Raw genomic sequence first — 144179 nt, 5'->3', positions numbered from 1 at the left:
TTTCAAACACTGATTTTTTTAGGGACCAGTTCAGTTCTGATGTGACTTTGAGGGACTTGTATGTGAGACACCCCCATAAATGATGCCATTTCAAAAACTGCACCCCTCACAGTATTCAAAACAGCATTTTGGAAGTTTGTTAACCCTTTAGTTTTTTTGCAGAGTTTCAATTTTAATGCATTTTTCTAACAAATACAGTAGATTTTACTAGAGAAATGTGACTAAAAATTGATTCCCCCAATTCTTGTGTTTTCAAAAATATCCTATATGTGGCCCTAGTGTGCACGTTGACCAAACCACAGGCTTCATAATAGAAGGAGCACCTACTTGATTTTGGAGCCTCCTTTTTATGAGATTTTTTTTTAGGCACCATGTAGGTTTCTAGGCACCATAAGTGCTAAAAGTTAGGAACCTTCCCCACAAGTCACCCCATTTTGCAATCTACACCCCTCAGGGAATTCATCTAGGGGTATAGTGTACATTTCAAACCCCCAGGGGTTTCACCAATTTTGGTACAACTGGGATGTGAAAATGGAAAATTACATTTTTTTACACAAACATGCAGTTCTGGCTCAAAATTTTTCATTTTCACAAGGAATGAAGGAGACAAAGCACCCCAAAATCTGTGCCCCAATTTCTCCCGAGTACGGCAATGCCTCACATGTGACCAAAAAATACCAGTGGGGCGCATAGCAGGACTCAGAAGGGAAGGAGTGATTTTTGGATTTGGCAGCACAGATTTTGGTGGAATGAATGGTGGGTGCCATGTTGCATTAGCAAGACTCCCAAAGCACCAATACAGTGGAACCCCCCCACAAGTCACCCCATTTTGCAAAGTACACCCCTCAGGGAATTCATCTAGGGGTATAGTGTACATTTCAAACCCCCAGGGGTTTCACCAATTTTGATACAACTGGGATGTGAAAATGGAAAATTACATTTTTTTACACAAACATGCAGTTATGGCTCAAAATTTTTTATTTTCACAAGGAATGAAGGAGACAAAGCACCCCAAAATCTGTGCCCCAATTTCTCCCGAGTACGGAAATGCCTCACATGTGACCAAAAAATACCAGTTGGGTGCATGGCAGGACTCAGAAGGGAAGGAGTGATTTTTGGATTTTGCAGCACAGATTTTGGTGGAATGAATGGTGGGTGCTATGTTGCACCAATACAGTGGAACCCCCCCACAAGTCACCCCATTTTGCAAAGTACACCCCTCAGGGAATTCATCTAGGGGTATAGTGTACATTTCAAACCCCCAGGGGTTTCACCAATTTTGGTACAACTGGGATGTGAAAATGGAAAATTACATTTTTTTACACAAACATGCAGTTCTGGCTCAAAATTTTTCATTTTCACAAGGAATGAAGGAGACAAAGCACCCCAAAATCTGTGCCCCAATTTCTCCCGAGTACGGCAATGCCTCACATGTGACCAAAAAATACCAGTGGGGCGCATGGCAGGACTCAGAAGGGAAGGAGTGATTTTTGGATTTGGCAGCACAGATTTTGGTGGAATGAATGGTGGGTGCCATGTTGCATTAGCAAGACTCCCAAAGCACCAATACAGTGGAACCCCCCCACAAGTCACCCCATTTTGCAAAGTACACCCCTCAGGGAATTCATCTAGGGGTATAGTGTACATTTCAAACCCCCAGGGGTTTCACCAATTTTGGTACAACTGGGATGTGAAAATGGAAAATTACATTTTTTTACACAAACATGCAGTTCTGGCTCAAAATTTTTCATTTTCACAAGGAATGAAGGAGACAAAGCACCCCAAAATCTGTGCCCCAATTTCTCCCGAGTACGGCAATGCCTCACATGTGACCAAAAAATACCAGTGGGGCGCATGGCAGGACTCAGAAGGGAAGGAGTGATTTTTGGATTTGGCAGCACAGATTTTGGTGGAATGAATGGTGGGTGCCATGTTGCATTAGCAAGACTCCCAAAGCACCAATACAGTGGAACCCCCCCACAAGTCACCCCATTTTGCTAAGTACACCCCTCAGGGAATTCATCTAGGGGTATAGTGTACATTTCAAACCCCCAGGGGTTTCACCAATTTTGGTACAACTGGGATGTGAAAATGGAAAATTACATTTTTTTACACAAACATGCAGTTCTGGCTCAAAATTTTTCATTTTCACAAGGAATGAAGGAGACAAAGCACCCCAAAATCTGTGCCCCAATTTCTCCCGAGTACGGCAATGCCTCACATGTGACCAAAAAATACCAGTGGGGCGCATGGCAGGACTCAGAAGGGAAGGAGTGATTTTTGGATTTGGCAGCACAGATTTTGGTGGAATGAATGGTGGGTGCCATGTTGCATTAGCAAGACTCCCAAAGCACCAATACAGTGGAACCCCCCCACAAGTCACCCCATTTTGCAAAGTACACCCCTCAGGGAATTCATCTAGGGGTATAGTGTACATTTCAAACCCCCAGGGGTTTCACCAATTTTGGTACAACTGGGATGTGAAAATGGAAAATTACATTTTTTTACACAAACATGCAGTTCTGGCTCAAAATTTTTCATTTTCACAAGGAATGAAGGAGACAAAGCACCCCAAAATCTGTGCCCCAATTTCTCCCGAGTACGGCAATGCCTCACATGTGACCAAAAAATACCAGTGGGGCGCATGGCAGGACTCAGAAGGGAAGGAGTGATTTTTGGATTTGGCAGCACAGATTTTGGTGGAATGAATGGTGGGTGCCATGTTGCATTAGCAAGACTCCCAAAGCACCAATACAGTGGAACCCCCCCACAAGTCACCCCATTTTGCAAAGTACACCCCTCAGGGAATTCATCTAGGGGTATAGTGTACATTTCAAACCCCCAGGGGTTTCACCAATTTTGGTACAACTGGGATGTGAAAATGGAAAATTACATTTTTTTACACAAACATGCAGTTCTGGCTCAAAATTTTTCATTTTCACAAGGAATGAAGGAGACAAAGCACCCCAAAATCTGTGCCCCAATTTCTCCCGAGTACGGCAATGCCTCACATGTGACCAAAAAATACCAGTGGGGCGCATGGCAGGACTCAGAAGGGAAGGAGTGATTTTTGGATTTGGCAGCACAGATTTTGGTGGAATGAATGGTGGGTGCTATGTTGCATTACCAATACAGTGGAACCCCCCCACAAGTGACCCCATTTTGCAAACTACACCCCTCAGGGAATTCATCTAGGGGTATAGTGTACATTTCAAACCCCCAGGGGTTTCACCAATTTTGGTACAACTGGGCTGTGACAATGAAAAATTACATTTTTTTACACAAAAATGCAGTTCTGGCTCAAAATTTTTCATTTTCACAAGGAATGAAGGAGACATAGCACCCCAAAATCTGTGCCCCAATTTCTCCCGAGTACGGCAATGCCTCACATGTGACCAAAAAATACCAGTTGGGTGCATGGCAGGACTCAGAAGGGAAGGAGTGATTTTTGGATTTGGCAGCACAGATTTTGGTGGAATGAATGGTGGGTGCTATGTTGCATTACCAATACAGTGGAACCCCCCCACAAGTGACCCCATTTTGCAAACTACACCCCTCAGGGAATTCATCTAGGGGTATAGTGTACATTTCAAACCCCCAGGGGTTTCACCAATTTTGGTACAACTGGGCTGTGACAATGAAAAATTACATTTTTTTTACACAAAAATGCAGTTCTGGCTCAAAATTTTTCATTTTCACAAGGAATGAAGGAGACAAAGCACCCCAAAATCTGTGCCCCCATTTCTCCAGAGTACGGCAATGCCTCACATGTGACCAAAAAATACCAGTTGGGTGCATGGAAGGACTCAGAAGGGAAGGAGTGATTTTTGGATTTTGCAGCTCAGATTCTGGTGGAATGAATGGTGGGTGCTATGTGGCATTAGCAAGACCCCCGATGCACGGTGAAATGATGAACCTAGTAATCCATCGATGTGTGGTATATTTTGAAACACTCCTTTATACATAGGCCGGGTTTGTCGGGGCAAGTTTCACAGTGGAAAATAGTTTCCTTTCTTATTCCCTTTTTATAGCAAACTTTGCACCTTTTTTGTGTCCTTCCCTTTCTTGCAGTGGAGGGGATTTCGTTGGGAAAATGCTGCCCTGGTACAATACGGGGGCCAGTACTAGAAGTACTGGGGCCCTCTGCCTGCTGGTTCCCAAATATTAGGCCCTTTATGACTTCCTCTTGAAAGTGCATAAATGTCCCCCTCTGGCCGGTAGAACGGAATAGCACGTAAGCGTTATACAGTGCCATCTGGATGATATACACGGCCACCTTCTTGTACCAGATATTTGTTTTCCGCAGGGCACTGTACGGCTTCAGTACCTGATCTGAAAGATCCACTCCGCCCATGTACTTATTGTAATCTAGGATACAATTTGGTTTGGAGGTGTGGGTACTGGTACCTCGTACAGGGATGGAGGTGGTACTGTCTCCATGAATTGTTGTCAGTATAAGGACATCCCTCTTGTCCTTATATTTGACCAACAACATATTTTCGGTGCATATTCCCCTGCTTTCACCCCTTCTCATTACTTGGGCAATGTGTGTTTTGGGGAGGCCTCTTTGGTTCTTGCGCACAGTACCGCAAGCTGCTGTACCTCTTGAACCAAGGGCCTTAAACAGGGGGATGCTGGTGTAAAAGTTATCCACATAGAGGTGATAACCCTTATCCAGGAAGGGGTGCACTAAATCCCAGACAATTTTGCCACTAACACCTACGAGGGAGGGGGGGCATTCTGGCGGTTCAATTCTTGAATCCTTCCCTTCATATACCCTAAACCTGTGGGTGTACCCTGTGGTGCTTTCACACAGCTTATACATTTTTATGCCATACCTTGCCCTCTTACTGGGAAGGTACTGGCGGAATTTAACCCTTCCTTTAAAATGTATAAGGGACTCGTCAATACAAATAAATTTTTCAGGGATGTATAGCTCTGCAAATTTGGCACTGAAATAATCAATGACCGGCCTGACTTTGAATAGCCGGTCAAAGGTGGGATCATCTCTGGGTGGGCACTGTGCATTATCGGTGTAATGTATAAATTTATGGATTGCCTCAAAACGAGTCCGGGTCATGGCCATACGGTAAAATGGGGTGCTGTACAGAACATCTGTACTCCAATATTGCCTAATTTGTGGCTTTTTTACTATGCCCATATGAAACACCAGACCCCAAAACGCCATCATCTCTACTGCATCTACAGGGGTCCACCTAGCAAATGATGACGTGGGGTTTTGAGCAATAAACTGCTGGGCATATAAATTAGTTTGGTCCACCATTAAATTTATAAAATCATCAGAGAAAAATAATTTGAAAAAGTCAATTTCTCTGAGACCTGTGGAATCAAATTGGATTCCTGGCATGGCCAAAAACTCAGGAACCTGGGGCTCAAAATTGTCTGGTGGTGGGGTCCATACGAGATCAATTATTGGGGGGGGGGTCTCAGCTGCTCTACGGGGGCGTCTTTGAGGGGGTCCCTCATCACCAGAGGAGGAAGAGGAGCTTAAGACGAATCCTTCAAATTCCCCGCTTGCCTCACTGGCTGTGTCAGAATCAGAGGCAAGCATGGCATATGCCTCCTCCACTGAATACATTCTTCTGGATGACTGGGATGACATTTGGGATGACATTTTTATTTTTGTGTTACTGGTAGTGAAATGTTTCAACACGTGTATAGTGTAGGGGGGGGTACAAACTTTATTTCAACCCGGGAGGTATGTAGTGTGTTGTGTGTATGTAGTGCAGAACAAAAAAAATACTTTATACAAAAAAAAAAAAAAATGAAGGGGTTAAAAAAAAAAAAAATTGAAGGGGTTAAAAAAAAAAAAATTGAAGGGGTTAAAAAAAAAAAAAAAAGGTCCTGCGCCAAAAATTGAGCACAGATGTTGGTCAGTAACGTCTGTCACTGAACAGCGCTCAAAGGCAACAGGAATTTGATAAAAAAAAAAAAAATAGATCAACCCTGTGCCGAAAAAAGCTGATCAGTGATGTACGTCACTGATCAGCGCACAGTGGCCACAGGACACCCACAAAATCACAGTGTGTGTAAAAAAAAAATTAAAAAAAGACCACACAGCACCCACAAAAAAAAAAAAAAAAGGTGATCAGTGATGCGACACTGATTACCAGTGAGGGGCAGCAGGTGCACAACCTTTGGTGCAACTGGCAGCAACTGACAGGTATATATAAAAAAAAAAACCTCTGCACCCCCAAAAAGTTGCTGATCACCTCAGATATAGTGATCAGCACAAAAGGCAGGGGTAGCAGACACAAAATATACACTCTCTATCACTCTCTGTCACTATCTCTCTCTATCTCTCACTATCTATCACTATCTATCACTATCTATCACTATCTATCACACTGCAGCAGCAGCACTGACAGTTATATGTATAAAAAAAAACCTGCACCCCCAAAAAGGGGGGGTAGCAGACACAAAATATACACTCTCTATCACTCTCTGTCACTATCTCTCTCTATCTCTCTATCTCTCACTATCTATCACTATCTATCACTATGACACTGCAGCAGCAGCACTGACAGTTATATATATAAAAAAAAAACCTGCACCCCCAAAAAAGGGGGGGTAGCAGACACAAATCTCTCTATCTCTCACTATCTATTACTATCTATCACTATCTCTCACTATCTATCACTATCTATCACTATGACACTGCAGCAGCAGCGACAGTTATTTATATATAAAAAACCCCTGCACCCCCAAAAAGGGGGGGTAGCAGACACAAAATATAGCTCTCTCTGTCACTATCTCTCTATCTCTCTCTATCTCTCTCTCTCTATCTCTCTATCTCTCTATCACACTGCAGCAGCAGCAGGAAGTCCCAAGAAGTCAGATCCAGGAAGCGTCCAGCACGCTACAAGCAGTGATCAGGTAATCAGGTAAGGTATTTGCAAGGATCAGGTAAGTATGAGCAAGGATCAGGTCAGTATAACGGCAGATAGGCACGGTGACCGCTCTGCACGCTACTCCAGACCGGAATGGCGTCTGCAGCGCAGTCACCGGTAGTTTAAATGTCGCGCCTTGGCTGTGATTGGTCCGTGGGTCCCATGGACCAATCACAGCCTTGGGGGCAGGTGGGGTGAGGGTGGGGTGAGGTGTCATCGTCACCGATGACCCCCTCATGCCCCCTGACGCCCGGCGGTGATTGACACCTGTGTTACCAAGCGTCCGATTCGCTGGTAACACAGGAAAACGCTGTGAATGGCTGTTCACACTGAACAGCCAATCACAGCGATCGCCGACGGGGGGGCGACATCGCAGCCCCCCCTGGGCATGCAGGGACATGTCTGCTGTCAGGGACAGCAGACATCGTCCCTCTGTCACTGCGTCTCGAGACGCAGTGACAGTTTAAAGTCATGACGTATATATACGTCATGTGTCGGGAAGTACATCCCGGCCATGACGTATATATACGTCAAATGTCGTGAAGGGGTTAAACCTGAATTTGTGGATGTGTAAAAATAATTCATAGCTTGTAACAAATTAATTATTGTGTGTATTTGTAATGAATTTATATTTTGTTACATCAGTTTAGTGACTACATTGAATCTTGATAAAATATATATGATTATGATTTTGAAAGTACCACATGAAATAATAAGCATTTATCACATCAGAGAGCAGTAGGTTTGTTTTAATATATTAAACTTAATTTTCCAATGTCTAAACATTTTTTCTTCATTTTTTAAATGAAGCATTTAATACATCTCCAAATACAGGTTGAGTATCCCGTATCCGAATATCCCTTATCCAAATTATTCCGAAAACCATACATTCCAGAAAGTGAAAAAAATTAATTTTTTTGCTAAAAACTTACTGGGTACATTTGTAACAGCACTACTGAGGACATATGTAACTGGCACTATATATGTACAAGAAAATGATTGCTTGACATTCAAATTCAGTATCTGAGATAGTACAGAAACTTTGCTTCATGTTTTGAAACCTTGTTCTATGCACAAATAAAATATATTTGTGTGTTTTTTCATGTGTTTGATTTGTTTATACACCACAAATGCAAGATATTTCAAAATATATAATTGAAATATTAAAATATTCCGAAATACGGAATAATCCGTTATCCAAAAATCTCCTGGTCCCGAGCATTTTGGATAAGGGATACTTAACCTATAATAAGGTATATGTGTGTGTGTGTGTTTGTGTGTGTTATATTCTGTTTATTTGATTCAGCCTTAATATAGGAGTTGTGCCCATATATTAAGGCTAAAATAAATGAATGGAAATCTCCTATAGGGAATTCCTGTGATGGGGCATGGTGATTGAGGGACAACACCTCAAAAGTCAAATTTGTCTGGGACGCGTAGAATTGTCATCCAGTCCTGCATGCCATTTTCCGGGCAAAAAGATAAAAATTTGTAATTACTAAATTTGAAACTGTCAGTTTTCCACTTCATGTTTGGTTAAAACTGAGTTTTTTGCTGTAGTCTATGAGTGACTTTTGGGATGGTATAACTCAGGGTAGATGACAAATTAAGACTGTTTTAAGGTCTGTTTTGTTCCAGTGTATGGGGCCTTTTGGGGTAAAGTTTTTTCAGAAAGTTACCGGTTTTTTATTCCGTAAAATATGCCCCATTTTCAAGATAAAGGAGCGGACCTCATCTAGAGGGGCCCTTTATTTTGTGATAGTATGTGGTGGATTTTATGGCTCGAGTAAATCTTGGGTTATTGAGCTATTCATTTTTTATATTTAAATATGTGTGTACTCTGCAATATTTATGTTTCATGTAATTCTTTGCATTTGAGGTCGTTCTATGTGAAATGACAAACACTATTTGTCCCTTCTTTAAAATATACTAATTTATAAGATTGTAAGCTTGCAGCAGGGCCCTCCTACCTCCATGTCTGTCTGTTGTTACCCAGTTTGTTTCATCACTGTTTACTATTGTAAAGCGCAACGGAATCTGCTGCGCTATATAAGAAACTGCAAATAAATAAATAAATAATAAATATGCACATTCGTATGTATGTACAGTACATTGAGGTTGATTACAGAGATGTTGTCTTCGTAAATAATTAATGACTATTGCAGTGTTTAATATTTAAAAGCATTGCAATGCCAGACTCTCAGGAAGGTTTTTGTATTCAGGCAAATTTCACCTCAGCTTCTTCTTTAAGTATATCTTCCCACAAAGCAAAAACCCATTTTCTGTACATCGTGTATGAAATTATGCACATCTAACACCCATCAAGCTAAAATGTACTTCGGAGCCCCCTCAGAAGTACATTATTCATGCAGTTGGCATAGATGTATTAATTTATAAGTTAATTAATAACTGTGGGCCTAAATCAGATGTGCGTAAGCACAGGCGTAGGTACTGACACAATAAAAATTTGGAGACCAGTTTTGTAAAACCGTGTTAAAATTAGGTTTGTATGAAACTAGAGATTAGCGCGTTCGGTTCCTAGAGAACCGAACTGCTCCCCCTGACCCCGTACTTACCTGATCCAAGGCGGCTTGTGAGCTGCTCAATCCTTGGTGCCATTTTCAGGATTCAAATCGAGGCAGAACAAAATTCTCACGCAGTCGGATTCCTGTGAGACGTGCACTTTATATAAGTCCCGGTGAATGTCGCCATCTTTATTCCCACAGTTGAATTTAGACACCATGGACGTGTTGCTATTGGGGCTGCTATGGGGGCACTACTATGACACTATAGGGGCACTACTATGGCTGCTGGAGGCAGTGGTGCCGTGTGCTGCTGAATGTCTGCCATTTAAGTCCAGTGGTGGTGTCCTTTGCTGCCGTATAAGCCCAGCAGTGCTGTTCTATAAGTCTGCCATATAAGTTCAGTGGTGCTGCACTGTGCTGTCATTTAAGTCTGTCATAGAAGTCCAGTTATGCTGCCATGTAAGTCTCCCATATGGGTTCAGCAGGGCTGCCGTATAAGTTTGCTGAATAAGTCCAGCGTTGCTGCCCTGTGCTGCCATATAAATCTCTAGTATAACTCCATTGGTGCTGCCGTGTGAAGCTATAGAAGTCTGCCGTAAAAATACAGTTGCGGTGTCCCTCTGCCCTATCAGTCCAGGGGTACTGCTGTCTGTGTATAAAACTAGTTAGCTGAAGACAGACTGGGTTACAACTAGGGCAAGATTAAAGAAATAAACACAGGCCAAGGCCTTAGCATTTCCTTGCCACTTGTGTCATTGGCAGCTTGTTTTGTCCTCACTGTCCGCTTGCTCTTGCCTTCTCATAATGTGAAAAGTCATCAAATATGGAGGTGGTATGTTTGTAGCTAGCTATTATTTGGAGAACCTGGCAAGCTTTTTCCAGGGGATGGGAAACCAGGAGTATGGAATAATAGGTGCTCAGGTAGATGTCAAATAATGGAAAACAAGTTCCTTTCTTATTGATAAAAAATGCGCAAACACTTTATTTATCCATAAACGACAATAGGTACATTTTCCATAAAATCAATCAGCGGCATAATAAAACAAAAATGTAATAAAAAGAGTTTTGAATCTCAGCGTCAATATATATGCTCATCAAATACTTCAAACTAAGAGAACGGGGTAGGAATAGTGGATTTTGTAAAGTACCTCTACTCCGTTCTGAATCCTCCTCCGTGCTGAGTACGGTCTGTCTCAGCTATACTACGCGGGGGTTGTCTCCCTGTTGCTGCAGCCGTGGAACCGGCTTCCAGTACACATTAAGCGTCCACCTCACAAGGTTCCTTTAGCGTGGGGATAATGGGCAAATATACCGGGTACCTTTAAGGCTGCTCCGTGTCATAAAAATATAAAAAAAATTGGTGACCACGTCCACCGGCCGGCCAATGCGTTTCGATCTGCTTTAGATCTTTGTCAAGGCTCAGTGGAGGTGGTCATCTGGTCACCTTTATAGCACTGCTTATTCTAAATCCATGTTCTTCCCCTTTCAGGGTTCTCTAAAAGAGACAGTATGTTTCCAATAATCACTACATAATGACACTAATCATTTATCTCATAATCTTATATAATTCGAATAGTGACTTTTTACCATTCAATTGCATACTGATATTCTAAAACATTATATTCTATTTAAAAAAAAAAATGTTATTTTAAGACATTCTCTATTCCAGGGGGATGTCTGTTGCTGAACTGGGCATGTCCTGTTTAAACAACTTAAAGATGGGTGAGAGGCCCAAGGACAATTCTATCTTGCACCTCTTTTCTTTGCATTATGTGCGCTTTGGAGCATTGCCAGCTTGTTTTGTGGGGGCCCCAACAAACCAACAACACTATAATGTTGTGGCCTAATCTCCCACCTGCCCATATCATACTCAAGAATGTCTTCATGAGTTCAGCCTACTGTGAGCATCCATTTTTCTTCCTCCGCTCGTCCTCTTCATCTATGTCTGCTCTACAATGACACAGTGACATGATCTCATACTCCAGGATGCCTTTGTCAGATAAGATATATTTCTCAAGTCCTTCTTCTCCTCTTTGCCAGCTCCTACTGCGATGCAGTGACATTATCTCACACCTCCCTGTATCATACTCCAGTATGTCTTCATCAGCTCAGCCTACTATGAGCATCCATTTTATTCCTCAGCTCCTCCTTCACGTCTTTGCCAGCTCCTACAAAGAACCAGTGACATTATCTCCAGCCTAGCACCTGCGATCTCTACCACCAACATCTTTTTTCAGAAGGACAATTCCATCTTTCACCTTTTTATGACTTTTTCCCCAAAAAAATACAGATTCAAAACCAATGGCAAAACCAATCCAGATCCAAAACACAAATGGAGATCCAGAACCAAAACCAAAACATAAAACCCGAAAAGTGTCCGGTACACATCCCCATATGAAATCCACATATTCTGTTGCCTACCATTCCTCTAAATCTGTAATAATTTGTCTGAATTTGAGAATCCTTGAAAGAATAGATCCATCTGCAGTTAAAATGTCAATTCTAAACAGTTACATTGATTCACTGCAGATATACCGGTCTTTGGTTTTGTATTCTTTTTTTTCCCCTCAGTAGATATAAAAGGCTTTATTTACAACAAGACAAATCTGGCACAGCTCCAATTGTTTCTGCCACAGTTTGGGCACCTGATTTTGATCAATACTTGCTATGCAGCACTGGGCACTTTTCAATTAAAACTACTATATGGCGTACTGAAGCTTTGGTAGCATAAACAAGGATAGAAATGGTTTAATGGATTAGCAATGACAAGGTTCAATATGTGTAATGTGAAAGGGTGAATAGCAATTATTTGTTCAAACACAGTTATATTAAGTTTTAAAACTTTTAATTCCAAACAAACATTGTGCAGATTGACAATGAAAGAATCTCATGCGTACTAATTTAAAGCTGACCTTTAACTTTGAATTTCAGTAGGATTACAAATTTAATCAAAAAATGATATTTTACGACCTTTTGGTATATCACGTGTTAGAGGATATTCATATATTCCTTTTTTTACAGAATGTTTTGTGCTGTACATGAAAGATCAAGTGTAAGAACTACATCAGGTGAGAGTAAATCTTATTAAAGCAATATCGTAATGGAGCTTCTGGAGAGTCTATTATGTAGTGTTTAACATTTATGTGTATATAATATTTTTCTTCTTGAAGGGGAAGGTCAGGAACTTTAGATATCATTGGGGAAATTTTATAGGATGAGAGATTTAGAGATTTCGAAAGTGAGAGATTTGTTAAGAAAGCTCCAGTTTATTTTTTTTAAAGCGGCAATCATTTTACCAGTTTGGTTTTGCAGTGTAAATGATTGCCGCTTTTAAAAAAACTGGAGATTTCTGAGTCTCTCATCCTATTTCACCATATATGTTTTAAGGGAGCTACAAATTTATTTTATAACACACAGTATAGCAAGCGGATAGAACAAAGGCCAATGAAACAGCATTGTAGGCCCTGGGCTAGCAATGTACTGGGGCCCTACCAACCCACTCATAGATATACATAAAAAAAAAAGATAATTTACCACTTCTGTGGTCCTGCTCCTTCTATCCATATGCATAAACACAATAAATTACTATTGGCTCTGTGATGTAAGGGTCAGCCTTTACATGCTGCATGATGGCCACATACACTTGATGGGTCATGCCCGGGGGGTACATATGTGGGTAAGTTAACTCCATGTATTTGCTTTTCTCCTGTGTATCTGCCCTGAGGACGGGGGACACCCCGAAAGCGCTAGGCACCTGAATACACATGTTGCATCTTTAAGGACTGTGTTGTGACTATATTTCTGAGTGCCGCCCACCCCCTGTACTTTCTATGAAGCTTTTCGAGATGGCACCAGTACTGATGGCCTTTTGAGACGAGTGCCGGCATAACGTGGATATCTAGCTATTGTGGAGTGACTGTGGCAGAGTCACTGTGCAAGTTGCACGGCACCGCTGGAATTTTTATTTGTTTTCACTAAAGTTTATTTGTGATCAGTGGATACGCTTGCACTAATATGGACTCCGTATCTATCTCTGGCCCCTCACTGGAACCAGACAGGAACATGGGTCTTATCTCTACGCCTCTGAGTGAGACTTTTAGTTTCTCTCAATCACAAATCACAGACATCCTGGCTCAAGAAGCTGCTGATCTTCCGATGTCTACACCAAACATGGAAGATATTATACACCAGCTGTTCAAACTGAGGAAGCGGGAGATCGATTTCAAATTGCACAGCATCTCACTTGCCAATTACTTCAAGGAACATAAGATCCCAAGAGGATTCAGGGTTCATAATACCCCGACAATCGAGAGAACAAACCCTGAGTTTGTGCGCAAGTGTATTGCTATTTTAAACAAATGTGCATTTGATCTGATGATATTAGTTGTGGAGGAGGCCAATAGAGAATTGACGGTTACAAGATCCAAGATAGCTACATTCCAGTCGGTGCACCAAGAGGTGATGGGCCATGAAAGCTATGTGAAGGGAATGCAACAATTAGAAACGAAGTGTGAGCAGTACCAAAAGGAATTAATTAAATTCAAAAACAACAAGAAATCGACAGTGGACCAAGACTATGAGGACAACCGTGTCTATAGGTGGCTGTATGGTGGGAACACGCAGAAACAGGATCGTACGTCCACTAGGAACCGCCGACCCTGGCATCGCAAGGGTACACAATCTGGCCCAGATATCACAAGTAGCGATAGTGATTTTGCTATTTCGGAAACAGACGAGGCGAGCGGCCCTAGTAGGATCCCTTTAGGTGGTCGCAAGGCTCCAAAATACGCATGGCCACCCGCAGAGGGGGCCAGAATCAGAGAGGTTCGCAAGGCCGCAACGATAACGGCGACCAAGTTGAAGGTCTGATATTCAATCTTTCAGATAGAGAATTGTCAGCCGAGGAGATGAAGGTCCTTAATCTGGTGCTAAGTTTTGTTCCCAGTAACAGACATGATGAATTTAATTGGAGGCTTAATTTGCATAAATTCTCCCGCAAACTGCGGTTGAAGGAACATTACCAGCATAATGCAATGACAACATCAGAGACTATCTTTACTCCATTCCTCTGCTGCAATTCCAGATCCAATTTCGACCCTGTGTCTTTAAATGGGTCCATCAAAACCTTCTCTCGACTCATGGATGATTCTGTGAGCCGTTATCTGGAAACCCCACAGAAAGTACGTCCTAACTTGACTAAAAAAGAGTCCTTAGCCATTCGATCCTTGGAGGCTGATGAGTCTATTATAATACGCCCCGCTGACAAAGGCGGGGCTATTGTTATACAAAGAATTGAAGACTACAGAGCCAAAATCCTGCGGCAACTGGCGGATCCTGAGGTGTACAGTAAACTGGGTGGAGACCCGACTGCAAAATTTCAGCGGGAGCTATTTGCTGTTCTAGATAAAGCCCGAAAAGAGGGCAAGCTGCCAGCCAAAGTGGTAAAAACAGTGCGGGTGCTTTATCCTAAAGTACCCGTACTGTACACCTTACCTAAAATCCATAAAGATCCTGCTAGACCACCGGGGAGACCGATCGTATCGGCGAGAGACTCTTTACTGCAACCCACCTCACAGCTACTTGATAGTATTCTACAGCCACTTCTTCCTACCCAACCCACATTTCTGAAGGACACTACCTCGTTTTTGAAAAAAATCCAGGATCTTCACTGCATCCCTCCGGGAACCCTCCTTTGTAGCCTAGACGTGTGCAGTCTGTACACATCTATCCCTCACGAAGGGGGTCTGTTGGCCATGAAGAAATTTCTTGCTGAAAACTTGGACAACTCAGAGTTTGATCATAATCTGTTCCTTACACTGTTGGAGCTGACTCTGAGTAGGAACTACTTCCTCTTTGATGGGGATTTCTACGTCCAGCATAGGGGGTGTGCCATGGGGTCCTCTGTGGCACCCTCCTATGCGAATATATTTATGTTTTCAGTTGAATATGATTTATTCCTCTCTGACCAGTCCATTGTTAAAGCACCAGGTTGCTACAGCTGTAACAACTGCATAACCTGTACATTTTTAATACCTTGCAAATCATTTAAACATCCACATGGCCCAAAAAATTATGATGTCAGATTCGTCCTTTCTTGTAATACCACGCATGTGGTGTACATTATCATCTGCCCGTGTGGCCTACACTATGTGGGTCAGACGACATGTAAGTTCAAACAGCGGATGGCGGGACACAGATCCTCTATTGGCCTAACACTGGGAGGCCGAGAAATCGACCAACCAGTGGCTAGGCACTTTAGACAAGCAGGCCACACCTTGGAGTCACTGCGCTACTTTATGATAGATCATGTACCCAAATCCTTAAGGGGTGGAGATCGCTCAAAAGTTCTTCTGAGGAAGGAATCATAGTGGATTATCCGCCTGGGCACTACTAGTCCGGGTGGACTTAATGAGAAAATCAATTGGAATAGCCTAATCTAATTGGGGGTGTCTTAAGGGTCCTTGGAGCCTGGGCGGGTGGGTTTGACAGTGCATCTAGTATCTATCTGGATGGGGTTCCAAAAAAAACCCCTAGGGTTATTTATGATTATGGAACCACTGTCTTCTCTTGTTGCTATTGTATATATATGTTTTTGTGTATTGCCAGCTGGTGTGGAAATACACTGGTGGGAATATTGTATATATTTATGTAATTCTTTTTGTACACTTTTTTATTGGTATTGTTTGGGCGGGGGATATTTGTTGTGTTCTGTATGTTTATGGGGGAGGACTCGCCTAGCTTCGGCACGGTGACAAATCCCCGTATGATTTATTGTATTTATCTGTATGCTTTATTGTAGGCACCAAGTCTGCAGTAATACAGAAAAAATGGTAATTGGATCACCCTCGGGCGCAGCTGCTCGTGGGTCTCAAACACTTATTGAGGAGTCACCACTCCTCCAAACATAGATACACAACACAAATTTATAAGTGGAAACCCTCTAGCGCTTAAACATGGACAATAGTACTTCCCTTTGTTGGTTTTGATACTCCTATTCCACACACCTACCTGTATAGGAGTATCAAAACCAACAAAGGGAAGTACTATTGTCCATGTTTAAGCGCTAGAGGATTTCCACTTATAAATTTGTGTTGTGTAACCAAGTCTGCAGTACCTACTGAGGTCCAGTAGGTGTCATCATCCCGCTGTAGAAGAGGTACAGACGTCACTGGTCAGTGGAACACAGGGAAACGGAGCTTGGAGCGCAAGAGAGGGTGCTCTGACTTCCGGGTACCGCAATCCCGGAAGTGATGTCTGGGAACTTCCGGCAGTGAGGACGGCGGCGCCGGACGACGTGGGTGACAGACGCTGGTCCCAGGGGGTACATATGTGGGTAAGTTAACTCCATGTATTTGCTTTTCTCCTGTGTACCTGCCCTGAGGACGGGGGACACCCCGAAAGCGCTAGGCGCCTGAATACACATGTTGCATCTTTAAGGACTGTGTTGTGACTATATTTCTGAGGGCCACCCCCTGTACTTTATATATATATATATATATATATATATATATATATATATATATATATATATATATATATATATATATATATATATATATATATATATATATATATATATACATATATATATATATTTGTATAGCACTTTTCTCCTAATAGGACTCAAAGTGCTTTACAATTGTCTTTACAGCTCAAAATACAAAACAAGCTTAACAATAGATATAAGTAAAATGCTTGAGTAAATACGCCTTTAGTCTATTTTTCAAGGATTCTACAGCAGGGGCTTCTCGCACTGTGCGAGGAAGAGCGTTCCATAGAGTTGAAGCTTGACCCCCAGATGAATTCAGGGAGATTCTAGGTACTGTTAGAAGTCCTTCTTCAACGGATCGTAGTAATCGAGTAGGACAATAAGGAATCAGAAGCTGCTGCAGGTACCTTGGGTCCTGGTCATGAAGCAGTGGCGTGCGGTGGGGTGAGGCAGCTGAGGCACAGCCTTTCCTGTCACACTAACGTAAATGCCAGAGTATTGAATTTATAAAGTATGTCAAAAATACAAAAAATATATTCAAAAAATTCTAATTTTTATTATTCTAATCATTTTTATAGTCAAAACTTTGGAACAAAAAGTCTATGGCATCTTCTGCACATTCATCAAATCTCCAGCAGTGTATACTGCTGCACATGTGTATAATGCTGGTATGTACTCCATGGCTTATATATTGTGTACAAATCTGGCTCTGGTACTTGCCAGGGACTCCTCCGCCATTTACTTCACCACACGTCCCTGTCATGTAGGGTCTTGAAAGTGAGTAAGCAGATCTTGAAAATTAATCGCCATTTTACAGGTAGCCATGGGAATGGGAGTTATGTGGCATATCTATCTATCTATATATTGTGCATGGAATCCGCACTCACATCCAGACAAGGTCCATAAAGAAGGGGGTGCTCCACTATAGAATGTAATTTCCAAATACAATTAAATAGTTCCAGTGTAGGTCACCAGAGAGGGCACTCACCACCAATAGCAGGTAAAAATCTTTTTAATTGACAGAAGGAGGGCCGTTTTCAAGACAAAGGTCAGCAAATGCAGTGTGTCACCAAGAGAAGCCAGGAGTACACTGATCAGTCCCAGAGGCCCATATATACCATGGCCAATCTTACTCAAATAGGTAATTAACCAATAGATGTCAGAGGGAAGTCCCTCCTCTATACCTCTTACAACCAACAATGGTCACTCAGCAATGTATACAAAGTTACATCAATCAACATGTTAAAAAAACAGTTATTATGGATGCGCTGCTGTGTTCTTACCTTGTAGCACGATAGCGGCGTGTACACACCATTTTCACAGCACAGAGACACCGCTCTGTCTCTCCGGCTGTGATGACCGGAAGCCGGAAGTCTGCAGGTCATCTGCGTTCCAGCACCAGCCTCTGTCTGCTTACCGGGAAGTGTGCGGGTCACCTGCGTTCCAGCGCCTGTATATCGGTGCGCTGTCCACACATAGGCGGAATTACTGGCAACAAGTCACAAATATCAGGCCGGCAGTCTGTATATTGGTTACTGTTAATAATCCACCAGTCCATAATCCCTGAGGCTAGCAGTATTATGCTGCTGCACCCAGGGCGGTCACATGTGGGTCATATATGTAACCAACTCTCTATAATGTATAGAAAAACCAGATAGTACCCTGCACTGTCTAATTCTGGCTGATTCCATTCTGGGTCCACCTACTGTAGCTCAAAACTGGGTCCATACCATTGTACCTAGCGGTACCCGGGAGCACAGGTGATTTCTACCCATGGAAGCCATGGCCAGTGTGTTAGGGACTGGATTGAGGTTACTAAACCAATTTACTAGCGTGCTTAAGTAAGATGTTGATACTAGTAAAGACATGAGCACAGAAGAGTACCTGTAACATTTCTGAGTTAATGACCATAAAAAATATTAATAATAAACCTACTCAATGTTTGAAAAAACAAAAAAAGGGGAATTTAGAAAAGATATATAGCTACTACCCCTGTATATATTGGCTCTGGGGTGACTTAGGTCAATATAAAATGAACAAGTATAAAAATGTATGAGATGTAATGGTATGTACTGGCCCATGTAAATAAACATTAGGTCCGGCCATATCATCACACCCATGCATCACACCCTTGGTTACCAACACCTAAGACAAGAATACATAGTATTGTAAGAATATATTCAGTGGATTATTCTCATTCAGTCCAAATGGATGGATCGTATTCAAGTTGTATATCCATCGCGCGTCTTTTTTCTTCAATGCTCATTCTCTGTTGCCACCACGGGGTGGCTTAGGGACATGATCAATTAACATACACCGTAGTGTAGAAACCTGGTGTTTCTGATTTAGGAAATGTCTGGCCACCGGTTTATCGGTTTTACCCAAAGACAGTGCAGTTCATATGGATAGCCTGTGGTTGGCCATCCTCTCACGGAAATTTCTTGTAGTTAAGCCAATGTAATATAACCCACATGGGCAGGTGAGCAGGTATATAACATGGTCCATCGTACATGTGAGCTTGTGTCGGATTTTTATCTTTTTTCCCTGGATGTGGGAACGAGGATCCAATGAGCATGGCGCTACAGGTGGTGCACGATGTGCACTTGCAGCAACCAACCTTAGTGCTTCTCAACCATGATTCCGTTGTGGGCGATGGTTGTGCCAATGGTCGCATTAGAAGTTGCTTGATGTTGGGACTCCTCCTATAGGCACACATAGGTGGTGGTGTGCATTCCAGTTTTAATGATCTATCAGAACTTAGAATGGGCCAGAATTTCTTGATGGTCTGGTTAGATATCTTCAACATATAATCAAATGTGCCCACAAAAGTCATGCGATCTTCCTGCTTATTCACCAAGTTGGCAGCCAGCCAGTTTTCCAGGTACCCCTGAGGAAAACTGGCTGGCTGCCAGTTGAAACGGCTGTTGTGTCAGCCGCTGCATACCACTTGCCTAGAGAGGTAATGTACCTTTAATACACTTTTTTCTTGCATTTAAATCCTGTGTGTGCTGGCTCGTTTCTTCCCTCTGCCTGTGGCCTCTGATGTCTACCATTAAGCCATTGCAGCATACAGTAGCTGGACCCTGTGGTTACTGCCGTTGTAGATCCCAATGATGATGTTCATGACTGCTACTTCCTATCGACTGCCAAAGCTGTTAGGAGGAGAGGTGGGGAGAGTGCAAATCTCAATGGGAAACCAATCTTGCGTCACTATGGGTGCCTATAATTGTTGGTTATAGCATTTGGTATCAGGTCTTATGGATTATCTTCGAGGCATATTATTTATTATGCCGGGCAGGCATTCCCAACCACGGTCCTCAAGGCACACCAACAGTGCAGGTTTTAGTGATATCCAGGCTTCAGCACAGATGGTTTAATCAGAATCCCTCAGACACTAATTAAGTCACCTGTGCTCAAGCATGGATATCTAAAAAACCTGCACTGTTGGTGTGCCTTGAGGACCGTGGTTGGGAATGCCTGGTCTAGGGTATTTGAAGGTGATATCTATTACCCCTCTGTCCTGTTGCCTTCTTCCTGGAGGACACTGCCTCTACATTCAGAAAGTTTTCAGGCTTGACTCACAGCCTGGTTTTGTACCATGCTTGGGCTACAGTAGCTGTAGGATTCTTAATCTCTTGTTTATTAGCATAGTGCTTCATTGTATGATACAATATCACCTCATTTTCTTACAGCATCTGGTTATAGCCCTCCTGTTTGGCCATCAATGGTGGACCCATCTGCTTTTAGTATGACTATGGCATATTTAGAATGCATTTTTGCTCTTGTTGTTTTAACACCCCAGGACAAAAAACAGTGCTATCTCTTATGGCACAGGCCTAATCTGCCAATGCAAAAATTAGTGTGTGTAGGTATAAAAAGTCTCCCCCCAACTGTGGCATTACCCTGCTGGCTGGTTGGGCCGGCGCTGGTTCTTGAAATACGGAGGAGCTCTACTCATTTTGTTCCCCGTATTTTGGGAACCAGGACCGGCCCTTGAGCCTGGTGCTGGTTTCGTAAAATCCAGGGGACCTCTATTTGTTCTGCCCCGTGATTTTATGAAACCAGGACCGGCTCTTTGAGCCTGGGGCTGGTTATGCTCAGGAGGGGGGACCCCACTGAATTTTTTTTTTCACTTTTTGGTTTTATCTATTTTTTTACACCAGAACCATGCACAGATCTCAATGATCTGTGCATGTTTCTGACAAATTCACCAATCAGAACCTGGTCTATTTATTTTGCGATTTTTAGTAACCTTTACTAAAACTAGCATCCCATTAAATAGATGATTTGTATATTTTTTAATGGGAAAAAAACTGGATGCGATTTTTAGTTTAACTAAAAATCGCACCTTTAAAATGTGCAAAATAGCGGGGACAAATCAGAATTTTCCCGAAAATCGCACCCTATAAAATATGCGATTTTTGGAAAATGGTGGAAAACGGCAGTTTTTGCGAAAAAAAACGCAAAAAAAAAAACCGGACCCTATTAAATTTCGCCCGTAGTGTTAATTCTAGCACTCGCAATATTTGAAAACCCATGCAGTTCCTCTTCTCTTCCTGGGGTGTCACAGCAGACAATGACACCCCAGGCAGGGACGAGGAACTCCATGGGTTTTCAAAGATGGTGGGTGCTAGAATGAACACTAAAAATGTACTTTGGGTGTCTTCATACTATGAATTGTTTACACTGTTTATTCAATGTTATTTTATAATTAGTGTTTGTGTGATCAGCCTAAGGAAATACAACCTATTACAAATATTATTATGCACGTGGACATGTTGAGTTGACGTGGAAGAATAATATCTAACAAGACACCATGTAAATTAGAGGTTTGTGTGGACCCCAGTGTTTTGGTTTCCACACTGTGTTTTTTTGTTTTTTTTTTTCAGTTTTCACAACACCGTATTAACATGTTTTGGATCTGGATCTTTCTAGAGACAAAATTTCTAAAATCATGTATTTTGGGCTTGTTTTCATCCATAAGTAAGCACAGAGCAATGGCAGTTCTGTTTAAAAAATAAAAGTTTCACCTTTGTCATGTAATAGAGCAATAATCAATAAAAATGTTTGTCTATGTAATAAAGCTAGTTACAAATGCCTCCCAGAAATACAGCCCATAATAATATGTTGTGCATTATATTAAAAAAGCACCCTTTAACAAACCAAGCACTTCAGCAAAGGGACCACCAAGTTTGTGTTTGATTTGTTTGAACCCCTAAATGGTTTATTTGAAAGACTCCCCTAATTAGGAGGTTGATGGTCAGGGTTTTGGTGGTGGAGATTGCATATTCTGGTCTTAATTGTTGGTAGCTGATTCTGGACTGCTTCTTATTATTTTGAATGATTTTTTTTCAGATGCTGCTTAATATCATGCATGAATGCATTGCAAATAACATAACAAGGATTAAGGGCATCGATGTTTATTTCCCTACCTCCATATGCTTTTTTTACTTCACTAATAGTACAGATGGCTTGTCAAATGTTCGCAGGATTTGGGGAAAAACCATTCCACACCAAATTGGCTTTTTTAATTATATATATCCAGGCACGATAATGGCCTTTTTTTAATCACAGGCTGTTGCCGGTGGTGACTAGATTACTTTGACACAAACCAAATATTCATCATCAACATCCTTATTAGCGTTAGATTCACACATTTCCCACTGGTTCCATCCTGTTTCATTTCATTTAGCATCCTCAATTTCTCTGTCACCATCTTTACTTGTACAGCTTATACCCACATATGCAGAGACTGCAGAAATGGTGTTAGGAGGCTTCCCTATGGATGCAGTGTCAGAAATGGTAGACTCACATCTAGCTAATGTAGACACACCTACACGCTTCTCAGGTATTTCTGAACATAAAATTCAGACCTGAACCAATGGGCACTAATTCGCACAGCCAGTATTCAGTTAGCCACCGCCCCGCTAGAGTGAAAGCCCACCTTGCGAATGAATGTGTGAATTGATGTATTCAGCTACACTTCCATTCACAGCCATATGAATACAGTATGTCCAAAACCCATCATATTGTAGTAGGCTCACCAATGAATGATTTTTACATTGGGAACACTCGGCATCACCATGAAAACACTGGGCATTCCCATGGGTATGCAGGCGGGACGAGGTCTGCCGGGAACGGGCGGCTGATGTCAGTCACCCGCGCTCTCAAATAAAAGTTAGTTCCCACTGACTTCTATTTGCGAAGCTAGGAGAAATCGTTCAGCCGTGACCATCAAATAATTTCTCCTGCAGCAGAGACATGCGAGCATACAGCATGTGTCTTCTTTACACATTCCCCTCACATGTTAACGCAGGGATTCGGTGGTGGGTATTTGGCTGGGCAGCGTCACAGGTGCTCGGTAAGCGCTAGCTTCGCAGCTTAACGAGCAAACCAGAATAACCCTCTGAGTGCCACATAATTGATAAAACTTTCAGTTGCATAGACTCAACATAGGCCCTTATTTGGTTGACTAACACCAAACTCAGCCCGACCCCCTTTGCATGCCGCAATCCCCTGCATGGTTGTGAATGGTTGTTTACCATAAACATCCAATTCCAGGCTTGGGTGCGGGGGAGAAATCATTCGATGGTCATCGACCATCCAATTATTTCTCCAGTGCTCACAGATCTGAGACACCTCTGTAGTGCCCTGTGCAGAAAGCGAACAGTCAGCTTACATACACTGACGCCAGCTACCCCTCCGCACACCCGCATCATTGGGAATTTACCATAAGAACTCCCAGTGTTTTCATGGGAACACACTGTTGTGTGCGAGCGCCCGGCAAATAATCTATTTGCAGTGGCCGCTCGCACACAGTGGCTGCACATGCGCATAAATAACGATGCGCATGCGCAGTCGTGAAAAGTCGCTCCCCTGTGAGTACACGCAGGGGAGCATGTTAATCAGAATAGGCTCCATAGAGAGAGAGAGAGAAAGAGAGAGAAATATGCTTTTACTGTATATCATTCTGATATTGAAAACACATAGACATATGTGTAGTAATATTACACAGCTGCTAGGATGATAAATTGTTGTCTCATTGTTGTCCAGCTCTTGCCAGACTGTCCCCGCTGGCGAGAGCCGGCGGAGAGGGACTCCATAAGACTGGACACGTGTGCGTCTCATGTGCACGCGTGTCCCAGTCTCACGGCGGCTGGGCAGCGGCATCCTACCCATCTCCGCTTCAGGGAGACGGGCAGGGTTAGGGGGGGGGTCGGGGTGGTTGGGGAGGAGGCGGACGTCGGCAGGGAGCTTCTTTGCAACGGTGCATCGCCAGCCCCTGCAAAGATGAAAGCGGCTACATCTGTAGGTGTATATTAAGAAAATGTTTTTCAGATAGGAGCCAGTTTGTCTATTGGCTTTATTAGTACATCAAAACCCACTATTGAATTGTTTATATTGGAATCCATTAAGATATATAATGAATTGGCTTATTGTAATTATATAGCTCTGTGAAAATGAGATTATTTTATTTATAGCTAGAATTAGAAAGTATTTCGCTAATTCAAACCTATTTGTCCTGTTCAAGTACAAATGAATAATACATTTTAAAAAATCAATGGTATTTATGAGATTCCATCCCTCAATTAAGTCTAATAATAATGAAGAGGACCAGTGTATTGCCACACTCTGAATGCTGAAACACTAATCTTAACCAATAAAAAAATACAGTAAAACTCTCTTGCTGGAAAGTGTCAGGCTGCGGGGGGAGCCGGGCAGCTAGGGGAGATGTGCTGCGGTGCGGATAGTTTAGGCACTGCAGGGAGGGTCTTAGGTTATGGGCAGACTGCACGATAGTAGACTAAAGTGTTTGGGGGCTGCTATGGATGCTGCCAAATCCCACAGTCACCGAGGACAGTTGGCCGAATGTTCTGATCTCGGTTCCTGAAGTTATATCATATATCATATATAATGTATATATCTTTCTTATATGAACTCTTGATTTCTGCACCTTTGAAAAGTATTCTTCCCTACTGCTTGTTTCTTCTGTAAATTTTGTTTAAGGTGTGGGTGACACCTTTGGGTATATATATTTTGGGCTGCATTTGCGCCATTTGCAATTACTGTATGCTTTTATTATTTGCTAGGATAAAAACCAAGCCCCAACAAGCAAATAATGCAAGGAAAAGAGGTGCAAGGTGGAAATGTCCTTGGGTCCTCCCACTTACCCTTTTGTTGTATAAATAGGACATGCATTCTTTACCAAACCAATCATTTCAGCGACAGGGTCTGCCACATGATTGTGGCTGAAATTATTGGTTTGTCTGGGCCCCAGCAAAAAAGAAGCAATAACTTATCTCTCCTTGAACAAACTGGCTCTATAGAGGCAAGATGTCCTCCTCATCCTCAGATTTCTCACCCCTTCAGTGTGTACATCCTCATCCTCACAGAGAATGACTGTATTTCATTACCACTGGAATCCACCATCACAGGTCCCTATGTACATTCTGGAGGCAACTGCTGTTCTTCTTGTAGGAATTTATAATTCATTTTGATGAACATCATCTTCTACACATTTTGTGGAAGAAACCTCCTGCACCAATTGCTGACAAAATTCTCAGCTGCATTAAAAACTCTTTCAGAGTACACACTGAAGGTAATATAAAGCCAGTTTCAGGGGCAAACGCAGGATTTTCAAAAGGGGGTTTCCAGAGGGGCGGAGCAAAGCACGGAGATGGGAAGAGCTGTTTGTTCACCACACAGTGCTATTTTGGGATGTTCACAAGCAGAAAAATTACACCAATGAGTGATAAATTAAGTCCAACTCCGGAAATCGGTCCACCACACAGTCCTGGAAATGGGGGGGGGGGGGGGGGGTGACCCAGAATAAGGCACTGATGCCTTATTCTGGGTCACTCTAAGAGGCAAATTCCTTCTCAAATGGACAAAACCATGTGGACTGCAGGTGGGGCAGATATAACATGTGCAGAGAGAGTTAGATTTGGGTGGGGTTTTTCTTCAAAGTGAGATCTATATTGCAGTGTAGAAATAAAGCAGTCAGTATTTTCCCTGCACAGAAACAAAATAACTCACCTAAATCTAATTCTCTCTGCACATGCTACATCTGCCCCACCTGCAGTGCACATGATTTTGTCCATTTGAGAAGGAATTTGCTTCTGAGAGTTAACCAGAATAAGGCCCATAATCCATAGTCCAAACTTGCTCTTGACTGCCATGTATCACCACCAGTGGTTTTCTATGAAAATGCAGTTTTTTATTTGCAGCCCCTCATAGGAATGCTCACAGGGAGTGTTAGGGGTGCAACGGCACCCCCTAATGCTGTGCCCACCCTTAATTGTACTAGACCATTCTCATATCACTACATACCTGTGTCATCCAGATATGTTTATGACTGTATTTGCATGTACTGTTACACAGAGTAATTAGAAGATTAAAACTGAAATAGGCAGGAGATTATGGTGTAGCTGAGAGACTTTTTATATTGTAACGAGTGCCAATAGATGACGGAAACATGCCTGATTGGCGGTGTTAGAGACATGCCCATCAATGAAGTTTACACCTCTATTCATCAGGCCTTATGCTGTCTCTTCGGTGATATCTCCTTTTGTCTACAAGTTACAATTGCCTTGTTCTTTGAAGATTTCAAATTCATTTCATATCTCCTTGTTAAGGCCATTGGTGCTGAATCGTTTCCAAGGTAAGGTACCCAAGTCTCCTCAACCCCTATCTCATCATGAAGTATCCTTTGATATTAGGAAAGTGGTGGATTCAAGAATTCGCTCTGGACAAGTTCAATCTCTAGTAGACTGGAAGGGCTATGGTCCAGAGGAACGTTCATGGGTGGATGCTTTCTGCATTGATGCTCCTATACTGGTTCGGAAGTTTCATCAAAAGAACGCAAGAAAACCAAGTCCACTTCAAAAGGGGGGGGGGGGTGTTGTCATAGCCGGTGCTGGGACACGCCGCTTACCTGTCAATCTTTGCTGGCAGTGGGGCTTGCTGGCCGTTCATCCGGGTGCAGGGCGGGGAGCGCGGCAGTCCAGTCTCTCCGGCCGTGACCATCTTCCCGGGGCATCCAACGTGCGCTCTCGGCAGGGGAACAGTAATAGGTGTCTGTCTCCTGCCCAGGTGCCGCCATGTTGTTGTAGCCTACTATTAGTGCCGGATCTCATTTCTGCTTCACCAATTGGAACCAGCCCAGGGGGATAAAGCTGATCTCTCTGGGGCATGTCAATCCCATGGGAGGAAGCTTCAACCTGTGCTCCAGCTCATGCTCTTTGCTGTTCCTATTACCTGCAATCCCAGTACCTGCTCCTGTTACCTGCAAACCACCACCTATTACCTGCAATCCCAGCACCTGTTCCTGTTACCTGCAAACCACCAGCTATTACCTGCAAGTCCAGCACTTGTTCCTGTTACCAGCATCCTGTAGAAGAACCTGCAACCGCTGCCGGTTACTAGCACCCTGTGGCAGTTACCTGCATCTGCTGCCTGTTACCAGCATCCTGTAGCAGCACCTGCACCCACTGCCAGTTACCAGCATACTGTGGCAGTTACCTGCATCTGCTGTCTGTTACCAGCATCCTGTAGCAGAACCTGCACTCACTGACAGTTAGCAGCATCATGTGGCAGTTACCTGCATCTGCTTCCTGTTACCAGCATCTTGTAGCAGAACCTGTACCCGCTGCCAGTTACCAGCATCCTGTGGCAGTTACCTGCATCCGCTGCCTGTTACCAGCATCCTGTAGCAGAACCTGCACCAACTGCCTGTTACCAGCGTCCTGTGGCAGTTACCTGCACCTGCTGCCTGTTACCAGTATCCTGTAGCAGAACCTGCATCCTGTGGCAGTCATCAACATTCAGTACCAGTTACCTGTTTCTAGCTACAGTTACCAGCAACCCCTGTGGGTTACCATCATCTACTGCCTGTTACCGGTGATCCAGTATTGGACAACTCTTCTTCTTCCTTAGCTGACTCCATTCTACAGCACTTCCTTCTATGAGAAAGACTTACATTCGACCAGCCCCTCTTCAGTCTCCTCCAGACCGTGACACCCAAACTCCAGGGCCTCAGATGGACCAACAAGGTACTCCTAGCGTGATAAAGTGGTTCCCAATCTCTAAATTATGTTTCCTCCACCTCCATTTCTGTATCACACCGCCGATGCACTTATATGGCAGCAAAGGGCAGCACCGCTGACAGCATAGGACAGCAGAAACCCTAACAGCACATGACATCAACACCCCTTTACAGCAAGGGGCAGCACCCCTTTACAGCATGGGACAGTGCCTCTTTATTTACTAAGCACACAGGGCAGCGCTGCTTTATTTTTACAGCACACAGGACAGCACCTTTTTATTTTTGCGGCACACAGGGCAGCGCCCATTTACAGCAAAAGCACACAGGACAGCAACCCTGTATTATTATTTCTACAGTGTGCACACAGGACAGCTCCGCTTAATTTTTTCAGGACAGGGCCCCTTTAATTTTACAGCACATAGGACAGCACCCCTTTATTTACTCAGCAGCCAGGACAGCTCCGCTTATTTTTTCAGGACATATCAGTGTCCCTTTACAGCAACAGCACACAGGACAGCAACCCTGTGTTATTATTTCTATCACGCACACAGGACAGTGCCCCTTTATTTTTACAGCACACAGGACAGCGCCCCTTTATTTTTACAGCACACAGGGCAGTGCTCCTTTATTTTTAAAGCGCACAGGCAGCACCCCAGTACAGCACAGGACTGCAGAGGAGGCCAGCAGCACTCACTAAAGCACAGGACAGCACTAAATTGTAAATACAACTGAAGCTTTATGACAAATATGACAGCAGGTTTTTTTTATGATAATATAACTAAGCCCATTATTTGATACTGTAAAGATTTACCATAATCTTCAGGTTTTTTATTTTTCCTGCAGTTTAAATCCACTGTTCTGTGCCAATGATCTAGATTTTTCTTGGAGTGGGAGGGCTGGCAAATGAGGTAGGAGGCGGGTAACTATCCCTTGTACTAACAACATTCTGGGTGCACTTCGGGCCTGATTCTGGTTCACTTGCAAAAGCAAACTCCTTCTTTAATGGACAAAATAATTTGCACTGCAGGTGGGGCAGATGTAACATGTGCAGAGAGAGTTAGATTTGGGTGGGGTGTGTACATTAAACTGATATCTATATTGCAGTGTAAAAATAAAGCAGCCAGTATTTACCCTACACAGAAACAAAACAACTCACCCAAATGTAACTCTCTCTGTACATGTTACATCAGCCCGACCTGCAGTACACATGGTTTTGTCCATTAAAGAAGGGGTTGGCTTGTGACTGAACAGAATCAGAGCTTTTATGCAGTCAGTGGATGCTTGGACTGTGTGTTTTTGTGTCATGTAACTGAATCAAAACTGAAATCACACTGCAGACATCCATCACGGCTTCAAGAGACAACTGCATCCAGCTCATAAATGTGCTTGTTTTGTAATCTTTCCAATGATTACAAGTTAGAAGCCTGAATTCATTCTATTACACAGACCTCTCTCTAGAATTAATATGTCTATGTCAGAATGAAAATTCAGATTTCTGTTAAAAAAGCAGGATGTATTAAAATATGTAGGCACATTTTAAAACTTTGTTTAAAGTTAAATTGCAGCTAAACTATGTTCAATAAATCTATTTGTATATTAGCCTGTTTGCTATGAATGTCATGTTTCCAATTCCATACAACTAATTCCACTCTTCTGATAAAATACTATAAGCTGTGCTGGGAATCTGTTTGATTTCCTTTGGGACCTGACCATTCAACCACAATGTTCATATTCTCTGAACTGTTTTCCCATTAGAGAGCCTTATTCAATCACCTATGAAAAAGTTATTCCCTCCAACACTGGAACTTTCTTCCCTCTATTTCTTTACTGTTTGTCTTGTGACTCACGTTTTTATTTTATCATGTGCTAAATCGAAGAAGTGTGTAGTGGTGTAAACATAAAAATAAAACAAACAAGTAAATCCATATACTAAAAATCTATTTTAAGCTCTAATAAAGGCAATAATAAAGACAATAAGAATCCATGCAAGCAAAATATATAAATATAAATACGATCATCCACAAATATGATCATCCACGCATGCAAGTCAACTTATATATAAAATGTTATATATATACCAATATAGAATATATAAGTGTGCTCAAACCATGCAGTCTTAGCAAACAATGCCAATATTTCTCAAATATAAAAATGTGATGTCTCTGTGAATTTAAATCCAGGACGATCCACACTGTGGTCAGTATCATCGACCGGCACTCTCCAGTGAAAAAGGACCTGTGTCCTGTGGGTATTACATTTCTAAAAGGATAGAGTAACAAGGGGGGTGCCTCATAGTGCAAAAAACTTCTTGAATACCTGAATGACGAAACGTGTTTGGGGCGTGGCTGTGTGACGTGACTTTGGTCTACCCAGCGATCAACTTGCCTGTACAAGCGGAGGAGAAGGTTCCCAGAGCGCGGTGGTGTTCGTGGAGGATGCATGTCGTGGAGTGCTGATCTTGCCATGTTTGGTAGATATAACACCCTATGGTAGTTCTAAAGCCCTGTACACACACATTGATTTGCTTTTGATTCTATGTTAGATTTGATTTTCTATTAGATCTGGAATTAGATCTTTCCATTCGATTTGGCATTAGATCTGTACTTTTGCATTAGATATCGACATTCATGGTACATTGTACACATTCGATTTAGTAGATCGAATTCGATATTTCCTTGACTGCAGAGTAGTTTTTCTGTTCGATTTTGTGAAAACGGGAGCGCACATCGAATCGAATGCAAATCGAAAGTGACACAAAAACCATTCAATTTCGTTTAGGATTCGATTTGATTTTGCTTCTATAAGCAAAATCAAATCGAAAATCGTAAGAAATCGAAGAAGATGCGCTTGGTTGGATCCTTTGTACTGGAATCTTTACTATAGTAATTCAGCTTAGGGAATTTTTAAATGGTTTATTTTATAAAAAGATGCCTACTTCTTTTACAGCTTCAAGCGAACGTAACTCTAAAGCCCTCATCCCTCTTCTCAAGTACAATTTACACTTTTAATCCTGGAGAGTACTTGACTCTCTTGGAAAAGATAAGACATTCTTTGGCCAGATTCATGGAATTTTTACTAAAATTTTATATGATTTTTTTTTGCCCAGGACTCTATTACCGGATTTAAAGATTTAATTTTCTGGTCCAGCCATTCCTCTTTATCTCTGTTACTATTGTCTCTTTTCCATGATCCTGATGCCTTTTACAGCATAAGGATATTATCATGCAAATTTCTAAGATCTTGGCAGACAATTTCTCCTTTACCAGATGCATGATGTTGGAAATATGACACTGTGGGGAACTCACTTTGGCTAGGGGCAACATGCTATCCAAATTGCCTCCCACTTTGAGAAAATCTGAATTCAAGGTATTTATTAAATTGCAAAGACTTGATGATAATAATATGTAATCTCTTAACCTTGTGTTTTTGCTGTGGCTTATAAAGGTTCTTGATTCTGTTTGTTTGGAACCAGGAGCACTAAGAGATGGCAACTGCTCTAGGAGTCACAACAGGATACAGTAACTCTGGATATTTTATTCTCCCATAAGACTGACCTATTGTATGCCTTAGGTGCAGTTGCGTAAGTTCGTCCCAGTTGCCCGGAGGCAAGATGAATATTGGTGCCCCCCCACACACACACACACAACGTTATTCAAAATATATAGAGTCTGTTATGAAATATATATTATATACTGTATGTATATACAGAAAAAGAGGGAGAACACATATTTCAGAACTTTACCACAGAAGCGATTTTGATGGCTTTCAATTAATGGATTTAAACTGGCAGTGGTGGAGAGGTGCCCCCTTGAGAGCAGGAGCCCGGCGGCAGATGACTCCATTGCCTCCCAGAGTTCTGCCTCTGCTTAGGTGCATGAACTAGTTACAATATGAAAAACGGCTATATGTTTGATCACAGTTTGGCAAAGGAACTTGAGAGCCAAATAAGCCTCTAAAAACTGTCTCTGCTTCAGGGAGATGGGCAGGTTTACGGGGGAGCTGAGGGCAGCTGCTGGTGCATCGGGGAGCTGCAGAGAGCGGTGGAGGGCTCCGTTGAATGATGATGTTGATGCGAGCGTCTCATGCGCGTGCCATCTTCCAGCAGATGGCGGTGGCTGGCTGTTGGCGATTCGATCGCCAGGAGCAGCTCCAATGGGAGCTGCTCCATCTGTATCAAATACATTTAGTTTATACACAGTCCTGCACAAAATATTTTACCATGTACTTTTAAGGGTTCTTTTGGAATAAAACATTATGTGGGCAAATCCAAGGAAATTAATTTAATGCTGCTAGCATTACAAGTGCATTAAAAAAATGCCTGTAGCTTTAAATAGATCCCATTTCAATAAAGGATGAATACCCATTTTGTGAGCAGCTGGAGGTCATACACATCACTGCCCTAACTTCTCTTACAATAAACTGCAACATCACACCTACAGTAGACGTTTCTAGGTAGAAGGATTTGCTTTTATAGGTCAAATATGTGGAATTCCCATATTAAAAAAAAAACATGTACACTGCTGGCAAGGATTAGCCAAAGGCATGATTCTAAAGCTTTGTAGGAATATACTATAAAATATAGATTATCCACATTCAGCCTAACTGCTAATGTAGCTTCACCGAAATTCCTCAGGGAACTTTAATAATGTTAACTAAAATGGAACAGCTTCCGGAGCAGGAAATAATAGACATCACTTCACCACTGCAGGATGCAGAACAGGTTGCTCTTTGCAAAATCAGCTTATCATACATCAATATCTTTTAGAAACATCTCTAGTTATATGGGGATCGTTTTCACTTTGTGGTTAAAATAGGAATAGATTAAATTATTTTACATTGCCTCTTGCCCTCATACATTCTAAACAGATAAATCTATCATTATAGGATTTCACTTTATATCTATGCTGGGCTGACGTTTATCCAGAACCATATACTCTTATACTGACACTGCGGGGTTTGTCAGTGAGGTCAGCAAGGGCCTTATATAGAAATGTCACAGTAACAGTCTCTGGCATAATGTTTAGAGATAAATTAGAGGTTATGTTTTTATAAATTATACTTTATCTGTATTTTAGGATTTTTTGGCTTAATTTATTATTATTTCCGATTTCAAGTTTCTCATACATCTTTAAATCCTTCTTTATTATTAGTTTTTTTTCATTGTTTTTTGTATTAATTATATTATCAATAACACACACACTTGCGGGGATGTGAGATGCTTAGACGTCGGCATAGACAACAAAACAACCAAAGAAACACCTGTCGACATGTTAAAATGTTAAATGTCAGCATTTCGACTATGTCAGTCATTGGAACATGTTGGCATATTGAACGTCAGTATACTGACCATGTCAGTATTGACTGTATACTCCGGTCAATGGGAGTGGGCATAATGATCATCAGTATACTGTCTGTCAATAAATCCTACTGAACCCCTAAAGCAAAGAGCTCCCACCACCACCACAACCTGCCCAATATAATCACTAACAATATATATTTGTTTACTTTTAACTTGGCTTTTTTCCGCATCACTTTATTTATTTGCATAAATATTTCAACATTTACGATGGTTTAGTCCATTTCTGTCCTTCATACTGTGCTTGTGGTTTGCACAGCAAGATATAAGTGATGTCTTTTGTATTGTTTCCTTGGTTGTGTTACTCACCAAATGTAGTAGCATAGGTCTGTACTATGTAGGGAAAAGCAGACACATCACAAGAGGTGTGTCCACTGTCCCTGGTTACATTGGTAACTGGTCTATTTATGAAGCCTTGGGTGGAGATAAGGTGCACAGACACAGGGCAGTCTTAACAGCAGTGTGGGCCCCTGTGCAAAGTAATGCACTGAGGCCCTTACCCATTCTCCCCTCCTAGGGGCGGGGGGTGCTATCAGCAGCAGCTCTGATGTCCCACGGGTATCAGCGGGTGCTCTATATTCCACTCAACATGTAGGACCTGGATACTGTATTCATATATTCACTGCACCCGATCATTACATATGCACGATCGGGTGTAGTGAATACCCGGTCCCCTGTTGGCTATCCCGGGGGGCAGCCTGTGCTGCCTGGCTCCCGGGGAGCCTACCCCCCCCCCCCCCCACACACAAACGTTTTGGGGCAGGCAGGGAGACTTCCATCTCCCTGCCTGCCACCGTCCTCAGGCTCCCTGCGTATTTTAACTTTTCTAGTAGTACGGCCCACATATTTTAAATGACAAGGGCAGCTTAACAAATATATAGAGTAATCAGAATTGCAATTCATGAAGGTGTTATCATTTTATCGACCACACTTAGGTCGACAGTCATTAGGTTGACACCGTTGTGTCGACATGCAACTAGGTCAAAAGGGTTCTAGGTCGACATGGGACAATGTCGACATAGGGTTAGGTCGACATGGGTTAGGTCGACAGGTCGTGAGGTCAACGTGGGGTTTTTCACTGTTTTTTTGACCCGACACAGTCAACATGGACACAGTTGGAAGTCAACCGCAGCCCCTCGCATGGCTCGTTTTGCTCGCGAAGCTTCGGGCACACTATTTTATTCTCCCACCACGCCCTAGTGGATGGTAGGGCATGAAATACCACCTGTCGGCACATGTCAGCTCAAAAAACAGTGAAGAAAACTCATGTCCACTTCGCGTCCTGTTCGCGACTTAACCCATGTTGACCTAACGCTATGTCAACCTAAACCCATGTCGACCTAGACACCTGTTGACCTTCAACCATGTCAACCTATTTGCATGTCGACCCAACGGTGTCAACCTAATGACTGTCGACATGCAACTTGGTCGACATGGACACAGTGGGGAGTCAACCGCAGCCCCTCGCATTGCTCGCTTTGCTCGCGAAGCTTCAGGCACGGTGCCTTGCTGCGCTTGACACACTATTTTATTCTCCCACCATGCCCTATTGCTGGGGTAGCCAACCCTAGTCCTCGAGAGCTACCAACAGTGCATGTTTTGCAGGTCTCCTCACAGAATCACAAGTGAGCTAATTAGCTCCATCTGTGTATCTTTTAAAATGTGTCAGTGATTAATGAGTGCAGCAGCTAGGTTGTCTGGAAAATGTGAACTGTTGGTAGCTCTCGAGGGCTAGGGTTGGCTACCACTGCCCTAGTGGATGGTAGGGCATGATGTTGGCACGTCAGCTCAAAAAACAGTGAAAAAAGCTCATGTCCACTTCGCGACCTGTCGACTTAACCCATGTTGGTCATAACGCTATGTCAACCTAAACCCATGTCGACCTAGACACATGTAGACCTAGAACCCTGTTGACCTATTTGCATGTCGACCCAACGGTGTCAACCTAATGACTGTCGACATGCAACTTGGTCGACAGGGTTCTAGGTCGACATGGTTGAAGTTCGACGGGTGTCTAGGTCGACATGGGACAATGTCGACATAGGGTTAGGTTGACATGGGTTAGGTCGACAGGTCGCGAGGTCGACATGGGTTTTTTCACTGTTTTTTGACCCGACACAGTCGACATGGACACAGTTGGGAGGCAACCGCAGCCCCTCGCAACACTCGCTTTGCTCGCAAAGCTTCGGGCACGGTACCTCGCTGCGCTTGGCACACTATTTTATTCTCCCACCATGCCCTAGTGGATGGTAGGGCATGAAATACCACCTGTCGGCACATGTCGGCTCATGAATCTGTGAAAAAAACTCATGTCCACTTCGCGACCTGTCGACTTAACCCATGTCGACCTAACGCTATGTCAACCTAAACCCATGTTGAAATTGTCCCATGTCGACCTAGACACCTGTTGACCTTCAACCATGTCGACCTAGAACCCTGTCGACCTAGTTGCATGTCAACCCAACGGTGTCAACCTAATGACTGTCGACCTAAGTGTGATCGATAATACGACCGTATACCGATATGATTTGGTTGTAACATGTGCACAGGTGAAACAACTGCTGGCACCGCATCTGAAGAAGCCTTTCAGTTTAGAGTCCAACCACATGGGTGTTGTGAGGGATCCGATACGTAATGCCGGCGGTCGGAATCCCGGCGGTCGGAATCCCGACACTGGAATCCCGACCGCCAAAATCCCGACATGGCGGGGACGTGGATCGCCCCCCCTTACGGGCTCGCTGCGCTCGCCACGCAGCGGGCCCGGTGCCTCGCTACGCTCGGCACGCTATTTTATTCTCCCTCTATGGGTGTCGTGGACACCCACGGAGGGAGAAAGTTTCGGGATTTCGGCGGTCGGGATTCCAGTGTCGGGATTCTGAACGCCGGGATCCCGACCGCCGGCAATTTGACCGCATCCCATTGTGAGTAGGTGGGATTGTGTCTCGATTGGCTTCAACATGGTCGGTGCCAGCAGATTTCTTAGTGTTCTGTTCTTTTTCAACATAAAGAGGGGTCTGTTGGGAATAACATCCACCAATAGGTTATCTTGTTTAAGGATATTATAATTTTTCCCAATTATTTGTTTAATTTGATTGGAATAGCTGTTATATTTAGAAATACATGTAATCTCTAAATGTTTCCCCTCTCAATGTCCTCCTTGCTGGTATTCTTTCTTATTTTTAGGTTCTAATAATGTCTCCCTATCAAGTATAAAAACTTACTCAGAATACTTTTTAAGGAGATGATGAGAGTTCAAAAGATTGGATCCATTCCTGATGCTTGTTTTTCAAAGATTTCTTTATTATGACAATTCCTTAATAGCCACAGTAGTTGCCCTTTAGGTATACCTTTTTTCCAAGGTAAGTAGCAATGCAATAAAAATAATAATAATGCAAATAGGCATTTGAGCCTTCTTTAGTGAAGTTTGAAGTGGAGAATAGTATTCCCCATTCTTTCATGGGTCAGATCCAGGAAAGAGGTCCACTCAGAGTGGAAATTGTGTGAAGTGCAAATTAAAGTGATTGGAATTAAGATGCTCAACAATATCTTGTGCTCGGGAGTGTTCCCCATCCCAAATTATAAATAGGATATCAATGTAACGGACATAGAGGACCAGATTCGCATGGAACTTACCATCCCAAATTAGTTGTTGCTCCACTTCCCCCATGTAGAGATGAGCATAGCTCAGCACGAATCTGGTCCCCATGGCCGCCCCCATTGTCTGAAGGTAAAAAGTGTTCTCAAATAAAAAATAATTGTGCTGTAAATTACATAGTTACATAGTAGATAAGGCGGAATAAAGACTTGTTTTTATAGTTTATCCCTTGATGTATAGTATGTTCTCAAAATTTTAGAGAAAGATTTTGATTCTTAATTGTACCCGTGGATGTTTTTAACCAATACATTTATCCAACCTTATTTTAAACGTATTTATTGTCTCCGCCGACACCACTTCTCCCGGAACAGAGTTCCAAAGTTTGACTGCTCTGACCGTAAAGAATTTTTTTCTTCTAAGGGAACAAAAATTTTTTTCTACTAATCTAAACTCATTCCCGTGTGTCCTCGATTCCTTTCTAGCAGTAAAAAGGGTTTTTGACAGTTCCTTATAATGGCACCTGATATATTTGAACAAGTTGAGCATGTCCCCCCTTAAACGTCTCTTCTCTGGTGTAAATAGTCCCAAATTGCTCAATCTCTCCTCGTAACTTAGATTCTCCAAACCCCTAATTAGCTTTGTTGCTCTTCTTTGGATTTTTTCTAATTCTAAAATGTCCTTTTTTATAGTGTGGTGCTCAGTACTGCACTCCATATTCAAGGTGTGGTCCAACCAAAGCTTTGTACAGTGACATAATTACTTTTAAGTCCCTAGTTTCCATGCCCCTTTTAATACATGCCAGATTTCTGTTGGCCTTTTTTGCTGCTATGTGATGCTATGCTATGCTATGTGCACTACACCACAATTTGTCATCTATTTGGACTCCCAGATCCTTTTCCAGTACTGAATTACCCAATGTCTCCCCACTTAGTTTATAACTAGAACACTGGTTATGTCTCTCAAGGTGCATAACCTTGCATTTATCCACATTGAACCTCATTTTCCACATTTTTGATCACTCATCTAGATTGTCAAGATCATTTTGAAGCGTGGCACCATCTTCTGTTGAAATAATAACTCTGCTCAATTTTTTGCAAAGATGAAACATTGCTGAGTAACTCCATCCCAATATCGTTGATAAAAATGTTAAATAAACTGGGCCCTAGAACCGAACCCTGTGGCACTCCACTTATTACTGGTATCATATTTGATACAGCACTGTTCACAATTACTCTTTGTTCTCTATTACACAGCAAGTTCCAGAGGATGTTTGTTTACATCCTGCGGCTCCTCCTCCCGAATGTCGCTATTGGCCAGCTTGCGGCCTAGCGGATCCTGATTGGCCGCTAGGTGGCCACTAGCGGCATTCGGAGTGAGAAGCGCTAAATGTAAATGGGCTCAAGACAGGTAAGTATCAGTATGTATGGGCTCTGTGTATTAAAGTTTTTTTTTCTAGTGTCAGTGTGCTTTTATTTATCTATTGGTTTTTCTGTGGAACTAGGAGTCCCAGCAAGCCCATTAATGGGCTGCATGCTGGGACTTCTCCAAGTCCCAGTATGCGTTCCAGGCTTGCTGGGACTCCTAGTTAAACAGCAAAACCCAATTGTGGTACCCCAGAACCAGGGGTACCCCACCTTTTTCTTGTTGCCCTTTTGTTTGCCCATTAACAATATGGTGGGCTCATGTATGCTCGGGGGGTTGCTAGGCAACCGCCCCGCAGCTGGATCTCCTGACTAAATTACTGGGACCCTTTTTATTGGTGGCTCAGAGGGCGCCAAGTCTGTGGGGCGTCCCAGCTTGTTGCTGGGCAGATTGATATGTTGCCAGCGCCTGTAAGAAGTAAGCAGGGGTAAGAAAGCGCAGGGCGTGAGGAGAAGTGGGTGGTAACCAGCAGAGAGCGCAAAGTGAGGAGGACGGGACTGACCGGTGCACACTGCAGCTCGATCCTCCCATGCAGACAGACCAGAGGAGCACACCGGAGGGCTGGGGATGACAGGCAGACTCGCACACACGCAGCCGCTGCCAGCGGGGACCAGAGTGGCGAACCAGGGAGCCGCAAGGAGAGCCAGCCCAGTGGTGATCGACAGCCTAGGAAGGCTGATTGCCGAGCGGCTACTGAGAAGAGAGACCCAGGCAGCAGAGGGAGCATAAGGGAGCGAGACCGCAGCAGCGGTGATTGACAGCCTCAACTCGGCGGCCATAAAGAATCAGCGTGTGGCAGTCAAAGTGCCCAGCAGAGAGGTACAAGTGCCCAGCAGTGTGACAAGAGCCCAGCAGTGAGGTAAAAGTGCCCAGCAGTGTGACAAGAGCCCAGCAGTGAGGTTCAAGTGCCCAGCAGAGCGGTACAAGTGCCCAGCAGTGTGACAAGAGCCCAGCAGTGAGGTTCAAGTGCCAAGCAGTGTGACAAGTTGTTCCACCAGTGTGCTCCTGATTCATCAGTGACCGGCAGGAGCTGGCAACGGCACCAGTACCACAGGTATCTACGAATTACCCCTCCTGGGCACCTCATTATCCCCCTGAGCCCTCACTACCTCCAAGTCCTGAGCACAAGTGACCCTTACCCTCATTACCTCCAAGTCCAGAACACAAGTGTCCCTTGCCCTCATTACCTCCAAGTCCAGAGCACAAGTGGCCCTTGCCCTCATTACCTCCAAGTCTAGAGCACAAGTGGCCCTTGCCCTCATTTCCTCCTCTGGCCCGCAGCTACAAACCCTGCCGTGGATATTTGGCCGCTGTTGTAATAGCGGCCTTACTGCACAGCCCCTTAGTGGCAGGAACTACCATCCCACTTGCTCTCCAGTAATTCACCAGGACCAATTGGAGACTGTACGGGCCCAAGCCTGTTAATTCCGGTGCTATATTGCTATACTTCACTTTAGGGATGTGCACCGGCCACTTTTCGGGTTTTGGGTTTTGGGTTCTGATTACCTTGAGGTTTTGGGTTCTAATGGGTTTTGGCAAAACACCTCCTAAGTGTTTTGTGTTTGGATTTCTTGGGTTTTGGGTTCTGATTTTTTTGTTAAAAAAGCATAAAAACTGCTAATATCGCAGAATTTTGTTTTTTTTTGCTCCTACTCTATATTAACCTCAATAACACTCATTTCCACTCATTTCCAGTCTATTCTGAACACCTCACAATGGCCCTTATTCTAATTCGGACGGTACGGCCCGCGTGCGGCCGTACCGCCGATGTTTTTATTCTGCACATGCGCAGAGGTCAATCTGCGCATGTGCAGCCCCCTTCGCCGCAGACGTATTTCGTCCGCCGCAAAGGGGGCGTATAGGGGCGTGAGGGGCTTCATACCCTCATTTCCCTATGTGTACGCCCCGCGTTTCATGGGCGTTCCCATGCAAACGCGGGGCGTATGCATGGTAATGAGGGTATGACGCAACTCATGGGGGCGGAAAGCTGACGTCGCCGGATGTCAGCTCTCAGCCCCCATACAAGCTAGCACACGGACGATTGTCCGTGTGGTCTCAGCTTGCGGGAGCTGCTGGGGCGTGCGGACCTGCCTTCGATGGTCGACGACCATCGAATGCAGGGGGCAGCTCCCACCATGGTGGAGGCGTACGCCTCCACCATTTTTATGCGGATCGCCAGCCGTCCGTGTACGGACGGCCGTGGCGATCCGTCTCGTGGGCGGGGATTGGTTTGTGCGGCCAGAGCACCGTGTGCGGCTCTGGCCGCACCAACCAGAATAAGGGCCAATATTGTTTTTAGAGCAAAAGGTTGCACCGAGGTAGCTGGATAACTATGCTAAGCCAATCAGCAATACTAGTATGTGCACCAGCAGAATTTATAATAATTAATTTTATTATTAGGTACTGCTTGGCAGTGACACTCAGTGGCACACGTCAGTGCACCAGCAGCATGGAATTATTTTTTACAGTCCCACACAGCACAAGTATTATTTTTTTAATTAAATTATATATAGCAGCCTAGTATGTAGGTGTACTACTAGGTAGGTACACTTATGTAGGGTACACACCAGGACGACCCGCTCACGATGCACATCGTGAGCGGGTCATCAGTGTCTCGTCCGACCCGCTCACGGTGACGCGGGGGGGGGGCACGACCCGCTCATGATGTGCACCGTGAGCGGTCCGATCCGATGGTGACCCGCACCCGGCTGTATGGTCGTCATTCAGATCCTACCTGCAGCAGGTAGGATCTCAATAACGACCGACCGACCCGCGGGACCGCGCATCGGATTGGTATCGGTCCACACCAGGACAGAAAAGGGCCCAATCACCACACAATCTACATCCAATTGGTCGTAATTGGATCTAGATTGAGGGGATCGGGCCCTAGTCGTCCTGGTGTGTACCCAGCATTAGGCATTAGCACTGCCAGTGGCAACAGTGGACTGAGTAAATAATACTGGCAACCTCTATTCACAGTATTCAGTGCAGGCAGCACCAGTGAACTATATATAATTCAATTAATTATTAATAATATAGCAGCCTAGTGGGTAGAGAAAATAAACTACTAGGTAGGTAGGCAGGCAGGCAGGCAGTAGCACTGCCAGTGGTCACCTCAAAAGGTAGTTATATTACACACCACCAGTAGCTTTATGCAGTGCACCAGCAGAATTTATATAATAATTAATTTTATATTAGGTACTGCTTGGCAGTGGCACTCAGTGGCACACGTCAGTGCACCAGCAGCATGGAATTATTTTTTACAGTCCCACACAGCACAAGTATTATTTTTTTTTTTTTTTTTCCATCAATAAATTTTTATTAACACAAATTTTTATATGGGGTACAGAAATAAAGAAAAAAAAAGGGGGGGGGGGAGACTGCATTCTGGGTCATGGATAATTTAGTGCATCGTTTTTTACACCATAAATTTTACAGAAAGGCATACAAGCATAATATGTCGCTACACAGAGCGAGCTATACTAAAATAGAACAGTACAAAGTCAGTTATAACATAGACCAAGGGTTAACATCCCTAAGTAAAGATTGGTGGGGAAGGGGGTCTGAATCAGGGGGTTCGTTCAGACTAAGGGTGGCTGACTGATCAGGCACAGTCGGGGGAAAGAATCTAGTGCCCTCCCTCACAGTTGTGTATGTGGACCAAGAAGCCCACTTTGTGTGGGGCGAGGAGGGTTTGGGAGAGTAGGGTTGAAAACCGATCTCCATATGGAAATGATGGTTCGTCTTTAGAATAACCTGAAGAAGGAGGGGGGGGGAGGCTGTTTCCATTGTTGGGCTAAGTTTGCTCTTGCCGCTATTAGAATATGACCTAAGACATATGTTTTCCCTGTCGGGAGGTCCTGTGGGTATACATGGAATAGGGCTAGGAGGGGGTTGGGGGAGAGGGTTAGCTGAATCACTTCAGAGATCAATTTAAAGACTTCGCCCCAGTATGTCCTAAGTTTAGGACAGGACCAAAAGATATGATAAATGGTACCTATATGGCCACACTGTCGCCAGCACATATTGGAACATGTTGGCCAAAAGGTGTGGAGGCGGTCTGGAGTTAGATAGAGGCGATTGATCAATTTGATATGCATCTCCGAGTGGTTGAGGCAGCGAGATATAGTGAATGAGGATAGGAAAATCTTACGCCATTGGGGGGCGGAGAGCTGGATGCCCAGGTCCGCCTCCCATTTCCTATGGGCCGATGTTTTGGTGAACTCTACAGGGGTTATCAGGGTGTCGTACCAAAAGGAGATTTGGGGTACCCTTTGGAGAGAGTCAGGGAGGGTCGTGAGAGGACCGTCTGGTGGCGGGGGTCCAGGGGGGGGGCGCTTGGAGAAGTGAGAGTTCCACCAGTGTGCTACCTGTAGGTAGTGGAGGTACTCGTGAGGGGGGAGGGAATATGTTTCCTGGAGTAGAGAGAAGGGGAGGATTTTATTAGTGTCTACTACATCCCCTAGGGATGTGATCCCACTGAGTTTCCAGAGGGACAGATTGAGGTTAGGGATTAGCCTAGACACGGTAGTGATAGGGAGAGTATTGATAAGGGAAAATGAGGCGCGTAGGGAGGAAAGTAATTGGTCCCATGCGTATAGAGTAGCGGAGGTCGTTGGTAGAAGGGTGGGCAATGGGGGTCTGATGTGTTTAGGTATCCTAAAAAGGTCGCAGAGAGGAATATTAGGGGAATGGCATTGTTCAATATCAACCCAGGACCTAGATGAGGGACTTTCAAAATAATGTTTAGATGGGGCAAGGAGACAGGCTATTTGGTATTGAAACAAGTCTGGGAGGTCCAGTCCTCCGAATGCCCTTGGGATTGACATTTTGGAGCGAGCAATAGCGGGGGTTTTAGATGACCAAATGTACTTCGTCAGAATTGCAGTAGCTTGTTGCAAGGATTTCTTGGGGGAAATATATGGGATGGTGCGAAACAGGTACATTAGTTTGGGCAGGAGCGACATCTTAAATGCCGCCATCCTACCCATCCATGAGATTTCGTATGCTGACCATGATCTGGTTAGTGATGCGAGGGAGGTTAGAAGGGGGGTGAGGTTAGCCTCAAATACAGCTGACATGATAGCAGGGATATGGATGCCTAAATATTTTATAGAGTTGTCTTGCCAATTATAGGTGTATGTGGTTTTCAGTAAGGGGAGGTGGTCTGTAAGGTTGATCGGTAATGCGTCAGTTTTGGATGTATTGAGCTTGTAGTAGGATGCTGCGCTGTAGGAGTCTAATATCTCGTGGATGTGTGGGAGTGTATGGATGGGGTCTGTCACACAAGTATTATTTTTTAATTAAATTGGATATAGCAGCCTAGTATGTACTAGGTAGGTACACTAGGTAGGCAGAAGCACTGCCAGTGGCAACAGTGGACTGAGTAACTAAATAATACTGGCAGATTCAGTGCAGGCAGCACCAGTGGACTATATATATAATATAATGAATTATTAATATATAATATAATATTACAGGCACAGCACCAGAGGTAGGCCCCAGCACAGAGGAGACAGTAGTACTACAGGTACACAGTTAGACTGTTCTCCTAAGCAGAGAGGAGAACAGAGTACACAGCAGCACTGAGGGAGACAGCCCCAGCAAATAAAATAATTAATTACAGCACAGCACACCAGAGGTAGACCACACAGAGGAGACAGTAGTACTACAAGTACACAGTTAGACTACACAGCAGCACTGAGAGACAGCACCAGCGATTGCAAAATATTGCGCTCAAGCTCAAGGTCAAGCTCAAGTTTAAGCCCCAGCAGCAGCACCAACACACCCTCTCCCAACCCACTACTTGACTGGAGTGAAGATGGCGGGCGCGGCAGCCACTTTTAAAGCCTTGCGAAATCCGGCGCCGGGAGATGACGTTCTGACCACGCGGACGGAGCCGAGACAGGCGGGAATCTCCGAGCGCTGCTCGGAATGATGACGTCCGTAGGGGGTCGGATCTCCGGAATCCGAGTCTGCACATCTCTACTTCACTTGGCAGTGAATTTGGTGCACCTAGGCCAAAGGTACATAACTTTAGGGGTAAACTGCGCAGTTTAAGGGAAATTAATAATTTTTTTTGTATTTTAAATTGGAGGTTGTCATATTTCTATGTGCTCAGACTGTCATTTTCATATTATTCTGAAGCATACTGTGAGGATTGCAGCCCAGCGCATATTGTGGGCCTCATTGCGCACAGTATCTTTGAAGTGATTGTGTCACAGTAAAATTATCCAGTGCATGTGTGATCTGTAATTTTAACCCAGTGAAACTGATTTCATAATTCATTGATTATCTACCTGTAATTAAAAGTACCGTGCGAGTTGCGACCTGGATAATAGGGTCTCATAGCGCACAATATACATTTATCCTTTCATCCCCTATATTGTTGTCAGACATTTTACTTGTTATTCTGTGCTTTCCCCTGATGGTGATCCGTGATCCAGAGCTGCAGAATAAAACATCTGATCTGTGCAGGCTAAAGCAAAATACGCCAGCAAATTTAAGTCTATTTTCCTGGCGTATTGGCTTAGTAAATCAGGAACCACCATTCCTTTGAATGGTCATTCCTGTCGTATTCTTTCGATGGTATATTCATTCGTATTTGTAAATACAAATACGAATGTCCCATTAATATGAATTCGAAATGCCGTATTTTCAGGATAGTAAATCCCGAAAAAACGACTGTGTAAAAAAATAGGTGTATTTATGAATACGAATACACCTATTTTTTACGAATTTGCTTTAGAAAATTTCCTTCAGAATCTCAAGTGAAATAATTAGCTCCACCTGTGGTTTCTTCAAAATGTGGCAGTGAGTAATGAGTGCACCTGTGCAACTGCTGGGTGATCTAGAGAATGTGAACTGTTGGGGGTACTTGAGGACCGAGGTTGAGAACCACTGCCTTAGCGCATATAATTTTGATGTTTGTAAATTACCTTTCAGGTATGGCCCGAAGTGGTCAATTATAATCATAATTCTTTTTTTCCAATTTATTTGTCAATTTTACTTTTTTCCATATTATCATTTTTTTAATTTGCAAATCTGCTTCTAGTGCAGTGGGCATGTGTTACCAGATCAGCAAGGTCATGCGTGCAGGAATGGAAAGTGTTTTTTTACAGCTGCCCTTTAGTATCTTCAGGCATCTACTATTGTTCAGTTACATAGGCAAAGTTTTATTGTTAATTGTAACGGATTCAGTATTAAATCCCGGCGGTCGGGATGGCGGCGTTCAAAATCCCGACGCAGGAATCCCGACCTCCGAAATCCCGACAAGGGGGGGATGTGGATAGCCCCCCCCCCTTGCGGGCTCGCTGCGTTCGACACACAGCGGGCCCGTTGCCTCGCTACGTTCGGCACACTAATTTATTCTCCCTCCGAAGGTGTCGTGGACACCAACGGAGGGAGAAAGTGTCGGGATTTCAGCGGTCGGGATTCCGGTGTCGGGATTTTGAACGCCGGGATCCTGACCGCCGGGATTTACACTGCATCCCAATTGTAACAAAGGAAAATCTTCATTATCAACACAAATGGTCCCTAAACCATTGATTTTGAATATCCTTATAGTTGCCCTGTGTTTATTAATTTATTGTAATATGCTAGAAAAGGTTATATTAAAAATATACTTATTAGTTTATAATAAATAGACTGCAAAAATGAATGACTGCTACTCCCAGACTTAGATTCGTACCCATTTAACCCCCCCCCCCCCCACACACACACACACACACACACACACACACACACACACACACACACACACACACACACACACACAAAGCAAAGTTAAGGGCCCTAACTGGTAGTAACCACTATAACTACAGATACTTTATTGCTCAAATTATATGGCCTAAAAAATGTAATTAATTTATATGCTGCTTTAAACAGGGATTAGACCACATAAATTACATGTCAGACCATGTTTTTAGCACTAAAACCCTGTACTCCAGCCTATATTAACCATTCTGATCACAGAAAATACATTACCGTATTATGGGGTAAATTTACTAAAGGAAATTTGTAAAAAAGTAGGTGTATTTGTATCCAGAAATACGCTTATTTTTGACATTTACTATCCCTAAAATACGGCAATTCGTATTCATATTGATGTGCTATCAATACGAATACGAATTGCCGTATTTTCGGGATAGTAAATGTAAAAAATAAGCGTATTTCTGTATACAAGTACAGTACACCTACTTTTTTACAAATTTCCTTTAGTAAATTTCCCCCTATATATCAGATTGTTATTACAACTCATTGAGGAAAGAAGACAACTCTCATCTAACCTATGCAATGTCACCTTGACACATGATTGTACATTCATACAGTATTTTGCACTGTCTATTAATAATTCCCAACAGTCACATGGATCAGATGCATTTTAGCTACATCCATCTATATTGTTTATGTTATAGTTTAGCAGAAAGTATTCATTTGAAAATCTATGTTTTTCAGTTGTATATAATTAGAGCTCTTAACACAGTAATTGTTTGCTATGCTTCGTTTGTTGTGTTTTACTGTGTCTTTTAATCATCTAAAAAAAGAATAGGATGGGGTTATGGCCAGAAGAAATTTTGGATTGCACATTGTGGCATTTATTCAGAGCTGATCGCAGTACAAATTTGTTTGGAAAATGGGAAAAACTATGTGCACTGCAGGTGGGGCAGATGAAACATGTGCAGAGAGTTAGAATTGGGTGAGTTATTTTGTTTCTGTGCAGTTTCAGCACACCCCACCCAAATTTCATTCTCTCTGTACCTGCAGTGCACATGGTTTTGCCCATTTTCCGCACAAATTTGTACTGTGATCATATCTGAATAAGGGCATGTATGTGACCTAGTTTATTCACTTCAAAATGATGAGAGTGCTATATATATATATATATATATATATATATATATATATATATATATATATATATAAAAAGAAATACAGGATACCCAAACCGCGCACAGTATTGGCGTAGCAGCAACTCCGAGGGTCCCCTGTTAGACAGGACCCCGGTTGGTTTAGAGATAAAGAAAGGAGGTTCAGAGTGCGCTATCAGAAATTGTTAGACAATTTTTAAATTACATACAATTTAATAAAAAGTGCCTATTCAAGGCAACATATAAAACAAAAGCACTTTTTACAGCATGTAATGATTGGCTCTCAGTTATTTGTGTTGTTCTTTTGGTGAAGCAGGCCCAACGCGTTTCGTCAGAAAAGTGACTTCATCAGGGGCTTATAAGCAGAGAACTTTAACAACCAAGTGGCACTTTATGTAGGCTAAAAGTGTTTTACAGGTTTTCCGAGGAACTTCAGTAGTGCATACCATTACAATACATATAAATTTACATAGGTAGAAATGATCCGACCCGATCAGTGGGGATGAGAAGCTGCCCCAGAACCGAATAAGATCTCAATAAAAGATTTTAGCTTCCGCAACAATATTTGCCCATATAGAACAGGACAACAGGATGTGTACTCTCTGGAAGTGTACCGTTAAAGCACATATATACTATTCAGAAATTTAGTCACACGGACCTATAAGGTCGGACCCGATTAGCAGGGATGAGAATCTGCCCAAAACTGATATGGTCAGAATAAGGGATTTAATTCCACAATAAAAATCGCCCATATGGGTCAGGATAACCGGATGTGTACTCTCTGGAGTCCAGAAAAGAACCTGTTCTGTTCTGGACTCCAGAGAGTACACATCCGGTTATCCTGACCCATATGGGCGATTTTTATTGTGGAATTAAATCCCTTATTCTGACCATATCAGTTTTGGGCAGATTCTCATCCCTGCTAATCGGGTCCGACCTTATAGGTCCGTGTGACTAAATTTCTGAATAGTATATATGTGCTTTAACGGTACACTTCCAGAGAGTACACATCCTGTTGTCCTGTTCTATATGGGCAAATATTGTTGCGGAAGCTAAAATCTTTTATTGAGATCTTATTCGGTTCTGGGGCAGTTTCTCATCCCCACTGATCGGGTCGGATCATTTCTACCTATGTAAATTTATATGTATTGTAATGGTATGCTCTACTGAAGTTCCTCGGAAAACCTGTAAAACACTTTTAGCCTACATAAAGTGCCACTTGGTTGTTAAAGTTCTCTGCTTATAAGCCCCTGATGAAGTCACTTTTCTGACGAAACGCGTTGGACCTGCTTCACCAAAAGAACATCACAAATAACTGAGAACCAATCATTACATGCTGTAAAAAGTGCTTTTGTTTTATATGTTGCCTTGAATAGGCACTTTTTATTAAATTGTATGTAATATAAAAATTGTCTAACAATTTCTGATAGCGCACTCTGAACCTCCTTTCTTTATATATATATATATATATATAGCATGACCATGGGACAGGGCTGCACACACTTACTCCATATATGGAAGGGAGTGCTGAAACTCACAAAATGGTATAACACAAAAATCTGTATTAGAGAGCCAGCAACATCAAAATAGAAAACATTTTATTATAGGCATATAGTGCAAAAAACGGACAAAAAAGCCATAAAAAGCAGAGGAGACACTACTTATCCAGACCGCAGGCAGAGGGGTCACTGGTAACATGCATGGTCTCACTCCACCAGTCAGTCATAGCACCCGACAGGCTGTTTCGGTGCTCACACAGCACCTTAATCATGGGCAACAAACTGAAGCAGCCACACTCATATATATACCCCCACAGGCTAATAAGCCTGATTGTACTCACCTGCCACGCCGAGAGTCTGTTAGCAGCGCAGCTGCTAAACCCGGAAGCGCGTCACGGTCGTCCAGGCAACGCTGGACGCCGGCTAGCAACAACCAGGAAATCAGACCCGAAAAACCGGAAGTGCGTCATAGCGTCATAGCAACGCTAGACGCTAGGGACCTAACAATATAATGAATCCTAGGTGTGCTGCGCTGGTCACATGACCAAGAAACGTCAGCACAAGCGCAGGTCAGCTGACCTGAGCGCTATCAATAGGACAGCAACTGGGAATAGACTCCAAAGGCGCATATTCGCGCAATAATGCAAAAATAATGTGGAATTAAGTAAATAACGTATGGCGCCATAATGGAGTGCTATGACTGACTGGTGGAGTGAGACCATGCATGTTACCAGTGACCCCTCTGCCTGCGGTCTGGATAAGTAGTGTCTCCTCTGCTTTTTATGGCTTTTTTGTCCGTTTTTTGCACTATATGCCTATAATAAAATGTTTTCTATTTTGATGTTGCTGGCTCTCTAATACAGATTTTTGTGTTATACCATTTTGTGAGTTTCAGCACTCCCTTCCATATATGGAGTAAGTGTGTGCAGCCCTGTCCCATGGTCATGCTATGTTAACAGTTATGCAGACTGGCACCACAATCTGATGCAAATATCGTCTCTGAATTTTTTCTTATTTTTCACATTTTTTTCATTTTTCTATTTTTCTTTTCTTCACGTTTTGTTCTGAGTTGTGGGATATACGTCTTCAGTATATACGGATTTACACACATGGAGGACACAGCCAGTGCTCACATTGATCTCACTGAAACCAAGAGGTTCAATGCCAAGGACATTTCACGGATCCTGTTTGATGATACAGCTGCATTAGCTTTCAATGTGGATAGCCCATCAGAGGTTTTCTCCGATTTGGTTAAATTGAAGAGGCGACGTGTGGAGTTGCATCTACACGGTTTGACCCTCTCACAGTATTTCAAAGAGAAACTAGTGCCAAGGGGCTTCCGTATTAAAAATCAGCCGACCATCGGTAGATCTGACCCTAGTTTTTGTAAACAGTGGTGCCAGCTACTTAATGATTGTTCGTTTCAGCTAATGATACTGGTCATAGATCAGGTTAATAGTGATCTTGAAACCTTGGATAAAGAGATTTCAGATTGTGAGTCTAAGGGTTTGGATATTCTCAGAACGGATGCTGATACCGATTGGGTATCCAAAATTGAGAGTAACCTAGCCCTTTTTCATTCGGAACTACTAGCCTTCAAAAAAGGCAAGTATAAGACCGTGAAGGAGGATTACAAGGAGCAGCGTGTTTATTATTGGCTCCAGGGTGGAGACCATAGACCTCCTTGGCGCAACACCAGCAGGTTTAGACGAGGCCGTGCCAACCGTGATTTTTCAGAAATAGATACATCGGCTAGCGACTCTGAACAAACTCGTACAGGTCCCCCTTTTTTAGGGAAGCATTCTGCAAAGAAAAGAAATCAATATTCAAAAAGAAACCCTGTAGAAGGGGAAGAACCAGACGGGGTAAGAAGGAACCCAGTAAGGAAAATCAGGACATAATTGTATTCAATTTGTCCGACTACAGCCCCTCAGCCACTGAAATGGCGGTATTATCTAAGGGGTTATCGTTCGTGAGAACCTATAGACAGTCATCTTTTGAATTCGAAACCGAACTCTTCAGGTTCCATAGACTGCTTAAACTAAGAGATTTCTTTTCTAAAAAACCTGAGTCTACACATGTTCCTAGCAAATTTAGACCAGTGAGTACCTTTGATCCCCCTGGGACCAATCCCTCTATCGAGACATTTGTCCGATTAGTGAGACGGGATGTATCCAGTTTTATCGATACTCAAAAGGTGTCGTACTCCAACCTCACTACAGAGGAGAATCTGGCAGTCAACTCTTTAAGAGAGAACCTGTCGGTGGTCATCCGTCCCTCCGATAAGGGGGGCGGGATTGTTTTGCTCAATAGGAGTGATTATGTCTCCGAAATCGAGAGACAGTTATCTGACATTGAGTGCTACAAGCTATTGACTTATGACCCCACGTACTCCTACAAGAAGGAGATAGATGCGGTTATCAAACTAGGTCTCACGAACGGTTACATTGATGAACCTACATCTGAGTTTCTTACCCAATCACATCCTAGGACCCCTTTGATTTATGTTCTGCCCAAAGTACACAAAACCCTTGTTAAGCCACCAGGCAGACCCATAATTTCATCAGTTGGTTCTTTATTTCAGCCCCTGTCCCAGTTTGTAGATTTTTGGTTGCAGCCGGTTGTACAACATATTGATTATTTTTTACAGGATTCCAATGATTTTATCAAGAAATTGGAAACACTTGGCACTTTTCCCGAGTCTAGCCTGCTGGTGACTCTAGATATAGCAAGCCTGTACACTAATATAATGCATGGGGATGGAATGGACTCTGTCCGCGCTCTGCTTACCTCCAGTCCACACTACATTGGTCCACCAGTTGAGTTTTTGTTGTTGCTTATGGATATTATTTTAAAGAAAAATTATTTTTTGTTTCAGAACTCTTTTTATTTGCAGCTAAGAGGGACCGCCATGGGGTCAAACATGGCGCCCTCTTATGCGAATTTATTTATGAGTTTATATGAAAAACAACATATCATGGCGAACCCGGTTTTTTCTAAATTTATTCATTTTTATGTTCGTTATATTGATGATTTATTTTTAGTGTGGACTGGGGGTGAGCAGGCGCTGACGGAGTTCATTGATGTCCTCAATAGCTTGGGCACCACGATCAGGTTTACAGTTTCATATAGTGAAACTACTATAAGCTATTTGGATGTTTGTGTGACACGGACTGTCGACGGGATTCAAACGTCCATTTTCAGAAAGTCCACGGATAAGAATTCCTTGTTGGCAGCTGATTCCTTTCATCCACTACCCCTCAAGAGGGGATTACCCATGTCACAGCTACTTAGGGTGGCGCGTATAACTTCGGATAGAGATTCCTTGCCACAAGCACTTTCCGATATGGGCTCCCGTTTTCTACAACGTGGATATAATGAAAAAGAAGTGGCGGAAGCGGTGACACACTGTTTGGAAATTCCTCGTGACCAAACGTTCATCAAACGAGATAAAAAGTTGGACAATAACAGACTGATTTTTTCGAGTACATACTCGATTGCCTCAGCACACATCCGCAAAATGGTGCTGAAGCATTGGCATATAGTGCAATCGGACACTACAATGGGACGCTTTTGCCAACAAGCTCCCCTTTTTTGCTTCAAGAGGAGCCGCAACCTCAGGGATGTACTGGCACCCTCAGATATTGGACCCATCAAAAATCCAACTTGGCTGAAAAAACAGATGGGAGTGACTAAATGTCATGGTTGCGTAAATTGTCAGTTCCTGAAGTTGGGTGATAAGTTCACTGACCCAGTGTCTGGGCGCATTTATGACATACGATATCATCTCAATTGCGATAGTCGCTATGTCATTTATGTCATTGTGTGTCCATGCTCTATGATGTACGTGGGTAAAACCATGAGACTCCTAAAAGAGCGTGTTGCGGCCCACCGCTCTTCCATAAAGAAAGCCTTCCTTAAAATGGATGCCAATACCCCTCCAGTGGCTCGGCATTTTGCCACAGTGAAACATTCCATGAAGGACTTTTGTGTAATGCCCATTGATCAAATCCCCCCACTGAGACGTGGGGGTGATCGTAATAAATTACTTCTCCAACGGGAGTGTTTGTGGATTCACCGCCTCAAATGCACTACTCCTAATGGCTTAAATGAATACCAATCATTACACTGCTTCTTATAGAAGCAGTCATTACTTGTTCGTGGTTGTCCCACAGGCTTATTATCCAAGCTTTAATATATATATTCATGTCATTATTTGATAACACTATGCTGCTTGCTTCATCCTTCTGATAGTGATCTTGTATACTTTGGTTCTTGATTATATGTATTTTTTCTGTGTGTCTCTATGTATGTGTGTGTGTGCGTGTTTGTCTGTTGTACTATGTATCCTATGATCAGCCATGCCATATATATGCCTCCTGTACTTCTTGCTATTTTCTGACCCCTATTTACAATATATACACTCCATTATGGCGCCATACGTTATTTACTTAATTCCACATTATTTTTGCATTATTGCGCGAATATGCGCCTTTGGAGTCTATTCCCAGTTGCTGTCCTATTGATAGCGCTCAGGTCAGCTGACCTGCGCTTGTGCTGACGTTTCTTGGTCATGTGACCAGCGCAGCACACCTAGGATTCATTATATTGTTAGGTCCCTAGCGTCTAGCGTTGCTATGACGCTATGACGCACTTCCGGTTTTTCGGGTCTGATTTCCTGGTTGTTGCTAGCCGGCGTCCAGCGTTGCCTGGACGACCGTGACGCGCTTCCGGGTTTAGCAGCTGCGCTGCTAACAGACTCTCGGCGTGGCAGGTGAGTACAATCAGGCTTATTAGCCTGTGGGGGTATATATATGAGTGTGGCTGCTTCAGTTTGTTGCCCATGATTAAGGTGCTGTGTGAGCACCGAAACAGCCTGTCGGGTGCTATGACTGACTGGTGGAGTGAGACCATGCATGTTACCAGTGACCCCTCTGCCTGCGGTCTGGATAAGTAGTGTCTCCTCTGCTTTTTATGGCTTTTTTGTCCGTTTTTTGCACTATATGCCTATAATAAAATGTTTTCTATTTTGATGTTGCTGGCTCTCTAATACAGATTTTTATATATATATATATATATATATATATATATATATATATATATATATATATATAGTAGAATGGTGGCAAGGTGACAGTGAAACGATGCACAAAGTGCATATAACAAATGTGTACACACATACGTACTTGGGGACCAGGATATAGTAATTGTAACCAAGAGGGAAAATGTCAAGCATAGGCATATTTATTTTCAGCTTTCTTCAGGGTCCTGAAGAAAGCTACCAGTAGGTACCTGAAACAACTGTTGGATGCTTGTCGTGTATTGCAATCCCTGTTGTTCATTCAGTAAGGTTAGGGTTATCATCAGTAGGCAAGACTGTAAAATATAGTATAAATAGAGTATATCACCTACTAGTGCATTAAACTGCTATGCTGGGTGTAGACTTATTGTAAAAGAGGTTTCACCACATATTAAAAACACAAATAAATACACAATTGGGAAAACACCAAAGATCAAGGCTATAAATAAAATAAACCAATCGTTCCATGTGTCTGATTGATCTCCTTTAGAAGTTGAATTAACATAGTTGGTCTTAAATCCTTTTTGATTGGTATTTTTATTCTCAAGAGAAGTCACATAAAAATAAAAAAAAATACAAAAAGAAAAATGTACTTCATCTATTACCCTTATAAGGGAATAGTGGCAGTATTAATAACATCCACCTACACCTACTCCACTAATCCTAACCCTCCCCGTTAGTACCGAACACTAACCACCCCTTTTTTAAATACCTAACCCCCCCCCCCACACACACACCTTTATCAGTATTTCAACCACCGGCATCATAACCGCTTGTGTATTGTATATTGTTTTCCAGATAATGTAGCTGATTCATATCTGTGCTGCAAATGCATTCTTGGCAAATATGCAAATCTATGAAAATCACACAGCTACTAGGGTTGTATTGAGATACCCAACAGCAGCTTTGCAAATCCCAGCAATTGCATAAAATACGCAAGAGAAATTATCATTAAAACTCTGAGTAGCCCTATGGTTGTGCAGCAAGGCCACAGGAAGTAAGACACCGGTTACATTGCAGTTGCCTGCATGTGTCACAGTCGCATGCCAAGACAAACCTTGAAAATGGTAACAATATACCTGCATTTTTGTGGCAACTCCCCATTACCTCCGCAAAAAGTTCCTGACTGGCAATGCCTTTCTGAACAAATCCTCACTTAGGGCCAGATGTATCAAGCTTCAAAAAGTGATAAAATGGAGAGTGATAAACAGCCAGCCAATCAGCTCCTACCTGCCATGTTACAGGCTGGGTTTGAAAAATTACAGGTGGGAGCTGATTGGCTGGCTGTTTATCACTCTCCACTTTATCACTTTTTGAAGCTTGATACATCTGGCCCTTAGACCACCATTGCAAAACCATTCTAGCATATGCATGGTTCAACTTAGAAGCACGGACAGATTGACGATAATTGCTCAACTACAAAAAATATCAGGCTCTATTTAAATAGAAAAGGCATCCTCCTCCCTTTACTGCAGTGCAGATACCAGTCACTAATAAACATCACTGTACTGTACACAGATGTATCCTCACCCTAATATCATTCTGGTCACACATATCTTGAGCCGGGCATATACCTTGGGTATGTCAACCATTTCAAGGTGACTGTCGACCTGGATATTGTCTACCCAGTGACCGCATACCAATTTATTCCACTATCAAGGACATCCATAATAGCTAATAATATTCACAATATTAAAGATGTGGAACACCTCTTTCTAAAATAATTTTTTGGGGTTTTGCACACCCGCAGTCATATTATGATATGAGAAATTTAATATACCTTTTGACTTTTACAACAGTGGTGCATCAGTTCCTCATATGTAATTTGTTTCTCATACCCATACAGTATATACGTACAAATGTTCATTAACCTAGTGATTGTTATATATGGACTGTTCAGTTTCTTCCTCGCATTTTTCAAATATCACACATTATTTAGTAGAGATGAGCGGGTCCGGATCTCCGGGATCCGAAATATCCGAATATGGTGATCTGAGTCAGGATCCGAGCCGGCTCGGGTGTTCCCACCTGAATTCCGGACCGAAAACGAGGCAAAACGTCATCATTGCGCTGTCGGATTCTCGCGGGATCTGGATTCTATATAAGACGCACGCGCCCCGCCATCTTCACTCCATTATAGGAGAGGGTGGTTGGGATCTGTGCTCTGTGCTCTGTGCCCTGTGCTCTGTGCCCTGTGCTGTGATTTATTTAGTGACTGATTTTTTATTTTGTTGTAAACTAGGTGCTGCAGTGCTCACACGCAGGGGCTGCAGTGCTGCTGACTGTACATTCAGTGTACAGGGGCTGCAGTGTCCATAGTACAAGGGGCTGTGTCCAGTGTGTCAGTGGCTGTGTCCAGTGCACAGGGGATGTGTACAGTGGCTGTGTCCAGTGTACAGGGGCTGTGTCCAGTGTACAGGGGCTGTGTCCAGGGGCTGTGTCCAGTGTACAGGGGCTGTGTCCAGTGTACAGGGGCTGTGTCCACTGTCCAGGGGCTGTGTCCAGTGTCCAGGGGCTGTGTCCAGGGGCTGTGTCCAGTGTCCAGGGGCTGTGTCCAGGGGGACGGGCTGTATCCAGTGTCCAGTGTAACGGGCTGTGTCCAGTGTAAAGTAAGATAAATAAATAAAAGTAATAAATAAAATAAAAACACATTATTAAACTGCCACCCTGTCTGCCCCTGCTGTGCCTCTCTGCTTCCAAGATGTGGCATGTATGTGATGCCCACTGCTGTCGCTTAGCTTAGTCATCCAGCTACCTCGGTATAACCTTTTGGCCCAACTACAGTAAATAAAAACAATTTTGTGAGCTGTAAAGTGATCAAAATTGACTAGAAATTAGTGGAAACTAATGTTATTGAGGTCAATAATACTTTAGGGGCAAAAACAGGCCCAAATTCTGTTATTTTAGCCATTTTTAGCATTTTTTCATAAAAATCGAAAACCAAAACCGCAAGGGTTGTTTTGCCTAAACCAATCCAGATCCAAAACATGAAGGGAGATCCAGATCCAAAACCAAAACCCGAAAAAGTGGCCGCTGCACATCTCTATTATTTAGCCAGGTGCAAATTATATCCTCTCTTATCAAGTCTATACGGAAGTGGTCCTCAAACTTATATCAATCGCGGCACTCTAGAGTATCAGAATTTATTTAACGTCATCACCAGGCCACAGTTTGTTAAAGAGAAATGTAAAACAAAAATTAAATAGGTAACTCCTATGTTCCATTAACTGGTGAGGCACATGGTATAATAAATAAATAATTTAAATTTCTCCTGGACCACCAACCCAGGCAGTGGCGTATTTATAATGGGAGCAATGTGCATGGTGCACACTGGCCCCTGAATCATGGAGGGCCCATACTGAACCCATTTTTTAATACTTATGCTAATCGCACAGGTTTTTTACCTTGCGATTCCGATGCGCATTCCTGGGACAGCATCAATTGAAACCCAGATAGACAGGGCAGCAATGACTATATAGTGCAAATCAAATGTAGATTGCATGAATTGTATGTAAATAGTACAGAATTAGCAAAGATTGCATAGAAATCGAATCTTAAGTCGAATAGCAAGGGAATCTCACCGTGTGTACACAACATAAACCTCCGGAGTCCCGTGTGCTGCCGGAATCACCACACCATTTTTCCAGAGGTTTGCTGAACCCAGGTCATCCCTGCAAGTGACCTGAGGCACCCCAGCGTGGCAGGGCACATAGCTTTGGAACCAATTATATGGTATTTCAGATAACATATCCTTCAATATCTTATTTTTTTTTAACATACAGTAGTGTTATGGCTTTATATCCTTTCTGTACATAATAACTTTTACATTGCAAGTTCATTTTTCATTCTGCAAATTAAATGTGATCTTTTAGCATTTAAAATGTCCTGTCATATTCACACTGCATTTCCCTGATTTTATTTCTCAAACTACTTCCAATAACAGAAAATGCTCCCAAGGCATAGCATTTTTATGCTTTATATATCTTAGCATTGGGGTGAAATATTTTCTGATTTGCAATTCAATGCTCTCTGTCTTCAGATTTGAAACCTAAGCAATTTTGTGTACTGGTTTCAACAATTCCCAAATAACATAATAAAAAACTTCTTGAGTAGGTAACAGAATGCAGAATTAGATTGCAGTAACCCTTTATAGGAGATTGGCATCAATATTCTGGTTACTTAAAAGAGCAAGAAAGAGAAAGTTGGAATGCTGTTTTCAATGTTCATAGCATTGTTTTACTATTATACGATCAACATTTGTTGTTTTTCAATTGTGTTGTGTCTTAGTTTTTATCTCCAATGCTAGCAATACAGTGACAGTAATGTTTTCAATACAGTGTCTGGTCTCTCTTTCCTGGTGTATATTGGTTCCTGACAATCAGTGAATCCCTAATATTATCATAGTTTGGCATTAATCTCTGACTAATTGAGAAATATCAAGGTACAGAACTGTACATAAGCAGAGGATGCTGGCTAGCATACCACTCAAGCAGCAGCTCACCATCCCCGGGGACCGGTACGCCACCCAATACCTGACACAATTATTAGAAGCTGTTATGATCACAGCGAGCACATACACTAACTCTGTTGCATTTCCCTGGGGACAACTAGATCATGTGGTGCTAGGCTTCACCTATAATAGCCTTGTTTGAAAGGGCGAAATAGGTCCGCCCCAACTCCGGTGTCACCAGGTCTTACGGGATACAAATACAAGGATCTAAAGACCCCAAAGGTAAGGCAAAAGGGGAACTAGCTAAGTCACCAACAACTAAATAACCAGCGTCCTCATTTCATACAATTGAATAACCTGCAACAATTGCTAACACGAGAATGTGTCGTGCACAGTCTCAAGGGACAATAACTCCCAATGTACATAAAGATAAATATTCCACACCAAATCACACTTATAATACACCACACAATACACAATTATAATACACCACACAAATAATACAGCGTCAACCAGTGGCGTAACTAGATACATGTGGGCCCCATAGCAAAAGTTTGCAAGAGCCCCTATTTATCACCTATTGCTGAAATATGTATACAGCACATGATACTTTGACAGGCAAAGTGGGCCCCTCTCAGCTCTGGGTCCCATAGCAGCTGTACTCCCTGCACCTATGGTAGTTACGCCCTTGGCGACAACCCGCAGCACATGGGTCACTCATGGACTGACAAACCAAAGTCAGTGGGTGAAGTCACCAGCTGGTGGTAAGAAGAGGTGGTACCACAAAAAATGGTGCAGCAAGGTGAATGACAGCAACTATCACCGGCGTCCTCCGGAAGTGACTGGCCAATCCTAAGCTGGCATGCAGACCAGCCTCCAGAACCCCTTAATGAAACAGCATCCTGGTTGCTTAGTAACAGCCAGGACTCTAACCTCACTACCCAGTGTCCTCCAGTTGCTTGCCAACCGGCCATCAGGAAGACTGGAGGCGGAAGTGACATGCCAGACTGGTTGCCTAGCAACAACCGGGAACCGAAGCACTGCCCTGCTGCTGGTGGCGGAGTTCACGGCCATGCATTGGATCCCGGGAACCCGTCACTGACTGCAGGTATGGGTCCCCAGATCCTAACAGTACCCCCCCCCCCCCCTCTTGAGAAGGGGTTAAGGAACCCCTAAATCTGGTCTTATGAGGGAACTGTTTAAAAAAAGCTTTCTTAAGCCTAGGTGCATGTAAGTCTTCGTCTTTGACCCAAGACCTCTCCTCCGGCCCATGTCCTTTCCAATGAACCAGGAATCGGAGCTAGCCTCGAGAGCATTTAGAATCCCAAACTCTCTCTGTCTGGAATTCCTGCTGCCCATAAACCCAAACTGTTGTTCTCCCTCTGACTAAACTCAGAGGAAGTTTTTTGGAAGAAACAAAAGGTTTTAAAAGCAAGCAGTGAAAGCTATTGGCAATTTTTAGAGACATGGGCAACTCAAGACAAAGGCAACAGGATTAACCTGCTTAATGATTTTGAATGGCTAAGCTAAGGTGGAGGCTACTAGACTCTATTCTAGGGTATATGAAAGTTCTGAGCAAAGTTTGTGCTGTTGGTTAGTGGGTTTTTATACCTCTTTTACACACTGAATGAAAGGCTTGCTTAATCATGAGAGGAAGTAAAACATGCTTCACTGATAGTTGCATAAAAATGTATAAACAGAAACTCAAGAAATGTGCCTTTCCTTGCCCCTGCATGTAGTGAGTGCCATGTTGCCAATTTTAGGTTAGAACAAAAACTCACATAATATATTTCCAGGTGAATTTACACTTGTCTATACACTTTCTGAGAATGTGGGATTCAGTGTAAATGTGTATAAAACTTGAGTAGTTTGTAATTACAATAAAGTGACTTCTATTACAATATCAAATTGTATTTAAGGCCAATATGGCTCTTTGTTAAAGCAAAATTCTTTTTAGAATAAAATCAAGTTGGCAGTTATCAATGTCAGTATAATGGTCAGCCCTATCCTCAACCACTTCCCTCTCCATCCAACTATTGGACTTATAACAACATTATTTTTGTTGCACAAGTTCAATATTTTGTTTGAGGCACTAGTTCATTGCTAAAGCATTTTAAGCAAGAGCATTTACAATGGTTTAAAGAAATATTTTAACAAATTAATATATTAAACAATGATTTCACATGGGCCTTGTTTCTTGGGTGCATTTAGTGCAATGGTATTATCCTTACCATAATAAAAGTTTCCCCAGTTCATAATAAGACTTCTGCATTAAGGACTGGCATTTACATATAATGATACCTAAAGTGGAAACATATTTAGATAAGCAATAATTTCATGCAATAAAATTGTACATTTAATATCAATTCAAACATTGAGAATTGTTTATTGAATTTGGGCATGCATCCTCTTATTTATTTATTAAGTTTTTTATATAGCGCATACATGTTCCGTAGCGCTTTACAAAGTATAGTTAAACATCCTCTTGATGTTTTGTTTGTGTGTGCATGTGTGTGCATGTGTGTGTGTGTGTAAGGGCCCAGGACTGCCACCCATTCACCTTTGCTCTCCCTGTAGCTTGTACAACTTACTATTCTGAGCGCCATTTGGTGATCCCGGGATCAGAACATCATTTGGTGTTTTTGGGGCAGGTATCCGGACAACGCGTAGACAGCAAAAAGGTCGACAACCATTAGGTTGACACCATTTCGGTCGACATGCATTAATGTGGACATGCAAGAAAGTTGACATGGGCTTATGTCGACAACCATTAGGTCTACACGTGAAAGGTTGCCAGTCAAAATGTCGACATGGCGTTTTTCACTTTTTTGGAACCGATATGTGCCGACAGGCAGTATTTCATACCCTACCATCCACTAGGGCGTGGTGGAAGAAGAAAATAGTGCCTAAAGCATGGCGATCGTAGCGAGCCATGCGAGGGGATGCGGTGCTACATTTTAGTGTTCATGTCGACTGTATTGACATTTGGAACAGAAATGTGAAAAACACCATTTGGACCTTTTGACTGTCGACCTAAACACATGTCGACCTTTTAGCATGTTGACCTTAATGCATGTCGACCTAAATGGATGTCGACCTAATGATGTCGACCTTTTTGCGGTCTACCCATTGTCCCACACCATTTTGGGCATTGTTGGCACCACAGCAGCAATGGGAAGTCTGGAGCAGGCAGCCATAGAGGTACAGCGCCAGCAGTATTTCAGATTTGGAGTCAGCTGCAAGCCAATCACAACTGGAAAAATAGCAGCCAATTAGAAGCATTGGCTAGTGGCCAGCTTCAAATTCAAATGCCACCAGCTGTCCCTCTATGGTATCATAAAGCATGTTCCAATCCACACGACTGCCATGTGGGCTCACTAATGGTCTGACCGCAGGCAGTCCTCCCTGATGGCTGCCTTAGGTATATGGCAGCGGTGCAACTGGTCCATTGCAGCAAGGTCTGCTAATATGAAGGGGCCCACAGCCAGTGGCTTCATAATGAATCAAGAAGACTCAGTAGTACGCTGCAGTATCACCACTCCATGGGCCGTGACTAAGAAGTCTGGATATTTACCACTGCCTGCCCCTGCAATCATCTGCTTCTCTCTGTCACCCTCTGTCTCTCCCTGTGGGGTCGATTGGGGGGTGGACAAGCATATTTTTGCACATGGTCCCACAACGTGCAAGTTCAACCAATGGGTTAATGGACTATTACAAATATTGCTCCTTATTAAGTGCTATTTGAAATTGCTTAATTTCCACTTCACCTAAAATATTATTTATTTATCAATTAATATGCCATGTGGACTGTTGCTGAAACTTTGTTTGATTTGCACAATACAGAGGACTCCGAAGTACAGTATCAACTCTGTCATCTTGAATTTAAATAAAATATTGGTATTTAGATATTAGGTCCAAGGGTACTGAACATTTCAAAGACATGGCTGTACATAATCTACTGTACATTACATCTTTCTTCAAAAATTGTTGTTCATATAAAACAAGAATGTGGCATGACGCAGGTCATTTATAAGCCAGTGTTTTTTATAAGGTTACTTTAATCTGTCTCAGGTTCTTTATATGATCGGTTAAGGAGCTGCATGAACATTGGTATTTTAAATGTAATTCTATTCAGAGACTTATCTTTTCTTCCCTAACACAATTATAATAATAACATGACTTAAGCACGAACGTATGCAGACAGAATTACTCTAATCCTATCCTCTACCCCTTATGCTCACATCTAAAATCTGATTAGTGTAGGGTAATAGGTATCCAGTAAGTGTCTAAATACTATATGCTGCTGACATAATGTAATGTAATCAATAACCAGAAAAGACAGCCAGGCTTTATACTGGGATTTTTCAGTAAGCTTTAGGTTTTAACATGACTATCAATAAAATGGGTTCATGTTACCTTTTTCCATATTCTTAGATAACAGATCAACTGCCTCTCCCCAGAACTCTTTTACTATAAGGACAACATTGTGGCACTTTTATTCCAAATATCCCCTCAAATTTATGATATATGTTGTCCATGTAATTGTCTAAATATTCATATATTTTTCAGTAGTCCCCTTTTAAATACCAGTATAAGCCTTCTAATAAAATACCCATGTATTACATGTTTATACATTGTGATTAATAGTTGTGCCCAACCTAGACCAATACTCCCATAGGGTCACTGCGGACATGCACACAAATGCCCATGTACACCATTTAAAATAGAGAGGGCATCACATCAGTGCCAGATTAAGCATTCGGTGGGCCCGGGGAAATTTAGACAGGGGGGCCCACTTGCACTTGCCAGTACTGGCGGCAAACTGCATGGGAGAATATTACACTGTCAAAACACAGAGTAAAGGCAGTATAAACTTGGTCACTGGGTAACTGCAGGGGATATATATATATATATATATATATATATATATATATATATATATATATATATATACATGAAAAGCCTGTGTTTGTCTCTCTGCACCTTACTCTGTAGGACTGTAGGAGATCTCACAGTCCCAGTGCTGCCTCTGAATAAAAACCCTCCCATGACTAGGCTGCTGCTGCTGTCCTCCATGGGCCTGAGAAGCATGTAATGAGCTTCACCAATCAGAGCTCAGCACGAACCTCTCAGCCTCTGCCTTCTTGTGCAAAGTGTCATGGGACTTAGTCAACTCACACTTGTGCAGTCAGTGTGCCTTGGCACCCCATGCTCAGCACCATTAATCATTGTCAAATTGGCAGATAGGTGCAGCTGCAACACTACCCCACTCCCATGTACAAAACCTTCAGCTAAAAAGAAAAAAATATATATATTTTTTTAAATACATGCCAACCACAGGGGGCCCCTAGCTACTGACCCCTTTTGCCCCTGCTTTAATCTGGCCCTGCATCAGATTATTTCATACAGTAGAAATCTTAGAGACCACATACAGTACACAGACAAAATGGTCTCCTCTTGAGGGCAGAGCTTATCGAATGCAGTCTTCTGGAAACTCCATGCAGATAACTGTTCCGACAGATGGAGAAGCCTCACTATGGTTACCCGAGATAATGCATGTCTTGTATAGTACCACCAATGAGTTTTATATTGACAGCCTTCTCACACCTTGAAAAAGGGGTAGAACAACAGATGGGCATTACCTCTGCTTAACCAGAAAGAAGCTTTTCCATCCTTCAGAGCAGTGGTGTTGCTTGGTGTTTTTCTAAAAGACTGCATTTGATTGCTATATGCCAGTGGTAGCCAACCCTAGCCCTCGAGAGCTACCAACAGTTCACATTTTCCAGACAACCTAGCTGCTGCACAGCTGCACTCATTAATCACTGACACATTTTAAAAGATCCACAGATGGAGCTAATTAGCTCACTTGTGATTCTGTGAGGAGACCTGCAAAACATGCACTGTTGGTAGCTCTCGAGGACTAGGGTTGGCTACCCCAGCTATATGCTATATTGTACAAAATCACTGGTCCAACTAGTAGGCAGGCTATATCTTACATTGTGTTAAAGCTATCACAGTCAGGGGCAGATCCAGGAAAAAATTACAAGGGGTACCATTAAAGGAGATGGTTTAGGAGGGGGGGGGGGGTGTTAGTGGTGCCAGTGTACATGCTAAGAGAGTGGCAAGAGAGAGGAGAGCATAGAGAGGATGGGAATGGGATTAAAAATAGGCCCTGGTGTTTAAAGTACACAGGCCCACCTTGGCAACAAAAGTGAAGGATATAGTTGTGCGCGTGCCGAAGGTGCGCTCTGGAAAAGGGGAAGTGGCCACTGAAAAGGGGTGTGTCCTTCAGTGTATTGTAATATACCATATACAACTTCTACACATTATGCAACAAAATACTAAACAACATTATACTTTCCACTAACACATGAGGCCAAAAGAAATGAGCCAAAATTCACATAATGCCACATATATTGAGATAAAATTTCACATAATGCCACATGGATTGAGACAAAATTCACATAATGCCACATGGAGTGCGCCAAAATTCACATAATGCCACACGGATTGAGCCAAAATTCATATAACGCCACACGGATTGAGCCAAAATTCACATAATGATACACGAATTAAGCCACAATTCATATAATGCCACACGGATTGTGCCAACATTCACATAATGCCATGCGGATTGAGCCAAAACTCATATAATGCCACACGAATAGAGCCAAAATTCACAATATGCTTCATAATCAGAGACATTGGGCCCTCCTACCTCCATGTTATTGTTTATCTACCCAGTTTGTTTAATCACTGTTGTTTCCAATTGTAAAGCGGAATATGCTGCGCTATATAAGAAACTGTAAATAAATAAATTGCGCGCCATAGGTGCTCATTAAAAATTGACACCATAATGCCCATTACATGTTAAGCCACACATCCTAATGTCCATTACGTATTATGCCAAACACCATAATGCCTATAAAATTATGCTACATAAGTGCTGCTCACCTACATGGTCATTGTCCCCCCCCCCCCCCCCCCCCATTTAACCGGTTATATCGTTTAACCAGCTATATCTTCGGAACCAACTAACCCATTTACATGAGACTAGTATCTCATCTTTTTTTTCTCTTTTTTTTATAGTTTTTATTGACAAAAAAAACTTGCAGAGGTTTCACACATCAACATAACTCACATATAACAGTCTTATGAGATCTTATAGATACTACAATCTTCTAAAAGCATTTAAAATATTTGTGTTCTAACCAATTTTAGTACAAATTGATATACTCATGGTGAAACCATTTTGGGACCAGGTGACACAAGCTATGACTGTTACAGGAATTCCCCAGAGTAGTCTAACACCTAAGCCTTGGGGTGTCTGGAGATGATGTCCTGGATAAACATACTAGGCAATATGCAATTAATCTGTGTACGTTGGCTAAAGTCTGCCTAGCCAGACTCTGGATGGCTTCCTTGTGACCTGACTTTAAGGCCTGGACTTCCTTAGTTAATGCTACAGTGCAGCATGAGAGATATTTATATATTACTCGTAAGACTGAATCCAAATGTAATCGTATTTGGTTTTGATGGCTTTCTTCAAAATATGCATCCCCACAACAATTCATTAATTAATTAAGGCTGTGTTTTTGATTGTGTTTTTTTTTTAATTTTTAATAATTTTTTGGGGGGTTATATGCAGAATGATTTACAGATCATTCTGTATATCTGTATATTCAATATAGCTAACTGTGGCCTTTTATGGTTTCTCAGGATAATTGATGTTTGCGGTGTTCTAAAGTTTATATATGAATATGATTCTTTTAGCTTAAAGTAATTACAAGAGAAATTACTATTATTCCCATAAATAAGATATTGTTAATGTAAGATATAACTGATTATCATGTGATAGTCATATAAATGTTTGTAAATTTTTAAATTTTTTTTATTTATTTTTTTCTCTAGTTTAAGTTTTAGTTATGATCAGGCGCTGGGGGGGGATGGGATAGAAAAACAACAGGGGACAGACCGTGAGACAATTATGGTAGGGATTAGTTTCTGAGATTGGGACGAAAAGGTAGAGATAAAGAGAAGTAGTAATGCAATTCAATGAGAAGGGTTATAAATAAAGCTAAATAGAAAAAAAAATTAAATAAAAAAAAAGGTACTTGTTTCCTAGCACGGCCACACCGATTTACATTGGGGTGGTCGTGTCGGAAAAATCGGGTCGATCGCATCGCATGCGATTTGGTCGCATGCGATGCGATCGACGCGACCGACCGATTTTGGACCCGATTTTTTTTTTTTATTGAAATGTAAATCGGGTCCCTGGGACCCGATTTTACATTGAATTCAATGTAAAAATATTCCCAACCCCCCCAAATTTAACGGCGTACACCGCACCCCACGATAGACGCCAACCCGAAGCGTGGCGAGCGCAGCGAGCCCGCGAGGGGCGGCGGTGCGCGTCCTCCGACCTTTTCATTCCCCTACTATCCACGTCGGCGTGGAGTTGAGAATAGAATAGTGTGGCGAGCGCAGCGAGCCACCGAGCCCGAAGCGTGGCGAGCGCAGCGAGCCCCGCGAGGGGACGCGGATACCTTCACAGGTAAACGCGTCCCTTCGCGGACTTCACAGGTGTCCGCGTCGCCACGGACACCTGTGAAGCCCGCGAGGGGACGCGTATAACTGTGAAGGTATCCGCGTCCCCTCGCGGGGCTCGCTGCGCTCGCCACGCTTCGGGCTCGGTGGCTCGCTGCGCTCGCCACACTATTCTATTCTCAACTCCACGCCGACGTGGATAGTAGGGGAATGAAAAGGTCGGAGGACGCGCACCGCCGCCCCTCCCAGGCTCACTGCGCTCGCCACGCTTCGGGTTGGCGTCTATCGTGGGGTGACGACGGGGACATCTATAATGTGAAATGGGTCATATTGGCCCATTTCACATTTTTCACATTTTTTTCACTATTTCAATGTCAAAAAATATTTTAACATTGAACCCGATGGAAAAATCGGGGGCATCGCGTCGTGACCATTGTTAATGGTCCCGACCGACGCGATGCCCCCGATATTTTACCTTTCCCGACACGATTTCAATGTTAAAATATTTTTTAACATTGAAGCCTATGGGGAAATCGCGGGCATCGCGTCGGTCGCGTCGGGACCATTGTTAACGGTCCCGACCGACGCGATGCCCCCGATATTTTATCCTAGCCGGCCAAATGGACCTGATTTCAAAGGAAATCGGGTCCATCGGGGGTAATCGTGTACCTTGAGTTAAGGTACACGATTACTCCCGATTGTGGCCGTGCTAGGAAACAAGTACCAAAAAAATAAATAAAAAGGATCCTTGATAAAGCACCTTGCGTGTAAAACGCGTTGGTTTAAAGCACAAGAAGCCCCCCAGCAGAAGAGGAGAAGCAACCCCCTGCCAGACTATACCGCAGAGCCGCAAACGAAGAAGCCGGCAGGTGACGTCACCAGCTGTACGCTCCGGAGTCCCGTAAGTTTGCAAAGCCGCAGCAAGCGGCACAGCCGTCAGAATAGTGCAGGGCTAGCTTACTCAACCTCCCTAAAACCTGGACTGCTTCTACCTACTCACAGAAAGAGTGTAAACAAATTTGGTCAACTTTTATTTTATTCTATTTTTATTATTATTATTTTTATTATTTTTATTTTTATTTAATTTTTTTTTATTTTTTCATTTTTTCTATTTAGCTTTATTTATAACCCTTCTCATTGAATTGCATTACTACTTCTCTTTATCTCTACCTTTTCGTCCCAATCTCAGAAACTAATCCCTACCATAATTGTCTCACGGTCTGTCCCCTGTTGTTTTTCTATCCCATCCCCCCCCAGCGCCTGATCAATGCTGTGAATCTGCACAACATATATACCCTACTAAAAACCTCCCAATCAGGCTGCTCCTACCCACGAGCGCAAATCCTATAAAAAGGATTTTATCCTTTTTACAAACCCATACTTAAGTTTTAGTTATGTTTGCTTTCTGGAAAAAATAATAAAAAATTACTCAATAAAAAAAAATATTGATATACTCTAACAAACTATCTTCAGACATGAAAATAAGATATGATGTACCCAGAAGTTATCTTGATTTATATAATTTTGAACAGACGACCATGAGGAAGCAATCATAGTATCTCATCTTGAAGAACTTTTGAGTGGGCTTCGAATGATTTTGGTCCCATGAAACTGAGCCCTTTGGTTCCAGACAAATCTGTCCTCAAAGAACATGAACAGCCATGAAATTAGATTTCATAAATAAATAAAATTGGTTTACCCACAATATCTCCGGAAACAATTGACCCATGTGGACCAGCCTGGTATCAGATTGAAAGCCCCATGATTTGGGTTTGAATGAGATCAACTAAGAGCTTCTGTGATGCCAGCTGGGGGCGTTGGAGTTAGCGGGTCCCATGTTATCCTATGGGGAAAACATTCCAGCTTTGCCCCGCGGTATTTCCGATTCCCAAGAGGCTAGCGATGCGGGGCCAGGCTCGTTGGAAAGCCCCTGTCCTAAGCTATGTCAGAAATGACAGGGGGCACATGACTGGGTGCCCACCCCTGAATCATCCGCCCATGATCACAGTCATGCTTTATTGCCTGAAAGCTGCAATAAATTAATGTTTAAAGGCGTAATCCACTAGAGATCCTTTCCACATTTTTGATGCTATCTTTCAAGGTGGAGTCCTTTGTTTTGGAGGATATGACGATGAAATAATAGTGTTCAAACAAACAAAAAAGCAACAGCAGCCCTTAAATATTATTAAAATATTTTTTTCAAATATGTGCGTCACCGCATACAAGAGGACCTGTACGTGATTTTTAGTGCATTGTCTTGCTTTAAGGTCAGTCATCATCATTATTTTGATACTTTTATGTAGTTTTTCATAATACAATACTCTATACCTTCTTAATATTTGAGCCATTGACAGTGTATGGAATGTAGACAGAAGTAGCAAATAATAAACAATTATCCAATGTCCCTTATAACCTTACAAAAGAGTTGGCAGCCCCTCAGGAATTGTTCCTGCATTGCGCTAGTGAAAACTATGAATTTGTATGATTTTGGTTACATGACTTGTGATGAGAAGTAAGACATATCCCATCCTGACTATTGTCTAATCATGTACATTTCTGTCCTGTGCACATTGGTGCATAGAAGCATTGCCTAATCTGTTAATTTTCTTTTCTTTTCATTTTCATTTAATTTTTAAGTAAATTGCTACATTATTTCTGATTGTGTATTAAATATTTATGGTACTTGATTCGATATATGTCTGCCTGCCTATATTTTATATTAATGTTTTATTTATTTGATGTACTTGCATTGTTAAACTGCACCTCACAGGTGCACTAACTTACTCATTAGGGAAGGTATATATACCTGAACCAGGTACACAGTCCCCCACACCTTTGATAAAGCTGCAGGACGCAGTGAAACGCGTTAGGTGATCTTCTACCCCCATCCCAGCCTCAGGACCTTATTGTGAGATCAACCCTATTGTGGACTTTCATTTCATTGCCGTTTTTCTGGATATCACACAACAAGGCGGACACCGTGCTCCCAGACACCACTGGTTACCAACATCTACACCGGTGAGACCATCCCTGGGTCACGGAAGCCCTACTCCCACATTGCTGGAACTTTATTTGGTCACATCGCCACAGTAATATCCCTCTGGTGTTGGAGACGTTTTCCATCTGTCTCACACCTCATCACAGAGGACTGATTCCATCTAGCGATCTTTGACCCCTCCAGCGGCACGAAAAACAGCCGCATTCATCGTGAGGATTCATCCAGCCCCTATCACCATTTGTTCTACAAAGATCCAGAACTTCCAATTGGTAAAGTGCACTTACCTGCTTTTCCACAAATCAAGTGAACACACTGTTTGCTCACAAATATATGTCCTTTGAGGCGGGATATTCCTATATTAACTTTATTTCCGTTAATTCCAGTTTACTTTTATTCCCCACCTTCTCGATTTTAATTAGTTACATTATGGTTTTTTGTTCATGATTGTACCATTATAATGTGTATATATGCATTTTTAAACTAGTAAATAGATTTATACCTTTGTAAACAAATTTTGTTTCCATTCATTGACTCAAGCGCTGCCTAAACTCGCCTTGTGTGAGTATTTCTTCTTTTTTGTACCAGTGAGGGGTGACTACCCTCACACCCAGGCAGCAGCTTATATTGTAGGATCAACTCACTGTCAAAGCGCCTGAATATTCCTAGTGAATATTTCTTGTTGTCTTCTTTTTCAGTCTATCAGGCTGCTGACATGAGCTGTTTCTCCAACTTCAATGAGAGACAAAATAGGAGGCAGACATATATCTCCAAATGGGATCAGCCCCAGGAGCCAATAATGAGTAAAAATGATGAGGAATGTATTACACTTTTTGAAAAATTTGAGGATTTGTTAAGAGATGAGACCAAACAATGGCTTGATAGCACCAATTTACAAAAATATGCAGATAAAAAAATGCTACCCCGAGGTCTACGTCTCCACAAGCCTTCAATTTTTCAAGAGAATTCAGAATTTCAAACAAGATGGGATGATATCCTTGACAATTGTTCTTTTTTATTAATGAATCTAGTGATTGACTATAGAAATAAAAAAGTAAAAGAACTAGAGATGGAAATAGAGAATATTAAAGGTAAACTAGAGCCCTATAACCAGACAAGAGAATTTAAAGAGAAAGACACGAGAGTGATAGAGAGACTGATAAAATTTTAACAAGAAGTAATTGATAATAAGTGTAAAAAATTCCAGCGAGATCTAACAGACTATCAATCTAACAATGTTAGAAACTATAGATTGAAACATAGAAACCCTAACCAATTGAGGACCTATAATAATGGTAATAATAAAAATTACATTAATAATAGAGGGAGACCGAATGATAATAGAAGAGCCCTGGACAGGATGGGTGACATTCGTGTATATGATCAGGGGCTGGCTGGCAACTTTTAGCCTGGGGGGCAAGTCAAGAGCACTGGCCCATAAGTAGCGCATAAGTGGCCCATAAGTAGCGCATTGTTAAATGCAGGTTTTTAATTAAAAAAAATATGTATTAATTTTTTAATTAATTAATTAATGTTTTGTATGTATCAGCCCGGCTTTGTAAGAGAATGGCCACTGAGAGGGGTTCGGGACATGGCACACTGAAAATTTGCCTGGCTTCCCACCATCCCACTCCGCCCCTGCCACAGGCTGCTCACCTGTATAAAAAATAGAAGAGGACACCACTGGCTGTTCTCCTGCATAAATAACGATCTGGACACCACAGGCTGCTCTCCTGCATATATAAAGAACAGGACACCACAGGCTGCTCTCCTGCATAAATAAATAACAGGACACCACAGGCTGCTCTCCTGCATATATAAAGAACAGGACACCACAGGCTGCTCTCCTGCATATATAAAGAACAGGACACCACAGGCTGCTCTCCTGCATATATAAAGAACAGGACACCACAGGCTGCTCTCCTGCATAAATAAATAACAGGACACCACAGGCTGCTCTCCTGCATATATAAAGAACAGGACACCACAGGCTGCTCTCCTGCATAAATAAATAACAGGACACCACAGGCTGCTCCCCTGCGTAGAAGACAGGACACCACAGGCTGCACCCCTGCGTAAAAGACAGGACACCACAGGCTGCACCCCTGCGTAAAAGACAGGACACCACAGGCTGCTCCCCCTGTATAATAATAATGCCATGATGCCACAGGCTGCTCCCCCTGTATAATAATTTGTGTCATGGCATTACTATTATTATATTATACAGAGGGAGCAGCCTGTGGTGTCATGGCATTATTATTATACAGAGGGAGCAGCCTGTGGTGTCATGCCATTATTATTATACAGAGGGAGCAGCCTGTGGGGTCATGGCATAATGCCATGACACCACAGGCTGCTCCCCCTGTACAATAATAATTATGACACCACAGGTTGCTCCCCCTGTATAATATAAAAGTAATGCCATGACACCACAGGCTGCTCCCACTGTATAATAATAATGCAATGACACCACTGGCTGCTCCCTCTGTATAATAATAATGCAATGACACCACAGGCTGCTCCCGCTGTATAATAATAATGCAATGACACCACAGGCTGCTCCCGCTGTATAATAATAATGCAATGACACCACAGGCTGCTCCCGCTGTATAATATAACAATTGTAATGCCATGACACAAATTATTAAACAGGGGGAGCAGCCTGTGGCGTCATTGCATTATTATTATACAGAGGGAGCAGCCTGTGGTGTCATGGCATTACTTTAATATTATACAGGGGGAGCAGCCTGTGGTGTCATGGTATTATTATTATGCAGAGGGAGCAGCCTGTGGTGTCATGGCATAATGCCATGACACCACAGGCTGCTCCCCCTGTACAATAATAATGACACCACAGGCTGCTCCCCCAGTATAATATAAAAGTAATGCCATGACACCACAGGCTGCTCCCCCTGTATAATAATTTGTGTCATGGCATTACTATTATTAATAGTAATGCCATGACACGAATTATTATACAGGTGGAGCAGCCTGTGGTGTCATGGCATTATTATTAATATACATGACACAGCACAACAGATATGTAGTTTTTTATGTTAACTTACTACTGTGTCACTCTGTCAAATTTCAGTTCCCCTCTCTGCGTCTCTGCGGCGGCGGCCTCCTGAAGTGTCCCCCACGCCACGAGTAGTTCAGCAGCGTGCGGCCCCAGCCTTCCTCCAGTCCAGTCTAGAGTGCAGAGCAGACGCGTGGGTGGGAGGCGTCAACGTCATGACGTCCCCACCGCACCCAGCGTCTGCCGACTGCCACTGCCGCCCGCCGGGGACAAGAGGGAACAGGCTGCCGGCCGGAGCCCTCCTCCACGTAGCCGTGGAGGCCGGCGGCCATGTTCCTGTGGCCGCAGTCCGCTGACATCATATAGAAAACCACAGGAACATGGCCGCCGGCAGTAAAAAAAAAAAAAAAAAAAAGCAAAGCGGCCGCGGACACGGCCGCGGCGGCGCGGCCCGCAGCACAGCAGCCAGAGCGGCCTGGGGGGCAGATGGCACCCTTCCCCCCGGCCCAGCCCGCCCCTGTATATGATTCACCTTATCATAGAGACAAATATTCCAATAAATCACAAAATTCACCCTCTGGGAATAGAAATTACATCAACAAAAAATCTAAGCAGAGGCAAAACTCCAATTCTGACTATATTGATCAAAGGTCAGGAGCCAGACCAAAAGATTTGTCAAATAGGGCATATAAAACTTCCAACTCTGACCCCCTTTTTTTAGGCCCCCGCCAATACAAAGAAATGGGAAAATATCAGGGGGGGACCCCAAAGAAAAGACGACATCTAAGTACAGAGGAGCTAGAGGAGGAAAGAGAGTACAACGTAAGAAAATTATTTCAAAAACACCCATTACTAATATATTTAACATTTCTTCCCGATCCCTCAGTGAGGTAGAATCTAGATTATTACAAAAAGGTTTAAAATTCTCTCCGTCGACCAATGCCAATATTTTTACACTCTTCATTGAATTGAATCGATATATCCGCACATTGTGCAGACAGAGATATTTTTTCTCACAAAGATCTCGAAAAGACAATGATCCTGGATTTCCCATCCTATTGGACAGTGGTGACCAGACCTCTCTTGATATATTGGCAGAATTGTGGACGGAGAGTAATGTTTCCCCTAAAAAAATCTTTGATATTGATAAGTCTAAACTAAAAAACAAATCAGATTTTTATCCAATAAAGGCTAAGGGGACAAGTATTGAGTCCTTTTACAAGACCACACTGGATGATTTTAAGAAACTCTGTTCAGGTGACAAACGCAAATCCAAATATCACTTTAGAGATAACCTCACAGTGTGGGAGAAAAAAGCCCTTGTCGGTCTCACTGTAGACACCTCAATTGTCTTCAGGGAGGCCGACAAGGGTGGAGGGATTGTCATTCAGGATAGAGAATGTTATGTGAATGAGGCCCTTCGCCAGCTGTCAAATCTGTCTTTTTATTCTAAATTGCTGGATAATCCAACACAAAAATATATTCTTGAGCTAAAAACACTCCTAGATCAAGCATTAATGGATTCTATTATTTCTAAGGATGAACATCATTTTTTGTTTAATCCTCACCCCTTGGTTCCCATTTTTTATCACCTCCCTAAAATTCATAAAAACCTCACTTCCCCACCTGGCCGTCCTATTATTTCTGGTGTCCAATCACTCACCTCCAACCTTTCACAATTTGTTGATTCCCATTTGCAATCACGGGTGACCGCCCTCAGATCACACATCCGTGACTCCACCCATTTTTTTAATTTAATAAAGAATATTGTCTGGAAAGAGACTTACCAATTTTTAACTCTCGATGTGGAGAGCCTTTACTCAAATATCCCACATGAATTGGGTATTAATACAATCTCTAAAAGACTAAGGGCCTTATTCTGATCGGTGCGGCCCGATCAGAATATGCGGCCGCAACCGTGCAGGCGAATCCCCGCCTTCCATACGGATCGCCACCTGCCGTCCGTACGCGGATATGTGGCGATCCGCATGAAATTGGACGGGGATACGCCTCCTCCGTCTTGGGAGCAGCCCCTGCATTCGATGGTCGCCGAACATCGAATGCAGGGCCGCACGCTCCACCAGGTCCCGCAACACAAGACCACACGGACACTTGTCCGTGTGAAATCATGTATGGGGGCGGGCAGCTGACATCCGGCGATGTCAGATGCCCGCCCCGTACCCACGCGTCACGGCCTCATTACCATGCATACGCCCCGCGTTTGCATGGGAACGCCCATGAAACGCGGGGCGTATGCATAGGGTAATGAGGCTAAGTAGCCCCTCACGCCCCTCTACGCCCCCTGTGCGGCGTATAAAGAATCCGTGCGGCGAAATCGCCTGCACATGCGCAGAGTGACCTCTGCACATGCGCAGACGATCAACATCGGCGGTCCGTCCGCATGCGGGAATATCCGCACCGATCAGAATAAGGCCCTAAGAGAGGATGGTGATCTGACGGCGGAACTCCAACACTTCCTTACCACCTCTATATCATTTATCCTTAAACACAATTACTTTTTATTCCAAGACACTTTTTACCTTCAGGTGATGGGAACGGCCATGGGGACCAGGTTCGCGCCAAGTTATGCCAACCTCTACATGGGGGAGGTTGAGGACCAACTCATTTGGGGTCCTCCTTTGGCGCGAACCTGCTCCTCTATGGCCGTTATATAGATGATTTATTCTTTATTTGGGATGGGGACTGCACATCTATCACTTCTTTTGTTTCACATTTAAATTCTAATTCTTTTAATTTAAAGTTTACGCACGAACACCACCCCGATTCTATTAATTTTCTTGATCTAACTTTAAGGAGTGCCAATGGCTCGATTCATACCAGTAATTACCAAAAATCTGTAAATACTAATTCATACTTACATTTTAAAAGTGGTCATTACCCCCCTTGGGTAAAAAATATACCTAAGGGCCAAATGTTGCGTCTCAGACGCAACTGTTCACAACTAGACTCCTTTGACAGCCAGGCCAAGGGCCTCATCGCTGCATTTTTGAACTGTGGATATCCCCCCGAACTTGTCCAGGATGCATATATCTCTAGTAGAGAAAGAGACAGGGACACTCTTCTGAAGGACAAAGGTCCAAAAGAGGAGCACTCTGTGGACTTCACCAACGATAGAGAAAACCGCATCTCTTTCATTTCCACATTCAATAGAGATTATAAAGAAATCAAAAAAATCATAGATAAAAATCACTCTATATTGCAACAAGATCCCTTACTGAGAGAAGTACTTCCCTCACGTCCCTCCCTAATATTCAGGAAAAATAAGTCCTTAAAAAACTTACTAGCTCCTAGTGGCCTAAAATGCCCAAAAATAAATAGACAAATTACAACTCCCTCCCTAGATTGGCTCCCAATGAAACCTTTGGGCTGCTATAAGTGTGGCGGAAACCACTGCATAACGTGTAATTTCATTTCCAATAAATTGACCACGATTACTTTAATGACTGAAAAGATAAAAATTAAGGGATTCATCAATTGTAATACCTCTTATGTTATTTACTTGCTCACCTGCACATGTAACTTAAAATATGTGGGGAGAACCACACGATGTTTGAGGTCCAGGTTCCTCGAACATCGCCGGAACATCCTAAAGGGGTCCCTTCTCCACAGTGTCTCCAGACATTTTTCCGAATGCCATAAAAATGATCCCAAGGATTTGACATTGACAGGACTGGAACATGTTCCGCCCACTAAGAGGGGCGGTGACAGGTTCCGGACTCTATGTAAACAGGAGATTTTCTGGACATTCAAAATTGATTCGCTTTTTCCCAGAGGCTTGAACGAGGCAATGGAGCTCAACATTGTTCTCTAACAATATTACCAGTTCTTACATATTCTGTAAATTCAGTCTAAATTCCCCATTTATTTCCTTTTCTTCCCCCCCCCCCTCCCTCCATCTTCCCCTTCTCCTCCCCCTCCCCCCTCCCCCCCCCTCCCTTCCCCCCCTCCCCCCCCCCCCCCCTTCATCATCTCCTCTTTTTTCTTTTAAATATCAGTGTTACTATTAAAATGTTTGCAATTAGAATTAAATTAATTTATAATGTAATTTTATGGATTCCTATATACATGAATGTGTTCAAAAACAGGTTAGACACATAAAAATAATAAAATTTGTATCATCTAAAAATCTCTGAGGATCATATCATGAATGTGGGAAGATATTTTCTTTATTATATATATAAAGATTTCTGTACATACAAATCCTTCATACCACCAACTCTTCTATATTATATCCACTAATATTAATATTTACCTTAGTAATTGATTAGAACATTAAATCCTAATCTCGCTTCCCTTAGGATATCTTGGACTCCCATACAGTCTCTTCACTCTGGTTTAGAGTTAATATTCTTGTTTTATCTAAATTCTCATTTATATTTATGTATGATTTTACATCTCTATTGGAAACCTGTGTTGGAGCGCAAATGCGTTCCAATTACAGGAAGTGACAGCTGGGATGACGGACGATTCTGCCCACGTTCTATGTGCACGTAGAATGACGCTATGACGCGCCCATCATGTGACCAAAACAATCCTCACTGGCTATTGCCGCCTTGTGCTTCCGGGGTAAAGGCGGAAGTAATTGCACACCATCACATTTGGAACGCAGTATGCGTTCCAAACATCGCGCTGAGTGCAAATATATGTCCATACTCATTTATACATCTCTCCATTTTCCCAATAGCGCTTACCTGGATATATGGTGTTGGATATCTGAATAATAATATTTATAAACGTCTTTTTCTCTGGTGTAATACTCCTCTATGTGCCATGTTTATGTCCCGATCACGTGACCCAATCAAGTCACATGACCGTAGCTCAGTATAGCAAAAAACGACTTTTTAAGTAAATTGCTACATTATTTCTGATTGTGTATTAAATATTTATGGTACTTGATTCGATATATGTCTGCCTGCCTATATTTTATATTAATGTTTTATTTATTTGATGTACTTGCATTGTTAAACTGCACCTCACAGGTGCACTAACTTACTCATTAGGGAAGGTATATATACCTGAACCAGGTACACAGTCCCCCACGCCTTTGATAAAGCTGCAGGACGCAGTGAAACGCGTTAGGTGATCTTCTACCCTCATCCCAGCCTCAGGACCTTATTGTGAGATCAACCCTATTGTGGACTTTCATTTCATTGCCGTTTTTCTGGATATCACACAACAAGGCGGACACTGTGCTCCCAGACACCACTGGTTACCAACATCTACACCGGTGAGACCATCCCTGGGTCACGGAAGCCCTACTCCCACATTGCTGGAACTTTATTTGGTCACATCGCCACAGTAATATCCCTCTGGTGTTGGAGACGTTTTCCATCTGTCTCACACCTCATCACAGAGGACTGATTCCATCTAGCGATCTTTGACCCCTCCAGCGGCACGAAAAACAGCCGCATTCATCGTGAGGATTCATCCAGCCCCTATCACCATTTGTTCTACAAAGATCCAGAACTTCCAATTGGTAAAGTGCACTTACCTGCTTTTCCACAAATCAAGTGAACACACTGTTTGCTCACAAATATATGTCCTTTGAGGCGGGATATTCCTATATTAACTTTATTTCCGTTAATTCCAGTTTACTTTTATTCCCCACCTTCTCGATTTTAATTAGTTACATTATGGTTTTTTGTTCATGATTGTACCATTATAATGTGTATATATGCATTTTTAAACTAGTAAATAGATTTATACCTTTGTAAACAAATTTTGTTTCCATTCATTGACTCAAGCGCTGCCTAAACTCGCCTTGTGTGAGTATTTCTTCTTTTCATTTTACATCCTACTTATGTGGGCCTATAGTTCCTATTTTATTTATTCAGTACTATAATATATCCAACAGCCATTGTTTGTGTAAAAGTCATTACCAAGATAGGTTTTCATTGATTTATTTACTTTTATAGAACACATTGACTGGCCTTTTTCTTCTTCACTTGCCATTAGCACTGTTAGCTAAGTGCATACATATCAGTCAATTGTTAGAACATCACTAGCAAACAAAATCCATTTCTGCAGTTTTCACTATATTCACTGTATTATGTACAGTATGGGCCAGTCTGCCAATATCAACTGTTTCTGCATTGGGAAGCTTCAATTCCAAGATTACGGTATTCAACATGGTTGCTACAGTATATAGAGAACGATGAATTGCACAAATAAATGTTTTCAACACCAATGAGTCAATCCCTTAAAATTATAGATTGATTAGCAGTTCAGATCATAAGGAAACTTGTGAACTTCTAGCATCTACTTTATTAAACTGTAATACAGACCTTGCTGTATTCAGTAATGCTTTTACAGGCTCTAAAGGCAATAGTTTGCTGAAAAAGAATACATATGAAAGTAAATTTAATGACCGTGACTGTATGCAGCTGAGGAGACCAGGGCCGGATTAACAATGGGCCTGATGGAGCTACAGCTCCAGGCCCACTCTCCAAATAGGCCCATTTTGTAGCTGAGGGCCAGGGCTTTCCAATGAGCCCAGCCCCGCCTCGCTAGCCCCCCGGGAACCGGAGATACCGTCAGGCAAACCTGGAACGTTTTCCCCATAGGATAACATGGGACCCGCTTATTCCGACCTCCACCCGGTTCCAACAGCTGCCAGTTCCCCCTCCGGCATCACAGAAGCTTGAGGTTGATCTCAGTCAAGCTCAAATCGCTGGGCCTTCAATCTGATACCTGGTCCATATGAGTTCATTAATTCTAGAGATATTGCGGGTAAACCAATTTTTTTTAGTTCTGAAATGTAATTTCATGGCTGTTCATGTTGTTTGAGGACAGATTTCTCTGGAAACAAACGGCCCAGTTTCACGGTACCAAAATCATTCGAAGCCCACATGTAAATGGGTCAGTTGGTTCCGAAGATATAGCTGGTTATTTAAAGCGGGCGGGGGTGGTTTTCTCTTGGCTGATGTAAAAGGGGCCAGTCCGGGAATGTCCCTGCATAATCCTGGGACCATATTCCCGGGTAAATCCCTGCATTTTCTGGTGTGAAAGGGGTATTATTTCAAATAGCAGTGCTCTAAATAAAGCCGGGCAGCCCCCTGCTCACTGCCCGGCTGTTAATGGCTGTCATTTCTGCCCAGCGAAGGCTGTCCCCAAATTACCACGAGCATGTATTCCCCCTTGGCAATGAGCATGTAATCCCACATGGCAACGAGCATGGAACCCCTGGCAATGAACATGGAACCCCTGGCAATGAACATGTAGGTAAGCAACACTTACAGTATGTAGCATACATTTTAATAGGCATTATGGTGTTTGGCATAATACGTAATGAAGATTATCGTGTGTGTCTTAACATGTAATGGGCATTATGGTGTAAATTTTTAATGCGCGCCAATGCCCCTATTTATGAAGCATATTGTGCATTATTTCTCAATCTGTTTGGTATAGCACAGGCATATCCAAACTATGGCCCTCCAGCTGTTGTGAAACTACAAGTCCCATCATGCATTACCACAGTTTTGCTATTAGGGAATGCTAAAACTATGTCAAGGCATGCTGGGATGTGTGGTTTCACAACAGCTGGAGGGCCACTATTTGGATATGCCTTGTGAAGTGTGTATTTTGGCTCAATCCATGTGGCACAATGTGAGTTTTGCCTTAATCTGTGTGGCATAATGTGAATTGTGACTCAATCCATGTGCCATAGTGTGAATTTTGGCTCACTCGGTGTGAATTTTGGGTCATTCCATGTGGCATAATGTAATAGAGGCAAGTACAGTATAAGGGGGTTACTATTGTGTTGCATGATTTGTATAAGGGGTATATTGTGTGGTAAACTTAGGTGACCACACAAAAGGTGCTGAAATGTTGTCTACCAAGTTTCGGCTTTCAGTATTTTTTTTATGACTGTAGTGCCGCCTCACCCCGCAAGTATCTTAGGACATCGGCGTCCTGCGGGTGCACCTTTGGAGTGCACCCGTCAATATATCTCCATGCATTTTTCTTATGCCAGCCCCCTGCCTTTTCCAGGCATATATAATTAGTTGAAAGCATATACACAAATACAGACACACCCATGAGCAGATCATCCAAACAGAACACTGGTCATGCCATCCACATTATTCGGTGCTGGCTACAATTTCTATTATTGCACATAATAGGCCCTTGATCGTTCAGCTCCAGGCCCATTTAGACCTTAATCTGGCTCTGGAGGAGACATGAGCATTATCAGACAGCAGTCCTCCACTGTGACCGTCCTTCTCCAGGCATGATGACAAAGAACATTTACTCTTGTTGCATACTGAAAGGTGGTTGCACAAGGACAAATTATTGCTTAAAAGCAGTCATTCTTAAGCTGGCATGTGCTCAGATATTCCCACACTGCTAAGCATGGCTGGTTTACTGGTGGGATCCCACATAGAGTTGGTCTATCTAGAGCGAGTGCACATACTGTACCACAAGTATGCTGTGTCACTGCTTCTAAATGCATGTAGCGTATAGAGCACTGGCAGCCAGCAGCTGCCTGTTCCCGCTGGCTGGTAACCTCCTTCCCCCCACTTTCTACAGCAGAGATGGCTCTATGCAACTGGTACCTGGGAAATGAGATGCTGATAAGCAGGAGACAAATCAAAGAGCACTTACTGCCTGACGCAAGGGCCAGCCATACAGAGAGGTGTCTAGTTATGCAGTGAGTTCAGCAGAGTGCCCAAGCATTATTGAGCATGAATTGAATTTGTGAAATGCAGAGGTTATCTCTTTTAACCACCAAAGTTATAGCTAGTTTGTGTCATTGCTACAGTAAGGTACACTACAAGGTCTATAGTGGTTTAGAACTCAATGCAGCTCAGGGGGCAAAGAGGCGCATAGAAATGAATTTTGGAGAGGTGCAGAGCTGAGTGACTGTTTACACAGCCAATGGGGGTGGGGAATAATTCTTATAATCGGAGCCTATGGACACAGGGGAGGGGGGTCTAAAAAACACTAAATATTTATTGTCAAATAAAATAATTGACTATATTATTCAAGATACTTTCAAACATTAATACATAAAAAATGACAATTTCTGATTGGTTTTACAGGGAAAAAATGATCAGTTAAATGGTTAAATGTCAATACTATTTTCACCATCAAGAACCACACTCAGTTGGTTTGTATTCAAATTTCTGCCAAAATTGACATGTGCCCAATATCAATACTGTATATGTCTGTTCATGAACGCAAATGGCCTAATTCAGGAATGTGCAACTTTCAGAAACTTTGGGGCAGATGTATCAACCAGCGTTAAGTGCAAAAATGCACTTAACGCTGGTTAACTGGGGGGGATTACGTCTGTCCCTAATGTATTACTAGCGCACCTAACGTGCGCTAGTGACAGCCCGCCGAGTTACGCTCGGCGGGGCTGTCCCTGCAATCCCCCCCAGGGATTAACGGCCGGGGCAATGTATTAACAGCCTTCAAGGCGTTAATTCGCCCCGGCCGCTTCGCCAGCTCAGGGCTAGCGTTGTCCTATCCCCCACTATGGGGACAACGCTAGCCCTGCGTCTGGCTTGGGCTGCGCTGGAGATCTCGCGGTTTTTGCGAGATCTCGCGCATGCCCAGTAAGCCGGGCAGGGGGGGCGACGGCGAGTGCGCATGTGCGGGGCGGCGAGGGAGACGATAAGGAGAGCCGTTAACGCTGGGGATAACGGCTCTCCTTATCGGCATGGGGGATGTTAATACATCTCCCCAGTTACGAGTGCCCGCTTCTCCTCGTTATGCAGGAGAAGCGGGATGTTATGTCAGAAGCGCAAAAGGGGGGGGGGGGGTTAGTACATCTGCCCATTTGTATGCAACAGAACCAGCATACACAACTTTGAGTAACATCATACACATATCCACTTCTACAACAAGCATTTGTGTGCAGACTGAGGGCGAGATGTACTGTACTAAGCCTTGAAATGTGATAAAATTGAGAGTGATAAACAACCAACCAATGGGTTCTTTATTTTATTTCCATAAAAGATTAAGAGTGAACTAAGGTTTACAGAATAATGTTGTCATATTTAACTGTTTGATTAGATAATAACACATTTACTTTTCAAAATGTTATATTCATGTTTGGATGGAATGTATAAATAAACGTAGTATTTGATTGGGATTGATAGTATAAACAAGCTGTGAATCATTTATCCCATTTATAACACGCCTATGCCCCTAGATTCCTCGGAATATAACATCATGCCTTCTTTTATAACACTCAATGCTAGTAATTACATTTTTTTCTAGCTTCTTTGAAGAGTGAGGACAGCAGCAACATAGAAATATACAATTTCATGGTTGGGTAGCATTGCATGTGTGAAAATAAATATCCTGACTCATTTTTTCATCTTTTTCAAACTGTGGCAATTCCAGGCGATAACTCAGATATTTGGGATGTTCAAAAAGCAATCAGTTCATTTATGTGTAACAGAAGGAATAAGTTTATAATGTAATGTTATCCTAGTCACCTTCTGATGCAGATTTGCTCAGTTCATGTTCAGATGCTATCCCTCTTGCAGATTACCTCTTTGCTGTACGATAGCTATAATAGACTACCTCCTACACCTGTTAGTGTACATTTCCCAAATTTACAAACAATCATAGTTGTCATATCTTCTTCTGCAGTGCATGGTCTACTTATAACCACATCAAACAACATTCGTTAGCTCTATTCACTAATAAGTTTTTTTTTTTTTTTTTTAACTTATTATAATTCTGTGAAAACCAGGACCATCTCATGTCAGTAGAGGTTGTTTAATAAGATATTACAAAGAGTCACTAATCAGATTGTAGTTTTTACTATTTGATTGGATTCAAACTACAGGTACACCACCGATAATCTGGCACCCTCGGTTCCAAATGCATGCCAGATCATCCACTTTGACAGTTTATCGGTGGTGGTATCCCTCTCCCCTGCAGAGCGACTGCCACCACCGCAAATTGGTCTCCCCACAGCATGACTTCCTCTGTCCTCCATCAGCATTGCTTCTCCCACCCCTTGCAGGGCTACTCCCTCTCTCCACCAGCAGCACTGCTTCTCCCAACCCCCTACAGCCATCGGCAACAGGTCGATCAATGCTGGACAACCAGGGGCAATATGTTTACATTCTAACATGTTGACATTTCATCATTGTCTACATGATGAATACCAACATGGTCAATATAAACTTTATGACTATGTCAACATTGTCATGTCAACATTGTCACATCGACAATATGACAACATACATACAAAGAAAGAACATTGGAAAGTATTCTTAACATAAGATACAAAACACTATCATATATATGTTAATCACTAAATTGCTGTGAGCGACATCAAAACCTAAATAAAAAATCAGATAAAATGGGCATATGTGGTTCATTCTGGTGAAGAACTGGAAGTAGCATGATAATATACCACTATCACCCTACTTCTGGGTTTGGGTCCCCAGCAGCCAATGCACATGCACTATTGATGGACCACACGAGTCACTAAGAGGTTGTGGAGAGCAAGTCTGAGGCTCCCTGTCCGTAAAAAAAAGGCTACTACAGTATAGGGCAAATCCAGAAGCTTTGCAGAACCCATAGAAACCTATTTTCGATTTGCATTTGGGGTTTTGAATGGAAAACAATTACATGAATTTTTTTGTTTTTTAATACATTTTATCTATGCTTATCACTTGTTTTGTTATTATTTTAACCAAACCAAACACTGAATCAAAAACCAAAACACTTTAGGGTGGTTTTGCCAAAACCAAAACATAATGATGAATTAGAATAGAACCCTAACCAAAACATGGAGGTCCACAAACATCTTCTTTTGTTAATTCTAATCTTACTAATGCTTGAATCATAATTCCATCATTGTATAATATAAATTATAGATAATCCTTATTAAACTTTGGGGGCTCTCCTGAAAGATAGGCAAGATGCTGTAACTCAAACTAAAGCAGTTATCTCCCCATACAACCACCTCTATATTGTCAAGTTTTGTGAATTGTGCAAGCACTGTCTTGTGAACCTGAGAATAACATTGGTGTTGATTCAGGATGCAGGGAACTAGTAGGATGAAAGTAGTTCTTACACATGAGGTAGAACACAACTGAATACAGCTCAGGGAGCAAAGCTAACGGCTGGAATAGATTATCTAGTGTTGCTAAACAAATAATGACAACTGTGAATGTCAGAGGAGTGAAAGACTAGAATAATGTGTATTTTTTAGAGATGAGCGCTTTCAGATCCTAGAGATCTGAACACACCTGAACTTACCTTATCCGAGGCTGGATCCAAGAAGTTTGCCGGGTCCCACCATTTTCCAGAGTCCAAAAGGAGGCCAAGACGTCATCATCCTGCGTCTGATTCGGATCTCTATAAATGAGCCGGCTCTGGCTCCATCTTCATTCGGCATGTATAAGTCAGAAGACAGTTTCTGCTGTCTGCAGAAAGGAAGAAGCTATGGGGGACAAAATAACACTATGGGGGGACAAACTAAGGGGGGGGGGGGCAAACTAATGGGAGAACAAATAGAGGCTGCATCAATTAATGGGGGCTGCTGAAGGGGGACAACTATACATCGGAAATCTAAAGGTACAACTACTAATGGGGAACTAATGGTGCGGGAACTTTTGTACATCTACTAAGGTGGAACAACTGAGGGGGAAACTATTCTAAGTGGAAAACTATTCAGGTTAAAACTACTAAGGGGGCATTACTAAGGTTAATACTAAGGGGGTCTGTTACTGTATATGGGACTACTGTGGGAGACATGTAAGGGGCTCTCTGAAAAAAAAAGTTTTTTTAATTGAAATACATTTTTTTTTTTTTACCTGCAAGGGGTGTTAAGTGTGTCATATCAGTCCAGCTGCCCTGCCCAGTGTCCCGTATCAGTCCCGGGGGCCTGCATGTGTGCCGTATAATTCCATGGGTGCTCCCATGTGTCCCGTATCAGTCCAGGGATGCCCCCATGTGTGCCGTATAATTCGATGGGTGCCCCCATGTGTCCTGTATCAGTCCAGGGATGCCCCCATGTGTGCCGTATAATTCCATGGGTGCCCCATGTGTCCCGTATCAGTCCAGGGATGCCCCCATGTGTGTCTGGAATAATTCCATGGGTGCCCCATGTGTCCTGTATCAGTCCAGGGGTGCCCGCAAGTGTGCCATATAATTCCAGGGGTACTCCCATGTGTCCCATATTAGTCCAGGGGTGCCCACATGTGTGCCGTATAATTCCAGGGATGCCCCCATATGTCCCATTTCAGACCAGGGGTGCCCGCAAGTGTGCCATATAATTCCAGGGATGCCACCATGTGTCCCATATTAGTCATGGGGTGCCCACATGTGTGCCGTATAATTATATGGGTGCCCCATGTGTCCCGTATCAGTCCAGGGGAGCTGCCCTTTTTTAAATGAAAAAAAAAAGCGTTTTTATTTTTACTGCAAGGGCTGTTAAATGTGCTATATCAGTCAAGGGGTGAGCCAAGAGTGCCGTATAATTCATGGGGTGTTGCTAAGTCTGCTGTATAATTCCAGGTATGCTGCTCTTTTTTTAATTAAAAGAATAAAAGTTTTTCTTTTTTTTACTGCAGGAATGTTGCCATGTCTGCCGTATAATTCCATGTCTGCTGCCATGTGTGCTGTATCAGGTCAGGGGTGCCCGCATGTGTGACGCATAATTCCTGGGGTGAGCCAAGTGTGTCATATAATTCATGGGTTGCTGCAAAGTCTGCTGTATAATTCATGGGGTGCTGCTAAGTGTGCTGTAGGAGTCCAGGGGTGATGCTAAGTGTGTCCTATAATTCCAGGGGTGAGCCAAGTCTGCCGTAAAATTCATGGGGTGCTGCCAAGTGTGCCGTATCAGTCCAGGGGTGAGCCAAGTGTGCTGTATAATTCATGGGGTGCTGCCAAGTGTGCTGTATTAGTCCAGGAGTGATGCTAAGTGTGCCATATCATTCCAGAGGTGATGCTGAGTGTGCCGTATCAGTCCAGGGGTGAGCCAAGTCTGCCAAATAATTCCTGGGGTGAGCCAAGTCTGCTGTATAATTCATGGGGTGCTGCCAAGTGTGCTGTGTTAGTCCAGGGGTGATGCTAAGTGTGCCATATCAGTCCAGGGGTGATGCTAAGTTTGCCATATCATCAGTCCAGGGGTGCTATTTAGTGTGTCGTATCAGTCTAGTGTTTGTGCCTCCGACTTGTGTCGCTTATCACAGTTATCCAGCTACTTCGGTGCAACCTTTTGGCCTAAAAACAATATTGTGAGGTGTGAGGTGTTTAGAATAGACTGGAAATGAGTGGAGATGAGTGCTATTGAGGTTAATAATAGCTTAGGAGCAAAAAAAAAACTAAATTCTGTGATTTTAGTGTTTTTTATACTTTTAAAAAAAAGAATCAGAACCCAAAAACCAAAACGTTGAGGGGGTTGTTTTGGCAAACCCAGTAAAACCCAAAACCTGAAGGTAATCAGAACTCAAAACCCAAAACGCGAAAAGTGGCCAGTGCACATCCCTAGTATTTTTAATTATTTAAATTTAACTGGTTGAACTAAAACTGGAAACATACAGAGCTGTACATAGATGAGGACAGATTTGGAACTGGCTAAACTGGAACAGTAGTCAGGCCGGAACTGATTTTGCACATTGGACCAGACTGGAACCAGCAGAACAGGAACAAGAGACAGGTTGCCAATAGTGTATTACATACAGGAGTACAGGATTCACTATTGGCTTACAGTGATGTACACAGGAGACTTTAGGCTAGTCACAGAGACCTGCTGAAATCAGTAGTACCTAAAAGGTGAACATAGAACTTCTAGGAACAGATACTGAACACTAGAAGTCTGTAGCCTAGGGACACAGTTAGTACAGAATCTTTGTTCTAGGCACCTTATTGGTGCTGTTGAAGTACATTTATGCCCCTTGTCACATGGTAATTGGTGGACAGAGGCAGCTAACTGGACCGAAGTTTGCAGTTGATGGAATAGTAGTCAGTAGATCTTCCGGCAAGAGAGCCTGGTACATTTATGTTTTTTTGGGCCCCTATTCCTCCCCCAATAGGTACAGAGCATTCAACTATTGGTTTATTGCCCCTGTGTTCCAACAGCCCCATTCAATCTTTTTCTCTTCAACCCTGTCACAGTGGTGGTTATTCTGGTTCACTCGCAAAGGTGCAATCAGTCTCTAATGGACAAATCCATATGCACTGCAGGTGGGGCTGATGTAACATGTGCAGATAGAGTTCGATTTGGGTGTTTTATTGTTTCTGTTTCTTTATTTTTACACTGCATCATAGATATCAGTTTGAAGTACAAACCAAATATAACTCTCTCTGCACATGTTACATCAGCCCCACCTGCAGTGAGAGTGATTGTGCCTTTGCGAGTGAACTAGAATAACCCCCCAGTGTCTTTAGCATCATCCCTCCATGTCTCATTGGTAAATTTTCCCCATGACTCTTCAGTCTCATCCCACTCTCTTTCTTTAGTTATAGATATTGCTGGTATTGCTAGCGGCAGAGGGGTTCATAAGGGTGGACACAGCATTAGGGGGTGCCTGTGCACCCCTAACACTCACTGTGCGCACACCTATGTTCACAGTCATACCCCCCCTGAACATTAATGTTAACATTCAACATGGATCGAATGTTTCAAATTAGCTTTCATAAATCAAGATGATTTAGAATAAAATAAAAAATTATTAAAAAGCTAAAGGTGTTTTCCCATATTCTTATAGAAAAATGTCAAACATATTAAAATGTAAAACCTCACATACTTAAATTACAAACTGTACTTCATATACTAAAAATGGTTTTATGTATTTTCTTGCCAGCATACATAAGCAATTCCTTACTGGATGTTGCATTACTGTCTACATGATGCTAATTGAGTATAAAGTAATATAAAGTAACACACTCTAAACCCAGCTGAAAATCCATTTAGTCAGCCTAGTCATTTATTTTAATAATGTAATCATATTTACTTTCGTTTTCAAATACTCTATAATGATTTCAAGATAAAGAGTGTCTCGGGAGATTGGAGTCACGTTACATTGTCATAGAGAAGCTGCTAGGAACTGCAGTACAGGAGCATTTATGAAATGATGCTCTTTTATTAAGTGTGAGATGTTTTATCTGAAGCTCTTTTATGATCTTTTTCTTCTAAAGTTCAACATCCTAAGGTTTACAGCATCAGCTGCAATCTAGTCCTTGTGCTACAAATGTTTAAAGGGCTGCCACTGAGATACCAGCTAGAAACCAGAATAAAAACATTATCTTCAGTTTCTGGAAGTAAGAATTAAATTGTATATTGGATTATCACTTCTACAGAAAATCACAGACTCACTTATTGATAGCAATGTGATAGAAAATGCACTCATACATAAAATATTGCACTAAGTAATAAAAATATGGGGCATATCCAAATAGCTTCATGGTTTACAGCTCTTGGTTTAACTATCAGAGCTATTCAACTACTCTGCATTTTTCCCACGAGTATAGCGCAGTGATCCGTATATTCTGAGTTAAATGCAGTGGCGACTCTTACCCAAAGTCCTTGGGGGACGGTTGATGGTTTCTGATGCTCTGCCACCAGACCACACTGCCCATGCGCACAATCTACAGTTAGAAAGTTAGAGTTGGGGAGGAAGAATCCCTGACAGCGGCTGCAACCCCCCCTTCCTTCCTCCTTCTTCTCTGCAGCTTCTACGAACTGTATCAGCTGCAGTCCTAGAAGCACAACAGCGCTAGCAGAAAGGATTCCCATTGGAAGCCATATCTGCCGATCACAGTGTAGCAGATGATTAGCAGAGGGAATACCCAGATCCCCTGCTGATGTTACCTGCCTACCGCTGCCAAAAAAGCCGGAGAGTTTCTTCCACCAGCCGCAGACTCCTCACCCCATCATAGACGCTGTGGCAGAGCGTCACGTGGAGATAACACTGACAGCGTCAGGGAGACGGCACTGGCCAAATACTACAGCCGGCTGCGCTCTCCACAAACATCTGAGCCAGCCGAGAGGCACGGAACAAGCAGGCGCTGCAGTGCAGATGCACTAGCTTACCATCCTGATATCTGCCAACGCTACTGAGCGGTAAGATCCATCCCTGGCAACAGGACGGACACTGTCACTGACCTTTGTGTGACAGAAGTCCTGTTTCCAATTTGTGACTGTTACCATATTTACAAGCAAGGCGCTTCTGCTGCAGCAAAGTGAAAGTGTGCACACTAGCCAGCTTAATACGGTGAATCACCCATGTGAACCACCCTTGTTTTAAAAAAAGACACTGTACCTTGGAAATTAATTGGACTGATACCATCTTAATCACCCTTCTGCTTCACCATAAGGGGATTAGATTATCCAAGTGCTTAATTCAAGTGGTCATATATCAGTGTCTCAGTGACACCCCAGTTTTTTAAGTGTATTAATGTATGTATTGTTGTAATATATGTTTTTTAAATAAATTGTGAATTCCTTGTTTCACCCAAGCGCCCCACGTTTCTTTTTTGTTCTTGTGTAATTTTAGAGGCTAGCAACCCTCTAACTGCAGGGGGGACAAGTTACACCCCTCTGGTCCCGAGCGCCAAAGACTACCTTCTAGTTTGATTAGCAGAGAGTGCTTCCAATACGAAGCCACTGCAATCACGAGGATTACTATTGATGGCGAATATTTACTGGGTGGGCTGCAGCCCTGCAGCCCCTAGGTAAAACCCGCCACTGTTTAAACGCTAGAATTGATGGGTTTCTCCACATGTGAAAACCCCAGAGGCTACATTTAACACAGATTTTACCTTGTAACTTCTGAGGATGCAACTAAAGTCTGCATTACAGAATCGGCGGGCATAATTCCAACCACATCTGAATAAGGCCCTACTTGTGGAATGCATGACCTACTGTAATTGAATAGTTCAGCTGTCAATTATCTGCAGGATTTTAATTGTATATACCCCATAGGCATGATGCAGACGTGAATGCAAATCATGCATAATTGCTCCTACATTGTCTACATGGAACTGTGCATGTGTCAAGGTTCCTTTGTGATTGTGCTGACTGTGTGGATATAATTGCAGAGTGACCATTTATTGCAGGTAGTGGGGAATGGCAGCAAAAATGTCATGGTCATTTTGGGTTGTGTATCTGACATCACCATTGTGTCGCTACTGCTGTGTCCAGACTGTGCATCCATAGAACAAATCTGTTCTCCATTGTTGAATACAAGCTGCAAACGTGTGCGCATATTGTGAATGAGTTGCAATGTCTCCAGTGTGCATCTTTTATATTTCTGGGCAGCTTACTCTACTTTCTAACACTAGAAGTTCCATAGTCTAAAACAATACCAATTGCATTAGTGTGCAGCTCTGAATTAAGCCCTAGATGCATATATGAAGATTGACACATTTTTTCCTCATATATTAATGTGCTAATTGATAATCATAATAATGATAAAGGCAAATTTGCATCAGCCTTCAAATGTTTGACATTGGTGCAACATGTGAGTCAACAGGGGCCTACACGGTATACCCTGCTGCAAATTAAGTATTCTTACCATTACCCGTGCCAGCCAGCATTCTTCAAATAGATGGATACAATTGCATTATATGCAGATGATCTCTTACTCTTCTTACAGGATTATGAATCCGCTATGCCCATGGTTTTGAAGGTTATGGAAAGTTATGGTAGATTTTCGGGACTAGAAATTAATTGGAATAAATCCTTCATTATGCCTTTGAGAGGTAGTCCTCCAGCTGAGCCAAAAATTTCATTACCGTTATGCTGGACTGATCGGTTTAAATATTTAGGAATTAATATAACAAATAGTTACAAAGATTATCTTTCATTGAATCTTCTACTGATTCTTTCATATCTTCAAGACAAAACAAAAACTTGGGGTAAACTGCCTCTAACAGTAACAGGCAGAGTGAATCTAATTAAAATGGTTGTACAACCAAAAATTTTATATGTGGTCCAGCATTCTCCAATGTATATTCCTACTAGTTTTTTCCGTAAACGGAATGGCTTGATCTCCTCTTTAATTTGGGCAAACAAACGTCCAAGAATTAGGCTTGATAATCTAACTAGAACAAAAGTAAAGGGGGGCTAGCTTTACCACACTTTAAATTTTATTACTTCGCTTCTCAAATGACACATATTCGACAATGGTTACAGGATGAATCACCTGATCCTTTATCTTTGGCATTTATACAGCATACTGCTTCTGGTAGAACCCCGCTTCAATTACTCTTGAGTAATGAAACCTCTATTAGAGGATCCCCTATTCTTACACAGGCCCTTAAAATTTGGCGAGACATTCAAGTCTTGTTTAAATATTATGATTATGACCCTGACACTCCTCTCTGGCACTCCCGTTGGTTACCAAAATTAAGGAAAATTTCTGGTGTCAAGGTCTGGACTCCTTGGGGAATTGAGACATTAGGTCAATTATATAATTCTGGTATTTTGAAAACATTCCAACAACTACAGGCGGAATTTAATTTATCAAGTACACTTTTTTGTCATTATCTACAACTGAGAAATGCCCTACAAGCTCAATTTGAAGATTCTCCCCCTAATATTGCTACATCGCCTTTGAAAAAGTTTCTTTTAAATTTGAGAGAGAAAAGGAGTATTTCTGTGGCCTATTCCTTCCTAATATCTGAATATCATACAGATACCATGCAGGTTCAACGTCAAAGATGGGAGACAGATCTGGGTATCCTTAATGATATGGAATGGGATGCTGCTAGGGAATTTCCATCCCTTGCCACTTCTTCAATTAGGACTCAACAGATTCAATTATTTATATTATATAAAACATATTTGACTCCAAAGTGCTTGGTCAAATTTGGTGGTAGAGATTCAGCTGGATGTCCGAAATGTAGAGGGGCGGATTGTGGCTTTTGGCACCTTATATGGGTATGCCCTGTAGTTCAGAAATTTTGGAAACAAATTAAGACTGCTTTGATAGTCACAGGAATCCCGTCGGAGTATCTTACCCCCAGGGTATGTTTGTTAGGTGCAGGGGATGCTGAATTAATTTATAGGGATGATACTATGTATGTCATTAACCTGACTGCCCTAGCAAAGGTTTGTATAGCTCGCGCTTGGATGGCACAGTCAGGTCCATTATTTAAAGAATGGAAGATGTTGGTCAATTCTACTTTACAGCATGAAATATATATATATATGTTAAGGGGCAAATTGTCTAAATATGATAAAGTATGGCATCGATGGATTAACTCAATTTATGCCGATACATTCTGAATGGCTCTAATGTCCAACTGTCTATTTAAATTTGCAGCCACTGATGCCAAATAGTCGTTACAAAACTATATGACTTCACTAGGAAAATATTCTTTCTTGATGATATTTCTCATTTTAAGGAACAGGGTTGGATGGGACAGTATATATTATATTTATTTATTTATTTATGTATTTAATACATTATTATTATTATTATTATTATTATTATAATTTTTTTGTGTTGGGTGTATTTATATATATTTTTTTATTTTTTTTACAGTAATATTGTTCATTGTTATGATAACATTGAATTATCCATAAGATAACTATTCTTGATGTTTTTGTTTATTATTCCTTTTTGAAATGTAAATGCCTTTCTTTAAAATAATAAAATTACTCTATTGAAAAAAAAATAGAAGAAAGCCCAGGGAAAATGGCACAGAGCCCCTTTGTGATTTGCGCATAGAGCTGTCCCTGAATATGAGGCACAAGCACCATGTTCCCAGAGATCTGCACATGCACAGTAAACACAGGTACAAAGCCAGAATCTACAGCACTGCAGCTGCACACAGGCCTTCTCCTCTTCTAATCTCCCAGGCATCAAACTCTGTATAGCCAGCAAACAGTGTACTCTGAACTGTGCACACTGTATGCGATAACACCACATAAAGCACAGTTAGTCCCTTCAATCATAAGTGGATATGTGCCTGAATTGCTCACGGCTCTGCACTGCTTGTACTTGCATTGCCTGGTTCCAGAGCATTCGCAACACATCCAACTTGGTCAGCATAAGTCCCTCTCTCTATAAATTAATTAAATAGTATAATTTTTCACAGCATTAATTTCATCAATATTAATCTGACTCAAAATGACTACAATCCTTAGTTGTATAAAACACTCCTATCACTCTAGATGCCATTCTGCTAATTGCTTATTATTTGTTTTGAGACTCCTGGGAACTACCAGCATGACTCTGGTTTAATTATAGTGGTAGATAATGTGAGAACTAAGAAAATAGTTTCTGTCCAAAACTATTTACCAGCAGACAGGTTGTACATCATGAGACTGATATATACTAGCCTCCAGTTTGAAAATCCTACTGCACAAGAACAACCAGATTGAAAATCTTTCCATACAGTTGTCACAGGAAAAAATAATTATTTGTATAAACAAGTTATCACATTGAAATCCATGCCATAATACTAGCTGCAATTTAAGGCTATTGTATATCATTCACTAACCACAAAATGTGAGGTCCTGCCATGTACCTCCAACCTAGCCAAATTACTATTCCTTCTGTGTACTGTAATTGGAAGCACTTTTTACATTAACCACAAGATTGTTAATTCTGACATACATTCATCGGCATATTCAAAGTCCTGCCATACATTAGTCAACAGATTAGAGGTCCTACCTTACATAAGTAACCTGATTGAAGACCTTTTTAACCTCAATGCTAAGAATGAGTGGGAAAATAGGACAGTGAGGGCCAGGAACGTGCGGTGAGGTTTGTGGTTGGTGAGGCACTGGCTTGGTGGAGCCAGCGCCGACAGGCTCTGTGGGGAGCGTTGGGTCCAGGTTGCTCATGCGCTGACAGGCAGGTGCGGTAGCTGCCCCCTGCATAAGCAGCAATAACCAGAAAGAACAGCTCCTGCCTGTCAGCGCTGAAAGAAGCAACCTAGACCCAGCGTTCGCCATTGCTGGCTCCACCAAGCTGTCATGGTGTCTGCCCACATACATTTTTCAATAATAAAAAAATTAAAATGCGGCCAAATGTAATAGCCTCTTAAGGGGAAGACTTGTTTGTGTATGTGTTGTGACAGTGTTGTGTATCTGTGTATTTGTGTAAAATGACAGAGGTGTGTACTGTTTCTGTGTGATTGTGTAAAATAAGTGTGATTTTAAATGAAGTATATTGGCCCAATACTCTTTAAAAGAACCTCTGAGGCTAATACATTAGGCAAATATACTTCATTTAAAAACACTTATTTTACACCAACACACAGAAACAGTACACACCTCCACCTCTGTCACTTTACACAAATACACAGATACACACCTCTGTCACAACACAAAAAGTCTGTCCCTTAACACAAGCATACACAAACACCTGTGCCATTAAAAAAAAAAAAACTACCGGTCACACATTACCGTTTGGTCTAGGCCAGACAGACCTCCAGCAGAGATCCAGAGCGTCCCGGGACAGGCACCTGGAGACAAAACGAGAGCGCCGGCGGGAGGAACAAGAGCGACACTGGAAAGGGAAGGGGAGCGCAGTGTGCGCCGGTGCCCACATAACAGCAGGAGCTGGGAGCCCGGCCCAGCTCCGCCCGCTCCCCCTGGCAATACAAGTCAGCGGACAAGCCGCTCACTTATAAAAATGGCACTGTGGTATAAACGGCGGGCACCCAACCTATAGAAGAGCCACGGTGATGGTCAGGGACATGCTTTCTGCCTGTAAGAAAGCACGGCCCTGTCACTGAGACAGCGCCACTGTGCCCAATCACATCTGACTCAGTGACAGGGGTGTGCTGTCATATAGGCAGAAAGCACGTCCCTGTCACCGAGGCACTGCTATAGGTGCCGCCTATACGACGTTTCTAAATGAGCTTTTACAGCTCGGTGCTCAGACCTGCCCACTGCCCGCCCCTGTGTCTCTTGCTGTAATATAGATAAAAATGGTAAAAATGATTATAATAATACAAAGCATTTACTTACAGTATGACACATAGGGGGAAATTTACTATTTAATAGGTGTATTTGTATCCAGAAAAACACTTATTTTTGACATTGACTTTCCCGAAAATACGGCAATTCGTATTCGTATTGATGTGCTATCAATACGAATACGAATTGCCGTATTTTCGGGATAGTAAATGTCAAAAATAAGTGTATTTCTGGATACAAATACACCTATTTTTTACAAATTTCCTTTAGTAAATTTCCCCTATAATATGTGTCATAAGTATTTTCTTTGAATTGTATTATTACTGTATATTAATCATTAATGACAGGGGAGGCACTGCCTCCCCTGCCTCCCCTGACTGCACGTCCCTGGTGAGGGCCAGAGAAGAAGGTGAGGAGTTCGCTATTTTAACGTGGGCCTATTTAGTAGTTATTGTGTTGGTGTTACTGTCATCATCAGACAATAAACCCCTGTCACTATCCAGTGCCTGAGAAACACTTCATTTCCATCTAAGTGTTACTCCTGGCTTGCTCAGAGACTTTTCCCCATAGTCACACTGCGGTGCTCCGGTGTCCGGCCGGCACCAGGTGGGGATGGTGGATGGCTCCCTCAATGTCATCCTGGCAGGTGCCATTAATACAGTCTGCGGCCTCACAGATAGCATTCTCCAGCGCTATGGGCCTTATTCTGGTTAGGTTGGTGAAACGTACGTACGGTCTGTTTCAGCATACGTTTCCCGTACAGCCGCATACGGACGGTCACAAACACCGACAATGGGGAGTGGTGTACACTTGAGCGTACGCCACTGTGTATGGGCGGATCTACCCTCAGCCACCATTAACTGGCGTACATCAGAGCATACGCCACCGTATACGGACGGATCTTGTCCGTTTTTACACCGACACCTTCCGTATATCTGAGCGTACGCCACAGTGCACGGACGGGTCTCGCCTTTTTTCAATGGAAAACTCAGTGTGTGTAACCGATCGTGAGAGTGAGCGTAGGTCCGTGCACGGTGGCATACCCTTCACATATATGGCCCTGCAAATCTTGCCTTTCAACTATAATTAAGACAATTAATAATTATGCTAACTGTTATTCAATAATTGTTTTCTAATAACTCAATTGTCTACCTTAATAAACACCCTATTAAAACATAATTTTAACCCTCATTACATGTATATTTATTATGTTCTAATGTGGCATTTAAATCACTATCTATGTGTCCCCACATTGGTGAAAAAGTTGACACATGTCGACTTCTGTGAATTGAGTGTCCTGCTTTTTAAAGTGTACAAAAACACTTTCTGAATGGGTGTAGATGGTTATAAAATAACTACCTTAACATATATAAGCAGGTATTTGAATGAATCTTACCTAAAATTAAACCAACCTTTACATGTTGAAGTGTAATAAGATATGCTTCCAATGTGTTTGAGGGTTGTGTGTGGCTTGCAGGTAGTGAAATAATGGTTTTCACTTAATTGCCTGCAGCATTGCTTATTACATTCAGGTGTATATGTTTGTGTAGTAATCAGCGTTAATTAGCAGACCCAGGCGTCCGCTCTCATACGGTATCTCTAGGGGTGGTCTGGAGCTATCTTTGGCGTCCGCCTGTTTTTGGGCCAAAATGCACGCTGCGTTCGCCGATCAAGGCGGTTGTAGCACCATACATTTTGTGTGCACACCCCCGTGTACGCCCATGTTTATGCCCAGTTTTCCTCATTATTCCGGCCGCACCCATAAAAACGCCCACATGCCGCCCACAATGACCGTGCTCTTGCGGACAGGTTTTTTTCGCACGGAGAGACCCGTCCGTGAGCGGTGTGCGGTCACCGCACATGCGCATTGGGAAAGCTACGCATGCGCAGATGAAAAAAAGCCCGATCCGCTCGTATACGGTCCCACCGTACCAAGCAGAATAAACCCCAATGTTCCCACTCTCAATACAGGCCTCAGGCCTAAACAGTATGCACACCAAACTTCCATCTATTCTCAGTATGGGCGCAGCCATATTGCTTTGGTGTACAGGAAGTATCTTAGCCAAGACTAGTCTTTCCTGCATCATCTTGCATCTACCAATCCACTGTAGCCACTGCCTATAAATATCCTGGAGCTAGGCTAAGCAAACAGTCAGTGCAATGATGTCTTAAGAGTAACAGTGTTTCCAGTTACTCCTGAGTGATTCCTGCTTTCTGAAGCACATGTAGCATTCTGGTGCAGCCTGACTTCCTCCAGTATCCAGTCTGCACGCACCTTGGTCCTAACCAAGTCTACATTGTGCATTCATCAGTTTCCTGATTATCTTCATTATACCACTATTCATCATAGTCATCACTGCTCACTTCTATTTGCTACTTGCTCGTGTATCTTTTACCACCCATCATCTCAGAGTGTCAGCATCGATATTACCACCATCGATGCTAAACATTGGCTACAGTAATCATCAGTGGACCTCTCCTGTGCCTGTGTTAGTGGTATCTGACTAAGCCATATACTTACCTGGCGTGTTCTTCAGGCTATGCTCCACTGTCAATGGCTAACATCGGTCACCGATTCCTATCTTCATCATGATATTCTTTAAATCCACTAACCAGTCTTCTACATTCACGTTCTCCACTAATCTCTTGCAAAGTCAAGTATCCTCTACAGTCATGCCTTCAGGCCCTTCACCCTCTTCAAATATATCTAAAGTCTTTGTTTACAGTATGCGTTATAAAATTATTAAAGAAACCAGCTTCCATTTCACTCCAGCCTCTGTCCAAAGTCACCCCTCAGACGTGACAACCCCTTCACTGCAGACATGACCAACATATTTGGGATCTCTGCAATTCTAGCTTTAATACACTCAGAAGTGTCCACATTTGTGGTCAGACAATAGAAACCTGCACTACAGTAGTAAGAAGCAGCAAGTGGGTGGTGTCGCGTAATAAACACACCTGATCCGCCTTCATTAGTTTTGGCACTTACAGACTTGGGAGCATGGAGGGGACAGTCCCACTTAGTAGTCAATAGACCATACCATACTACAAAGTCCATAGATGGTTGTAGATTTTCACACCGCCCATGTCTTTAAGGGGCTCAGGGGTGCCTGGTTTGATGGAAGAGATTGTAAAGTTGGTATTCCTTGTAGGCAGCTTTTAATATGAAAACATGTTGTGATAATTTAACTTTTTGTTATTTTCAAAGGATGCTTTAATGCATAGTTCTTAAACTCAGTCTGTGATATTATTACAGTGAACCCTGAACTACCCCACTTATAGCAAACAAACACACTGGGCCTGATTCTGAGTTGGACCCATCTAAGTCACTAAAAACTAAAATTTGCGCTGTGAATGTGTCATGTTTAGTTGGAATCGGGGAGAGTAGCTACAGTAGATCCTAGGCTACTGCATACGTCAATGGTGTGACCACAGTTGCATCAATGTTTGCACTCTCTATTGCAATTGCACAGTACAGGAAGCTTGAAAGTAGGAATCTCATTGTTCGTACACTCCATCGCATGGTGGAGACAAAGGGAAGGCTGAGATTACCATATGTATATTTCCACATCCTGCAAAAGTTTTCAAAAATTGGAGTTCTATTGAAGATGGAATGTTGCACATAGCAAGAAAACAGATTTGTCTATTATCTTCTATAGGGTGCTAAACAAGAAGTAGAATCTTATTAGTTACTATGGGCAACATCCCATCTCCAATAGAAGACCTATTTGAGCTTCCCTTCCCTTACATAATCTCTTCTAATTTGTATTTATTTAAATTGTATAAATTGAAAAAAAAAATTTCACTGACATTCAATGTTCAGCCCATAAATGTTTTCTAAATATTTGAAAAGATGTCCAGTATCATCTTTAGATTATTTATAAAGCGGGATGTGTCAATTTAATAAGCTGAGAGAATTTTTTGAAAGCGATTTTATGGAATGTTAAAGCTTTTGGGAGCTCGCCAAGTGAAATAAAGTGTTGACATATAGTACGAGAATTATTTCAACTGCAGTGTAGCTTTAGAAAATGTTTTCAAATAAAACAGAACCAGATTCGCTGAAGAACAGCAAGAATTTTTTTTCCCTTCCAGTGGTAATTTTATATACTTTTGTTTGACAGGTGCATCCTCTTTGATTATACTATATGCTTTGGAAAGAATAAAGGGAAAGACGAGATAAAACATCCTCAGGGGCTCGCTATGTTTTGCAATGATAAAATCCATTCAAAGAAAGGCTTCATACAGAATTCAGAGAAAAGATTACCACTTATCAGATGCGTTTGGGAAATGTGTTACAAATTCCATGTAATATTTATTTTATTGAATGTCAATAAATTCAAATGATCATGTTATGTTGAAGGGTTTTTTCAGAGTTGATCGTTGTCTTGCAAATTTGCAACCCTATCAATTAAGAACAACTGCATATTCGTACAGATTGTAGCTTGCATGCGTTCGGCCAAACAGCAACAAAAAACAGCAATGGATCTAATTGCAATCCACTCACAATTTCACTGACAGGAAGCTGGGGGAGGGAGGTGGCCATCTTAATAAATTTAAATGATCATGATATTTTGAAGGGTTTTTTTCTGAGTTAATCGCTGTTGTGGAAATTCACAACCCTATCAATTATGAACAACTGTATATTTGTACAGATCATAGCTTGCATGCATTCAGCCAAACAGCAAAAAACAGCAATGAATCTAATTGCAATCCACTCACAATTTCACTGACAGGAAGCAGGGGGAGGGGGTGGCCATCTACTGTTACCTGGTAGTATCAAAACAATGCAGGCGTGCCCAGGAGTTTTCAGGGAGGGTTAGTTCCAGTCTGATTCTGTGGCAGAGTCATGGAGGAGTCAGTGTTACACACATTTGCACAGACTGGGAAAATCATTCAACAGTGAGTGATGTGCGAATGGATTTGCAAACCGGATGTGATCGGTGATTCATTCTCAAGTCATAAGACTCGCAAGGGGTGGGATTTCACTCTGTCAGGGCCTCCGCTATCTGATCGCAGTACTTTGCAAATTCACATATCACAACACTTTTGTTGGTAAGCTGCTCAATCAGAGGTCTGTCACTCAGGTGCCAAAAGGGAGGGGCAATTCTGGTTAGGAAAACAACATTTTGTATCCCAATTGCACACTGAGTGAGAGATATCAAATTCACATATCAGCAATCATGTCTAAATTAGACCCGAAATATAGTGATTTGCAACTATGTCGCTGTATAAAAGGTATATATCTGGTTACTAAAGTTGACATACAGTAATTACATTACATTTGTAGTGTGGTTAGACATAAAGATAAGTGATCTACAAATTGGATCACACCAACTCTTTCCTTTGCTGAAAATGTAAATGGTGAATGTCACATGTTTTTTATAAGCAACTATGTTGTGACAGGGAACACTGACAACATAGTAACATATGCAACTGTTTGAAATTATATTGCTGCATGCTCAACAGTTTCAAATCCCCTGACTTCCAGTAATCAACATAAGTGTACAGTAGGACTGCAGCTCTGAATCTAAAAAATCATTATCTTCAGTTATTTGTAAAAAAAATAATAACACACAATTGTTATTTAGCTAATCTTTCATCGATGTGGCTCTATAGATAAATGGGAAGGCCACAGCATATTGGGCCAGATGTGATAAAGTGGAGAGTGATAACCAGCTAATCAGCTCCTACCAGTCATTTTTCAAACCCAGCCTGTAACATGGCAATTAGGAGCTGACTGGCTGGCTGTTTATCACTCTCCATTTTATCACGTTTGAAGCTTGATACATCTGGTCCATTATATGTAATTTGCAACTGGATCAAATTGTACAGTTTCCCATATTAAAGACATACCTAAAAATGTAAATACATAACCCAATGAATGTCTAAGAATGTTGGTGCACCTTTGAGTAAATGTAATTCATGTATATAGAAAAGGAGAAATTAGTGAACTGTGATTGGCAGACAAAAATGTAAAAGTATAAAAAAAAGTAATAACTTTGTTTGTAAAACTCTAAGAAACCTCACAAATTAAATAAAATATAGATAATAATATAGATAAAGTAAGAAATTGCTGGAGTAGCAGTATTGTGGGAAATCTAGAAACAGACGCAACAGAAGGTGAAAGCAAAAGTCATCAAGATTTAAAAAATGATAAAATAATCCGAAATGTATTAAAAACATACACAATATTGGCCAATATTAATTATAAACAAACAATACATTAAAACATGACATTCTGGTCATAGGCTCAGACTTATTCCTACTTCCTAAAGTGTCCTTAATTGAACCTGTACGTCTTCTTCAATCGGAAAGTTAGTGGTTAGTATTGCATGCAATCATTTGTAAATACTCCTTTGAAAAATTTGTTAGTTCACATTAGTATATAGAACTCCACAGACGTTCTTGTATACACATATTCCAAAGGGTTATACATTCTCAGTCCTCAAAACCTCCTGAGGAAGCCAATGACATCTATCGTAAGCAGAGAAACCCGGGACCGGTGAGGAGTTCTTGAATAGGGCCGCATTATAGGACTGCACCAGCGGCCGGAGAAACCACTGGAGTCTGGGAGCTGGACCTATACCTCTAATGCCAAATAATTCTAAATATAAACCATACTTAATTCAGTTCAATGTGTCTGCATAATATTGGTACTGAGAATTTCTAACCCTTTGGAATATGTGTATACAAGAAACATCGGTACTTGTGTATTTTGGCAGCGCCTCCGATGTCCATCGTACGATGAACGTATCGCATCGTATCACATGCCATGTACCCGATGGCATGCGATGCGATGCGATTTTGACCCCCTATACGATATAAAATCATATAAGCACCCTAAAGGGTGCTTTTGAGCACCCTAATGGGTGCTTACAATGTTAAATGCACCCCCACGCCACCCCCCCACTATAAACGTGAACGAGAAGCATGGCGAGCGCAGCGAGCCCGCGAGAGGTGGCGGTACGCGTCCTACGACCTTTTCATACCCCCACTATCCACGTCGGTGTGGAGTTGAGAATAGAATAGTGTGGCGAGCGCAGCGAGCCACCGTACCCGAAGCGTGGCGAGCGCAGCGAGCCCCGCGAGGGGACGCGGATACCTTCACAGGTAAACGCGTCCCTTCGCGGGCTTCACAGGTATCCGCGTCCCCTCGCGGGGGTCGCTGCGCTCGCCACGCTTCGGGCACGGTGGCTCGCTGCGCTCGCCACACTATTCTGTTCTCAACTCCACGCCGACGTTTATAGTGGGGGTATGAAAAGGTCGTAGGACGAGTACAGCCGCCCCTCGCGGGCTTGCTGCGCTCGCCACGCTTCGGGTTCACGTTTATAGTGGGGGGGGGTGGCATGGGGGTGCATTTAACATTGTAAGCACCCATTAGGGTGCTTAACATTGTATAAGCACCCATTAGGGTGCTTATACAATGTTTAATCGCATCGCATCGTATGGCATTGTATGCCATGTACAATGGCATACAATTTCAAAATTGTATGCCATCGTGCACTATCGTACGATATTGCGTCGCATTGCATACCATCGTATGCGTTATGGTATGCGATGCGATGGGCGCCGCCAAAATACACAAGTACCGAAACATCTATAGAGTTCTATATAGTAATGTAATCTAACAAATATTTACAAATGATTGCATGCAATACTAACCAATGAAGAAGACGTGCAAGTCTGAGCATATGGATAGAATGTCATGTTTTAATGTATTGTTTGTTTATAATTAATATTGGCCAATATTGTGTATGTTTTAAGTACATTTCAGACTATTACATTATTCCAAGCAGTGCTGTTTCTTTTATTTTTATTTTGTGTATGATATATATATATATGTAATAGTACAGTTCGGGTAGCATATAGTAGCAACATTGGGCACAATTAGAGGCTGGTGCAGGCAACAGTTTTAAAGTATGGTCACTGTCACAAGCAAAGATTGGTCCAAGCAGTATTCTCAAATTGGATCTAATATCACAGGCCCAGAAAGCACTAGGTCTAAATGCTCTGTTGCTGCTCAGCTACTCCCATTTTGTCAAAAGCGAAGTTCCTGCTCACTTGTGTGTGACTCTCAATAGCCCATAGATCTACATAGAGACTATAAAAATAGGCATGTGACTACAAGTATGCAGGATGCAGTTATACAGAACAAGAGCAGCTATTGATAACATGCAATCGCAGACAGCATGATGTGTCCCTGGAAAAACGTACTCACCCGCTGCTCCTAATTAAACTAATGATTTAAGAATGTCGTTTTTACTCTACAACATGTACTACTCTGGAACACTGAATGATTCCGTCTTTGCATTATCATGCTCTGATATTTCCAACTCTTTATCACTTGCATTGTCTCACAGTTGGATTACAAACTTGTTCACTGGTCTGTACACCTCAGATTATTAGATGCAACATATGGGCCATGATATATACATAAATATTCCTATAAAAATATCATCAATTCTAAAAGGAAGCTGCAAGTTTTGTACATATATTTGTATCTACTGTATACAGCCTATAGTATGAATACCTGCTGTATGTAAAAACTGCTCAATGTGCCCACACATGGTGCAATATGTGCGGTGTGCATTTTGTACTAGATCACATCACATCTAGTTTAAATCACATGTGATACGTTAAAACAGCGTGCAATGTGAACTACATGCAATGTGATCTAGTACAAAAAGTACTGCCTGCACATACTTCTGTACTTTGTACAATATGTGATGCAAGCCACAGAGAAACACGGTGCACTTCGAACTATGGGGCCAATTCTAGGTCTCTCGCAGTGAACCAAATTTGGCCCCTGTCCTAATGGTCAGGGTTTGCGCATGCGTACGCGCATTTGTGCGCAGGTGCAAACCCCGAATACAAGCAGCAGTGTCGCCAGGCCATTCGCAGCGGGGAAGGAAGTTGAGGGCAGGATGGGGGCGGACGGGGGAGATGGCGACGCATGACATGGGAATGATCAACGTTTCATGGAAGTTCCCATGAAAACGCTGGGCATTCCCATGGGATTGCTGGTGGTATGACGTCTGCCGCCCACCCTGTCTTCATCCCACTTCCTACAAATATACAGGTAAGTCTGTATTTGGGAAGGCAGGAAAAATCATTCCATGGTCTGCGACCATAAAATGATTTCTCCTGCAGTGTCTCCGTAACACATCCCCTCGCATGGCTCAGGGGGGATAAGGGGGTGGGTCATATTTTGGGCAGGGCGGTGGGGCAAGCTCCCTGGAAGTCAGTAAGCTGTGATTGTGATGCCATATGTGATGCGTTATGAAGTAATAAATTCAAAACGCATGTGACCATGATTACTACAGTTATGCAATAAAACATGAATACTGTGTTACACGTTACTTGTAAATGCTAGGATTTCATTTCTAACTGATGAAACATAACACGAATTAGATAAAAGCTCTGATACTACGTGACTCACTGTTTAATAGCCAGAGTATGTTTATAAAACAACATTGTGGGTCGAATGTAATAAGGGGAAAAACCAGGTTGATTTTGCCATCACGTTAAAAACTCTCCCAAATCTCTCACTTTCTGATTCTCACACCCTATTACATATGGACATTTTTTAAACGTTTACAATATAAAACAAATCATTACAGTATTTCCTTACATTATTTTACTAAATTTCATAACTAAGTCATTATGAATTTGTTTTCACAATGTTCATGGTGTAATTAGGATGTCTACATAGAGTATAGAATCAAACAATGGCTTGCACAGTGTAATGAGCTGTAAGAAGCTCTGATTAATGCTTATTATGGATTTAACCCTGAGCTAAGCAGCTAAGAAGCACAGTACTATTGGTGCCTGTCAGCAACAAATAACCTTGAATAGGCTGTGTATTCTGTAGTCCAAAGGCAATGTATGTGTATAACATTTGATGCATGACCTTACTTACCCTTTCATGAGAAGAATTAGGGTCAGGAGTCACTGGGGATTTGGTTGGAAATGAAACATTCCAAAACATTACCAGATTCAAAATATAATGTCATTGCAAATAATTTAGTGTGCATTCTGTAGAAGTGCCGAAAACCAATAAATGTAAGCACGTGTAGCTGCTGTATTGTACTGTAGATAAATGGACAGTATAGCAACAAAGCAGTCTGCATTATAATGCTATAAAGGTGCATACACACAGGCATTTATCGCTGGCAATATGGTCGCTGAGAGACCATATTGCCAGGGATTGGAGTGTGCACCGGCGACTGGTGATAAATCGCCGGGTGCGCAGTCACCTTTTTAGCTCCCTTATGATCGCTGGTCGCAGAAGCTTGCTGAGTCCCTCTGCGGCTCCCCCGGCAGAGGTTCTCTTTCCTCAGGGACCATCTCTGGTCGCTGATGAAAAGGAGACACTGAGCAATATATCGCCCCCGTGTGTACACAGCTTTACACATATACATGAGTCCATTCTGAAGACAATCATTTACAATGATCAGTAATACCACACTTAGGATTTAATGCAGAGTTGAACACAAAACATTGGTAAATACTCCTGATTTGCATGTACTGAAATACCTGTTTATCTGTTTTATGTAGCATTGTACCCATTCTGAGGTGCACTTACCATCTAGCCATACCTTTTGCTTAGCTACACATTGTCATCACCTGTGCACACTCACACCAACCTAACTTGTTGCAGCTGATTCATATTTATGCACGGTGTGGATTAAAAGATTGACAGTGTCTAGATAAGTGATGGATTACCTTCACACTCCAGCTGCTGTTGAACTAAACATCCCAGCATGCCCTGCTACAGTTTTGCTATTTGGCCATGCTAAAACTGATGCAGGGCATGCTGGGATGTGTAGTTCAGCAACAGCTGGCGTGTCAAGGCTAGCCATCACTGGTCTAGATACACAGTCAATAGAGGTTGACACCAGATTGTCGACAGTTAATAAGTTGACAGGGTCAAAATGTCAGCAGTTACATGGTTGACATGGATTTAAGTCAACAGGGTCAAAAGTTTAACATAGGACTAGCTGACACAAAACCAGTTCATGTCGTCTATTAAACTGGAAACCTTTTGACCCTTTTGATCTTTTGACTGTCTACCATCTTGTGTCAACCTATTGCCTGTCTATCTATTTACTGTCTATCTTCCATCTGGATATCACTTAAACATACATCCAGCTCTGAAATAAAAACCCCCTTTGTAAACTTGCCTTGGTTACAACTTTTCAATACTTCCAGTAATGTCTCCTCCAGTGTTAACGAACATGCAGTTGAAATGCTTAGGACTCTGCATTGCCCTTTTGTATATCGGATTGTGGAGCAAAGGTGGCATGAAAACATACAAGACATGCTCTTTAAAAACATTTAATAAGCACTGCATCAACTCAGTGTTTTACAATTTATATATACAGCATATTGGAATCTTTCCTTGTAATGTGCAATGTGCTCGTTCAAAATGTGAGTCAAATTTAGGTTAGTACAAAAAATATGTAATGGCACACTGAAATTAATGGTCAAATAATAAAAATCAGTGCACTATACCAGAGCAGCATTGTATAGACCCCAGGACCATCTTCTTACATCTTCAAGTGCTCAGCACAATTTTATTAATGTGCAGGATCCAACAAAAGAGGAGTGATACATTAAAGATCTAGAAACTGAAAAATGGAACTTTCAATCGGGGCCGCTAATTCCACCGGGAGAAATAGCGTCCACCGCCTACTCAATGCTGCCCTTTCCTACAGCATTGAAGGCAGATTCTGACAGATTCTGACAAAACAGATACAACTTTAAAACTGGTCGGATCAGTTGTGTTGGAAACGGGCACGGATTGTCGAATTCACTGCCATTTTTCGCCAATCCGTGGCCGTTTTCACACAGATTTCTCAACACTTGATAGCCAGAACATTGAATTCCGCTTGTCAAGTATATGTTGAGCACAGCGAAAACGGCCTGGGATTCCGACTGTTAGGACATTCCGACAGTCAGAATCCCAGATTGAATACCATCCTCAGTGGTAGATAGTAAACACAGGGATCTCAAAATGAACATTGCATAATGGGTCTGATTTATTTTTCCAGACGGAAGTGACAGTTTTCTAAGTCTGCAATGTGTCTGAGACAAGAATTGGTTATCCATCTGTTCCCGATTTTATCATTTCATCTTGCATCTTGCAAGATGTTATCTTGTAATTATAGCTGCAAGATTCTGTTTTATTAAAGAACACCACCACTCCATCCAAACTAAATGAAATTGTGTGTCCTCAATTGCACTTATTCCAGAGAAAGATATACTAGGGAAATAATGTGATCCATTAATTCCTTTGGTAGTGCAAATTTGTAAGGTAGACTCGTCAATGAACAAAATCCAGATTTAAAAGTATATGGTTTGCAAGCCGGGGATGTAGTCAGCATCTCGGTAGTCAGGATGCCAGTGGTCAATATCCCAACCCTGGCATCTGGAATAACGTCGGAGGACCAGCACCAAGACCTCAAACAGGATGAGGATGCTGATGCCAAAATACTGAGAGAGAGTGAGTATACAGGAAGCCCTAGCTCGTTAGGCTGCAGGAGGGGGCATTAGGGTTATGCTTCAGGTAGGGGGGTTAGGTTTAGAAGGGAAGGTTAGGGTTATGCCGCTGGGCAGGGGGTTAGGTTTGTGCAGCGGGGTACAGGTGTTAGGTTTAGGCACTAGTTGGGAGGGTTAGAGTCAGGCTGTGTGTGTGGGAATTATGGTTAGGCTGCTACAAGGAAGGGTTATGGGAGTAGGGGGAGAGGGTTACAGTGCATAAGGAGTCCCTGTCGGCATTCTCTTTATCGGGATGCCCAGTGTGGTCTTTTGCCCGCTGGCATATTGACCATCGGATATCATATGTCGGTTTGTTACTACCCAGATTGTTTTATCACTGTTTCCTATTGTAAAGCGCAATGGAATTTGCTGCGATATATAAGAAACTGTCAATAAATAATGTATCCCACAAGATTAGCTAGTTTATTTCAGTCAACACTATTGAAGGTGTACAGTAAGTCACTGCATGGAAGGAAAAGAGCCACAACTGTGTACTTACTAATTGGCCCAATTATTCACAGACATAAGTATCCACACAGCACATTGACCAAAGTGTGGAGTTACCATGATGCTAGGTGTAGGGTTAACTTACTGGGATAGGCAGAGCCATAGAGTGCCCAGCTACTGCATGGAGTGTGGTCACACTCCCTACTATATATATATAGAACGGGAAAATGGACAGCACTCCAATGTACAAGGATAACCTTGCTCCGGTGCCTTCCAAGAACCTGTTATGGTCCTGATATGCAGTTTGTAGATAGGCGGCACTCGAAGAAATAAAACACAGCAGCAGGTATTAGGGATCAACCGTTTTCGATGTATTTAGTACATCTTCATCAGGATACGTGTACAGAGTGAACAAAGTCAATATATAGACAATCACCATATCACGTGTGGCTACATGTCGCCACACACCGTGTCAGCGCGCACCGTGATGATGCCTCCGGTGCACGGTTGCCGTGGCAACCCGTTATAAACAATGTGCATCACAAGTGAAACAAATCATGTGCAAGAAACCTATAAGAAAGAAAAAAATGTAAGAGATATATACAAGGGACATACAACAAAAAAGTTTCAACTGAATTGAGATACATAGTAATAAATGTATAATAGTAGCAGTATCGCTGTCATACAAGTTAGGCAAAATCAATGAACCCAGCGTCAGAGGCTGTATGCTGGATAGCAGGGGAACCAGTAACGCCGGTGTTAAGCCACAGAACATGTTACAATAGCAACTAGCGAACAGGCATACACCGGTAATGTGCTAATAAGCAAAAAGATACATATGCATATGAATCTGTATTCCGGCATTGGATGATCAAAGAAAGCAATACAAGCCGGCTGTCTCGTTGAGACCCCGGGGTGCCAAGGTGGACAATCTTATATATATATATCTTATATATAGTATAATAAGGAAGAGGTATAGGAGTGCATTCTAAGTTTTCACCATAAGAAATACACAATAGTATAAAGCAACTGAACGCATATTTCCTACATAAATACAAATGACTTCACATGGGTTGCTTTGATTGTTTTTAGGCTGCTGACGCTGCATAATGGCCCTTTACACACTTATATGATTTTAAGGCAGCAGCACTAATTCAGAACACAATAGTGCCGTGCACAAATTAGTTCTTTGAAACCAACTATTAATGTTGTCCATCTGTTGGATTTCTATGCTTTGGTTGGCAGTGCATTCACACTCTAGTAAATGTGACTTGTATCTAAATAGAATTTGTATGAACAGATCCTTAAGTATCATAATAGTAATATGTAACTGTTTATTGTTTACATTGCACAATACCATTACTACTGTATTTACTAACATTCAATATTCAAAACATAATGCTTACATATAAAAAAAAAATAACTAGACAGATAATCCTATGCCATTTGTATAATTTGGTCCTTCTGGTAAACAAGACATTTTAATATAATTTACAGTACCTGATCATTTAAATAATGTATCACAGCCTGTTTCAGTTACAGTAACAAAATTAAGACTGGAAGTAGAGGAAAACATATGCCAGCCCTGTCACCCTGTTAGAAGGAGATGTATATGATCTTGTTATACTGTACATAATCTATGGCCTTTCCTGATAGAACGTCTGATCTCATTTAGGGGGTTATTCTAGTTCACTCTTTCTGACAAAATCCTTCTTAGATGGACAAAACCATGTGCACTGCAGGTGGGGCAAATGTTACTTGTGCAGAGAGAATTAGATTTGGGTGGGGTTTTACTTCAAAGTGAGATCTATATCGCAGTGTAACCATAAAGCAGCCAGTATTTACCCTGCACAGAAACAAAATAACTCACCCAAATCTAATTCTCTCTGCACATTTTACATCTGCCTCCCTGCAGTGCACATGGTTTGGTCCATCTAAGAAGGATTTTGTCAGAAAGAGTGAACTAGAATAAGGCCCTTAGTGTAGTCCTTCCCTTGAACTATATATTTTAGCTGTGCCATTTTCTAAACTTTGAATTCACAATGTGATTCAAATTTATCAGTGCTGTTTAATCAAAATGTTAATTATTATAGCAACTTTTATGTATATATAATATTTTGTGTACATACACACAAACACACATATTTATAATATATATTGTACATATGAGTAGCTGCTGCAGTCAAGCCGAGCCAGGCTGGAGCCTGGGTGGTACCTGCAAGAAAGCAGACCAGATTGTGAGAAGCGAGGAGTAAAAGGGCCAATCCACGCCATGATAGCAACATCTGTGGGAGGCAGTTTCGGTTCTTCATTAGAACCTTTATCAAGACTAAATCAGACGAGTAGTTGTTCAATGTATATATACAATATATTTGTAATGGGGCTATTGTAATTACAAGGTCACTAAAAAAGCAATAACCCATGCATTACACACATGTAAAGAAATCAAACCATACAGTAGATGTTCATAATTTATGTATAAAAATGTTAAATTAAACAGGGAAAAAGTATTGAACATGCTTACTAATTTAACACTTTTTTATTTAACGCTTTGGTACAAAAGCCTTTGTTGGTAATTACAGCAGATGCCTCCTGTATGAATGTCACATGCATTGCTCAGGTGGGACTTGGCCCTTTTCCCACACAGTTTTCAGTTCTTGAATGTTCCGTGGGCCTTTTCTAGGAACTCTGATCTCTGAATTGTCCACCTTAGTTTTATCTTCAGCATCCTGGCAAGACATTTATATTAAGAATATCTAGGTACAGTATGCAAGTACCATATGCTAAAAAACAGCCCCAATCTTCACTTTTGGCACAGTGTTTTTAGGATGATGTGCAGTGCCATTTCTCCTCCACACATAGACCCTTATTCAGATCTGATTGCAGTACAAATATGTTTGGAAAATGGGCAAAACCATGTGCACTGCAGGTGAGGTAGATGTAACATGTGCAGAGAGAGTTACATTTCAGAGTTAAAGGCCATAATGTGTATTAGGACATCCAAAGAGTACAATTTTGGTTTCATCTAACCAGACTGTATTCTCCCAGTATTTCATAGAATTGTATAAAGGTTGTACTACAAACTTTAAACAAGCTTCAACATACTTTTATTTAGTTTCTTATATAGCGCAGCATGCTGTATTCCGTTGTGCTTTACTTTTTCTTCAGCAATGGGATGTTGTGCGGTGAGTGTGCATACAGGCCATGACGGTTGAGTTGCCAAGTTGACATAGCAAGATATCAAGAGGGCGCTCAGTGAATGGTGCTGTGTTGCCAAAGCTTCTGTTACAAGAGATATTGACAGACGTCACTCCCCAAACAATACAAGAAATAGGAAAACAATGGTAACTGGGCTATAGATGTAAATTATGTATCAGCATTTCAATTGGAAAAGGACATATTTAATTATTAACAAATTTAACAGATTTTAAAGTATTAAAATATATAAACACATACAGTATGAGACAATATTATCACATGTATGTACAGAGTGTCCGTTCCTCTGGTGCCCTGTATGGAAAAGTCTGTGGCCAATGAATAAGCGGTCCCAAAACTCTTTGTATATCCTGTTATTGCTCAATGCCATCCCCTAGTTGTCAGGGGTGTGCAGAGATGCAGTCAATGTACAATTGACATTTGATTCCTGGTTCAGCTGAAGTGAGGATGTGCAAAAAATCTGCAGGCCGGACCGGAAAGGAGCAGTGTTGTGGGGGATGGTTTGGTCACGGTTCATAGGGTGCTGGATTCAAAGATCATGAGTGAGAGATTTAGCGTGGTCTCTGATGTGTTTTGCTGCGCCAAGCATGCAGCTTTTTCAAAGGTGATGGGTCTCTGTCTTTATTGCGTTTTTATACTATAGCCAATATGGCTACTGATTAATACCTGGGTCAAGTAGATAGTAAAATTCATAAAGTTTCTTCATAAAATATATATATGAAAGTAGAGGTAGATTAAATACTAATTGGTTGTGCATTTAGAAAAAAAAGATATATATTGTCATAATCCGGTGTCTTAAAACCACATTCTTACCTTCTAAGTGTTTTTCTAGGCTTGATCTGAAGTGCTCTAAAAGTGCATTGAGCGGGGGGGCGTGACCACGGCGAGCAGGGTGTAGGTCGCAAGTCGGCGTCCTCTCCCGCTCCACTATCCTGGGTGCTACTGATAGATAATCTCCCCAGGTGAACGCTCTAAAGTCCGCCTGAACTTTAAACAAACCCGGTGTACCTGTGGCGGGACTGGCCGCCCGACGAGAAGCGGCGATATAGGAGCCGGGAGTCCAGCGTGTACTGCATCCGGCATCAGTGACGAGGTTGTGACAAGGCTGTGACGAGGAGAGGCAGCGTCGGGAGGAAGCCGGAAGGAGACGCATAGCCTCAGCAGCGAGGGAGCCGGCGCCGACAGCGAGGCACCAGCGCACAGAAGCAGCGGTCTGAGGGGGCTGAGAGACAGCACAGGCAGCAACAGCCGAATTTGTTCGGAACCTGGGTGACACAGGAGAGAGCACGGCAGCGCCACATTAAAGGTGAAGAAACGGCAGCCGGCCGGGGGATACTCGCCTGCACAGGACACCACGCAGAGCACCAGCTTAAGCTACACGGAACCTGGGCAGCATCAAAAGGAGTGAGGTACTGGGCTTGAGTTAGCCCTTCTGCCAATGCATGAACTACGTCTATACGATTAACACTGCTTGGTATTGACTGCCTGGGGTTTATTTATTTATTTTTTCCTACATCTGCAAACGGCCAGTACACTGATGTGAAGGACGTTTTGACACTCCCCCTAGCAGAGAAATTGACCGTATGCTACTCAGTCCCACGACTTGGCCTGTGCTTATTTTTCTTTTGGCTTGCCAAAGTTACATCCTTTACTTCCCTCCCCTATAAAGCGAACTACCTCTGGTGGGGAGACGGGCTATAGGGAAGGGTAAAGAGTGGGCAAAGCGGCAGAAGATATGGGGAAAACGCAAAATGCCACAGCCGCAAATCGCCTGGCAAAATTCGCAAGACCCCCGACAACTCCACCATCTGCCCCTAGAGGGGAAAAATCCCCCCCCCCCCGACACCTCTCCCGATAGCGAGAAGTCTACAACACATAGCGACACCTCAATTCAAAAGGTACTGGACGCCCTAGCTGCTAGCGAGGGTCGCCTTACAAATAAAATTGAGAAACTGCAGGATGATCTGAATGTAATTAAGCAGTCCGTGCAACAGATTAAAGAACGTGTAAAGGAAGTTGAAAAACGCACCTCAGACCTGGAGGATAGGCTCACTCCTCTAGTGGGGAAGGTTGAAGATTTGGCCTCCCAAATTAAAACCATTAATGGCAAATTGGTTGATATGGAGGGGCGCGTTAGCAGAAACAACCTGAGATTTGTGGGGTTACCCGAAAGGGCCGAGGGCCAATACCCTGAAAAATTCATACAGGACTGGCTGATCGAATCTTACGGCCAAGAGACTTTTTCTAAATTTTTCTCAGTTGAAAGGGCCCATAGACTACCCATGCGAGCCCCCCCTTCAGGGTCGCCACCCCGTATGTTTATCATTAAGCTCCTGCATTTCTCAGACCGAGACTTAATATTGAAACTGGCCAGAGACAAGGGTTCTCCGGTCTGGGATAACGTGAAGGTATCCATCTTCCCGGACTATGCCGGCGAAGTACAGAGGGAAAGAGCTCAGTTCTACCCCATAAAAAAACGCCTGAGGGATTTGAACTTGCAGTACTCAATGATGTTCCCAGCAAAACTTCGTGTTATACATGATGGGTCAACTAAGTTCTTCAACACGCCTAAAGAAGCGTCAATCTGGCTGGACGGCAGTTTTCCTGCAAGCAGGCAGATGAATAATAGCTGATTAAGTTCTGGCGTAAAAGTGCATATTAGCTAAAAAGACAATTAATCAGATTAATCAGAACAACCTCAAATGGGACTCCTTCCTTTTTTATTTATTTTTTTTTATTTTATTTTTTGGCTTATGATATTTACAAATCAAATGGTGTGGTCAATGTTACTCGAAATAATAAGAAAATGTATAACGGTAAAAAGTAGTTGGGTAGTGCTAGCTGATCGAGGTTTCCCCTTAGGATAAGCATTGACCAAATAGTAATGCTGAGTAAGTGCTTTTGGCACAGGTAAACGAGCTGCTTGTTGCTAGTTAGCCAAATGCTGTCCAGACACTAAGAGCATAACTGGAAGAGGGAGCGACATATGCAAACTGTTTATTTGCTGTACTAGTATCTGATAACTCGAGTATGTATATGTACACGTGAATGGATATGTATGCATATTTATAGGTATATATGCGCTCCCCCCCTTTTTTTTTTTTTTTTTTGATGCATCGGTTGTTGTTCTTCTGCTTAGGATACTCATGTCCGATATAAAGTATGTTCACTGGGGACAATATGATATGCAAAGGGGCGGGGGCGGTCCCCCAGCTTGTGGTTATTACATAGATTGTCCCTAAAAAAAATGGAAAAAATAGAAAAAAAGAGGGATAGGAAGGGGGGGTGGTTTCAGAAGGAAGGGTGGGGGGAGTTTAGGAGGATTAGGGTTGGGATGAGGCATGTCAGGAGGGGTGCAGGGCATGCAGGGTGGGGGGTGGGGTTGGGGTACAAGGCGTTTGGGTTGATTGTCCTTAATATGTATTTGAAAAAAGTTATGTTATACTGGGCCCATTTTTTGCCCCCGATAGCATGGTTCTAGCAAAATACTCTTTTCTGTCATGGAATGTTTGGGGAATGAACAATAGAATAAAAAGAGCATTGGTAATGCGCCAAATAAGGCAATATGCCGTAGACATCATTTGCCTACAGGAGACACATCTTGTGGGCAATAAGCTTTTATCCCTCAAAAAGGCCTGGATAGGGTGGGCCTACCATTCCTCTTTTACATCCTCTTCCCGGGGGGTATCTATTTTGATTCGTAAAGGCATACCCTTTTCCAAGGATATAATACAGTTAGATACAGCAGGTAGATACGTGTTTATGAAATGCAAACTGGGCTCATTAGCTTTCCTACTGCTATCAGTATACAAACCCCCGCCGTATAACATGAGATACTAAAGAAAGCGGCTGAGTTTATGGCAACCTTCCCTAATATCCCAGTCATGATTCTGGGGGACTTTAACAACATACTACAGGACAGGAAAAGCCATGCGAATGTATCCCCGGGCCCGCAGAAAAAGTGCTTTCCATCTTTAATCAGGAAAATGGGCTTAAGGCAGGGGTGGGGAACCTCCGGCCCGCGGGCCGGATACGGCCCCCGCACCCAGTTTGTCCGGCCCGCCTGCCTATATTACAGCTGCCCGCCCGCCAATACTACAGAAGTATCATCCGCCCGGCCGCCTACATTTCATACCAGCCGCCGGGGATGGCTGCTGCTGCTGCCGCCGAGGAGATGTGCAGAAGGCGCGCCCGCCAATCACTGCCGGCGCATCCCCTCCACAGCCACTGTGATTGGAGGGCATGTCTTCTACACATCTCCCCGGCGGCAGCAGCAGCAGCCATCCCCGGCGCCTGGTATGTAATATAGGAGGGCGGGCGGCTGATACCTCAGTAATATAGGAGGGCGGGCGGCTGATACAGTACATCAGTAATATAGGCGGGCGGGATGGTGGGCAGCTGATTAATCGATAATATAGCCGGGCGGGTGGCGGGGGAGATATGCAGAAGATGCGCCCGCCAATGCTGCTTCTCTCACCCTCCCTTCCCCAGTGACTGACACATCCAGGGGTTGTCATTTACCCCTGGATTCACCCCCAAACAGGTTAATGTGATTATGTCTGATTCTCATAATCAGACATAATCACATTAACCTGTTTGGGGGTGACACCCCCCCTTCCTCCAAACTGTCACTTTTTATGTCGCTGCCCGTGTGTATAATGCCCACAAGTATATGCCGCTGCCCGTGTGTATAATGCCCACATGTATATGCCGCTGCCCTTGTGTATTATGCCCACATGTATATGCCGGTGCCTGTGTATAATGCCCACATGTATATGCCGCTGCCAGTGTGTATAATGCCCACATGTATATGCCGCTGCCAGTGTGTATAATGCCCACATGTATATGCCGGTGCCCTGTGTATAATGCCCACATGTATATTCCGCTGCCAGTGTGTATAATGCCCACATGTATATGCCGCTGCCCTTGTGTATTATGCCCACATGTATATGCCGGTGCCCTGTGTATAATGCCCACATGTATATGCCGCTGCCCTTGTGTATTATGCCCTCATGTATATGCCGGTGCCCTGTGTATAATGCCCACACGTATATGCCGCTGCCAGTGTGTATAATCCCCACATGTATATGCCGCTGCCAGTGTGTATAATGCCCACATGTATATGCCGCTGCCCTGTGTATAATGCCCACATGTATATGCCGCTGCCCTGTGTATAATGCCCACGCGTATATGCCGATAATTGATTATTTTTATATGGCCCCCGAAGGGTTTTCAAACTTTCCAAATGGCCCTCGGTAGAAAAAAGGTTCCCCACACCTGGCTTAAGGGATGCATGGCGCGAGAAACATCCTGATCTACTAGAGTATTCATGTTTTTCTAGTTCCTATGATGCATTTTCCAGAATTGACTTAGCTTTGGTATCAGAGGATTGGCTCCCTCGTATTCAAGAAATAGGTTATAGGACCCGCGGAATTTCAGACCATTCGCCACTAGAAATAGTGGTGGATATAGGGGAAATTAAAAGATTTATCTACTGGAAAATGAATGCCTTTTGGACAACACTGTTAGAACCAGAAGATAAATTAGTAACTTCCTGGCAGGAATTTTTTGAAAAAAACAGGGGCACAGGTTCGATTGAAAACCTCTGGGGGGCATTCAAAGCCTACCTTAGAGGGACTCTGATCAAAGAAATTTCAGGCCTGAAAGCCTCATATAAGAAAGAGGAACAGAATTTGGAGCTAAGATGTAATAGCCTAGAGCATAAGTATTTGCAAGAAGGGACAGCTGAAAGTAAACAGGCATGGAGTAAAGCCCAGGAAGCCTGGCAAAAATGTCTTTTAGAAAAAACAACATATAAAGAATTATTTGCGGGACATACTATATACGCGAACGGGGACAGGCCCGGTAGTTTCCTTGCCCACCTTACACGAACAGATCAGCCTGGGAATATAGTGTCAGAGATTCAGGGCCCCGGGGGAGAGGCGGTGTACCAGACCCCAGAGATAGCAGAGAAATTCAGGCAATACTACCAGGACTTATACGCTTCCCAAAAGTGTCGGTCCCCGGAGGAAATAGATATGTTCTTATCAGGGGTAAAGAAAACAACTAGACTTTCAAGTGCATCTAGGGACATGCTGGATGGTCCACTGACCCTCTCCGAGGTGGAAAAGGCTATATCATCGATCCCCGGAGGCAAGGCACCGGGCATCGATGGTATACCACATGAATTATACAAAAAATACAGTAAATTCTTCGCACAGAGGTTCCTAGATTTATTTAACACACTATATGATGGGAAGATATTACCAGCTAGCATGGCAGAGGCCCTAATTATAATCCTATTAAAAAAAGATAAGGACCCTAAAAATATGGACTGGTATCGGCCTATCTCGTTGCTGACTAACGACATCAAAATTCTAGCTAAGATCTTGTCAGCTAGATTAAACAGGGTCTTAGGAGAAACCATTCATGCGGACCAAACAGGCTTCATGCCTGGGAGGTCGACCACAACCAATTTGCGGAGATTATATGGCCAACTTCAATTTTCACAAAACAAAGAGGGCAACCCAGCGGTGGTCTCACTCGACGCCGCTAAGGCCTTCGATACAATCGAATGGGGCTTTCTGTGGGCAGCTATGCAATGGGCGGGCATTGGCCCTGTTTTTATAAATTGGGTAAAGCTGTTATATATCTCTCCATCAGCTAGGGTGTCTGTTAATGGGTTTATTTCTTCTAATTTTAAAGTGGAGCGTGGCACTCGTCAAGGCTGTCCATTGTCACCGGCATTATTTGCCATAGCGATAGAACCCCTGGCATGTATGTTCAGAGAAGATCCTTTGATTGAGGGTCTAAAAATCGGTGCTAGAGAGGACCGTATCGCCCTCTATGCCGATGATATTTTATTATTTCTTAAAGATCAGAGCGTGGCACTACCTCGGGTGATGGGTTTGATGGAAGCTTTCGGCATAAACTCTGGACTTATTTACTCTGGAGTAAATCATACATTCTTCCCTTGGGTGGCAGTAGTTCCCCGGTCCTGGACTCGACCCCACCACTGAAGTGGGCGGACGAGTTCAGGTACTTGGGAATATGGGTATCCAGGGACATATCTAAATTTATCCCCCTGAATTTAAACCCCCTGATGGAGTATATTAAGTCCAAAATTAAAACTTGGGCTAGGCTGCCACTATCACTGACAGGTAGAGTTAATCTTGTCAAAATGGTTATTCAACCAAAACTCTTGTACATAATACAGCATTCACCTTTTTATCTTCCGCGGCATGTATTTAAAAAGATTGAGGGCCTGATCACTTCCATTTTATGGTGTAATAAGAGAGTCAGGCTTAGACAAAGTATTCTCTCTAGAGAAAGGGCAAATGGGGGCCTGGCCCTACCAGATTTTCAGCTATATTACCTTGCGTCGCAAATGACGTACATTAAAATGTGGGCTAAAGAAGGGGAGGAGAGCGATATGATTGAGGCAATGGTGGGCTGTGTCTCCCCAGGACATACCCCACTACAATTATTACTGTCGGGAAATTTGAAAAACAGATGGCCTCCGTTGGTAAAGCAGGCCATCAAGTCTTGGAGGTCAGTAGAGACGCTAATGGGAAGCAGCGGGCTGGACCCCGAGACCCCATTGTACAGGTCCGGTTATCTTGCGGAGCTGAGTGACCTGCAGATACGAGAGACATGGGTAAAAAAAGGGATAATGAGCATAGGCCAGCTATATGAGGGGGAGAATCTGAGAACTTTCCAGTCCCTGAAAAATGAATTTGCCCTACCAAATAACTATCTTTTTAGATATCTGCAGGTCAGACATGCTTTGGAAACTCAGTTCCGCAATGAGAGCCCTGGTTTACGGGAATCTCTTACTAAAAAACTGGTTAAAAGATCTCCGCTAAGACATGGGGTCTCCTTTTGCAAGTGCAAGATAAGGACCTGGTTCAATTAAGGGACAAGTGGGAAAAGGACCTGGGGGAAATAGAAAATGAAGAGTGGGCGGAGGCAATGAGTAACATTAGCAAAGCCACAAATCAAGTTAGGTTCCAGCAAGTCCATTTGTTTATACTCCATGGGGTATATATAACACCAGAACGAATGAACAAATTCCGGGGGGCAAGTAACAATCGGTGCCCAAAGTGCTTGGCCAACACGGGCTCATTCTGGCATCTCATCTGGGAGTGTCCCACGGTGGCAGCATTCTGGAGGAAAGTGATAGCAGTCTTGTCTGCCGTTGGGTTCCCCAGCTCCATCTGTACCCCTCGAGTGTGCATCCTAGCCGTAGTAGGGAAGATACCACTGGGCAGGGCCGATAAGCTACTACTGATACAACTATGCACCCTGGCTAAAATCTGCATCGCAAGAAGGTGGATGGCTAAGGAAAGCCCTAGTTTGGAAGCATGGTTGGCGCTGGTTCATGTAACAAAGGACCACGAGAAACATGTCCATAAGGTTAGAGGATCGATTCAGAAATTCCATAATATCTGGGATAGATGGTCATCTTACGAGGAGGCTACTCGTTGAGTGCAAGGCTGAGGGGGAGGGAAAACGAACAGGTGATGACAGGAGAGAAGACCAGGAAGAATTTAGGGGAGTAGAAAGGAAGCCAATAGTAAAAAGGTACTTAAAGAATTATATAGTGAGTGTCGATACCCTAACGCCTAGGGAGGGTGGAGGGGAGGGGGGGTAGGATATTAAGTAATAGAGCGAGTAGGTGTGGTAAACACGTGTTATATGTATACATGCAAAGGTGGTTCGGTGTCCTTACCCAAGCGTTCATATAGAATTAATGTAGGGGATTAAAATATGTTAGAGGAACAATGTTAGAGGTGTAGTTATACAGATTGGGTTAATTAACTCGATCAGTCTAGTTATACAATTGTTATTTCTTTTTTTTTTTTTGTGTGTGTTCCTTTACTCTGTACTATTTTTCTTTTTCTTTTTTTTTCTTCTCTCTTTTTTCTTCTTTTGCACAGTGCACTTTAGATACGTAGTCACTAGTACATGTACTATACTTTTTATATACAGTATAATTACAGGCTGTATCTTATATAAAACTTTGCACGAACATATAAATATTTGAAATAAGACGTTAAGCACGTATTTAGGTTTAAGAAATGATAAACACTAATACTAAGTAAGAATGTACAAGATAAAAGATTTAACACAAGATAAGCACATATGGGACACAGATGAGGAGCGTAGGGGTTCTGGACACCGACCCACAAATTAAGATAAGAATAATGCGCCTCGTGATTAAAAGCTATTCGCACAGAAGGCCTGTCTGCGTACAGGGGACTTTGTTTGTATGTATCACATACCATGTTATCCTCTTGTTCTATACTTAGTAAATTTTAAAAAATAATCTGTATATAAAGGAAATGTCACGGCCGCTGTTAGGACGCGCCGCTCACCTGTTCATCTCCGGCGGCGGGGCCTGCGGGCCATCCGTCTGGGTGCAGGACGGGGAGCGCGGCGTCTAGGTCTCCCGGCCGCGACCATCTTCCTGGGGCCTGCAGCACGCGCTTCCAGCATGAGAGCCAGCCAAGGTTGTTTGTCTCCAGTCCGGGCGCCGCCATGTTGTTGTAGCCAGCCAATGGTTCAGAGCTCCAATTCAACTCCTCCAATCAAGATCTACCCTGGGGGATAAAGCAGAGCCCTCTGGGGCATACAAGCGCCAGTACTTTGTTGTCAATCCCTGGGGAGGAAGCTTCAGCCTGTGCTCCTGTCCTTGTCCTGTGATATCCCTGATTCCTGTCTTCGTTACCTGCAGTTCAACACCTGATACCTGGATACCTGCATTTGCATTCTGCTCCCAGCCCTTACAGCTTTACACCTGTTTCCTGGACTTTGCAAATTGCATGCTGTCTCCAGCCCTTTCAGGTTTGCTACAGTCTGTCGACCAGCTGCACCTGCTGCCAGCCCTGCGTGTCTGTTGACACATCTTCACTCCTGCTGTCGACCAGCTGCACCTGCTGCCAGCCCTGCGTGTCTGTTGACACATCTTCACTCCTGCTGTCGACCAGCTGCACCTGCTGCCAGCCCTGCGTGCCTGTTGACACATCTCCACCCCTGCTGTCGACCAGTTGCACCTGCTGCCAGCTCTACGTGTCTATTGACACATCTCCACTCCTGCTGTCGACCAGCTGCACCTGTTGCCAACCCTGCGTGTCTGTTGACACATCTTCACGTCTGCTGTGGTCCAGCTGCACCTGTTGCCAGCCTTCCGTGCCTGCTGACGCCTCACCATTCTGCTGTCTGCATCCGCACCTACTGCCAGTCTTCCGTGCCTGCCGACGCTTCACCATCCTGCTGTCTGCATCCGCACCTACTGCCAGTCTTCCGTGCCTGCCGACGCCTTACCATCCTGCTGTCTGCATCTGCACCTACTGCCAGCCCTCCGTGCCTGCTGACGCTTCTCCATCCTGCTGTCTGCATCTGCACCTACTGTCAGTTCTTCAGCCCGCTGACGCTTCTCCACCATGCTGTCGGCACTCGCATCTACTGCCAGTCATCGGAGTTCGCTGACTTCCGTCTCCTGCTGCCCCCTGCTGTCTGCACCCACAGTCAGTCATTAGTTTCCCCAGTAAGATAACAAAGACTCTGGGATTAATCCCATCATTCTGGACTTTCAGTTGTTACCCAGGTATTCCACTGGGTTTTTCAGCCTGCAGTATCATTTATGGTTTTGCCTTCTCATGTTGGTGCTACAATAAAAAGTTATATTAAACCTGCTGTTCTCCAGTCTCCCTCAAGTCGCAAACATCCAACCTCCAGGCCTCAGACAGATCCACAAGGTACCCCTAGCGTGACAGTAAGTACTGGCCCAATGGATCCGTCCGCCAGCCAGGAGTTCTTTCAAAATGTGGTCGCGCGGCTGCGAGCACTGGAGGAATCCCAGCAGCAAGTTACTCAAGCACTCCAAGGCATTTCTCAAAGACAAGCCTCAAATCCCTCTCCACAGACTGTCTCCCCGTCTCTCCGATTGTCTACCCCTTCTAAATATAAAGGTACCCCTCGTACCTGCCGGGGGTTTATCAATCAATGTGAAGTGCATTTTTCCCTGCAGCCAAAGAACTTTCCTTCTGATCGTGTTAAAGTGGCTTTTATTGTTTCCTTATTATCGGATTCTGCATTGGACTGGGTCTCCCCACTCTGGGAAAGAAATGATCCGCTACTCTCCAAATACTCTGACTTTATTTCTCAGTTCAGAAAAATTTTTGACGAACCGGGACGGGTATCCTCTGCCGCTTCAGAAATCCTGCGGATTCGTCAAGGCTCCCGCTCCGTTTCTCAATATGTTATCCACTTTCAAACTGTGGCATCTGAACTGAAGTGGAATGAGGAAGCTCTAATTTCCACTTTCTTGGCAGGGTTATCTGAATGCATGAAGGACGAATTAGCCACCCGAGATCTTCCCACCTCGCTGGGTGAGGTCATATCACTCTGCAATAGGTTGGACCTTCGTTTTCGGGAGCGTCAGCTAGAGAGATCCCGGCAAGAGCGAGGCAAGTCTATCCCCGTTTCTCCTCGCCCAGGGCCTTCTCTTCCTCCAAATTCTTCTGATGAGCCTATGCAGATCAACCATACTCAGCTAACTCCCGAAGAACGCCAGAGAAGACGGCGACAGAATTTATGCTTGTATTGTGGGGAATCAGGTCATCTGTTAGCCAAATGTACTCGTCGTCCGTTAAACTCCCGGTCCTAGTTGGTTGCGGAGAGGCCAACCTAGGACGAGTAGAAACTTCTCCAATCAAGTCCGACTCTTTGCTGTCCATACAGATTGTATTACCCAACGGTTCACTCGCAGTATCTGCTTTACTGGACTCTGGAGCAGCCGCCAACTTTATTTCAGCCCAGTTTGTGTCCTATCATGGCCTGGATTCTCAGGAACTATCGCAGCCACTCCAGTTATCTGCCGTAGATGGGAGTCTTATTCCTCAAGCCTCCATCACTCATCGGACTCTGCCCATCAAAATTCAAGTTGGGGCGTTGCATCAGGAAGAATTATCTTTTTTCATTATTCCTAAAGCGAACCACCCTGTAGTGTTGGGGTTTCCTTGGCTCCAGCGACATTCTCCGAAAATCAATTGGAGTACTATGGAGGTTCTGTCCTGGGGTACGAACTGCCGTCACACCTGTCTTCCCGGATTAGTGCGCATCCAGTCCACCTCGCCTACGTCTCCTGATCTTCTTCCTCAAGCCTATCAAGCCTTCTCCGACGTCTTCTGTAAAGGTTCAGCCGACAAATTACCTCCGCATCGGCGCTGGGACTGTCCCATCGATCTTATTCCAGGTAAAATGCCTCCAAAGGGCCGAACTTACCCACTCTCTCTTCCAGAGACAGAAGCCATGTCCCAGTATATTAAAGAGAACCTATTAAAAGGCTTCATTCGGCCTTCTACGTCGCCAGCAGGAGCCGGATTCTTTTTCGTTAAAAAGAAAGATGGAGGTCTGAGGCCCTGTATTGATTATAGGGGACTGAATAACATAACAGTCAAAAACAAGTACCCGTTACCCTTGGTGACTGAGTTGTTTGATCGAATCAAAGGGGCTAAGGTCTTCACCAAATTGGATCTCAGAGGAGCTTATAACCTTATCCGTATCCGAGCAGGCGATGAGTGGAAAACAGCTTTTAATACTAGAGACGGTCACTACGAGTACCTTGTTATGCCGTTTGGTCTCAGCAATGCTCCAGCAGTATTCCAAGAGTTCATGAATGAATTATTCCGTGATTTACTGTATTATTCCGTGGTTGTTTATCTCGATGACATTCTTATTTTTTCTCAGAATATTCCGGAACACCGTCAGCACGTGAAGGAAGTGTTACAGCGATTGCGATCCAACCAGCTATACTGCAAATTGGAGAAATGTGAATTTGAAAAATCTTCAGTTCCCTTCCTTGGTTACATCATTTCAGGTACCGGATTAAGCATGGATCCTTCTAAAGTGCAAGCAGTCCTTGATTGGCCACAACCTCATACCCTAAAGGCTGTTCAACGCTTCATTGGCTTTTCCAATTATTATAGGAAATTCATCAAAAATTTTTCTTCCATCATTTGTCCCATCACGGCTTTGACCCACAAAGGAGCCAATCCTGCCAAGTGGTCTCCCGAAGCGGTGGCAGCGTTTCAGCAACTAAAAAGTGTATTCACTTCAGCTCCAATTCTTCTGCAGCCCGATTGTTCTCGCCCGTTTATTCTGGAAGTAGATGCCTCTTCTGTTGGGGTTGGAGCTGTACTTTCACAGAAGTCTGAGGACGGCCACCTACACCCATGTGGGTTCTTCTCCAGGAAGTTCCTGCCAGCCGAGATGAACTATCCCATTGGTGAACAAGAATTACTAGCCATTAAATTGGCCTTTGAAGAATGGCGGTACCTGTTGGAAGGGGCTAAGTTTCCTATATCCGTCATTACAGATCATAAGAACTTGTTATATTTGCAGAACGCCCAGTGTCTGAACCCCAGACTAGCCCGATGGGCTTTATTCTTTACGAGATTCGAGTTTGTGTTATCTTTCCGTCCTGGGTCTCAAAATGGCAAAGCGGATGCACTCTCCAGATCTTTCACATCCTCTACAGAAGATCGTACCATAAGCCCAGTTCTAAGCCCTACAGTGTTTGCTAAGACTGCTGTAGTATCCATTCCTAGAGGAAAGACTTTTGTTGATACTGGACTCAGATCATCTTTGCTACAGTGGGCACACTCCTCTCGTTTTTCTGGTCACTGTGGTGTAAAGAAAACTTTAGAATTCATTAAAAGAGTGTACTGGTGGCCATCCATGAGGAAAGATGTCACTGACTTCGTAGCATCCTGTACCCAGTGTTCTCGTCACAAGTCTTCTCGTCAAGCACCTGCTGGTCTTCTACAACCATTATCCATACCTGAGTCACCCTGGTCACACATATCGATGGACTTTGTCACCGATCTGCCTCCTTCACAAGGGTTCAACACGATCTGGGTCGTCATTGACCGTTTTTCCAAGATGGCTCATTTTGTTCCACTAAAAGGCCTTCCGTCTGCTCCTAAATTGGCTCAAATATTCATAGCTGAAATATTCCGTCTACATGGTCTTCCGAGAGAAATTGTATCTGACAGAGGGGTACAATTTGTATCAAAGTTTTGGAGAGCGTTGTGTAGTGCTTTACAGGTAAAGCTGAACTTTTCTTCATCCTATCATCCGCAATCCAATGGCCAAACAGAAAGAGTAAATGAAGATTTGGAGGCCTTTTTACGCCTGTATCTGTCCTCCTCGCAAGACAATTGGAAGGAGCTTCTGCCTTGGGCCGAATTTGCACATAACAACTCTTATCATTCCTCCACCGAAAAGACTCCCTTCTTCATTGTGTATGGTCGTAACCCACGTGTTCCAGAATTCCAAAATCTTCCTGTTTTTGACATACCAGCAGTGAACTCATCTGTCCGGTTTTTCTCAAACATCTGGAGGAATGTTCATGCTTCCTTAGAGAAAGCCTCCCAACGTTACAAGAAATTCTCTGATCGGCACAGACGGGCAGCTCCGAAACTCAAGGTAGGAGACCGAGTTTGGCTCTCCACCAAAAATATTAGACTCAAAGTCCCGTCTATGAAGTTTGCACCTCGATTCATTGGGCCATATACAGTAACTACTGTGATCTCTCCTTTGGCTTATAAGTTACAGTTGCCTCGTTCTTTGAAAATTTCAAATACATTCCACATCTCGTTATTAAGACCATTGATATTAAATCGATTCCAGAATAAAGTACCCAAGTCTCCTCAGCCTCAGGCTCATCATGATGTTGCTTTTGAAATTAAAAAAGTTGTGGACTCAAGAGTTCGTTCAGGGCAAGTCCAATATCTGGTAGACTGGAAAGGCTTCGGTCCAGAGGAACGATCCTGGGTGAATGCTGCTTGCGTTGATGCTCCCACTTTGGTCCGTAAGTTTCATCAACAATATCCAAGAAAACCATGGAAGTGTCCAGAGGCCACTTCAAAAGGGGGGGGTGCTGTCACGGCCACTGTTAGGACGCGCCGCTCACCTGTTCATCTCCGGCGGCGGGGCCTGCGGGCCATCCGTCTGGGTGCAGGACGGGGAGCGCGGCGTCTAGGTCTCCCGGCCGCGACCATCTTCCTGGGGCCTGCAGCACGCGCTTCCAGCATGAGAGCCAGCCAAGGTTGTTTGTCTCCAGTCCGGGCGCCGCCATGTTGTTGTAGCCAGCCAATGGTTCAGAGCTCCAATTCAACTCCTCCCATCAAGATCTACCCTGGGGGATAAAGCAGAGCCCTCTGGGGCATACAAGCGCCAGTACTTTGTTGTCAATCCCTGGGGAGGAAGCTTCAGCCTGTGCTCCTGTCCTTGTCCTGTGATATCCCTGATTCCTGTCTTCGTTACCTGCAGTTCAACACCTGATACCTGGATACCTGCATTTGCATTCTGCTCCCAGCCCTTACAGCTTTACACCTGTTTCCTGGACTTTGCAAATTGCATGCTGTCTCCAGCCCTTTCAGGTTTGCTACAGTCTGTCGACCAGCTGCACCTGCTGCCAGCCCTGCGTGTCTGTTGACACATCTTCACTCCTGCTGTCGACCAGCTGCACCTGCTGCCAGCCCTGCGTGTCTGTTGACACATCTTCACTCCTGCTGTCGACCAGCTGCACCTGCTGCCAGCCCTGCGTGCCTGTTGACACATCTCCACCCCTGCTGTCGACCAGTTGCACCTGCTGCCAGCTCTACGTGTCTATTGACACATCTCCACTCCTGCTGTCGACCAGCTGCACCTGTTGCCAACCCTGCGTGTCTGTTGACACATCTTCACGTCTGCTGTGGTCCAGCTGCACCTGTTGCCAGCCTTCCGTGCCTGCTGACGCCTCACCATTCTGCTGTCTGCATCCGCACCTACTGCCAGTCTTCCGTGCCTGCCGACGCTTCACCATCCTGCTGTCTGCATCCGCACCTACTGCCAGTCTTCCGTGCCTGCTGACGCCTTACCATCCTGCTGTCTGCATCTGCACCTACTGCCAGCCCTCCGTGCCTGCTGACGCTTCTTCATCCTGCTGTCTGCATCTGCACCTACTGTCAGTTCTTCAGCCCGCTGACGCTTCTCCACCATGCTGTCGGCACTCGCATCTACTGCCAGTCATCGGAGTTCGCTGACTTCCGTCTCCTGCTGCCCCCTGCTGTCTGCACCCACAGTCAGTCATTAGTTTCCCCAGTAAGATAACAAAGACTCTGGGATTAATCCCATCATTCTGGACTTTCAGTTGTTACCCAGGTATTCCACTGGGTTTTTCAGCCTGCAGTATCATTTATGGTTTTGCCTTCTCATGTTGGTGCTACAATAAAAAGTTATATTAAACCTGCTGTTCTCCAGTCTCCCTCAAGTCGCAAACATCCAACCTCCAGACCTCAGACAGATCCACAAGGTACCCCTAGCGTGACAGGAAAATTGCAAAAATAAAGATTGAATTTAAAAAAAAAAGTGCATTGAGCAGTAAACAGATTGCAAAGTCCCAGTGTCCGGTCATGTAGTAGCACCCTTCATGTCACCCGGTCGCATACTGCATTGCGGTACTCTGTATCTCCTGACACTACTGTGCTGCAGTTATCTCCATTGCTAAGCCACAGGCTGTATTTATGCTTCCTGCATGCCGAATTTTCCTCCAATTCCCATAAATGGGGTTTCCATCTTCCCTGCAGTCATATGATGTTTAGCAGCCAATCTGTGAAACTCAGCATGGGAAACATAATTTCTCTTCAGCCAATCAACACCACCCATCTGTTATAAGGATGCTGGTAGAAATTCACCAAACATTAGTGCAATGGTGTCTACAGCCTTGTACAGATGGAGCCGCCATCATCTGGTGAACCAGCGCACCGAGGTGACTCCAACTCGGTGCGCCATTCGCCAGTGTATGGATACGAGAGCATTTCACATTTGCGTGAATGGGGCACCTTCAGGCTCTCGACTCTACCTCATATAGTAAATGTTTTTCCCCCTTTTTGGTCAATGATCATTTATTTATTTTACATGTGGCACCTGGGTCATTCATTCAGATAGCCAATCGCTTCCCGTTTTTTATTAACAGGTATCCTAGTGACCAGTTGGGGATTTCCCTGATTGGGAAAAAAATGGGAAAAAATGGTTCACATTGGTCAAAAATGGTTCACATGGGGTATTCCGATCACATGAGAAAAGGGTCCCTTGGTTAGTTCTGGTCACGTGACGCAGGCTTGAGGCTAGTATAGCTCTATATAGTTGTCATAAGGATCACATGATTCGACCCGATCATGTTTTCAGTGGCATTACTGGCAGCCCAATCAAGTTTAGTGATGAAGCCAGCACCCAGATCATGTGACTTTGACATTGTATCCCGATCATGTGACTCAGAAATAGATAATCATATCATATTATTAAAAAAAATTTAGAAAGATTTTTATTTAAAATGAGAAACAACGGAGTACTTATTTCATATTACTTATCTATATAATAAAGCTTTAATCTTAGCTATGAGCTAGAGAAAGTTATCTAGTATGCATGAACATGTAAGAATTGTCTCAATTTATCATCTGATACAGAACCAGTCCACAGATTGTATAACGTGGGTAATGGTCGGATCGTGTGATCATATTAAGACAGAAATTAGAGAAACAACACAATTGGTATAATTAATCTATCAAAGAACCCCCACATCCTAGAAAGAGGCTTAACTGACACAATTGTGGATGCCGTCATATAACAAGCCTTGTTGCTTTGGGGATGTAAGTATTTCCAGTCTATTTGAGGTAACAGTGTGACACATATCCAAAACGTAATGAACATGTAGCCTGTAAGGTAAGAAATAGAAGAATAACAAAGGGGAAATATATACCAATGGACAAATTGGTTGGAAGCGCATTGATATAATAATACATTAAAGATAATCATTTATTTTCCCACTAATACTAGATGATGCTGTAAAGATTAAGTTTATTTTTAATATCACTTGGTTTATAGCTTTTATGAAACAAGGTATAGAAGATAAGCAGTAAGGTAAAAATTAAGCCACTAAATAATGTTATTCAGTTCTATTGCATCATTCAGGCCATCTGGATGCACCGAAGTTATATGAAACATCCAGTAAGCCTCTTGGCTGCACAGTCTTTTATATTGATCTCCACCTCTGGTTGTTTCTAAAACACATTCTAGTCCTATTACATTCAAACCCTGTGGATCACCTCCATGTGTTTAATGAAAGTGTTTAGGTATATTACATGTCTGCAATTTTGTTTAAATGTTTCTGAGGCGTTCAAGGAATCTGGTTTTCGTTTCCTTCTTGTCCTGCCAATCTACCTTAAGTTAAAACTATTGGTGAGTGTATATATATATATATATATATATATATATATATATCTACCTCTATCTGGGAGGGCACCAGGGCCTGCTGCATCATTTAGGAGAGCGCCGGGCCGCAACAAACCAGTATATATATATATATATATATATATATATATATATATATATATCATAGGCGAATGTAGAATTATGGTAATGGGTAGTCCCAGACCTAGACACAGTAGTAGGGGAACCTTTGCGCGGCGTAGCCGTGCCGCAAAAAGGGGGCGTGGCCTCATGGGAAGGAGGCGTGGTATCACAAAAAGGGTTGTGGTATTACACTTTAGACCATACACAGTAATGCCCATTACACATTTTAGCAAACTCCATAATACCCATTACACATAAAGCCACACGCCGTAATGCCAATTACACATAAGGCCACACACCATAATGCCCATCACACATTGTGCCACACATCATGATGCCCATTACATGCTATATAACAAACCGTAATGCCCATTACATATTTACCACATAAGTGCTGCATGCCTACGTGCTCATTGCTAGGGGGTTCTTGCTTGATGGCACCATAGTACCCATTACACATGATGCCGCACACCATAGTAACCTTTACACATGATGCCTTGCACCATAGTACCCATTACACATGATGCTGCACACATAATGTCCCTTACACATGATGCTGCACACATAATGCCCCTTACACATGATGCTGCACACATAATGCCCTTTACACATGATGCTGCACACCGTAATGCCCCTTACACATTAAGCCACACATTATGCGTAATGCCCCCACATACCGCCACTTGTAGCGTCCCTTAAGCAATGCCCCCAAAAGTGCCACTTACTGTAATTTTTTATATGAGCCTTTGCTGCTGCAGGGAGAGATGGAGAGCGGTGCAGCTGCTTCTGTGGGGAGAGGAGCAGAGCACAGTGCAGAGCACGCTCCCACTCCCCACCTGGTGTCCCCTCTAGCCGAGTGGACATTTGAAATATTGTGCGCGCTGTTGTTGTGCGTGACGTCGGGGGAGCACGCCGGGCGCCACCACCACATGATTAAAGGGGGGGGCTGAGGTGAAAGCGGTGAGAAGAATTGGAGCGGAAGCTGCAGGGGTGACAGTCATTGACAGCTGGGCAGAGAGCAGGGGGCTGCCCGGCTGTATTCAGAGCACTGCAGGTCACGGCTGTTTGAAATAATACCCCTTTCACAACAGAAAATGCAGGGATTTACCCAGGAATATGGTCCCAGGATCATGCAGGGACATTCCCAGGCTGACCCCTTATACACCAGCCTAGTCCCTGCATTTTCTGGTGTGAGGGGGAGAGACAACCACTCCCCTCTCCCTACCCCCCTTTAACCAACCAGCTATATCTTCAGAACCAACTGACCCATTTACATGAGACCAGTATCATATTGAAGAACTTTTGAGTTAGCTTGGAATGATTTTGGTCCCGTGAAACTGGGCTGTTTGGTTCCAGAGAAATCTGCCCTCAAAGAACATAAACAATCATGAAATTACATTTAAGAAATGAAAAAAAAAAACAGTTTAACCTCAATATCCCTGGAACCAATTAACCCATATGGATCCAGCCTGGTATCAGATTGAAGGCCCAGCGATTTGGGTTAGACTGAGATCAACCTCAAGCTTCAGTGATGCCGAAGGGGGAACTGGCAGCTGTTGAACTGGGTGGGGGTCCCATGTTAACGTTCCAGCTTTGCCTGGCAGTATCTCTGGTTCCCAGGGGGCTAGAGACAGGGGGCTGGGCTCATTGGAAAGCCCCATCCCTCAGCTACAAAATGGGCTAATGGGTGGTCCAGTGCACCCCCGGACCACCCTCTAGATTCGCCTAAGATATAGATATATATTATGTACAGTATGCCATTTTGCAATTTATTAAAACTATTTATTTCTCAGGTTTGCCCATCCCTATCTGTCAGATGGTGTGTAGATCTATTTCTAACATGTTTAGTAATACATTTTTTCCTCCACATTTAAAAAAGCCCTTTGGTTAAGATGTTATACACATATTTTTTTGTTGGTAGTGTTCGTGGAATAGGGGCAGGCTTCATAAACCTTGTGTCAGGGCTCGGGTCTCTTGTGTTCCCGGCTGTGGCAGCAGTGGCCCAGTGGTGGATGCTGGGAACCGGAACACGGGTGGCTTTGGATATGGACAGTTCTTATGAATAACACTGACACTGCGGGCACAGCTAGGTGGGGGGAGTTGACAAGACTGTGGTCAGAGGCTTGTCAGGAGCTTGTTGACGGCCTGGGAGCCGACACAGGAGTTGATGGGAAACTGGAGAGTTGAAACCTGTGTTGACTTGGGAGTGAAAATGTGGTATGGCCCTTTAAGGCAACAGCAAACTCTACTGGAAGATGCTGTAGTGCTCTATCTTCTTCCCTTGGGAGCTGGTGATGGTAGACAGCGAGGAAGGTAACCTGGCAGGCGAAAAGAGACAGGGAGTTTTAATATAGCAGCAGATGACAGCAGCAGGTTGCTCAGGGTTTTACACAGGGTAACCACAGGGTCTCTGGACAGGATCCTGGAGCCTTGGAACGCTGGGGACTGGATACACACAGGGATCAGACAAGTTGTTCAAGGAAGGGGTAATGGGCCAGAGGCTTCAGCTATATCCCCCCTGCTGACCTGTGACTGGCTGCAACCTGCAGCAGCAATTAAGTCCAGGAAGTACCTGTGCACATCTTTAGTCACATGGTCAGTGCACAGGTCAGTGCAAAAAGGTCACAGGGAAATTATTGGACAACAGAGTTATGTGAATGCAGGTGTCATGGCAGCGATCCTGCCATGGAGAGTACCCGGGGACAGCACAGGACAGGGCCCTGCGCCACAAAACACACCAGCAATTGGGTATGGAACACAGAGGCTATATATATATATATATATATATATATATATATATATATATATATATATAGATAGATAGATAGATAGATAGATAGATAGATAGATAGATGCCTGGAGAGGGTAGGAAAGGGGGTCTTGAGAAAGGTCTGTGACCAGACCGAAACGACCGCTAACCCACAGTCATGCACTAAGTAAACTATTTTGGTATGTACGATTAAAGTTGTGTCTGCAGGCAAGTCTGGTGAGTGCCCCCCATTATTTATCTGCATAATTTGGAAGCACCTGGAACACTGGGACTTTCTGGCTTTGTGGCACCCCGGCAGATGACAAATGCATAGGAGAGTGCTGTCCTATCTACATGGACAGACACACACACAACCTAACTAATTCCTAAAGAACTGTAATGCTGTGTACACACTGTCTGATTTCCTTTACGATGTTGACGATATAGTCAACATCGGATCGGCATCGGATCGGCATCGGATGCAGATCGCAAGGGTTTTAACCCTTGCGATCCCGATCCGATCCCGATGCGCTTTCACTTATCGCCAGCCAGAAAGTCTTGGCTGCCTTGTCTATATAGTGCAGATCTGCACTATATAGTCAAGATAGGATGCAAATCGAATGTGCCTTAAGATCTTATCCACGATCCTATCTGATCAGATCGTGGATAGGATCTTAAGGCACATCTAATGTGTGTACACACCATAACAGTAAGCAGCGGCTTGCAAAGGGTCTACATGAGGGGTGTGCGAAGCACACCCCACATGGCCATGCACATGACCACCACCACTCAGTACTTCATGCTGATGACTCAGTGGAGCTGGATTGGAATGGGTGTGGTATGATACTCCGACAGTCGGGATTCCGATGGTCAGTATACCGACATTGCAATCCTGACCACCGGTACTCTGACAAGGGGGCGAGTGCTAAGATACCCCTTCGAGGCTCTGTGTGCTTGCCATTCTGCAGGCTTGGTGGCTTGCTGTGCTCACCACAGGTTCTGTTCTCCCTCTATGGGGGTTCATGGACCCCCATGAGAGATAATAGCCCCTGTCAGTTGGGATCCAGACATTGAGGCTTTTAACTGTACGGATTCTGATGTCGGTATAATGACTGTCAGATTCCCGACTGTTTGAGCATCATCCGGCACCTGTTTGAAATACCCAGTACATAGAAGGGACTGGCAATAGCAGTGATTGTGGGAGAATTTAGAGCACCCTGCATACCACATGCAAATAAATATGAATAGCTCAACAAGTGAAAAGATCAACAATCAAAATAATAGAATGCAGAGGTGCATTTAAAGCAAAACATCTTTGATACTAGAAACATCATTGTACATATTCATGTAATGTGGTTCTATACAACACAGAAAATCTAATATTAGGAGCAAAACAGTATGACACAGGCATGAAGTCTTAGCATTGTGTGAAAGAGCTAGGACTATTGAAATGTAGCCTCAAGCCATACAGCGAGGATTCACAATATTGGGAGATTGACAACAGAGTTTAAACAGCAGGGAAGAGAGCAAAAACACAAAACCACAAACAAAATATGTTGTGTATGTAATAAAATTGACATAGTGTAGAAAAATCAAAACGACTGAGGAAAAAATATTTTTTTCTACAAAATTCATATTACTTTATCATTGTTGTTTTATGAACTATATACAGTACTGTATATGGATAATTACTACAGTGAAAATCCAAAGAGTGAGGAAAATAATAGGCCTTGAACACTGCTCGGGTGCACTGACATCTTATGCGTCGATAGAACCAGGCAGTCAGAAAGGACAGTATGGAGTGCAGGCAGAGACACAACAGTAATGGGTTTCATGAGCTAGATTGGAATGGAATGGGTCATGTTGGGAGAGAAGCATAATTTAATATACACCCCCACCACTACCTGTCCTAAATGCCCCGGACACCAGCAAGGCTCAATCCGGTCCTGCTCTTAAGTCTGCATTATTGACATGAATTCATCAATTATAAAGTATATATTTGAATTAGACTATACTATTAATTAGACATTTGAACAGGATGATGAATGTATTACAGTTCATCAAAAAAGAAGCTTGTTGGTAATATAGATACTTCTTACTTTTTTCTAGAAAAACATATTATATATCATAGCATGCCGAAAACATACCCAGATGAAAGGTATTAAGGTTTCTTATGCTGCCCATACATATCTGAGTTATTGCATGCAATCATTCGCTTTCTGCCACATTTGGCTGATAAATCGAATGATTGCATGCATTTTTAAGGGGACATTCGACGCGATGCACAGGCATGTCATCGAATGTCACATCAATAGATATTATGTGCTGCACATGATATTTATCGAATCTTTTTTTAATCACATGCAATTGCTCGAATGCAATCAGCTGCGGGTTCGGGGAACAGAGCGGGGACCGGTACTGGCAGCAGCAGCGGAGGAGCGGGACCGGAGCACTGGCGGGGAGCGGGTACATACCTGACTTGCCGTGGAGCTGGGGACCGCGGTGGAGCTTGTGAAGAAGCGCTTTCAGGCAGCGGGACTCAGCACTGGCAGCAGATGACTTTGAAACATTGAACGGCCCTCTGATTGGCTGAGGCCACTGAGAGAGCTTTCTCAGCCAATCAGCGGCCGCCTGAATGTGAGGCTGCTGAATGGCTGAGAGAGCTCTCTCAGCGGCCTCAGCCAATCAGAGGGCCGTCCAGTGTTTCAAAGTCATCTGCTGCCGCTGCTGAGTCTTGCTACCTGATAGCTCTACCGCTCTGGTCCCCACTACACAGCCACCACACCACCCCTCTTCCAGCACCCGATGTCCATCGCAGATGGCATGCGACATGAGGTGCTGCATTGGGCACCACTTGATGCGATCAGATACGATGGGACATCGCATTGCGATTTTGCATCGCATCTGATTGCATAAGTGTATGGGCACCATGTCTAAAGTTTTAAAAGATTTTAACTGAATTGTAATGAGCCACATGGACTATATATAAGTTGTAAAGTATGACATGGCTATGTCCCTATGACTGGTCATCCCCCTATGAAGGCCACTGGATGTCTTGATGGACCTAAGTATACTAATAATATATATGCCTGAATAGAACTAGATTTCAGGGGTATACAGTGTAGACTATTGGGATACAATATACAAACATCTAAAGGACTATTCAAGTGCTTGTTTAAGAAATAATTATATTCATGAATGGCATAACATCTTTTCACATAAGAGTTTCACCCCTGCTCCTGATTGTAAACTTTCATTGAATTATAGAAGCAGGTTATGTCCAAAACATATTCATCTCCTAGGGGTATGTGATAAAAAATCATAAACATTCTCTGCTTATCTAGTGCAACCATGGGAGCCCACAAATTATCACTTAGGCAGCATGTCCACCTTTTATTCACAAACATAGCAGTAGAGCTGCAACTGTGAGCAGTAGCCTCTGTACCTAGCATTGGTGGGCTGTTGGGGAACACTATTTCACACTGAATCCTCCTTTAGAGCTTGGCAGTATACAGTAAGTCATGCAGATCTTACAGTACATGGTGTAATGCAGTGGCGTAACAAAAGCGCTGCAGGCCCCACGTTGGCGGGGAGTCGCTGAGTAAGTGTGGGTGCTGGGGATCTGCGGGGGCTATTGTTACACTGCCGCTAGCCATGACTTGCCTTACCCCACCGCTGCATCAGTGGCCGGGATGTGGGCCCTGCAGGCGGCCTCCTCTAGCATCCTTAAAAATGGTCTGCAGTAAGGCAGCGGCCATTTTGTGAGGGATGTTTTTTCGTAAGGAGCCAGGAGGAGCATCGGGACACGTACAAGCAGCTCTGTGGGTCCCAGCCACAGATGCGGAGGAGGGGGGTAAGGCAGGGTGTGGGGGGAGGGTCTTAAATGTACTGAGGGGGGGGGCGGGGCGACTACATTTTCCGGTGGGAAGGCGTAAAATTTTGCGTTATGTCACTGGTGTAATGTTAGCATTACTGCCTCTCAGCACTGAGGTCATGGGTTCAATTCCCACCATGGCCATTGTCACGGTCGGCCGCAGCGGCACACGGTGGGTTCGATACTCATCCCTCCGTGCCCGCCGCCGCCTGTCCGTTCTGGGCCTCCGGAGCGGGTCTCTTGCTGGTTCCAGGCCTGTTGGGAAGTGTGGCTTACAGGGGCGGTTTCCTGTGAGTGCTAGGGGAGTTCAGACTGGGGCGGCACCGGGAGGCCGGCGCCGCCATCTTGGATGTGGGCAAAATGCAGATTGGACGCCAGGTTAAAGGTTTCCTCCTTCTCTGCCCTAATTAACCAATGACAGCCGCCCACTATGTATTTAGGGGATCTGTCTTGGTGAACTGGTGTCAGTGCAAAGGTTTCCTAGCCTTGTGCAGTTGGAGACTCCTGGCTTACTCCTGTCTTCTGCAGCCTACTCTTCAGTCCTCCCTGTTTACTCACTCCAGGATCCCTGACCTCTCGCTGCCTTCCAGGGCATCACCTGTGGATCTCGTGGAGATTACCCGTGGGGCTCTTGCCTACTGTGGACCCTGCCGGCTTCTGTTGCACCGTCTTCCGGGATTTACAGCTCCTTAAAGTCATCCAGTCACAGTCCTCTCCATAAACTCCGGCTCCATCGTTCATTTCTTCCAGTGTGTTAACTCTTCCTCAGTATACCGGCTCTTTCGTGAGTGATACAAGAATTATTGTATTTATTATTTTTCTCCAAAGACTTTGCTCAGAGACAGTATTTGGGACTTTTTCTTATTTGCCTTATGTCAAGCCATTATTTGAATAAGAAGATTTGATTTCCTTTATGAACCCATCTATAATAAAACCAGCTCGCTTTAACCCTAACTCGTCTGGTCCTAAAGTAATTCCTGTGCACCACACGATCCAAACTAGTCCTCCATCTGTGACAGTTTGCACTGACCCAATGGAATCGAGTGGTGGCCAGGGGTTACCAGTAGACCTTCTTCAAAGGATCGTAGGACGTCTGGAACAATTAGAGTCTTCTCAACGGCAGGTGACTCAATTCCTGCAGACCCTTACACCCCCCCAGCCGGCAGCACCTGTCTCTCCAGCTGCATCCACAGCAGCCGCTCCTGCCTCTTCCGTGGCCGGGCCTCCGCCTGTGAGCACGTCAAGTCATCTTAATCTGCCCACACCTAATAAGTTCGATAGGTCACCAAAGGCCTGCAGAGGATTCCTTAACCAGTGCGACGTCTACTTCACCCTCCAGTCCTCCAGCTTCCCCACACCCAAATCACAAGTCGCCTACATTGTTTCCCTTCTGACCGGACCAGCCCTAGATTGGGTGTCACCTTTATGGGAGAGATCCGACCCATTGTTATCCGACTACTCAGGATTCATCTCCACATTTCGCCGAATCTTTGATGAGCCTGGGAGAGTATCGTCAGCAGCATCCGAAATCCTCAGGGTGCGCCAGGGTAACCGTCCCGTAAGTCAGTATGTAATACAATTTCAGACTCTGGCCTCTGAGCTAAGCTGGAAGGAAGAGGCGCTCCTATCAGCCTTCTGGAACGGCCTGTCTGGTCGACTGAAGGACGAGCTCACTACCCGTGATACTCCCACCACCTTGGATGAGCTGATATCCCTCTGCAATAAGGTAGATCTACGGCTCCAAGAACGGCAGATGGAGAGAAGTCGATCAGATCGCCTCAGATTTCGTCCCTCCTCCAGTACACCGGCACCAAAACCAACCTTGTCTCCTGGTCTTCCGCCAGAGGAGCCCATGCAAGTAAACCGGTTCCGACTATCTCCTGAAGAGAGAGCTCGCCGAAGAAAGGAGAACCTGTGTCTGTATTGTGGGTCTCCGGCTCACTTAATCTCTTCCTGCTCTCGGCGGCCGGGAAACGATCTGTCCTAATCGGCAAAGGAGAGGCCAGGTTGGGAGTATTAAGTACCTCTCCTACTACATCAGAGTCCATAATCCTCGTCCAGCTCACACTTCCTGAAGGCACGGTTCCTGTAAAGGCACTACTTGACTCTGGGGCTGCGGGCAACTTCCTTTCGGCCAAATTTATTGCTCAGTATTCTCTTCCAGTTTTTCCCTTGGAACAACCATTATTCTTAACAGCAGTTGACGGCAGCCGGATTCCCCAGGGACAGATTACCCACCAAACGGGTCCGCTATCCCTTCAAATAGGACTTCTTCATAAAGAGACTACAGAATTTCTCGTTATTCCAAAATCTTCCCATGTCCTTGTATTAGGAATGCCATGGCTAATCAAGCATAATCCACGTATCCACTGGGGTACCATGGAGATCGAGTGCTGGGGTACCAATTGTTTTGCCTCCTGCCTTCCTCAAGTTCTGCCACTCCACCAGACCCGGTCAGATGACCCCATCGCTTCGTTGCCTCCACAGTATTCGTCTTTCAGAGATGTCTTTAGTAAGGGAGGCGCGGACGCTCTCCCCCCTCATCGCAGTTGGGACTGCCCCATCGAGCTAATTCCCGGGAAGACTCCTCCCAGGGGCCGTACCTACCCCTTATCCATTCCAGAGACTGAAGCGATGTCTACATATATCCGAGAGAACCTACAAAAAGGCTTCATTCGTCCTTCCACCTCTCCTGCCGGTGCGGGGTTCTTTTTTGTAAAAAAAAAAGATGGTTCCTTACGGCCCTGCATCGACTACCGTGGGTTGAATGACATCACAATTAAAAATCGCTACCCCCTTCCTCTTATCACCGAGCTGTTCGACAAAGTCAAGGGGGCAGTAGTCTTCACCAAACTGGACCTACGTGGGGCCTACAACCTTATCCGGATCCGTTCGGGGGATGAATGGAAGACAGCCTTCAATACCCGTGACGGGTATTATGAATACCTGGTGATGCCCTTCGGGTTATGCAATGCGCCCGCTGTCTTCCAACAGTTTGTCAATGACATATTCCGGGACATGCTGTATCATTCACTTGTAGTCTACCTCGACGACATCCTCATTTTTTCTTCTGATCTTTCTTCTCATCAACAGACGGTCAAGGAAGTCCTCTCTCGACTTCGAAAAAATCATCTTTTTTGAAAGCTTGAAAAATGTGTTTTCGAGGTGTCTACAATCCCTTTTTTAGGCCATATTCTTTCTAGCACAGGCATCGAGATGGATCCCATCAAAGTCAAAGCCGTCCAAGACTGGACCATGCCAACCACTCTGAAGGGAATTCAACGATTTCTAGGCTTCTCCAATTATTATCGTCGCGTCATTCGGGAATTCTCCTCCATTGCCGCTCCTCTCACAGCTCTCACTCGGAAAGGTGCAGATCCCGCTCACTGGCCTCCAGCCGCAGTTCAGTCTTTTCAACTTCTAAAGCATGCATTCATCACCGCACCCATTCTTCTTCAACCAGATATCACCAAGCCTTTTTTTTAGAAGTCGATGCTTCCGCTGATGGAGTTGGAGCTATTATTTCCCAGAGAGGGGAGAGTCAGGAACTTTCTCCATGTGCATACTTCTCTAAAAAATTCCTTTCCGCAGAAAGAAACTACCCAATCGGAGAGCAAGAACTTTTAGCTATTAAACTGGCCTTTGAGGAATGGCGGTATCTCCTTGAGGGGGCACAGCATCGAGTCACAGTATATTCTGATCATAAAAATCTCTCTTTTTTACGTAATGTACAGTGTCTTACCTCCCGACAGGCTCGCTGGTCCATGTTTTTTGAGCGCTTCAATTTTCAAATCATTTATCGCCCCGGTGCTCAAAACCAGAAGGCAGATGCGCTGTCCCGATCATTCGATTCCTCTACAGCAGATTCCCCTCGGTGTCAGGCAATACTAAACCCAACCGTCTTCGCCCAAACCAATGTCACCCCCATACCACCTCCGGGAAAGACTTTCGTTCCTGCAGAATTGCGAGAGAAGATCCTGACATGGGCTCACTCTATGCGCCTCCGAGGTCATCCAGGTACTCAAAAGACACTTTCTTTTCTTCAGCGATCCTACTGGTGGCCATCCATGCGAGTAGACGTCTGCAATTACATCTCTTCTTGTCCTCAGTGTGCACAGCATAAAACATCCAGAACAGCTCCAACAGGTCCTCTGCGCCCACTACCCATTCCGAGACGTCCTTGGACACATCTGTCCATGGATTTCATTTCAGAGCTGCCACCTTCCAAGGGACATACAGTGATATGGGTGGTGGTCGATCGCTTTTCGAAAATGGCCCACTTCATTCCTCTAAAGTCGCTTCTATCGGCCCCAGTATTGGCCCAACTTTTTATTCTTCACATCTTCAAGTTACATGGTCTTCCTACAGAGATAGTATCAGACCGAGGAGTGCAATTCATCGCCAAATTCTGGAGGTCCTTGTGTTCTTCCCTACAAATCAAATTAAAGTTTTCTTCTGCCTACCACCCACAAACCAATGGACAGACTGAACGAGTCAATCAAGACTTGGAGGCCTTCCTCCGCTTGTACATCTCTTCTGCACAAGATGATTGGGTAGACCTGCTCCCATGTGCAGAATTTGCTCACAATGACTCTTACCATTCCTCTACTGGAATCACCCCCTTCTTTACTGTCTTTGGTCAACATCCTCGTGCTCCGGAGTTCGCAAGTCTCCCTGCAGTAGAAGTTCCAGCTGCAGCTTCCTTCCTACATCAGTCTTCAAAGATCTGGTCTGGCGTTCATCAGTCCCTTCGAAAGGCCTCTATCCGCTATAAAAAGTTTGCTGATAAGAGAAGGAAAGCAGCTCCTCGCTTAAAGGTCGGAGATCTAGTCTGGTTGTCCTCCCGTAACCTCCAGCTTCGATTACCTTCCATGAAACTGGCCCCGCGCTTCATTGGTCCCTTCCCGATTATCCGAGTCATCAATCCTGTAGCATATAAACTGAAATTACCATCTTCTATGAAGATCTCCAACTCTTTTCATGTTTCTCTTTTAAAGCCTCTACGACTGAATCCCTACCATCCTAAACCACCCAAGACACCCCCAGTCTCTACTGAGAAAGATGCGGAGTTTGTGGTAAAAAAGGTTCTGGACTGTCGCAGTCATCGAGGTCGTTTACAGTATCTAGTGGAATGGTCCGGATATGGTCCAGAGGAGAATTCCTGGGTTGACTCCATCGATCTACATGCTCCAAGCCTGGTCAGACAGTTCCTCCGGAAGAATCCACTCAAGACTCGAAGGTACCTTGCTGGCACCCAAAAAGGGGGGGGTACTGTCACGGTCGGCCGCAGCGGCACACGGCGGGTTCGATACTCATCCCTCCGTGCCCGCCGCCGCCTGTCCGTTCTGGGTCTCCGGAGCGGGTCTCTTGCTGGTTCCAGGCCTGTTGGGAAGTGTGGCTTACAGGGGCGGTTTCCTGTGAGTGCTAGGGGAGTTCAGACTGGGGCGGCACCGGGAGGCCGGCGCCGCCATCTTGGATGTGGGCAAAATGCAGATTGGACGCCAGGTTAAAGGTTTCCTCCTTCTCTGCCCTAATTAACCAATGACAGCCGCCCACTATGTATTTAGGGGATCTGTCTTGGTGAACTGGTGTCAGTGCAAAGGTTTCCTAGCCTTGTGCAGTTGGAGACTCCTGGCTTACTCCTGTCTTCTGCAGCCTACTCTTCAGTCCTCCCTGTTTACTGACTCCAGGATCCCTGACCTCTCGCTGCCTTCCAGGGCATCACCTGTGGATCTCGTGGAGATTACCCGTGGGGATCTTGCCTACTGTGGACCCTGCCGGCTTCTGTTGCACCGTCTTCCGGAATTTACAGCTCCTTAAAGTCATCCAGTCACAGTCCTCTCCATAAACTCCGGCTCCATCGTTCATTTCTTCCAGTGTGTTAACTCTTCCTCAGTATACCGGCTCTTTCGTGAGTGATACAAGAATTATTGTATTTATTATTTTTCTCCAAAGACTTTGCTCAGAGACAGTATTTGGGACTTTTTCTTATTTGCCTTATGTCAAGCCATTATTTGAATAAGAAGATTTGATTTCCTTTATGAACCCATCTATAATAAAACCAGCTCGCTTTAACCCTAACTCGTCTGGTCCTAAAGTAATTCCTGTGCACCACACGATCCAAACTAGTCCTCCATCTGTGACAGCCATTACTTTGTGGAGTTTGCATGTTCTGACCATGCTTGCCTGGGTTTCCTCCATATACTTGAGTTTTCTCACCCAATCCAAAAATACACTGGTAGGTTTTTTGGCAAAAAAAAATAATTAAAAATGAATTATAATAAAAACTCTAGTGGTTAAGTGTGTGCAATGTAAATGTGTTTAGGTCAGACAAGATGGGTCAATTGGTTATTATATGCCATCAAATTCTAGATTTATATGTGAAGCAAATCAGCATGTGGGTACTATTCTCATTCCCCTTTTCCATCCTTAGATTTCTTATAACCAACAAAGGTTTAAAGTACACATGGTATTTTATTATACTAGTCCTTCTTATTTCATTCTGCAAATGTGACACACATAATGGAAATTTATCCAGGCACTTTCCCTTTGAAAATCCATTCAATGAGAATGATTTAAATTTTGATTTCCTCATTTACTTGGGCTGAATTGTTATGCTCCTTGCAGGTCTCTCCAGACTAAATGAACTCTCTAGTGACATTTTTTCGATAGGAGCTACGACATTCTAATTTTTTAGTTTTGTCTAATAAGGAATGTGTTAGTAAGAGGTTTTCTGTTTTTTCATGCATTACTAAACAACAATATAAAATGTAAACATTTGTATGTGACCTCTTTTATAATAAGTTTGGAAATATGAACCTTCGTTACTTTAAAAGTTTTCTCATTATGAAAATTACTTTATGTACTTCACAGACTCCTTTTACTAAAGATGTTAGAGCTGCTTAATCAGAGATTGGGAAAAACTTGCCGCTTTAATAGGAACACAAAGGAGAACAATGACACCTGCATTATTATAAAGATAAACAGTTGCAATAAATGCTTATAAATGCTTAAATTGCTTATTTAAACAATAAATAAGTTGCAAATTTGCGGCTGCAGCACTTGCATTGCTGGACCCGCAGCCTGGGAAACAGTATGCCAGGACGACAGGAAGAGTGTATTCTGCCCGTGGAGTAACATGCGGATGTGGGAAGGGCCAGCCTGTGCGTGCTCTGTGCGTGCTGTGCTGCACCGGTATCAGATGCCGGAGCCACACAGCACACATAGTGTGTATTGACTGAGTAGATCCGCTGCCCGTGCCCCACTGCACTCTCAATCC

The sequence above is a fragment of the Crinia signifera genome, chromosome 5 (genome assembly GCF_055691185.1).
Source record: "Crinia signifera chromosome 5, ASM5569118v1, whole genome shotgun sequence".
Classification (NCBI taxonomy): domain Eukaryota; kingdom Metazoa; phylum Chordata; class Amphibia; order Anura; family Myobatrachidae; genus Crinia; species Crinia signifera.
Note: the sequence above shows the minus strand (reverse complement) of the source record.